The sequence below is a fragment of the Micropterus salmoides genome, unplaced genomic scaffold, assembly GCF_014851395.1.
Source record: "Micropterus salmoides isolate LMB-PRFRI ecotype aquatic unplaced genomic scaffold, ASM1485139v1 Ms_hic_scaffold_16, whole genome shotgun sequence".
NCBI lineage: Eukaryota > Metazoa > Chordata > Actinopteri > Centrarchiformes > Centrarchidae > Micropterus > Micropterus salmoides.
Genome location: NW_024040707.1, coordinates 18743836 through 18855183, shown reverse-complemented (window position 1 = coordinate 18855183; position 111348 = coordinate 18743836). Strand labels below are relative to the sequence as shown.

Below are 111348 nucleotides of genomic sequence, written 5' to 3'. Positions count from 1 at the left end.
AAATGGAGTAGACAACAGGTGGAAATTATAGGCAATTAGCAAGACACCCCCAATAAAGGAGTGGTTCTGCAGGTGGTGACCACAGTCCACTTCTCAGTTCCTATGCTTCCTGGCTGATGTTTTGGTCACTTTTGAATGCTGGCGTCTCATGCTCCGTCTCATGCTACCGAGTGGTAGCATGAGACGGAGTCTACAACCCACACAAGTGGCTCAGGTAGTGCAGCTCATCCAGGATAGCACATCAATGCGAGCTGTGGCAAGAAGGTTTGCTGTGTCTGTCAGCGTAGTGTCCAGAGCACGGAGGCGCTACCAGGAGACAGGCCAGTACATCAGGAGACGTGGAGGAGGCCGTAGGAGGGCAACAACCCAGCAGCAGGACCGCCACCTCCGCCTTTGTGCAAGGAGGAGCAGGAGGAGCACTGCCAGAGCCCTGCAAAATGACCTCCAGTAGGCCACAAATGTGCATGTGTCTGCTCAAACGGTCAGAAATAGACTCCATGAGGTGGGGGTTGTGCTTACAGCCCAACACCGTGCAGGACGTTTGGCATTTGCCAAAGAACACCAAGATTGGCAAATTCGCCACTGGCGCCCTGTGCTCTTCACAGATGAAAGCAGGTTCACACTGAGCACATGTGACAGACGTGACAGAGTTTGGAGACGCCGTGGAGAACGTTCTGCTGCCTGCAACATCCTCCAGCATGACCGGTTTGGCGGTGGGTCAGTAATGGTGTGGGGTGGCTTTTCTTTGGGGGGCCGCACAGCCCTCCATGTGCTCGCCAGAGGTAGCCTGACTGCCATTAGGTACCGAGATGAGATCCTCAGACCCCTTGTGAGACCATATGCTGGTGCGGTTGGCCCTGGGTTCCTCCTAATGCAAGACAATGCTAGACCTCATGTGGCTGGAGTGTGTCAGCAGTTCCTGCAAGAGGAAGGCATTGATGCTATGGACCGGCCCGCCCGTTCCCCAGACCTGAATCCAATTGAGCACATCTGGGACATCATGTCTCGCTCCATCCACCAACGCCACGTTGCACCACAGACTGTCCAGGAGTTGGCAGATGCTTTAGTCCAGGTCTGGGAGGAGATCCCTCAGGAGACCATCCGCCACCTCATCAGGAGCATGCCCAGTCGTTCTAAGGAGGCCATACAGGCACGTGGAGGCCACACACAATACTGAGCCTCATTTTGACTTGTTTTAAGGACATTACTTCAAAGTTGGATCGGCCTGTAGTGTGGTTTTCCACTTTGATTTTGAGTGTGACTCCAAATCCAGACCTCCATGGGTTGATAAATTTGATTTCCATTGATAATAATTTGTGTGATTTTGTTGTCAGTACATTCAACTATGTAAAGAAAGGAGGATTTAATGAGATTATTTCATTAATTCAGATCTAGGATGTGTTATTTTAGTGTTCTCTTTATTTTTTTGAGCAGTGTATGTTTGCTTCAGTACAAGATTTGAATCCTACACACATAGGCCTATACATAGTATTCAGCAAGGTTTATTTATTTATTTATTTATTTATTATAGTGTCTAGATTAATATAATCACGTATCTGCCTGATCTCTCAAATATACCCACAGTAAGTGCTGTAATGTTGTAATCCAACGTTCTAATTTGTCATCTTGGGCTTTTGAGAATCACTCATTGACTTTTTATTTATATATTTTTTACCATTTTCTGACATTTTATAGCCCAAACAAAATAATCGTTAGTTGCAGACCTAGTTGAGGCCGAATTAAACTGAGACCTTGTTGGCCGGCATGCTTCATTCAGAGTGCCATTCAAAAAGAAAATAATACTCAAAGAGCACATTCCTGCTAGATAAACTGGATTAATGCCATACCCAGTGCTCTTTTTCTAATTCGTCTGTCTGCAATAAAACCCAGAAAAAAAGCATTTCTGAGGTTTGCTGCCACGGTGAAATTCATTCATAAACAATCACTCGTTTATAGGCTTACAGGCTTGTATTGTCAGCGTTTAGGTGGCTCTCCCCGTGCTGAGACTGAAGCTTACGAGGAACAAGTGAATGCATCATCAAAGTCACATAAGAAGCCGTTGGTGCAAACATGTACCGCCACTGCCCTCTCGCGGTGGAGTAAGCTAACTGTCTGTTCTGATCGAGGACGATGACGAGCCCCTTGGCAAGTGAGAGAGAGCAGGCAGAGAGCACGCTCAGTACACACGAGAACCTGCTGAAGGCCATTGGAGTCGTGCGTTGTAAATTATGTACATAAGTTGCTGATGTTATTCGGGTACACATGAATGGCCAGTCGCGCAACTTGGAGCCGTCAAACCGAGCAGCGAGTCGGGGAATCTGCAGACCAACGGCAAGCATCGTCTGAACTGGAACACGTAGACCAACTGACAGTCTCTCGCGCAGACCGAGGCTCGACGACTTCAGTGGGGGATTTTCAAGCCGACAACACCGCCGCTCCCGCATAAAATGTAAAGAGGAAAAAGAAAAACAAACGGAGCCCAATTTTCCGCTATTTTTTTCTAAAGCTTTTTGTAAGTGTATTTTTTTTCTCAATGGGTGTAAAATAATTTTGTAGGCGGAATGCCCAGTGTACATCTCGTGTAATAACGTTTGTAAAAAGCTAACGTTAACGTCAGTTAGGAATAAAAACAGAAATTCAGTTATCAGTCAGTTAGCGATCTATCTGGGCTGAGCAGCTCGTTTTTTTAATGCATATATCGCTGGACCGACGAGCTTCGATGTCATATTTGGGTAAGTGGGGTTTGTTGTTATTTTCATTTAACAATGCAAATAGTAATATTCGTGATTCCTCAGTCCTCAGACATTTTTGTCATTTTGTTCAGTATGTTCAAACACTGCGAGTTTGCTATTAGGTATTTATCCCCTCTTATGGCTGCTTATTATTCTGAAATAAATTATGCTGTGTAAAAACACTCAAGTCAAGTAGAGAGCTGCGGGCAGTCAGGCCCTCAGACACCAGTTGTTTAGCCCATCATTTGTATGATTGGCCTGTGCTCAGGCCACTATAGGCCAGGAGATTTTTATTTATTTCGGTGTCAGCCGTCTCATTCCCCGTGCTCTTGTCCCGTATCGTGATGGTGCTTTGCGTCTTTCACCGTTTGCATGTTTCTGAAGTCAGCTGAGCTGCCAGCTAGCCAATGGCTGTACTTCATGGTGCTTGCACATCCAGGCACCACCGTGGCATATATGCTATAGCCTATAAATAACGCGCATACATTGCATTTTGCCTCAGAGCCAGTTGAATACTACACGACCAATCACATCACGGGTCCTTTGCTCCAAGCAGTATTCATAAAATGCCTGTTAGAAAATTAAAATCATCCCAAAAATCAGTCACAGTGTAAGCTGCACCCATTTGTATCTCATCCATGTGTAATATCAAGCATTGCTGCCTCAACTTTTGTATCAAAACATTGCATCTAACCCTACTGGGAGCGATAGTGGTGTACATTAGGGAGGATGCTTGCTCTCCTAAAAAAGGCTGGCAGCTGCTAAACTACTGAAACCCACACTTTGCTGATCTCTGAATACTCCATCATCCATAAAAGTTCAGAGACCATTTGTAAGAGTAAAAGGGGCTCAATTGTTGAAATGAGCTACTTCAGTAACTTGTAATCCCGATTCATCATTGGCTGATTAAGAAGCCTTTCTCTCACCTGGATTAGAGGAATCCTGTGGTATGGGATGGTTCTGCTCGCTGAAGGGAATGAAAGAGAACAAAAGAGGGGAGGGGGGTTAGATAACACATATTCTCTCTGTCAGTCTGTCTTTCTGTCTGTCTGTCTCTCAGTGAACAGTACTCTGTGTGTGTGCTACCTACACTGCACTCTCCCATGCTTGACCTGGATTGGACAAAAGTCCTTGTTGTGTTTTCAGCCTTGAGTTTCCCTAATGGGCAGAGAACAATCCTTGTGTGTTTGATTCTAGTGGCCAGCATTTGATCTTTTTAAATCAGATTTCAAAATGCCGCCTAAGACCGAAGACGCACAGGAAAGCAACATGTGCCCAACCAACTTGTGCAATCGCTGAGTGAGAGGAGAAGGAGGGATTCAGATGAAAATGGTTGACTGTTAAGATCTGTTCATTAAGACATAGACTCGTGAGTTCAAATTTGTAGTGTTCCCTCTTCCCTCAACGTGTGTACATCGCATAGTGCTTGTCTTGAACATTGTAATTAATTGTACTTGTGCCAAACTATCACAGTTTAACCTGACCGCTGTCTGTCTTTCAATGTGACAGCAGCGCAGACAAAGTCAGGTCTTGGAAGGGTTTACACCTGCCACTTATAGTGATGCATCCTGGTACGTCTGTGAGTGTTAGACACGGCCTCAGTGAACAAACACGGCCTTTGTTTTTACCTACCCATGTGGTCAACAGCTGGGCTGCAGAGTTCAGATGTAGACCTGTGATCTTCAGAACAGTTGCTGCTTAACATTGAGCCTGTTTGCCCCTGTCTCCCTCCATCTCCTCTTTAAATCTCTGTGGGACTAATGCTGAATCGGAAAATTGTTGTTAAAGGCAGGTGGTATTGGTTTGGATTTGATCGACACGACTCAGGGGTATTCCGTTACTCAATCAACTAAATTCAACACATTTTGTTTCATATTTCTCTCAGTTCCTGGTGTCCAGCCAAGTTTACTACTGAACCTTTCCACTCATTGCTGACTCCCTGCCCGGTATAACAAAGCTCACTCAGACTAGTAATCAACAGGGAAAATATGCAAATAATTGTATCTGGCAGAACCTTGTCAAAAGACTGCAACACATGCACGCTTGCTGACAATACACAGAATTTTACACCTGACGATGCACCTGTGCTAACTTATAATTTCAGTTTCAGCTATAATTAGTCATTTTTAATTTTAGTCAAAGTTATGTCTAATTCCCAGACTGTCCTTGAATTGCCCAAAGTGGACTGAGTGAGCTCTGGAAATACTTTGCTCGCAGATTAAGATAGTAATTAGATATTTAAGAAATCTGGACTTTAAACCAGGGCTGCTGCTGACTATTAGTTTCATCATCATTTAATCATTTTTGTGTATAAAATGTCAGGAAATAATGGGAAATGTTTATCAGGATCTCATTAAGCCCAGTATAACATCTTCATATTACTTGTTTTGTCTGACCAAGTGGTCCAAAACCAAAAGATATGCAGTTAACTGTCACATTATACAAAAAAAGTTGCAAATCCTTACAATTGAGAAGCTGTAAAGCTGTAAAAAACTGACTGAAACATTAATTGATTATCAAAATACTCAACGATTCATTTTCTGACGATTGATCAGTTGGAAAAATTGTTTGAGCTCCACTTTTTTTAGTTTGGGCCTTTAGACAGCAAGAGCATACTGACAGGTTCACAGCAAAGCAGTCCTTCACCCTGCTCTCCCTCGGCCCTCTGCACCATCTCGCTGTGATACTGAACATACCAACGGAAACTATTCCTATGCTAATGTAATCACCTCCTGTTTTCAACCTTTTCAAGCCACTAAAAGCATTCCTCCTCTTCCATCTCCTCTCCTCTTCCATCTCCTCTCCTCTCCTCTCCACGCACAACTGTAGCTGCTTTTGTTCCGGCAAAAATTTAGCTATAGTCACTGCTTTCATTCACACAAACATTGGCACATATTTTATCAGGCAACCCCACCACCCCCACCCCCAGTCCCCTTTTTGTCTGTGGCACCCCCCTCGCTTTATCTCTCTCTTGTTCTCTTTCAAACACACATTTTTCCCACCCCTTCTACTACCCCCGCTCCATCTCTCCTTCCCTCTCGCTCTGTTTGAAACTCTGCTGTCCGCCTGCTCCCACCAACTACAATCCCTTCCTGTCCCCCTCACCACTTTTTATTCACTCTTTTCATCTACATGTCCCCCTCAATTGCAAATAAACGGCGCTGTCTGTGCACACACACACACTCTCTCTCTCTCTCTCTCACACACACACACACACACACACACACAGTGATCCCCTGACTCTTCCTTTGTCTGCTTGCCTTATTTTCCACCGGCAGTTTGGTTCCCGGGGATTTATGTGTGCATCCCCATGTAGTAAGGGAGTAAGGCTTGCAATGTATTTTTGTTTAAAGTTATAGATTGTGAAGGATATGCGAGTCGTCTCGGTGTGCACTTTTGTTTGTCTCTGTGCGATAGAGAGTGTAAGTAATGCAGGGCTTTTCCCCTCCTTGCCTCCAAAAACTTTGAGCACAGATGACAAAAAGTTCTAGCTCAAAAAACAAACGCAGCCTCTAGCGGGCTTTGAGAATAGAATAGAAATCACGTCTTTGGCAGCCACGGAGCGACGATGTCACAATGATTTTCGCTGCACATTTCAGAAATGATTAGGCAGCTGCAGGTGTTCTCCCTGCGCAGGAGCCTCACAGAAGCCTGGAGGGCGGGCAGAGTGCACCACCTCAGATGTTAAGTTCTCATGTACTCCAGCGTGGCTAGAAAAATGAACCAGTAATGATTCTGACATGTGAACTTGACGTATGCGACATGCTGGAGTCACTTCGCTGCCAAAGGGAGACGCCAACCGTTTTAGCTGCGACGTTGGTTTTGTTGTCTTCAACTTTGGTTTCACTGCGTTTGCCCACATGGGCAATTGCTTGGTCATTTGGCTGGTGTCAGGAAATTCCTTTCGGCATTCTTTCATTGAAAGGGGGACATTTGGACATTTGGGTGCGGGAGAGGGTTTGCTTTTGATGTGTGTGTGTGTTTTGTCTGTGTATAAAACATAGAAAGAGTATGAGAGAATGAGAGAGAAACACAAAGTTTGTTCTGGCCTGCTGGTGTGTGTCTTATAGTATCTGTGTGTGCGTGTGTGTGTGTGTGTGTGTGTCTATGTGTGCGTTTGAAAGGCAGACTGGGCGGGTGTGAGAGACAGTGATGGGGCTGAGCGTGTTTGATGTACTGTGATAACTCTGTCCGGTATGTGGCTTTCATGGGAACTCCTTGCCCCGGGGACATGGGCGAATAAGCTCCTGTTTAAAGGGCAACTTCCCTCTCTTTATCGCCTGTTGTTTTTGCCTCCTTTATGTTCCCCACATCCTGTTAGCCTCTACCTTTTTTAGATTCACTGTACACTACAGTATGTCCCCTCTGGGTTGCCCTATCTCACATCGTTTTCCTTTAGTTACAGCCATAGTGCATCTACTCTACTGCAGCTACTCATAGAAATGAGTAGCTGTAATGTAAACAGCATATATAATTGATTATTTAATAGTTTAATCATGTAATGACCCACATTATCTGACTAATTGATTGATAATCATAATGAAAAACATTATTAGTTACAGCCCCAGCGTTGCAGTATGGTTGGTCAATACAAGAATATACATAATAGAGATTTGTCAACTGGTAGAGGTTTTGAGGTAGCTATTATCAGGTTGTATCAGGCCATCATGGGCCTAATAGAAGGGCTGCTTTGTGGCAATATTGGATTTACTGGATCTGAATAATGGATGGTAATAATAAAGTACGTAGATTTGTCAGGTATTTAGTTTATTGCATTAGCCAAAAACAGATGCTCCCATTCGGTCACTTTTCAGAAAATTACCTGTACAATTTATATGACTTTCATAATTTGAAATCACACAGGATTCACTGAGGCCATGTCTAACGATGTGATACACAGTTGTGTCCTTATTGCCCCTACTCATATGTGCCATTGATTTCATAATTAGTTTTGTTGCATTACAGTATTAAGTGTTCAGTGTGCTATGGAAAGTCAATTTCGTGATGCTAATTTCAGTTCAGTCTCTTGGAGCGTGCGTCTGGGTCTTGGGAACGTTGCCGAACTGGAATTCCTTCTTGTTCTTCAGGAGCCTCTTAGCAGTTGCTGTAATATCAACCTATTGTGTTTTTTTAATTTGACTGACAGCTACTAGCATTGCATGTCAGACTGCTTTTTCTTTGAGCCCGGAGAGACAACAGGCTTGATGTGAGTGTAAATGGCTGCTTTATAAAAGAGATAATAGCTGCTATGAGCCACTAGATGAGCCCCCAGTGGTCACGGTGGGCTGTGCTCATTAAAATTGAAGAAAAAGTCTAGACTTAGCTGCTGTGACTTTGACTGAGCGGCCCGCCTGTCTGTGGAGAACACATTTCAGCGGCCAAGATAGACTGTGCATCCTTGTGGATTGCTTCATACCTAAGAGTGCTGTAACCCTAGACAAGAGTGTTCACCTGTAAAGTAATACGTGATGAGTTGTAAACTAATATGCAAAGTGAGTTAATACCCTGACCCGGACTGTACTTTTTACTTTCCATTTGCTGCACCATTACGCTCCCAGGAAAGCCACAGTGCAGCTCTTGTTGTTGGTATGCATTAGCATGCTCTCTTCCTGGAAATTTGGCTGCTTAATCATAAATGGTGACTTTGGGCTTTATTGCATCCATAATTGGTATCCCACCCCTGTCTTTTAGATATTGGCTCCAGAGTAGCTTCAGGCTGGCTAATGTCTTAATGAAACAACTCTGATGCAGCCACTTGGCTGTCAGAAGGCGGAGGAGACATAATACCTAGGGACAGATGGAGAGTGGTAGAGGAGAAGTGAAGATAAAGATGTCATCAGAAAGACGCCCACTAGCGTACACACACACTTACGCGCACACATACACACAAACCCATGTGAATGAGTTAAAGCATTGCAAGGATATTGCCATGTCAGAGGAAACCTACTGTGTTCAGTTTCACCTTCTGCTGGCAGAGAATATTACCGAGGGCCTGTCTATTAATCTGTCTATTATCACCCTGCCTAAATGGTTGACTGGGTATGCACGGAGTAAAACTGTCGGCCGATGTCTGTGCTGATTATAATCACAGTCATAGTTGTGTATATTTATGAGCCCGTTGTTGCAGATGTGAGGTAGTCCCTCCAGTGTAGTTCGACAATCTCTCTGTGTATGAATTATTCACACTCAACTGGTCCATAGTTCATCATCCATATTTAATAGTTGGGATTGCATACTCCTAACTGCAGCTTTCTGTTCACTAATGGAGCACAACTTAAGTCACATGACGCTGATAAAGGTGCACTTGATGATGGATGAAGCCATGTGTAATTCTTGACCAGGCTAGCGGGATATTCTTTAAGCACTCTTTGGTTTAAATGTCAGTCTTGAGCCCATAACAAAGGATAAAGTGTTTGTTTAGCAGGTTAAGCAGGTTAAATGGAGGCCCTCCTAGATGGATTTTGAGATATTCTTGCCATAAACGGGTTGGGCTGCCAGAGTTCACAACTGACTTTGAATTAACATTGTCATCAATTAATTACCAGTTAGCTGTGTGTAAGTTCTCTCCTAAGTTATGGTGTAAAGTCGACACTAGAGGCTTAGTAACTAATAGTTAGTTTGTAACAAAACCAGCTACTAAAATTGGTTGCACCACAATTACTTGGGGTATGAATTAACTAGTTTAGACTTAAAGTTGTAGCTAAAGCAAGTGGCCAATCAACGATTAAAATGGCATGAGCCACTAGGCATTGTAGCATATCTTAGTAAGCTAGATTGATATTGAAATATCATGTCAATATGTTTGGTCTCTGCTGGATTACTGTGGTGCAAAATGGCACGCAGTTAATGAACAATGATGCTGTGGTGCAGATAAACGGCTGTTTGACCATTAGTGAGTATGACTGTGACATTTTATGATTTGCTCTGACCCTTGGGCATCTGTAACTATTTAGTTGTTACTTTAAGTTATGTTTTAACTTATCTCTGCGGTGCAACTGCTTTTATTTTAGTAATGCATAAATCACAACTTAGTAATAATTTACACTATAAGTGGGCTACGTTTGAACTTACACACAGCTGGTGCAACAGGCTGCTGATTACTGGAAACATTGCACCAGTTGTGAAGATCTTCAAAATCTACTCACATTAGGTTTTCTTACATTTTGCTACTTAGTGAGCTTAACTGCTAAAATGCATTAGCTGTTTTACGAGCAATCAACCCTTTACATTCTCAAGGGAAATACAGTGTCCCTCTCTGCAAGAATGAGCAGTGGTTGGCCTTACAAGCCTCACAAGAGCTAAAGTATAGCATCTAAAGTATAGGGGACCCTCTGACTTTCCTATTCAAATGCATGTTATCAAATACGAACAGTATCCCTCTTGTATTCTTTTTAAGAAGAGAGCGTTTAATATGGCAACAACATGACAATAATTCTCTCTCTGACTGTCTTAATAGTAATGCTATATTTTGTTTTTGTCTTGCAGGGTTTACTTGAAGATATTCACACCCGTAACTGAAAAACACTGCAGCTTTCCCCACCGGTCTTGATAGAACTTCTGGTTTAGTGTGCGTTTGTAAGAGCTGGAGAAGTGTGGTATACTTTGATTAGTACTGCACATAAGTGGGTTTTAAAGAAAATGGTGAGGAGGAAAGTTAGGACAGAAACTATTTTCTAAAGCTGTGGCCTCACCCTCCTGTGCTATTACAAAGCATCTACTAAAACGATACACAGAGGCAGAGAGCGGAGGAAAGGTACTTGAGGAGCAGCCCGACAGACTAGAAGGGGTGAGTGGGTGACCACAGAAAGAGAGAGAGACGGGGACTGACGGAGGAACAAAGGTTTGGAGGAGGAGGGGTGGGAAAGGCCATTCCCCATGGCTACTGACCCAGGAGAGCCCACAGGCACCGAGGACTCCTCAGAGAAACCTGATGGACAGAGGGAGGAGGACACAGAGCGGGAGGGCAGGGCTGACCCACAGAGGGAGAGGACACACAGCACCCCCTCGGACTTCCCCTCCTCCCGGATTCAGGAGAGGAAAGCGACAGGAGGAGAGGATGGAGGAATCCGAAGAGGAGGAGGTGCAGCAGAAGCCAGCCAGGCGGGTGAGGAGAACCCAGTCGGACCAATTTCATTCTCCACACCCTCCTTACCAGTAGACACTGGCCAGAAACAACTGAGGAGGGAGAAGCGCTTCTTCAGGAAGAGTGTGGAGATTTGTGAGGAGGACGATGAGGTGGAGTTACCCCCAGAGGCGCCCCACAGTGCCCCCCACCTGGAGCTCCGCTCCTCAGACTCAGTCTTCATCGGCAGTGCCCAGCAGCAAGGGGCTCCTTCATCCTGTGCAACCCAGGGCCATGACCCATCCTGCCCCAGCTCCAGCCAGGAGCCTGGCAAGGATGCTCCTTCCTCCGCACCCACCCAGAGGGGGAAGGAGAGGGACCATGAGCAGGAGGAGGAGGCAGAGATGAAGGCTGTGGCCACCTCTCCTGGAGGCAGGTTCCTCAAATTTGACATTGAATTAGGAAGAGGAGCCTTCAAGACTGTGTATAAAGGCCTGGACACAGAGACTTGGGTGGAGGTGGCTTGGTGTGAACTTCAGGTAAGATGAACTGTTCTCTTTTCTTTTCACACCATGATGCCGACCATAATTATAAATTATAAAGATAAAATAAACCCAAAATAATTAGTGCACTTCCAGAATGTGTTCACAACTTTGAGAGGTAATTGGAAATACTTTATATCAATTATATTTCCAATTAGTGTGAGCTAGAGAGCTTTAAGCCCACTGTTACTCTTTTGAAGTGAATAGAATTAGATGTGTCCCAGGAGCTCTTTCTTCCTGAAATCTGGAAATCTCAGCTCGTTGTCTGTTTGCTATTCATACTGCGAGACCGGGGTGAAAAAGAGGAGCATCGTTTGCTGTTAAGTGACAGCACAAAGTGAAAGTGGAGGCTTTGCCTTTTCTAGGACTGTTATAAATAATAGAATCAGGGCTGTCAGCACTTCTTCTTGTTGCGATAGGGTATCCTATTAGGAACTGCATTTTCTACATTAGCCTAAATTATATTCATTCATTCATTCATTCATGACACTTAAGGGAAATATTCATCATTTTAGGGATTGCATTAATGACACTGTTTTTTAGTTGTAGACTTTTAAATGAGGCGATTGACTCCTCACAGCTCTTGAGAAGAATCATCTTGAAAGGTCTGAAAGCCTTGTTACTTTATGGAAATTGCTTTTGAAAGGCACTTAGACTTACTAATCAAGCAATCAACTTGTATCACAAGTTTTATAATGAGAACTAGATGTATACGTATGAAATCCGTTTTCATTTAAGCACATTATGTCATCAGTGTGTAATCATGTAGTGGATGAAGTGTCAACAATTCAATAAGATAATATTAAACATGCAACTAATTAATTCGATATAGCCAAATATGCATATAAAAATCTTCAAATGTATTTATGCGGACAGTTCACAATATATGTAGTGCAACAGTAGGATATTAAAATACTATAATGCTATTTTATATAATACAATGGATGTATTGTGAATTGTCCCCTATTAAATCGGTTATTACTTGACAACTGACCATTTCTTCCCACGGGTCTTCTGCAAGACAGCCTCCATATGCTGCCTAAACACACGGTAATAGGTCTGATGGAGGAATACTCTCATATGGGAAACGCTCCTTATTGTTTACAAAGCTTAACCAGAAATAGATTTTTTTATTATTTAATTTAAACTGAATATTTGACTCTGCCCATACGGAATGAAATACATGTGACAGTGTGTGTGTGCGCCTGAGGGCAGGTCTCTGTGCTGCCCTCGGACACAGACAGCAGGGGACAGAAGCAGTGCCCGTAAATGACACCAAAACACAGCAGTTAAGTGCTGAGAAAAACAACTCTTATCATGCTATGGAAAACTCCAAATTTTATTAATTGCATCCACATTTTGATATATATATATATATTTATTTATTTATTTATTTTTATTATTATCAAATTCCGCTACTACATCCATGTTTTCTGTATCACAGAAATCATAGGGCCCTATATATGGGCAACAATGTGTTGCTAATTTGTCTAGTTTTAACAGGTGCCCGGGTATAGCCGAGTCCATACTACATGTCACAGCCTACTCTTGCCTATTGTGTAATGTTATGAGGTATGAAATGGAAATAGTCATGTGAAAGAGAGGCTTTGAATGGGATGCATTTTGTAAGCACAGCGCAAATAGGAACACTGTAGCAAATGTAGGAGTAACAACAGCAAACATTACTGTAAGAAACTCTTCGTCATGCATTGACATTGCTGTGGGAGTAAAATAATGAAATTTGATAATCAGAGCACCGTCAAAGTCTGTAAATATTGTAGACAACTGGATTTATTATGCTAAGAAGTAATGGGAAACATTGTTTAGATGGTGTGAATTCAACATGTGGTGGGAGACAGACTTGTGAAGGAGAGAAGAAATGCATCCCTCTGACTCTTGGCCCCACAATAGAGAGCAGTGTTATGGTGAGCTATCTGATTTGACTGCTGGCTTTGTGTGAGAAAAGTCAGTCATGTGTTTGGTTCAGAGCTAACTCCAAAACAAGAGCCTTGACTAATCGTTGAGATCAGGCACTGTCTGTTGGACGAATGAGCGGCAGGCACGCCCCCATCACCTTTTCCGGTTTTACTCCCAACACTTAGTGAGTCAGCTTCACATCAGCAGGTGGGCTCTGCTGCATGGTGTATCATACTGCCAAAGCAACTTTATGTGTTCTGTTTTTCAATACATCTGCTCAGCTTGCAAAGGTAGCCTGTTTCACCTTCAATATTAATGTTATTAATTAATTAATTAATTAATGTATTTTGCTCCCAGAGAGCATTCTTTCATGACACCAGCAAAGGCACCGCGTTGTATTTTGCCTTGCCTCAGGACTGTGAGCAAATTGGAGCCCATATTGAATCTCTGATATCCAATTTTGTCTCCATAAACACACGGGTCAAAATCAATCTCAGTGGTTATTTGTTTATGAAGCATGATGACATTACCTGCTACATCAATCAGAAATTACTGAGACAATTAGAAACACTCTAAACACTCTAAAGCATATTTTACTGTCTAATTAGATTTTTTAAATAAACAGATAGGCAGACAGCATTTCAGAGAAAAACAGAGATTCTGACAGAGTGCCGGATTTGAGAAGGGAAAAGAGCTGTGTGTAAAAGACAAGAGAGAGACACAGGAGGTGATGATGAGTGGGAGAGAGAGAGAGAGAGACAGAGGGGGAGATGACGAGCCAAACAGAGGGATTACCATGGCATCCCTCCCAGAGAACGGCCGTGGCGCTAACGCTAAGTTACCACATGCAGGGAGAGACACACACAAACACACACAGACAGTACACAGTGGCTTGGTCACACATCTATAGATGGATCCAGTGCCACATTCAATGCAACATTCTAGTCACTCAGGTCACATGATCTGCCCTATTTACTCCACCTAGCCAAAGCGTATGCACAGTTTCAATACAAAGTGGCATTTGAATGGACAACAGTAATCGGAGTAATAATGATTTAGATATGACCGGCTTGCTGTGTTATAATAATTAATGATGCAATCGTTATTGTTACCTGCTGGTGTTAGATGCAACAATAGGCAAACTTCATTTACACAGTACAGTGTGGGTGCTTCTCGTTTAAGGATGATAATCAAAGATATTCTTGTCTAAAATGTGTTAAAAGACAAACAACTTTAGTTTAAGTTGACTCAATTCCTCTCACTCTTGTAATTTTGAAATTGAAGCAACAGTCATTTCCAATTATAAATGCGGGTCCCAGTAATCAAACAGGCACAAAAGAAGTTCTGTCCATGTGTCCTGATGCCAGAAGACCATGGACCGTGTGTGCAATGCTCCCAATTTGACAGTGCTGGATGGAATAGGAAGATAAACAGCCTGTCCATGACTAGCCAGTGCACTATTTGTGAGACTGGGAGCACCTAGCTCCTCTCCTCTTGTGTCCACAATGAGAGGGAAGCCAGGGGATTAGCTGTCCAAATGCAGCTTGAAAGAGTGTGTAATTAAAGTTCTCAGTGCGGACACCATCTCCCTTCTTTCCTCTCGGTTTCCCTGGGAATTCCATGCCTAAAAGGGCAGAGCTATATATCTGCCTTCCTATTGCATCAGTCTTACGTCTTGCCATCCATCACCTTGGATGTGTTTGTACGTGTCTTGTACATGTATTACATTTCGGCGTCCGAGCTGTTTCTCTCTGTCCGTCTGTGTCAACATATGCCACTGTACGTTTCTGCCTGTCACCCTCCCTCACCCCCCCCCCCCCCCCCCCCCCCCCAATCTCTCCCTCCATCACTTTTTTGTCTGTGTGAGTGAGCATGCAGAGTGATCCAGGGGAGTTAATTACAGTGGGTGCCTGTAAGGCTGGAACAAAAACCCTGCACAGACAGCATAACTCGGGCGGCAGAAACCAGACTGGTTCAACCCAGTCATCCCAGACTGGTCCAGCTTAGCCCAGCCATGCTCACACGACTACAAACACTAGAGCAGCATTTGGGATCTGCAGTGCTGAAGGTTGTTAGCATGTATTGTTAGACAGCCTTTTGGATTTATGGCTGCAGAAGAATGGCAGCTTGGGAGACTGCCTGCTACAAACACTGTCATGTTTCTTAGGAAAAAGGCTCATCCCTCTTAAGGCCGTTAGAGAACTTGGACTTTGACATGATTAAGGGTAATAATAAGATTGCAGTTCAGTGTGCAGCCCCTGTGAAACAGATTCTAGACCCCTTGTTCACCTATATAAGGTTGAGAGATTGTCTATAGTCTCTGCTAGCTGCCTTCCTCATGTTAGAAATAACAGCTGTTTTCTTGAAGAATCAATGTAGGCTCTAATTAAATATTCTAGAGAACATTATTATGTTCATAGTGACTTAGCAATATTTAAAAAAGGTGGGTTTTTTTGGTATAAAGGTGTTATAAAGGAATTCTTTGACTCAGTATAACAAATAGCAACATCTAAAGGGAGGAGTTGGAGATTATCCTGGTTGTTTCTGACTATGCAAAACCAGTTGGGTTAGGCCAGGTAAAGCAAAGACAGACAGACTATTGATGGGTGACTAAAATTAGTAGAGTCGAAATCAAATGGACCACAGCTGAACTGACTAGACCCGGAGGGAATCAATGCAACCAACATGACCAGACGAATGCTCAAAGTAGGGCACTGAAGGTTGGCAAGTGCCCCTCGGATCCAAAATGTTATGAACGGACACCTTTTCATTACCACACAATACTGGCATTAGCTGAATAGGTTCATCAGAATTCAGTAGATCTGAAGCATTTAGGATCAAATTATTATAACGTGTGTGATTAAGTCATATGACAAAAGAGGGAATGTCACAAAAGGGAAGCTCACTGAGTCAGATTTTAAGATTAATTTGTAAGATACTGTAGCATTGGTGTCCATTAATAAACCTTTGCAAACCTTTCTATACAAACAACAGGAGTGTTTGGAGATATAACATGACAGAAAGGAAACATTTGTATTAATTATTAGTAATTATTATTGTCTTTACACTTGTTAAAGCACTTTGTAACTTGTTTTTGAAAAGTGCTATACAAATAAAGATTATTATATTATTATTTACACTTTTGTTGACGAGGGGTTTATCGGATCTTTGTCACCTCTGCCTCTGCGTATTACAGGTACTGAAGCTTTAACTCCCTGATGCCTGAATTTATTTACAATAAAAAAAATTTAAAATAATTTGTGTTTTCATATGCTTTCAAGCTGTTAAATTAAGTGAAGATTGTTAATTTTCTCTACAGAACATAGAAAAGATATAAATTCAGGGATGATGCAGGTATGATGCAAATTAGCGACAACATGCATAAACGAGAAACCAGTGCTTGCAAAAGGTTCCTAGGTACGTATCGAATATGCACAAACAGGCATTTGGGGAATACATAGGCTATCTCGGCTGCAGTCTGAAAGGAAGAGGTGTGATGTGAATTTGCGACAGTCAGAGTCAAGGGGTTAAACATAGAGCTAAGAAGACATCCCGCTAACAAGTGGTCACCTAAAATGAAATGGCTAGTGCATTGCATTGGCTAAAGGCATCTATTAAGGTTAGTGAACTTGGCCCACTGGCCTGGGGTTCTAATCCGTTGTGTGGGTCAGCCCTTTAACAGCAGGCTATCTTGTTAGTCTGTTGAGCTGTTGTAGCTTACAGTAATCTAATCCCAGCCATCCGCCACCTCGGATTTTCAAACACTCACATGCTTTCTCTAACACTGGGCCATACGCAATGTTCTCATACATGTACAGATATCCACCTACAGCAAGAATAATGCTCCCCTATTTGTTGATAGTGCCTTAAACCAGCCCTATTTATCTCAAGCTAGCTGAGGCACACTCCTCCTTCAGACAAGAATGTAACCTGGAAAGCCAGTTCATCTTATTTGGTCTGTATGATATGTGATACTCATGTAGTGTTTGCCAAAATAGATGTTTTAGAGCGCACATGCTTTGGCGTTCATGACCCCAGCCTCTTACCATCTACTAAATGTACCTTATAAGTCATTTCCTGTTTTATGAGGCTACTTAACCTGCAGCTTGACCTTCTGCCCCACCAGATGTCTTATCCAAAAGAATCTCATGGTGCAGAAGTCTTAGGCGCTGTTTAGTACTTAGGCCTCTGCCATCAAGGTGCTATGTAACAACAACATTAAATGACCAAACTGACTTTACAGGTGTGGACAAAATAACAGTATTTGTCTGTATATGTGTCTTGACCCAGAAGACACATACACAGACTACTACACTCATTAACAGCCTTTGGGCATTTACACGCACATATACATGTATTTACAGTTTTTGAGAGTTATAGTGATTATTCTTTCTATAATAGTATATGCTTAAAAGGCTGATGCAGAGGAAGAAAGACACGGCTAGTCACAACACGGCTGCGTCATGAGCATGCAAGCAGCATATTCTCTCCCTCCCTTTCTCTCTATTTGTTTCTCTGTGCGCTTCTTCATTTCCCAATTTATCTGATGGTTAAGAGACTGTTCTGTCCCTTGTGTCCCTTGCCCCTGTGGTGGCTGTGAGCCATGTTGTTCGTCAGATCTGTTTTTGTGAGTTGCTGTTGTACCAAAGTTTGCCTAATGTACTGTAGCATACACATTATTCCCATCATTTTCAAACGTTTATTGAGTACTATTCACTTACATTTATCACATAGTCAGTGTGAGTGAGGCCTCCTAACAGCTATAATTGTATTTGGGTGTGTTAAGTAGTCTTTGCAATTGAAAGAGGACTGTCACACACTTAAAAAGCACGCGTCACCTTTTTTTCTAGAGATGCTTGTGTTGTGCCTTTGTGTGACTGTGGGTGTGTATGGGAATGTGTGTGAGGGGGGTATTACAAAGGAGTCTGTCTAGACACAATCTCACTAACTAAACTCTTTATGACCTTTGCCATTCCTAAGGCTGTCTCATGTAACACTCTGTGAGATACACCAAAGACGCTGAGGAGGCAGCAGACAGGGACACGCAGGCAAGCACTCTGTCTCCCACCGTGCCAGACAGTGAGGCAGAGTGATGCTCTGACTGAGGCAATACTCGATGACAAGATAAGGCACATCAGAGTGAAGGTGCCTGCAGATATAAAGGGAGAGGTACAGCAGAGACAGGCAGGACTGAGACCAAAGCATGGTTGGACACTGCACATAGTCAGGTACACGCACACATTTGCAAAAGCATGCATGCACATAGCAACATGAGGCAGTTGGTGTGAAAGGAATGAGAGCATGAAGGTAGACCTAGACTGGGCAACATATTCTTAGCCACCATAGTTTCAACCAGGAGCAGCCGTTTTGTTGATGGTACTTTCCTCTTGAGAGTTGAGGGGTGGAGCGATTGCCTCCACTAGTATTTCCAGATAAGGACAATGAATCAGTAGAGACACAGAGAGCAAAAGCTACCTGAAATATGAAACACAGACCCAGAGGGCAAAAGAAGCAGGGACATAAAATTAGCATGAAGATAAATATAGGGACAGAGAAAATCTGTCGATTTGCATGCAAACATTTGCAGTATATCGCCGGCCTTGATCGAGTTTTGTGTAAAGCAAAAAGCTCAACATCAATGAAATCGATCAGTGGAAAGCCAGTGTAGTGATGACTTCTATTTATAGTGAGGCCTGTTAGTGACACATCAGTGTCTGCCATCCAACTCCCTTGCAGACACACTGTTTTTTTTTCTCTCTTATATTTTGCTTTTACATAAACGGTTAAAGGTTGCCTGTTGATAAACACAAACTCACAGCAATGAGCTCTTTTAAGTGTGTTTTCTGTTCAGACTTTTCAGTATCATCAAATTATGCCCTCGATCGGCAGGTCACAAGTTCAAAAACGGCCACAGACCTGGAATTCTTCGTTATTTGTACACATGAAAGACATGGGCAGACATCAACAGTTGCTCGTGACAAGTCTAAAAATACACACAGACTTAGTGGGGGGGTCAGGATCGCCTCCACTGTAAAATGCTTTGACTGTTATCATCGTGTTTGATTCTTAAATATTAGATATAATAATATTTTTATTATTTTATTCTATTCACCATCACATCACATGTATATTCATAAACGCTATTTCCCATTGACTCGATATTCAGGGAATTTAAAGATATGTACATTTTTGTCTGAATACAGCAGATGTTATTGGTGAGCGCACGAAAGGTTTACAGAAACAGAAGAATACATATGAATACACAAATAATACAGAACATAATAGGTTTTATAACTGCATAACATGAATGAGTCTTAGGCCTTACAAATAACCTGTGCACTAGCATTTAACAAAGGGATTGCTCAATGTAGTCAACGGCCGTCTCTGTTCCTGTGGGATGCCGCTCATCTCAGTGAATTGGATTTCTGCCGCGTCTAGTCTGTCCGCCATACTGGGGATGTGTGGCAGATTCAGTATAAATGTGTTTTATGGAGCTAGGGCTTGGGTGTTGTCTGAGCACTGCTGCAACTCTGTATTGCTAGTACCATCTAGTGGAAGCAGGTTTAAGTGCACAGTCATGGGCGTGTAGTGTCAGGTAGCCTCGTAATGTATAATACATAGGAAGCGCTCTCTAAAGCTCTAGGGAAGCAAATGTTCGCATTCACGCCATATAATTTGATGTGTACCTCTCTCACCTCAGGACCGCAAACTGACCAAGGCAGAGCAGCAACGCTTCAAGGAGGAGGCCGAGATGCTGAAGGGGCTTCAGCACCCCAACATTGTCCGATTCTATGATTCATGGGAGTCTGTGCTCCGCGGCAAGAAATGCATCGTACTGGTCACTGAACTCATGACTTCAGGAACGCTCAAAACGTCAGCAAAAACGTTTCTATTATTCTACTCAATTGTTATTTGAATTATTCTTGACAGCTCACTATAATTTTGTCGTTTAGATTTGTTGTTTTTTTAATTTGCATTAAAAAGAATCTTTTAGCCATAGTTTCTTATTGACATAAAATCCTCAAATCACAGAATACCTTTCTGTTGTCATGGCACCCACTAGAGTGACTGCCACAGTCGGCAGCTCTGTAGTGCAAACAGTTATACAGTAATGTGGCGCTTAAAATAACTAAAAATAAGAGAGCTAAGACACAGTATATATCATCTTTACATTTACATTTAGTAGAAAATCTAATGTAGTTTCTCTGGCTGTAGCAGTGTTCATTTTACCAACAGTGCAAACCAATAGTGGTAAACATGCCTTCATAGTTAGCAAATATCAACACATGGCTCCATTATTCAGTAAATGTTTGGCAGTGCCGCACCCCCAAAACAACAAAAAGATACCATGGCTCAAAGCTTCAGAGATATTTAGTATAAGTTATACTGTACATAACAAACTTTGATACAGCTAAACACTGTTTTCAGTTCTCTTTATGGGGAAGATAATGTATTTAATCAATATAAATTAATTGTTTACAATATGTATATTCATACAATATATTCAGTTAAAAGATGCATGTCCCATTCTCACGATGCATTGAAATTTAAAGGTATTATAATATTGTTTTGTCTCTCATTGTGATCATCTAGCTGTCTATCAGTGGTTGATTACAGTACTTTTCTGGGTTTGACTACAAAATCCTGCTTTTGTTCTCGCTGCACAGTTATCTGAAACGCTTTAAGGTGATGAAGCCCAAAGTCCTGAGGAGCTGGTGTAGGCAAATCCTGAAGGGCCTTCACTTCCTTCACACCAGGACTCCTCCAATAGTCCACCGGGACCTCAAGTGTGACAACATCTTCATAACGGGCCCCACAGGCTCAGTCAAGATAGGTGACCTGGGACTGGCCACTCTTATGCGGACATCCTTTGCCAAAAGTGTCATAGGTAGGCTACACTAGTAGACCAACTACTTTTGAGAACAATGCCAGACATATAGTAGCTACATCAGCAAACTGAGTCAGGACCTATAAATGTACTTTCCTTTGCATTCAGCGCTGCTCAGATTTTTACAGAGGGCTGTAGCTGCCTAGAGGTATACATTATTATTGACAGAGTCACTCTAAAATCCATGTGGGCAGCACTTAATTTAAACAGAGACCACTGATGAGATGTTGGCTCTGTGTTGTACTTTTAATTATTCTTTTGACTTTGAGGCATTAGTTCTCCATAGACATTGTTATGTGACAGTAAATACAGATTGTAAACGGTGATATTGGTGAAGTAGTATTTTAGCTGTTCTACTTATTTTTGACTGCGAACCACCATCTGGTCTTAACAGGAACCCCGGAGTTCATGGCTCCAGAGATGTATGAGGAGCACTACGATGAATCTGTGGATGTCTACGCCTTTGGGATGTGCATGCTGGAGATGGCCACTTCAGAATACCCCTACTCTGAGTGCCAAAATGCTGCTCAGATCTATCGCAAAGTCACAAGTGTGAGTCTCTCTCTTTTTTTAAATAGCATTTTTAATTTAACAGAGAGAAGTAGAGAGAAAAAATGTGAGGGCTAGAAAGCTAAGAGAGAGACAGAGTGCAGGTAGTTCAGTGCCCATAAACAGGTCCATAGTGGTGGTGGTGGGGGGTCTCTCTTAAGTCAGAATTTGTTAACAGCTTCTTTACTTGCAACCTTTACAATCTTCAGCAGGGTAAAACCTTTACCCAAACCGTCAGGAATAATTCCAAGATACAAAGAGAAAAATTACACATCAATACTGAAGGCCAGTGTCTTTATTAAGTGTCCTATTTTCTTCCAGAAAAGCTGAATATGTGGAAAATATATATTCAGGCATGGTCCACTTGTACTGGGTCCCAGTTAATTTGGATTTCTGCATGGGGGTTATAAAGAACTGAATCAATTTTTTCCAGTAAATATCCTTCTAGATTAATGAAGTGGTGAAGGTACACTGAGTTTCCCAGATATGTAGCCACACCTCCACAGGTGTTTTCCATCCTTATTTCTTTTCCCCAACACACACCTTATATAATGTTGTTCACCGAGGTGATACCCTTGAATAATTTGCCTATAATCCCTTTGTTACTTTCGCCTTTATAAGCATCTATAAAAATCGGAGTCATTTTTGAGGGCTTTTCAGGATTGGGACCTTTAATCTCCTTTAGAAAAAACAAATGGCGGACCTGTAAGTACCTAATAAAATCCTGTCTAATCAGTTAAAATGACTGGCATAGATTCTGAAAGTTAAGTTCCCCGTTTGATACAATTCTGTAGAGGATGCATGGGTCCATTGCCTACATCTGTGATCATACAATGCGGGTATTTAGTGTGGATCATAAGCTGGCCAACATAGTACTTTCATCTCTCTATGAAACTGAAACAGTTTAACTACCTCCAGCCATAGCTTGATAGATAAACACACTCATTCTGTGATTGGAAAATTCCTTGGAAATATCCTTCCACTTGGCTTCATAAGTTGAGTTAAACCAGAGCACTAGCAATCTTAACTGAGCAGACAGATGATGGTCCCTATGCGTGGTAGTGCCATAAAAATATCTTTAAAATATCCATAAACAAAGGTACCCCTGAGCCTAGGTTTTGGAGTGTTACTTACCAATACGTTACCTGCGTACAAACAGATTTTATATTCTACTCCTCCTATAGTTATACCCTCCAAAGCTCTTTCCTGTCTGATAACTTGGGCCAGAGGTTCAATAAAGCGTGAGTCTCTTTGACTGCATTACTCTCATACAAACTCTGCACGTTTTTGGTGATGACATGTGTACACCTAATTCTTAAGGCACCTATCTGACTCTATGGTGAAAATGTCTTCAGGGATCATACACAATATCCCAAAACCAAATTCCATTGTTTCCTGTTATTGTGATTAATTTGCCTTTTTTTTCCTGCAGGGTATAAAGCCAGCCAGCTTTGATAAAGTGAATGACCCAGAGATCAAAGAGATCATCGAAGGCTGCATTCGTCAGAACAAGAGCCAGAGGTAAGCATGTTTTTACTTTCCTGACGTGACATAGTGCACTGTGTCATGTAGGACAATTAACATACTGGTGCCTGTTTCACCATCTCTGCTCCTTTTTTGTCTTTCCCTTGACAGACTCTCTATCCGAGACCTCCTCAACCACGCATTCTTCGGGGAGGACACAGGGGTCCGGGTGGAGCTGGCAGAGGAGGACACAGGCACCCAGGACTGTCTGGCTCTCCGGATTTGGGTTGAGGAGCCCAAGAAGCTGAAGGGGAAGCACAAAGACAATGAGGCCATCGAGTTCAGCTATGACCTGGAGAACGATAGCGCTGAGGAAGTAGCTCTAGAGATGGTAAGATGACAATTCATACCTGACTTGTAGAAACAGGGTTTCATGAGTGTCCAGTGTGGGATTGGGTAGTCTGGGAAATGGTTTTGATGCTTTAAAACTTAAAGAAAGGTCAGGTCAGGAAAATCCTTCACTACCTTTATTAGTTATTTCAAGGTACCTCCTTCTGACCTAGATTCTCTCAGCCTGCCTCTAGTCATTAATTACTCTCTTTCTCTCTTTCTCTCTCTCTCTCTCTCTTAGGTGAAGTCCGGATTCTTCCACGAGAGCGATGCAAAGGTGGTGGGGAAATCCATCCGGGACCGAGTTAATCTGATCAAAAAGTCACGGGAGCGTCGACAGCAGCAGCTCCTCCAGCACCAGCAGGGCTTTGAGGAAAGAAGAGACTCTACTCTTACCGCCCACACCTTTCCTCATCCATCCTGCCTGTCCTCACTGGGGCCAGGGGCAGCTGGACAGACTGGAGGGGGGGAGCAGGAGGAGGGCAGGAGTCTGAGGAGCTGCCTGAGGTGGACCAGCATGTCAGGCAGCAACATATTTTCAGTGGAGCAACCCTTGGTCTGCCAGGTAGAGTCTGCACCTTCATGATTTATTTCATACGCCAGTAGTTTATTAGAAAGGTACGCTATGAGTTAATAAAACGTCACGGCTGCATTACTGACATGGTGGACGTTTCTAAATGTTAGTTTACGTTTTATATTACTTTTTTTGTTGTTGTCTTTTCACTTAGAAGGTGAGAGCATTGGGTCTGCCAGCTGTGAATCTTATGCAAGTGGACAGAGCCAGGCGTACTCTCAGCAAGGGGAATCATACACCCACCCTCAGACTACTCTCCCACCTACAGCATCGGTACATCTACATGTTTTTACCTCCTTCATCGTTGTTTTCTAACGATTGTACTGATAAGTCTCGTTGTTCATTAACTGTTTTCTTGCACTTACAGAGCTCTGGCACATTGGCTCATCCTCAAATGCTCCCCATTGGTGAGAGTGGAAGTGTTCCAAATGTGCCTATTGGCCAGAGTGTTAGTATGTCCGGCATGTCCATAGGCCAAAGTGGAGGGGGACCTGTCGGTCAGACATTTCTTCAGCCCAGTACCATGGTTCCACAGGTATCACCAAGTGTCCTTCAACAATATTTTCAGGTGAAATGGGTGATGATACTAATTTGTATTAAAATGAAAGCCAAATTTACCCCAGGGCTACAGCATTTAACATTATTGTTTATGGAAGTAAAACTATAATCCCACTACCCTGTCACAATTTGTGTTCTTTTCCCTCAAATAACTATTTGCCATCATCCCCATAATCCTCTGAGATTGACCATCTGACTGTCCTCTGTACAGGGTTTTCCCCAGGAAATCACTTATTACAGACGCTGTACGATAATGGCCTAATAGCCTCTCTCAGTAATTATACTGTAAAGCCTTGTATAACATGTAAAATAGGGCCTCTTTTTACCTGTGGATTAATGGTTTTCTTTATTAAAGTTTATGTGCTATTTCTAATTTTAGCTATGCAGTGTGTATTTTGGTTAAAGCAGCCCACCTCTGCAATAAAACCCTGTGGGAAACCCTGTTATATAAAATTAAATGTGTTGATAACTGATGCTCTGTGCCAAAGCTTATTCTTGCCTAATTTTTCTACTACTTTCTTTTCCCTCTCCTTTCAACACCCATCATCACACTGCCATTATCACTGAGTAGTCACAAACATTCTCATCAGATACAGTTCAAACCACCACTCCCCATGGGTCAATAGCCCCCTCACAGTCATACATGCCCCCTGTTTCGCAACAAGCCCCCGTTAATGTTCTCTCTACATCTATGTCAGTCAGTGATCCGGCTGGACTATCGGTAACCATTGTGCCCCTCGTTCAGCAGACCCAACCCCCTGCCACTCCCATGCAGTGCACTGACATCATTCCCCAGGCAGCACCCCAGCAAACACAGCCTGTCATGATCCCTCAGCAGACTATTGTCCAACAACAACAGATAGGCATGGATCCACAGACCTCCACTCTTCAGCAGCAGCCGCAACAGCAAATTGAGGCCCAGGCCACTCTGCTCGAACAACAACAAGCTAGTGCCACTCAGCCACCAACGGAACAGCATCCACAGAGCCTTTCAGCTACAGCTGTCCAGAAACATCAGCATGATCCTCAGCAGCAGATCTATGGACAGCAGCAGCCTGTTCCGCCTGTCCACACAACTCCTGTGCAGCAAGTATTACCTACACAAACAGGTATGGAGCAGCGAGCTATGTCATTACCACAGCCAGGGGAGCACCCTCAGAGTTACAAACAGCAACCAATAGGAGATCCTCGTGAGCAGACCATGATACAACCACAACAACTGCAACAACAGCTTCAGCAACAGCAAACTATGTTACAACAGCAACAACAGAAAGCTTTACTGCTTGAGCGACATCAGACATATGTCCAGCAGCAGCTTGATCAGCAGCAACAAAAAGCGTTGCTTCAACAACAGCAACAACAGGCCCAACTACAATATCATCAACTGGAGCAGCAGCAAGCACTTATACACAAGCAATTGTTGGATCAACAACAGCAGCAAGCTCTTATTCAGCAGCAAGAGCAGCAGCAGCAACAGCAAGCTCTTGTACAACAACAGCAACCACAACAAGGACTTTTACATCAGTTAGAGCAGCAACAGTCACACCCTCCGTTACAGCAACAGCAGCAGACCCAGTTATATCAGCAAATTGGACAACACCAATCTGGAATACAAAAAGAACCAGAGAAGCAACAGCCAAGTGGACAACAGCAGCAACAAATTGTATTGCAGCAGCAACCCCAGCCGACTCAACAGCAGAAGGAACAACAATTGCAGCAGCAGGCATTGCTCCTACAAATTGAACAACAACAACAGCAAGCACTAATACAACAGCATCTGCATCAGCAGGCTATTTTACAACAGCAGCAGTTACAACAGAAAGCTCAGCTACAGCAGCTGCAACAAGAGCAGCAACAAGTGCAACTCAAGCAGCAGATAGAGCAGCAGCAGCAAGCGCTGTTTCAACAACAGTTAGAACAGCAGCGTCAGCAGCAAGTCCTGTTACAGCAACAACAAGCGGAGAGATTACAGCAACAGGCTCTGATACAACAACAGATTCAAGGGCAGCAGCAACAAGCAGCCATCATTCAACTTCAGAAAATTGAGCAACAACAGGCTGTCCCTATTCCACAAAGTAACAGTGAGCAGCAAATTCAGCAGCAGATAACTGATATACAGCACGCGTGTATCCCGCAACTAAACACCGCTCAGTTTACACCTCATACCACTCTCACACAACAGCAAGCAGCATTGATCCAGCAGCAGCAAGCGTTTGTTGCCCAGTCGCAGCATCACACCTCTGTAATGGAACCTCATATCCCAGTTGGAGCTCCAGTCGGCACTGAGGTGATTCAGCACCAAACTCAAATTGTCTCACAGGCCCAGGTCCCCATGGCGATTCAGACTTCGCAGATCCCTGCCAAGACGTCTGCTGTTGTCCCAGTTCAGGTCCTTACCCAGCAAGGACAAAGTGAGAATCAGGGCCAGATTCCAGTCAAATTAATAGCCCAGTCCACAGTCCAAGCAGCTAAGGCCCAGCTCGAGGCCCAAGTAACTCCTCCAGCGGCAATGATCCAGGGACAGACTCACATCATCCAGGCGCAGCAAATTCCTTTACAGGGTAGTTATCCAGGACCTGCCACTCCCACACAGAGCCATGTAACTGCTCAGCCATTAATTCAGACTCAGCCTCTGCACCAGGGCCAGGGCCCAACTGTAGACATTCAGATGATGGGACAACAAAGCCAAGCTACTGTCCAGCCTCCAGCTGCAATTACCTCAATTCCCAGTCAGATCCAACGTGAGACTCTTGTTCAGCAAAATGCTCAAATGCCAGGGCTCATTCAGCCCCAGCTCCAGCAACAAACTCAAGGCCAGCTACCTAGTCAGGTGCATGCTCATGCTGCTGCTGGCCCTCCATATGTCCCTCAGCCTGCCCACCAAGCCATGCCATCAGTACAGCAGGATATAACTCATATTACACAGCAGCAGCAGCAGCAGCAGCAGCAAGACTCAGTACTGCAGTTTCAGCAGATGATTATATCTCCTGGCTCAGCTGGAAGTGTTGGAACTACAACAGATATTCGCAGTTCTGTAGCTGATCCTGCAAACTTTGTCGCCGCTCCTCATCCTGTGCAGCAGGATGGGCAAGCCTGTGTTCCAGGGCAAACAACACTACATCCAGTTGTTCAGGCCCAGCAGCAGCCCTTAGGAAGCACTGCTGACCCTTCAGTCATTCAGCCCATCTCCCAGCCTATAATACCTCAGTCTACTGGACAATACCAGCAACAGCTACAGCAGCTGTCTCAAGCACAGCAACCACTAGCTCCGCCTCCTCCACAGACCCAATCACAGGCGCAGCCCATCCCAGCTCCCATCCAGCAACCACATCCTCTAAAGCAGGCTTTGATACCCCTTGACGATAGTCAGCCGCTACCACAGTGTCCACCTGCTTCACATCTGGTGAACAACCCTGCTGCACAAATAGTCCCGAGTAACGTGGCTGAGCCTCAGTCTCAGAACACAACTCTGCCCCTCTATAGTCATCTAGTGACAGGCGCACCTCCCTCTCCACAGCATCAAGCCAAGCAAATGCTGCCAGCTCACACACACACACAGACCAGCATTCAGGCCCAATCACACTCCCAAACACATGCACAGATACAGGCTCATTCTCTCACTCAGACACACACTGACTCACCTGTTGCTGAACAGTCTATTCTGCCCCAAGCTGTCTGTCCTGCACAACAAATGCCCCTCAGCCCCTCTCATACCTCATGTCTCCCAACATCTCTACCATCTCTCCCATCCCTGCCATCCCACCATCCTGCTGCTGCCCCTGCGCCAGAGCTGCCTACACCAGTGGCCCAGATTACCTTACCAGGACAGGCCGACTTTATACCTACCTCCCCTCCGCCTGTCACTGCTCTACAATTGCTTGATTCTAATGCCCCCAAACTGCCCCAAACCTCGCTGCAAGACTGTGACCTTTCCCTTCTGGGCATTGCTCAGGTACAGAAAGAATGAAAGTTTGCTATATTAATTAAGACATTATTTTATTTTGCTGACTTATTGCTGAATTATTGAGAATACAGCTGTTATTTAAAAATCTTTGGACTGCCTTTTTGATGTTAATTCTTAAAACATGAGTATGTTCATTGAGCATTAAATTCATCATTAATGTAATATCCAGTATACCATTATAGATTTACATGCATGTGATGTTGCTTATGGTTTTTTGGTGGTTTTTTTCTGTGTACCTGCGTACTCCTTTGTGTCTGTATTCATGTTACTCCACAGGATGGTCCGTACCTGTCAAGTACAGAGCGTCATACTTCGTCAGGGTATGTCTCATGTCATTACTGTCTGACGTTTTCCGTCGGTGCATGGAAGTCATGCAGTATGTCCGTTCATCAAGACTAAAGCTATATGAGTACTGATACTGGGAGATTCTGAAAGCCTTGAATTGAACACAGCTGAACAAGGCAACAAACTAATTACACTTCAAAACACACTGAGCCTCATGCATGAACAGTGTATTCTTATCTTAGACCTGTTTTATTATTTTCTGTGAGGCTTGCTCGTATGAGTGTCTGATTCACCAAACTCGCTTAATTGGACAAACTTGAAATGGCTCGTTTCAGGCTGATGCCTGTTTTGTGAGATTCTGTCATTTGCCTAATGGACGCCCTAAAATTGAGAGTCATTATGATATGGATATGGTGAACAAAATACTCATTTTGAATTAAGTTTGTCAATGTTACATAGTGTACATTAGTTAGTTTTGGCATAACATTTAAACTCCAAATTCATTCAGAGTAAAGCATTAGGATTTCAGTTCAAAGGAGTGTTGTTTGCCCTGTGGAGAAAAGCAGACTATCTGTACATGACGGACATGACAGGTCTGGACCACTCGTGAATTTCGTTCATGCCCAAGAGAAAATTTAAGGTGTAAATAAATTGGTGAATGCCACAAATTCTCTTAAATCATGTGTATTTGCCACAAATCTGTCCATACGAGGCACATTGTTTGTCTGTATTGCCCATACATACATAGTGGTTAACAATCTTTTTCAATATATCTGTATAATGCATTTAGAATTATGTTTGTTGTGTTATAAGATTCTCAAATGCACAACATGTTGTAAACAAGTACACATATTCCATATACATGTTTGGCTTTTACATCAGTTTCTTCTCTACTCCCAGACTGTTACAGTATGTGGTCAGTGTCTTGCTCTGGCCCCTGTCATTTACAGGATGATGTGTAACAGCCCTAATACCTTACCGCCCACAGGTCTGTTCCAGCTAACGGAGAAGAAACTCTTCAGCTGTTGGTCAATGGGAAGCTGGAGAAATTAAAGACTCAAAGACGAGCTTCCTGTCAGAGGCCTGAGAAAGTTTCACATCAGTTTCAACTGAGCATGCTCCAGGTGAAAAAACAGCAACAAATAACCACCTACAGTGTATTGCTAAATCCATGTATACCAATAGATTTTGAACAGGACAAATATCTAATGTTAAGTTGTCTTTTCCTCCCTAGGTGTCTGGCAGTGGGGACAATATGGTGGAATGTCAGTTGGAGACCCACAGCAACAAGATGGTGACATTTAAATTTGACATCGAAGGGGATGCACCAGAGGACATAGCAGATTACATGGTAGACTGCTTGTGTATTACCATAGTCTGCATTGCTTGCTAAAAATGAATCATTCTGTCTAAATAATTGTTGTTTGGTTGCATTTTGTCTGTAGGTGGAGGAGGACTTTGTCCTTGATGTAGAGAAAGAGGCATTTGTTGACCAGCTTAGAGCCATTGTTAAGAAAGCTCACGAAATTCTTCAAACACATTCACAGGTATGTTGATTTGCATATTTCCGTCTATCACATTCTCTCTTATTTTTCAGTTTTTTATCAAATAATGATGAATTTGAGTCTTTTCTTTATTAGACTGGATCAACTGACCAGTTGCATGTGAGCACTCCCACTAGCTCTTCAAGTGAGTTATGAATATATTGTTTCTTATTCACAAAAAAAGTGGCAATACATACTGAGAAAATGCTGTATGTCCTGTAATTTAACTTGTCGTAACCAGTAAAATATCCATATGATTTTCAGTGGACTCAGTGCCCCAGTCCTCCCCAGTGGGACGCTGGCGTTTCTTTATCAACCAGACCATCCGCCATAGAGACTCTCTATCCAGCCAGGGAGCAGCCACACCACCACCCACTGCAGAAATAAGGATACCTCATTCTTCTAAAACAGAGAATGGTGAGCTTTCTTTTAATGCTCTGACTCATTAACATGACTGAGCTGGCAACATAACAGAAACTAACCATTTGCTCCTCTCTGCGGCTGTAGAAAGTGAAGGATCCCAGAGTTTGGAGTCCTTGACTGGAATGGCCTCTCCCCCCTGCACCACCTTGTCTGCCACCTCCCCTCCAGCCTCCACTGTCTCAGTCCTAACCTCTGTGCCCCCCTCAGCCACCGCTGCCCTGCTCCTCTTACAGCTGCCTCTGAGAGCATCTCCGCACCACCCTCCACTCCTGAAGCCTCTGTCCCTGTTACTGCTTCAGGGAGTCTAGAACTGCCAAGCCTCACCTCAGCTTCTGTTGATCAAATTCCCACTGCTCCCTCATCCACAGCAGTATCTGCTACTGCTAACCTCCCCACCATTTCCACTGCTCCTACTGTTGCGTCTCCAAAACCCACCACCATTCTGCCTGATATCCTCACTTCTCCTGGAAGCAGTGGTTCCTCCACTGTAGGTCAAAGTATAGTGGATACAGTGATAACTGCTCCAAGGTCACTTGTGCCTGCAGCGGACCGTTCTTCAACCTCTTTTCATTCCCCTCCTCCTGCTACTGCAGTGACCTCTTCTGCTGTAAGCCAACTTGGGATGGAGCAGCAGCAGACACTCACCCAGGTGGCCACACCATCCCCAAAACATCCACAGCCACAGCCACAGCTACAGCCACCGCCACAGCCTGCATTACAGCAGCAGGTACCAGCAGTTCAACAGCAACTGCAGGCAATGCAGCTTGAACAACAGGCACAACAGATACAGCAGGCAACATCACAGCAACAACAGCTTTCACAACATCAAGTGTACCAAGAACAAATTCAGCTGCAGCAGGAACGAGTCCTGCAACAGTCTCTGCAGCAGTTACAACACCAGCAATTAATGCAGAAACAAATACCACTTCAACAACAGCTGACTGAGATGCAGGTGCTGCCTCGGCCTGGTCATACCGAGTTGTTACAACAGTCTGTGCCTCTGCAGCAGTTTCTGCCACCGTTGCCCCTACAGCAAACCCAACAACCCCTTCTTCAGCAGCAAACATCACAGTATACCCCACAGTTTCTGCAACAGCCTCAGATACAGCAGTTGCCACAACAGGTTATGGCACCCCAAGTTGCAGTAGTGCCCCTACAGCAAGCCCACATTGATCACCAGCAGCAGAAACAGTTAAACCTACAACAGACAATACACTTACAGCAACAGCAAATGGTACAACAGCAGCTACAGCAGCAGCAGCAGCAGCAGCAGCAGCAGCAACAACAGCAACAGCAGCAGCAGCAGCAGCAGCAGCAGCAGCTGTTCATGGATGCTATGGCTTTAAAGCCAGATCAAAGCCAAATGCTGCCCCTGTCAATTAGTCAACAGTTTCTTCAACAACAGGCACAGCTAAATGTTAGCCCTGTACCGCAACAGCAGATTCCACAACAAACCCAAATACCTGCTGAGCTGACACAACAACATATACAGCTGCAACAGATGGAGCAGCAAGAAGAGGTGGTGAAAGCAATGGACACACCACAGAAACAGCAGCAGTTTCCACTGCAGAAGCAGTCCTCTTTACAGATGTCTGAGTCCGAGGTGTCCGCAGGAGAGGCGAGCTTCTCAGAGGACCCATGCAGCTGCTCTGCCCCGTATCCCCCTTCCTCTGACTCTTCTCTGCCTCCCCTCCACCTGGGCACCACTGACGCCCCCTTACCCGCTCTATCCCTCACAATGACCCCATCTCCTGCCCAGCCCTCCTCCGTGGCTGAGTCAGACAGTGAAGGCCCCCCTAAAATTGAATTTGTAGACAACCGCATAAAGACCCTGGATGAAAAGCTTAGGAACTTGTTGTATCAGGAGTACAGCAGCGGGACGGCGCTGGCTGGGGGAGCTGCCTTGGGCCCTACGTCAGCTGCCTCCACATCAGCGGGTGGAGATGAGTCATCTGAGCCACAGTCGCTTCACCACCTGTCTTTCCCCCCACCTGCCTCCTCCTCAGATACTTCCCCTCACTCCTCATCCTCCACTACTTCCTCCACCACCTCCCGTTCCTCCTCCACCTCCCCTGACCCGGAGAGGGAAAGGGGAAGAGAGGAACCTTCATCAGAAGTGCCCAACTTTGCGGAGGTGCGCCCTGTGGAGCAACAGCCTGGCCCATCTCTCCCCTCCACCTCTGCCTCGTCCACCCCGCCTATCTCTCTTCTGCCTCTCAGTCAGGATGACTCTGCTGGGCTCCAGCGCCCTCCTGTACCAGGAGAACCAACCATTCTTGTGAGTCAATACCACAGATCAGATTTTGAGTAAATTCTCTAGCAATTTTCTTTTTCACTGTACTGAATTTACATTCTCTTACTGTTAATATTTCAGTTTATAGCTGTGTAAATGTGACTTCACTGCAGTTATTTTCAGATGGCTGTTATTATTATAAATTTTTAAATATTGTCTCTCCTTTTTGAACTCCATGCAGCCACTCTTAATTGTCTTAACTGTTCTAGGCTGTACCCCCACACTCTGACACCAGTACCACTGGAGACGCATCGTGGCCCCCCAATCAGCACCCGATCCCCCTCCGACATGGACAGCAGAAGCACAATGCAGGAGGTGGATATTTTGGCCTAAACCTGACATGTCCTAGTATCAGAAATCCTGTTAGCAAGAAATCCTGGACTCGCAAATTCAAAAACTGGGCGTGCAAACTGCGCCACTCCGCCAGCTTGTTCAAGAAGCCCAGAGTCCAGCAAGGTAGCGTCCTCTTAGGGAGCGAAAGAGAGAGCGAGAGAGAGAGAATGGGATGTTGGGGCATGGACCTAAATCTAATATCTAGAACTAGTTTTAACATAGTAAAATAACTTTATTAACCAACAGAAGTGAATAACTGTTAACGTTAAAGGATGTTAATGTTTACAGGTAAATAATCCTGTTTTTGTATATTGTAATGTGACAGTAGTCTCGATGTAATGTCAGTGTTGACATCACTACATACATTATTGTTTGTTTATTTTTTTCACCCCTGAATTTATTTTTTGCTTAATTTAATTTTCTTGGCAATCTTTCTTTTTGCATGGGTTACTCACCCAGGGACGAGAACAGTGGAGAGTAGAGGAGGGTGGAAGATTGGCACAGTGTAGGAAGAGGTTGGCATCAGAAATCTGATGCCCATCCCAGTGCAGATGAGCTCTGGAGTAAAGCCCAGCTGTGCCTGCGCCCAGGACACATCCCTTCATATGACCCCCCCCCCCCCCTTTTTATGCCCCCAAGTCTGCAAGCAGTGCCAACAGCAACCATCTCACCTTCTCACCCCCACCTGCTGGCTCAGTGTAGACAGCACCATGCAACTCACGTCACAACACAGATAAGATAGATGCTAAACTGATAATTTGTAATCAGTTGTCGTTCAGAATATGTGAATGCTTTCTGTGTCAAATCGGACAGTATAGCTTTGCTCCATTAGGCTATATGCTGTAGTTGTAGTAGACGCATTTATAAAAATTACTTTTTCAGATGCATTGCATTACCTATTATATTATATTCAGATTATGATGAAAGTCATAGTTATTATAATTAATTATTATATATTGTGCACATTACCCAGGGCTTACAGGTTACTGCCAGGTTCTATACATGGGTAGGCTTTCCATATGCATAAGCTTTATCACGCTGTGAAATTATTCCGGCCATCTTGCATGTGTTTGTGTTCATATGTGTAATATGTGTAGCAGCCGCTAGTGCATATGCATGAGCACGTATGTTATGTTCTACACAAGTGACTAATAATGGATTGTTATCTGTAAGTAACACTTAAATCAGATCAGGCTTAATATGTAAATGTTGGTCGTAAATTATGCAGTGATTATCCATGTGCTCACTTTGCTAATGTAGTTATCCCAAATATCAAACACACTGAACAATATCACTGTGGATTTGAGCCCAGATCTCAAATTTGATATTGGGCTTTGTTGTCTGGTATATGAGTGGGAATATGGTTAGTCAGTGAGAATGAGAGAGTGGATGTGTGGGTGGGTAGGGGTACACTGTTACAAACATTCAACTGTCATTTCCACAATATGTTTTTTATTATTATTATTATTATTATTTAATGACTTGCTATAATTTTTGTTTTTAATGAAACAAGCATTTACCACCCCTTCCCACACACCCATAACATGTTTCTCTTAAACATGTATTTGTATGTCCACAAAAACTTCAGTTTGTTGTTTACAATTTAGAAAAATAAACTCCACATATGTTTACACATTTCATTTCATTGCATGCAAGCCATGCAAGTCACAAAACTGATGATGTGTGATATGGATGGGTGATTTTTAACACTGTGACTTTGTGTTCGTGCCCCATGTCTATCTGTGTGCATCTTGTCTTTCTGTCATGTACATTTTCTCGTGTCTGTTGCTTTTGTGTGTCTACGTTGTCGTTTATGTACCCTTTATACCCGTGTCTCCGTGTCTTCCCTATTTTGTTTTTCATCCCTATCTCTTTATCAGATGGACGTTCCAGCAGCCAGGCACTTAGAGAGGAGAAGGAGGCGCCACCTCTAAATCCACCTCAGTCACGCAGAGGACGATTTCAGGTAGGAGCAGTAGCACTGATTTTATCTTTGCCACTCATTAGTCTGAACTTCCAGGGCAATGTGGACAAGCAGCTAATGTGTCCCACATCTTATGCCATCAGGTGACTCCAGTGCCACAGTCCTCTCCCCCGAAGGATGCGCCATCAGGCCATAGTAGCACTCACAGGAAAGTGGGACGGTTCTCTGTAACCCAGGCTGAGACTAAGAAACAGGACAGGCAGACTGACAGCTCTCCGGTGTCTCCTGATTTGGAGAGGGAGAGGAGGAGATCTCGGGCAAAGGAGGGAGAGAAAGAAGAAAGTAGGAGAACCCCAGCAATGGCTCACCTGCCTCGAGGTCATGGGCACAGCCATTCACCCCTGGGGAGCAGCGATGATGATGATGAGAGTGAGCTGGAGGATGAAGACTTGAGAAAGGAACTGCACAAGCTTAGAGAGAAGTAAGTCAGGGAGGGGAAATATTTAACGCCGTTATTGACAAGATGTTTGTCTCTCAGTGTACTATATTTTCTAGTTCATGTCTCCGCTAATTGTTGTTTCTTGCTTACATAACATTTTTTCACCCTTTCGTACTTTTTTTCATTGTTTTTCTCTTTTTTTCAGCTCATAATTTGACTGAATCTCAGAATTCTCACCACTTTCTCCTCTCTGTTGGTGTCTCTACCTCTATAGGCACATCAAAGAGGTGGTATCCCTTCAGGCCCAGCAGAACAGAGAGCTGCAGGAACTGTACAGACAGCTTCGTTCCCTCAAAGACCAAAGACAGAGTCTGCCTGCCTCCCTGTCCAGAACCCCTCCTCTTCCCACGGCACCTCCTGTCCTCTCTCCCCGCAGGCCCAGGCCAGCCAAAATCAAGCTCAGGCCCCGGCCTCACTCTCACATGGATAACAACGGAGTCACACACTCTGGTAATGCTTTCTCGCTCACTTTCTTTTTTTCCCCACTTGTGGCTTGCTCTCTGCATAAATGTTTCTTGTATCTCTCATCTAGGGATTCAGCAGGCAAGTAGTTTCTCAGGTGGTGAACAGAGTAGACTGCCCCAATACTGCAACCCAGACCACCGCCCTAAAAGAGGTACGGTTTGTCATTGATATATCAAAACAACACATAATGTAGTGACAATCAGTGGTGATGATGATGCGTCCCCCTCATTTTTCCACAGATCACAGTCCTCCAAGAAAAAGCACATTCACAGATGAACTGCACAAACTTGTTGATAATTGGACAAAGGAGACAGTGGGTCCTTCCCTGCCCAAACCATCACTGAATCAAATCAAGCAGATTCAGCAGGTGCAGGAGTTGGGAGGCTGGAGCCAGCCTACTGAAGTAGGGCTGCACACTATAATATGCATTAATTTTTAATACCATACAAAAATAACATTTAATATTTGGTCAGACAGATTGTTGAGGTTTTATCATAATGCTATGGACATGGTCGTGTTTTTGTATTGCCAAACAAATCACTGGCTCGTTCTCATAAAGGGTGTCCATTGTCATAAAATCATAATATATGATTAAATAAAATAAAAGAATAGTTCTGGGCAGAAAAGGCAGAAATATTCTGTATATTATTGATGACTTAAAAAAAGAGCCAAATGTACCAAAGCATTATTTTTGTGGTGTAATACTCCCTTAGTACTCATTACTATATTCCATACAGGTGGCTCCACCAGGTTGGTTTCCAGTGGCGCCAATAAACCCCCAGGCATCCGCGGCCCCTGCTAGCTTGCCTGTGGCAGCCCCTTCCCATTACACAGGTGGAGGGAGCCTGTCCACCCTGCACTCTCCGGGACCACAACCACAAACACACATGGCTCAAGTGCAACAGATGCAGCCAAGTTTACACCTCCATCAGTCTCTCCCCCTCCAGCAGATGAGTTATCAGCAGTCCCCGCTCCGCCAGCAGATCCCGCAGCCCCGGATGCAAACTCCCGTACAGTGTCAGTCACTACCACAGACACAACCCATCCCCCAGCTGCCCCAGTCACCACCCCAAAGCCAACCACTGCTGCCTTCCCAGATGCCCACATCTCCGGTGTCCACGGCCGTGTCTCTGCTGCCCAGCAGTTGCACCACAGCGCCCACAGATAGCACTGCTGCTACTGTGGGGACATTTTGCTCGTGTTCCTCATCCGCTTCCACCTCTTCCTCCACTTGCTCTACTGCTGCTATACCTTCCAGTGCCAAAATTCACCCAACACCCCCCAACTCTACTCTTCCTCTGGGACAGAAATGAAACCACAGCGAAGTGTGAGGTCAATATGAAGGTGCAAGAGATGGAAATACTATGTAAATCAGGACGTAAAGCAGTTCCATTTGGAGTGTTAGTTTTGTGTATGCATATGAGAGTTGTGACTGCAATGAATATATGGATCCCAGTGTACTTCTGGATGAGATGGGGAGTGAATGTGAGAGATGATTGATTATGGTATGTACAAACAGAGGGTAATATGGAACACAGCAGCTGGGGTTTATGAATCATAGTATGTTTGGGTGTTGAGATGTATAAATTCTTAAATGTGTGAGTGTGTGTGTTTATGAGTGTGGGTGAGTGTTTATGGATTATCCGAGTACATATCCCTCATGTCCTTTTACACAAATTAACGTTCATGTTTTTGTTTTCAAACCAACTCAGTTGGACCTGAACTCTCCCTAAGCAGAGACAAGGAAAACAAAATATTTGACAGTGTGTTGACATTTTTTGTTTAATTTGTCAATGCTTACAGTGAAAGGACTATCAATTTTAAAAGTGCAATTAGTAATGGTCATCTAAATTGATCAGCATGTACTGTATGGATTTGTCTGTAAGGGATAAAATATTTTTATAGAAGCACACTGACGAACTCAAGACGCATCGTGATAGGATCTTTTCATGATTGTTATATGATATTTTAAAACTAGGCCTACAGCACAAGGCATTTCAAATGGGCAATGAAAAAATAATTAAACGGCATGTTACACAATAGAGCACGGGAAAATTATTTGGCTACCATCGTTACCACAATACAACCAAACACACCGTTGCAGTATTGTGCACGGTACAGCATGTGCTTCATTTGTATTATTTTATGTTTAGCAGTTGTAACATAGAAACAATCTGAATTACCATGGTGATAGGATATAAATTCAGATGAATTCACATTATGATGGCAAATGGAAATATGCCATTTATGTTCTGTGGATAATTGGGTATACTCAGCCCAAGATTGCATGACCTTATGACTAACTTGACTTGCCTGAGTGCAAACTACTTGCACTCGCTGTATATTCACGAATCTCTCATTTACTATTTGTAGCCTACTGAGATAATTTATCAGTCATGAGTAAATTTGCTGTCGGTATGATATGCTTTCACATTTGACATTTTCACTTTCAGTTTGAGCTCCGCATATCAAAGGATATCACAGTGTCATGCTGAGGAGTAAGCCGAAAAAGAAAAAAACTGCCAAGTTATTATAGACTGGGGAGACCATGTGGGTTATTCCCATATTGCCTTTTAAAATTACTGCATTTTTTTGTGGGTGTGTGAGTGTATATTTTTTCTGTGTGAAAAAGCTTTGTGATAGTCCCATGGTATATTGCATTAAAAATTACATCCCTGTTTCTTTCATTCAAAGCGGCCTCTCAAATGTCACTGTACCCAACTGAAAATGTTTACTTTGCCTGTGCTTTGGGCTTGTTTCCTCAAGAAACAAAACAAGTGAAAGGTTAGACCAGATACCGGTTGTAAGTTTGATGTTCAACACCGTTGTGAGATCCTCACTTGCCTATTTGTCGACTTTGGAGCTGGACAAATTCCTAATTTCAATTGTGAACTATTTAGTCTTTGACCATAGGCTGTCAGTGTGAATGCATCTGTCAGAAGCTGAACTGACTCAAGTCAAAAAATGTTCTAAACTCACTTATTTGTAGATGCAGAGATACACTGAGTAATATATCAGCAGCGGATATATTACCGTACATTTTATTGGGTTATCAGTGCACTTAGCCATACACACATTTGACCATCGATTCATTAATACACATTTTGACATAAGAAGTAGCCTGTAGTCAAAGTATTTCTGTTGTTTTATTGATAGAGATCGTGTGCCACTGAAAACAAGAGATTGTACCGGTTGTTAAGGACTGCTAAATGTGAGTCATAGACATTTAAAACATGAATGGTTAAGGAAGAGGAGTTTGTGCTAAAGGGTATGGTTTATTCAGAAACTGAAATTGCATAATCTAGAATATGACAACAATTTTCTGTATTTGTTGCTTTTCAGGACAACACATTGTCACAGAGATGTAGTTCTTAATTAGTGAATGTGAGATTCTGTGCTGTTGTGTCTGATACTAACATGTTGACTGCAAGCTACAGCTTAATGATCATTGTTCATGATGTGGAGCTGGCTTTGTCCTTGAAGTGTTACCAAAATGTTATCTAAAAGATAAAGATTATTTTTGTATTTTGAAATGGGGTTGTACAAATTGTAAAATTGTGTCCTCATCATTATAAATCAGAGGTTATTTAAAACTAGAAAACACTGGTTTTCATCCCTGTTTATATGGGACTCCCCTGCCTTGATATACGTCTGAGAGTTTTTGACATCTTATTGACATAAGATGTCAATAAGTTTTGAACCATGACAACCTGGAAGATAAATAACAGAATGACATAAGCCTTCCCGTTGGACTGCAAGTCAGATTTAATACAATTAAAAATTAATGCAACAAAAATCAGGGGAGTCCCAAAATGGCATTAATGAGAACCAATTAGAAAAGGACATTTGGGCAGAGAAACCTCAAATAGTAAAGTAAGTTGCTGGTGATTTAGCCTCTGTAAATTGTAACTAATTCAACTGTTGATTTTATTTATGTTTTGTAACTAATCAAAATAAATGATGTTAAACATCAAATTATGACACTGTCTGGATTTTTACATGCCATAACTTACCATGGCAACCCGTGTACTGCAAACCACAAAGACTTAATGTGGAGGTTTAAGGTGGCAAATCAGAAGTCATCGCAAGACCAGTGCAAAGGCAAAGTGGCCTAAACTTTACACTGCTGACAGGCATTTTCTAAACATAGCATACCTTCTTCATTTGAAATAAATGTTTCTTCCTTCCAGGAAACACCTTTGTGCAGTACAAAGTAAAAGTCAAATTGCAAATATTTGAACCTTGAGATAGGGATCCATCACAGTGAAGATTGTTGTTGTTTAAGGTAAGTTATGACATTATTGCCCAGAAATCAAACTAACAAAGAATGTGTCTAACAAATGCAGTAAAACCCAGGATCAATTGACAAAGTCTGCATTCCATTAGCACAGAGCCTAAACGATAGTAATATGATTATTAAAATAAGTTGATGAAATTGTATTGATACAAAATTATTGCAAACTATATTTTTTTAATCTAAAAACTATGGGATACCTACAATCCTGCATGTATTTAAGGCAAATGTAATCAAAGTAAAATAATTAGGCTACCACATGCAAAAACAGGAGGAATAAACCTGACTGAGTATGAGGTAAACAAATAGCCTACATTAAAAAATAAAAATTGATTTATACCTTTAAAAGCTTTCATAGTGACGAAAAGATGATGCTTGAGGAAAATAAAAGTTAATATAATATGCAATTAATCGATTTACACGTCTCTGGATGATTTGTACATTCTAATGCACTCGCGTTTTTTTTCATTAATGCATACAAATAAACCAAGTTTGCAGGCTGCTATAAATCTATGGGATCTATTATTTCTGCAACTTTTTGACGCATGAACGTTCCGCAACGTGTTCCTTCCTGAATGCAACTCAACATTTGACTGTCTGCAACTTTATTGTTCTTTCAACGGCAGCAACAACGGTCTGACGCTACTACCTTTGAAATGGCGTTGATGTAGTTAAATACGCCGTTATTCCTAGTTATTGTGGTCGTCTAGGTCGCTTCGGGTTTTATTTTGGTGATCCAGTGGATTCACACTGCATCTGTCCTCTATATTTGGCCATTACGGAGTTGATAAAAGGAAATGTGGTAAAGCAAATTGTTAATAAGTTACGTTGCATAATAAGGCCGCAGCTAACCCCGAGCTTGCCTAGGGATTACAACGGTTTATGAATGCTTGGCCTGCCGCAGCGAGATGTCGGTGAGTTGCTAGCGCTAAATATCAGTTTAGCTAGCAAACGACGTTTCTTTGTTTGGCTGAAATCAATCAGCCGTTACAGTTGCATATAGCTTTTCTTTTAAATAAAAACATACAATAACTGCACCATTTCCATTTTTATTTCTCTTGTAAGTTAAAGTGAACATCTTAGTCGCTGCTTACTTTAGCTACATTCGTGGCTAACATGGCTAACGTTAGCTCAATTGCTAAAGACGTTAGTGCTTTGAGGGCAATACAACATTGACGGAGCATAGCGTGTTTACAAACAGTGAGCTAACGTTAGGACCTGCTAGTTGGCTACTGTTAACAACTAACGTTAGCTAGTTAGTAGAAGCAAAATACTTCTAGGAGCGATATATGGTAACTACTGCTTCTCCAATTATGCATTTGAATAATATATTAAATACTTTCATAACGTTACTCTTAATATTAATGCTGTGCTACCAAAATGACTAGTTTTATCCAGTTAACGTTAGTTGAATGAGCTTGCATCTCAGGTTGCAGGAGTAACAGTTACATTGTGTTACAAAGTATTTACACGTTTTTTCTTTCTCCTATATTTCAACAGGTTTCCAAGTGAATTGGAATCTGAAGTGACACAGTTCAGTTCAACAGAAACATTAACGACCCTTATTACATAAAAGTATTTAGTTTGTTAAATAGTCCCTGCCGTCCGGAAACAATAGATTTTGCATCTTAACATTAGTAACGTTTGAAAGCTAGTCCCCCCTCTCTCACACACACACACACACACAGTCAGTATGGCATCAGTACCAGTGTACTGCTTGTGTCGCTTGCCATATGATGTGACACGCTTCATGATCGAGTGTGACATTTGTCAAGACTGGTTTCATGGAAGGTAAGTCATTTTCAGATTTAACACTGTATTGATCAAGTTGTTGTCTGTGTGCAATGAAATTAAAATTTGATGTAAGTACTTTGAGATAGGTTTGTATCGTAGTTGCATAATTCATGCGGGTGGACTCTGCATCTGACCTATCACAGTTCATTCAGCTATCCATTCTGCACATTCTTTGTCTGATATGAGAATGTTTTCTGTGTAGCTGTGTTGGGGTTGAGGAGGACAAAGCAGCTGAGATTGACCTGTATCACTGCCCCAACTGTCAGGTCACCCATGGGCCATCTGTCAGTAAGTTTCCTTTCCTCAAGTATACCTTTCTTAAATTGTTATGATCTTGTTTATTTACTTACTTATACATAATAATCTTTTTTTTTCTCTGTCTCTTCTTACTCTCAGTGCGCAAACGCCGTGGCGGCAACAAGCAGACAGATGGTGGTGCTGGAGCAAGAGACCCAAGTCGGCCTGTTAAGACGGGCAGCCCACAATTTGTTAGGGAGCTACGGAGCCGCACCTTCCCAAAGTAAGGCTCTCCCAACATCCTACCACAACAAAAGTTTGTTATTCACAAGTTTAAAGATAAAACCATGATATCCGTTAAATGATGTGCATGTTGTAGTGTACATCACATTGTTTTAGCACTAAAACGTGAGGTGTGAACATTAGGTACTTTTTATTGCATTGTTATTGCAATGTGACTGCATTATATTGTACTTATGTTGATCTAGTATAGATGTTCTGCTCTTGGGTTGGTTTGAGAGCCTGTGCTGTACTATAACAATTGTAAAGCATTCTGTTTTGAATATTTTCTCTCTGCGACACAATCAAAACTTGTGCACATCTGTTTGTGTTTCTGTGACAGTGCGGATGAAGTCTTACTAAAGCCGTCTGGCGCGCAGCTGACTGTCGAGTTTCTGGAGGAGCATTCATTCAGTGTTCCGGTCATGGTGCTGAGGAGAGATGGCCTAGGCATGACTCTTCCTCCATCGTCATTCAGTGTTAGCGATGTAGAGCACTACATCGGTAAAGTTTTGACACATTTATTACTAAATTTAAATACATAGATATTTTTTGTTCTTGAAAATTTTTATGCTAATGTGTTTCATGAGAAATTAAAATAGCTTCCTGTGTTGTGTTGGTCAGGGTAATGAAGACATCTACACGTTTCTCTAACTTGTTCAATTTGTTCTAATTGCAGGTCCAGACAAAGAGATAGATGTGATTGATGTGTCTCGCCAGTGTGACCTGAAGATGCGTTTGGGGGACTTTGTTGAATACTACAACAGCCCCAACAGAGAGAAAGTGCTCAATGTCATCAGCCTGGAGTTCTCTGAGACCAGGTACACATTCACTTTACTGACTGTTCAGTTTGTCATTATGCTGCAGTGTTGTTATTTGAGTTTAATGTTACTTCTCTATCAAATTCTGTTGAACTAAGAAAAGAAAAAACAAACTTTGAAGTGAAGTTGTGTAGTTGCGGATGTGATGTTTTGGAGACTAATGACAAGCGTTGGACTTGTTTTAGGCTCTCAAACTTGGTGGAGACTCCAAAGATTGTGAGGAAACTGTCATGGGTGGAAAACCTCTGGCCTGAAGAGTCTGTGTTTGAACGCCCCAATGTGCAGAAGTACTGCCTAATGGGAGTGAAGGACAGCTACACAGACTTCCATATTGACTTTGGAGGCACCTCAGTATGGTATCATGTCCTGAGGGTGAGAGGAAGAAGAATTTCAGTCATGTTTGGGAAATTTAAGTTACACTGACCGCAAAACATTTTTTTCCTTTTTAAAAATAAATGTGTGTATATTATTTTAGGAGCTTGTCTCTCTCTGTCTGTTTAGGGCGAGAAACTCTTCTACTTAATTTCCCCCACCCCAGCCAACTTGGCACTTTTTGAGCGGTGGAGTTCCTCATCTAACCAGAATGAGATGTTCTTTGGAGACCAGGTTGATATGTGTTACAAGTGCTCTGTCAAACAAGGAAACACCTTATTCATACCAACAGGTAAAGCCGTAATTGTTTTGTTAGCTACAGGAACATTGGTTGTAGAAACGTTGTGTTAGTCAAACAACTCTGAATCTTAGTAATGTTTACACTTTTGTTTGTATGCTTGTCTTCTAGGGTGGATCCATGCTGTGCTGACTCCAGTGGACTGCCTGGCCTTTGGAGGAAACTTCTTGCATAGTCTCAACATTGACATGCAGCTGAGGTTAGTTTCCTCTGCACTGTTTCTGTACCAAGTTCATGTAATCTTATTGTATTTTCATGACACTTCAGATATGATGGAAACTTAAATGTCTTAAACAGACATTTTAGTCCCTGAATTACTGTAGTTCCTCACATGTGGTCCCCAGGGCTTATAGTTCTTAGAGTTATTTGATAAAATCGGCTAATGCCATTGATTTCCAGTCACATCTCTAAAGAGGTAATCATAACCATTAATATCTGACTTTTCTTGTGCGGTGTTGTCATTTTTAGGGCATATGAAATAGAGAAGAGATTAAGCACAGCAGACTTGTTCAAATTCCCCAACTTTGAGACTGTGTGCTGGTATGTTGGAAAGCACCTTCTTGATACCTTTAGAGGTGAGGGAGTTCAATGGATTTCATAATATTCATGTTATGGCTTTATGTAAACTACTTGATTGACCTGTATTTACTGTTTGTCACTGTGATATTATTAACTCTGTGTTATGTTGTCTCACAGGTTTGAGAGAAAACCGCAGACATCCTGCCACTTACCTGGTCCACGGTGCTAAGGCCCTTAACAATGCCTTCCGTGGCTGGACTCGTAAAGAGGTTGGCAAAATCTTATGCAATTGCTTTATCTTTACCTGACTGTATATTATTCCTTACTCCCTTCCTTTTTTGTTTCATTTCTTGGTTTATTTCCAATTATAACCAATTCTGACAATGGCATGTTGTAATGTGTTTAATTTTGCACTGGACAGTATGCAAGCATCACCAAAGTGCTACAGCAAAATTATTATTATTACATGAAATCATATTTTTATGTAGGTCATTACATAATAGTATTACATTTTATAATGTGGTAATGCACAGGACATTTTTCATCTGAAATGGCAACACTGAATTGCAACATTAAAAGAAAGATTTTGGTGGGGGGGGGGGGGGGGGACATCATAACCACTCTCCAATCTGTCTGATAAATATGAAGCTACAGCCAGCTGTTAGGTTTGCATAACACAAAGTTTGGAAACTGGGAAACAGCTAGCCTGGTTCTGTCAAATGATAGCAAAAACTGCTTAGCAGCACCTCTAAAGCTCACTGATTTGTTTGTTTGTTTAAAACGATATGTTGTGGTCAACTTCAGGAAGTTAGTGGTCATGGAGAGGAAACATGATTTGATAGTTATGTCCCTATATTCAGGCTTTAGGAGAGCATGAAGGGGAGATTCCAGAAACCATCAATACTCAGACACTAGTGAAGGACCTGGCCAAGGAGATTCGTCTGGTTGAGGTAAATAGAATCCCTGAAACTTTTTGCATGCTTTTAGCTTTGTTTTTAATTTTGTATATGTATATAAGGAAATTATTATTACTATTATAGGGCTGCTCAATTATGGCAGAAATCATAATTAGTTCAGTCAATATTTAGATGATTTTTGAACATGATTATTCATTGACTTAGGAAACATCATGCATTTCCCAAATAGCCCATGAAATAAGAAATAGTACTTAACATTGCATAACACTGAAATGTGGCACAATAATCGTTTTATCTCCTTATCTTTTTTCATAATCATTAGAAGTCAAAATCGCAATAACAAATAAAATTCCGTTAATCTCCCAACCCTATACTATAACTTTTTTGTTTTTATGTCTAAGCAGTATTCTCTCTTTTAATAGGATATCTTCCAGCAAAATATTGGCCGCAGTGGACCTCAGTTTCCTGGTTCGCCGCTCCCTAAAGCTCCCCTGACCACCTCTCAGAATTCAGGACGTCCTCCTGGAAAAAAGAAAGGACCCAAGCCCAAGGAGGTGATAGGGGGTCTTGGGCCCCCAGGAACCAAGAAGAAGACTCAGAAGGGGCTACTTAAGGCAGACGCAGGAGAACTTGACCTAATTGAGATCCACACCAAACATACACTCAAAAAATTTCAGCCTGCCAAGTCCAAAAACAAGAACAAGGTACAGTGTTTCCAAACGCATTGTGATGATGATTTGAATGCTTATTCAGTATTTTTTCATGTCTGAATGTACATCTTTATATTTGCTTGTGATTTTTATGTCTTTCCAGTTGGAGTTGCCTTTAGAAGAGTTTGAAGGGAAGCTAAATAAAAGCAAACTGAAACTTGTGCTGACAAATGGAAAAATCCAAGGGTAAGCTTTGCAGCTAATTAGTGTGTTTCTATTACCATTGTGATCTGATGCCCCTAGCAAAGGTTTGGGTTCTTACATCTTAAACCCTGGCTTTAGTAAGAAGGACCGCAGCAGTAATGGTGCAGGAAGTGCTCGAAACTACAAACATCTTGCCTTGGAGGGATCCAGTCTGTCTGACTTGGAGTCCGAGGATGAGCTACAGATTGACGAGACCCCTCCTCTGAGACGCAAGCCTGCAGGACCGGGCAAGAAAAAGAAACTAAGTGGTGAGAATTTGACTTCAACCATGTTCTTGTATGGACATATATTTCTTTAATACCTTTTACCATGACAGCGAAGTTTACGAGAGTTCAGTTTAACTGTTTGAACGCTTGGACTGTTGATTACATGTAGTACCTAATACTGTGATTTTGAACCTAATTGTGTTCAAATATGTCTTCAGGTCTTCCTAGGAAGCTTCCCAGAGCCAAACCCTGCTCTGACCCCAATCGCATTAGGGAGCCAGGAGAGGTAGACTTTGACATTGAGGTGAGATTATTATGGATTCTGTCCTGCCATTGCAGGATGCAGCTATAAAGATTATAGACTATAAGACTACAATATGGCTTTAAGTTTAGCTTCGTTACGCTTTTCATACCAAACATTCAGCTTCTACCTCTACGTTAAGCATCGAGCTGGTCATAGGTCGTCACAGATGATGTTTGTTATGTTGTAGTTACTTGCTTAAATTCACCCCACAGTGATGAATACTGTTTTCAGTTAGATCAAGCTGGTTTACAGCATATCACAGTCTATAGGCTTGTTGCACAAGATGAACAACCAATCACTGATGAGGTTGCCAGTTTAAATTATATATATTGTAACAGCAAGCCATTCTAACAATAATTTATGCTATTTTATGATAACTGCTTACCCATCGAAACAGTTGTACATCATTACACTTTCATCGTGGCAAAATAGGCTCTGTCTTCTGTCAAATGGAATAACCTGCTTGTGATTTCTTGCCTTAAACCTGTAGTAGTAGGTAATCAGTTTATTTACCATGTCCTATGTCGTGCATTAATCACCAGAATTTTATTATTACAGCACTGGTTAAATCGTAACAATAGCATGTTTGTGCATCTGGCTTCAGGAGGATTACACCACGGATGAAGAGGCACTAGCCGCCCACGGAGTGAAGGGTGGCGCGGGGGGCATTCTGGACTTACTGAAGGCCAGCAAGCAAGTGGCAGGCTTGGACTCAGCAACACTCAGGTTAGATCTCCAGTAATTTTTTTTATTTAACACTCAAGTGTAGGAGGAGTCTGTGGTGATATTTTAAAATGTATTTATTTGAATAGGTAAATAATTTCATGATCTTTGAAATTGAAGCTGTGTATTTGAAACATACTTCCTGATGTTTAAATAACAGTGAATACCAGCAATAGTTTAGGACACAAGTGGGAATAAATGCCTCACTGTGCTGTTGCAAGAATCCAATAACTTGCATAGTTCACATATTTGCAATGGCTCTGACTCTACACTATGTTTAGGAGTTATTTTTGAAATGATGAGTGATTGCTCAACTCTGTCCTTCTCTCAGTGAGGAAGCCCCAGCCTCTCCCAGCACTCGTGATGCCATTCAGGGTATGCTGTCCATGGCCAACCCCCCTTCCTCGTCCTCGTCTTCCTCGTCTTCATCTCCCTTATCTATTTCTGGAGGCCTGACAGAGGGATTAGGGGTGGTCAAGGAAAAGGGTGGCAGGGCCGTATGGGTGACTGGAGGGGTCAAAAAGACAGGAAGTCCCGAGAAGAAACCTGTCATCCAGCGGCCTGGAAAACGGCCAATTAAAAGGCCAGCTCGTCACCTTAGTGATGAGGAGAGTCCAGATGAGCAAGAGACTCTGGGAACCTGTTTTAAAGATTCAGACTATGGTGAGCGATACACTCAGTCACCTACTGCTCTCCAAATCAATGCTAGTCAAAGCACTGAAGTTTATTGCTTTTATTGATCAAGCCAATGTTTAATTATGGTAATCAAATGTTTGTTTTAAGTTTACCCGTCCTTGGAGTCTGATGAGGAGGACCACGCTAACAAGGCTAAGATGAAGCGGAAGAAAAACTGGGATGACACACCTTGGAGCCCAAAAGGTAATTGGCTTGAACATAACAGCTTGACAGATCAGGTGTTTTTTTTTTAACTTCTTGATGACATCTTCACAATTTTTTTTTCATTTATAGCCAGGGTGATGCCCACCCTTCCCAAACAGATCGGCCAGCAAGGGAAGGGGCAAGAGTCGCATCTGTGGAAACTGGTCTTGCAGCAGCTGCTGCCAAGCTTGCACAGCAGGTGAGGTGGACAAAAAGCGGCAAATGTTATTTTATATAACAATACATTAATTGTTCTGTAGATTCATTTAGGAAATGATTTAAAATAAACATTCTGTACTTCATCAAATTTGATTTATTTTTTTTTTTCTTTTTGGGAGGGGGGAATTCCATACAAACAAAAAAACTACTGCTCTATATTTAAAATGTCACTCTACTCCATATTGTCATGCTATTCTTCTACAGCGGTCGGCAAACCAGCTTAGAGAAGCATTACTGCCATGAACTGTTGACCTCACGTCACGTGACAAGGTGCTGAGCAGTCCTGCCACCCAAATTACGTTACCTTGCGAGGCAGCTGGATTTGCAAAATCCCGCGAGAATCCAGCCCTGAGTTGCTATGTAGCCTGCCACGAATATACAGTAGCAGAGACCAGGGATGTGCAAAGAGAACTGGATGCAGCGTCGGAGGCGGGGGCCCCATTTATTCCTATGAAAGTTTGTCAGTGGTGCAAGAAGCCAAGTTCGACTTCCGCGTATAAAATTACCCAGATCTTCCGCATTTGGGTGGCCCAAAGAGCAAGCGCACTAGTGTTTCCTTTAACCCCACCTCCCAGTCGCTCTGCAGGACGGCACAGTACCGTGGCTCTGATGCGTGTTCATTATGCCTAAGAAAATAACTGGCTATTTAAGTGTTCCTACTGTGATGTTGAAAGTATCATATCTTTCACAAAGTCTATGGGGAAAAGGGGTTTTGGGCTGGTGTGCATCATGTAACAGATGCAGAAGTTGTAATTACACAGTTTGGCCACTATGTGAAATTGGTGGAGACACTAAAGCTGTATTTGAAATTGCATACTATACTACTATGTACTTATTTGGCCAAACATAGCATGTAGTATGCAGTATGCAAACAAAAGCAAAATCTGCAGTATGCTAAAAATACCCGGATGTCAGTGATTTAGAAAAATTCTCCAGTACCAGTGCAGAGCACTAGAACGGTCACAACAACCTTTTTTTTTTTTATGTAATTGTTATTTAATCTGACAGTCTCAACAACTGGTCATTGTATTGCATTGAAATGGAAACAGCAACATCCCTGCATCAGTGTTGGACAAGGATGAATATAACTGCTCTGTCCCTGATAACAAAAAACTACTTTAGATATAAGTTATTCATGTCATGTTGTTTTTATTGACCGCTTGTTAAGGTTAATGTTGCTGTCTTTGTGATATCAGACATTATCTTAGCATGCTTAATTATCATTATTGCTGGCAACTTGCTATAACGTCACTTTCGTTACAGATAGGCTGCAGCCTTGTTCTCCTTACACAAAAAAAGTTATAACTGGTAGTTACATTCATATTTCTCCTATTGTTTACTTATGCTTTCCATAACCGGAAACCGCAGTATGTAGTAGGTACTCGATACTGCATACTGTGGTAGCCAGTAGTATGTATTAGGCAGTTCTGAATAAAGCCAAAGGGATAGCTCCTACAGTGAAAACATCTCTACCAGTGGACACATTTCTACCTTGGCACGGTATATAACATATTGCCAACCCTAGTCTATTGAATAATGTGGAGTTGACGCATCTTTCATTAAAAAATAATGACTCTAGATTATTTTTTGTTGTTTTGATTCAGGAGCAGCAAAAGCCTGCTAAAAGGAAGTACACCAAAAAGCAGCGTCCTCCTGCTCCTGTAGTCACTCCTCCCCCTGTTCAGTCTGAGCCAGCCCCACCCTCACCACCACCTGCTGCAGAGTCTGCAGCAGACGTCAGCCCAGACAGGAGGATGGATTACTACTCCGCTAGTCTGTTGGACCATGAATACACAGCAGGGCCTGGACCTTTTGGCCCCGGAGGCCCTAGAGGCAGCGGAGCAATGGCCCCTGGTGTATTCCTCAGTTCACGTCGACCTTCACTGTCTCCGCAGAACAGCAGCTCTCACTCTGGTGCATCCCCTGCAGGTTTAGCCAGCCAAGGTGCAACAGGAGTCGGTCAAGGTAAGCATAAACTTAAGGCATTGACAGCATAATTTCATATCTCTGTGACAGCATATTTTTTCATGGATTTTCTCTTTTCACTTTAATTCAGGGAAACGTCCAAAGAAAGGACTTGCAACAGCAAAACAGAGACTTGGAAAAATTCTGAAAATTCACCGTAACGGCAAACTTCTCTTGTGAGAGATGTTGGAAATGTAGCGGAAGACTTTTAAGTGGGAATGAAGAAAAAGGCTTTTTTTGGAAGTAGGTCTGAAGAAAATAGAGAGTGGTCTATATTTTGTACTCTAGATAAATTTGTTTACTGTTTTCACGGTTATTGAACTTTATCTTGTCCTACACCAGTGACCCTGCCTGGCTAATTAGCAGCCTGTTTTGGCACTCCACTTCCATATCCATCTGCATAAAGGTGTTTTCACAACTAATCACTGTAGTGTGCTAGATGCACGCTTAATGTTGTAACTCTCATGATTGCATACTATTTGTCATTGGGAAATTGTGACAAGATGACAGGCGGACATTGATTTAACTAGAATAATACATTTTTTTTGTTTTATTTAGGCTAGGCTATTTTTATTGGCTCTATTTATGCAAAGACATTTTACTCTCCATATATTTTTTAAAAGGGAAAGAAGAACAGTACATTTTCTAGTCAGGTAAAATGTAATTCCTGCATCACCCTCACACAGAGAGACGGAGTCATGAAGTTATAGTGTTGTGTTTAGTTGTCTTTTACCTCATAAAACACAATCTTGTGTGGCATGACAATTACAGGACACCAATCTTGACACACAAACAGTGGATGCACATGGTCAGCACCCAGTATTCCACAAGTATTCATTATATTTGAAGGAATTTGTCACTGATTGTCACTGTAGCTCTGCACATAATATAGAAAGCCCTCAACTGATGCCAAGAGGAACGTCATATTCTGAACATATTTATTTATTTTACAAGGGAGCATTTAGCCATCTCTTAGCCTGTTTTAACATTGTATGTTTTCACCACCTCATCTTCTTGGTCCCTAATTTAATTATTTCCAACCACTTACTTCCTGTACAAAAAATGTATCCATTGCTTTGTTAGAATTTTTTTTTACAGTTTTAAGTTGTCGTTGTAAATATTTGTAATATTTGTAATGTATATAGCTACATTGAAAGAGCAGAAAAATATTATGAGATGAAGAGACTAGTTTCCTGTAAGCTGCCATAAGATGTGCCCCAAGTGTTGGCAGCATTTTTGGTCCAGATCTAGACATGCTTTCGTTCCACAGAATGTGCTTGTGATAAAATGTTGGCAAAAGTGTAGATGTAATTGTGTGAAAGGTTGTGGAGATGCAGGATATGAATTGATATGTAAATATATGTTGTAATTTAAGTTCTTTTTATAGTTCAAAAACTTTGAAATCTTTCTTAACATAACGTGTACATGATACATTGCTGTATTTGGAAAATATCTGAAATAGTTAATTTTTTTATATTTGTACGCAGTAATTGTCATGCTTAGTTTGTCATGCTGTCTTGTCAGTATAATAGTGGAAGTGTTCTGGGGAAAAATGCCCTTGTTTAACGTCATCCATTAAGTTTTATATTAGTTATTGTTGATATTCACTCTTGTGTTGGTGTATACTGTGTGTTTTAAACATGATGTGTTTAAATACGACCTGGAACAGATAAAAAATACTTTGGGCAAAATTCCTTTTTTCATTGAATTTATTTTAGGATCACCAAAAGTGTGATTTGTGGGCAAAATTATTACCTTTCTTTTTTCTATCTACTGGAGAACTCCATGTTCATTGCATTCACCAAGCTGGGATTTAGGCAAATTTGTGTATTGGATAGTCATTAAGATAAAACAAAAAATATTGTGTTGTATTAAACACATCTGCACTTAATTATTTCTTCCAATGAAAGTACAGATTAATAATGTTAACATGCCACATTAGATATTGAATGAATAGTGATGACCACAGTTGTTCTCAGGGTTTTTTTGTTGTAAAATTAATGTAAGTATTAATTTTCACATCTAAACATTATTTCCATTGCATAGTTTTAAATACAAATTTCCCCGTCTAAATAGGGATTAAATGCATTTGTTAATAAAAAAAAATTTACAGTCTTTATTTCCTAATTGTCAGTGAGTTTGAATAGTTTCATATTTCAAATTAAACTGAATTAAAATATATTTTTCATAAAGCCTGGAGAAATTGTGCTTTAGTTTGCACATCTAATCACAGCGTTGAGGCTGGAAACAGTTATATGTCCAAAACGCGCTAGCGTCGCTTTTGTACAAGGGAGTGCCCTGGGTAAACGCAGCAGCAGGTATTCGCGCGAGATCTAAAGTGCCCTACCACTCGCTAGTGCAAGATGGAGAAGCAAATGTAACACGCACTCGAGGTAAGCAGAAAGACCTATTCCATGGTATTGACGTGGGTTTTAGCTATCTGGTGGCATACAGTTCTCTTCGTTAACAACTACCATCGATGATTCGCACTCGTCACAGGGATCCGACATCACAAAGCCAGTGTCTTTTTAAGGGTAAAGTACGGATCTGATGCTGTGTAAACCGCCATTTTTAATTTAGCCACGATCCCGCTGATAGAGCATTGTGCGGAGCTCTCGCTGCTAGCTAAGTTAGCTCGCGCGAAACCTGCAAACATACACGCCACACACACATACACACACATATCCACTGTGTGTGGGTATGTGCGCCTCTGTACAACCACAAGTCAAAGCAGTATCCTCGTTCAATTGCTACTCACTTTCCCCGGGAATGATGGTACAAATTGCCGGTGAGAATTAAAATGTGTGTCAGGTTGCAGTTTGACTTTTCGTAACGTTAATCTGCTAACGTTAGCCCTCAAAGCTGAATTGGAGCCGAAGTATCTAACGCTAGCCTAAACTGCTAATGAACCTAGCTAACGTCACCTAACTAGCTTTTAACTTTGCTAACGTTAGCGGCACCATAGACCTAACCTTAAGTGCGTACGGTCAGGTAGCTACCTCCGTAACATTGGCAAAAAATGTGAGCACGGTTACAACTAACCTAGCTTACTGGGGAGTGATAAACGAGTTGGGGAGTGTTGTAATGTTACTAAAACTAAGGCAATATCTCCGGCCATTACTTTATTCTGTGATACAGATGATCTGACCAAATCACAACGTCAGTTGCTAATATTAACGTTAATGCTGCGTTGTTGTTTGGGGACGTGTCATAAATTAAATTCGTTCATGCGAGAGCCCTACACTGTCAAATTGGCTTAACTTGCGTCCACTAACGGACATCACATTTACGTGTCTTTGAAAAGAAACAAGGATGTCTCTCAGTGAACACAGCGGAAACTATATTAATGTAAACTGTGGTACCTGTCAGCATCCCCTTTGGTCCTTGTCAGCCTCCCTCGCCCTCCATGACAACAGCAGGAATGGTATTGTAGTTGGGGATTCTGCATACTGTGTAGGTTTATTCTGTTACAAAACAATTGCTGAGTTTATTAATTCAGGCCAGTTCTTCACTGGCAAGTTCATCTGCATCTGCAGGGGTCCCCAAAAGCTAATTTTAAAGCACAGGCAGCTTAAAGGAGACCTGTAAATATTTTGTCTGAAAATATGTGAGCATGTAGACCAAATTTGAGGAACCTCAGGTAGTTGCGTGTGTGATGATGCACGTCCTGATTACTATCATTTAAGTACCAGATGATTTAGTGATCCTTATGGCTTAAAATTCAGATTGCATGTTGTATCAAATGTAGCACTACTGATATTTGTGGGTTATTCATAATGATACTTGCATACATCTACAATACATTTTGATTGACCCAACTAAGGCATGCACAGGCATCACGAAAGCAAAACTGAGTTGAGCAGCCTAGTTGTGTGGCAGACAAATTGGCTGAAGTTTTTATTATAGAATTTCGATTGGAAGTGATGAATTTCAGAATCAGAAAGAGCTTTATTGCCAAGTAGTATTTTACACGTACGAGGAATTTGCTTTGGTGATAAGGTGCTACACGTAGACAAACATAACTGACATAAATAAATGTGGAAATATATAAATAAGAAATAAACAGAAAGAGAAATAATTAAAAAAAAATTGCAGACAAAAAACAGTGTGGCAGATATTTACATGTGCATTACTCCAGTTTGTGTTGTGCAGACATATTGCAAAAAAATAAATCAAATAATGTTTTAATGTAACACATGCTAAGCAAAGGACTGAACACATTTTCTAATAAATTCTTGATGTATTATTAAGTGTTAAACCGCAGATATCTACCAGAAAGACATGTATACAGACTCACACGCACAAAGGGGAACAATGCAGGCTCCAAAGCTATAAAGATAGATGTGGGATTTGAAAGTGTCAATTCTGCTTCCCTCATAACACATTGACCTATATATCACAGTATTTCTTGGTGGTGTCAGGTTTGAAGTTGCCATAAATGCGTATCCTTTTCACCAGCTTAGTTTTAGTGTGTGAACCTGTCAGTTGAAGTAGTTTGCCAATGATCAAGTTGCTTATTCTTATTCTGTCATATTTGATTGTTTTGTGTTTTCAGATAGTTTAAAGAAACTGCAGAGCAAGACAAGGATGAGAAAGGTGGAGCTATTGAACCAAAGCAGTTTCTGGTATGTACTACTAACCTATTTACTACATTGACTAAAACTGTCATGGTGAAACACGTGAATACATAAGGAATACATTGATTTGTTATCAATATTTGCTTCCAAGCCCATACATCCTTCAAAATCAGTTGACCATGACTTATGCTTAATATAATGAACCACATGCAAAAACAGTAAGAGTTCATTTTCTGCCCTTTTCCATACCACATTGTCACTGTTAAGATATTTCTGGCAGTGAAATTAGGTATATCTGAATTATTTTGTTCCGTAATTCAAACTAGCTTATGTTCTACATTTCTTGTACAAAAAGTTCTAATAGCTTCTTACATGGACATTTTAGCCTAAACAATGTAAACTTTTCTTCCCTGTGGTCTTATCCATCCATCCATCCAGATGGTGTTGGTGTGATTTACTGTAATTTGCATTCATCAGCTGTAGTTCACCTCAGCACAATGGAGCTCAGTGGCAAGGGATGCTCATAGCACCAGAAAATTACTTTGGAAAAAGTCAAACTCTTAGAAGCTGACCACTATGTGATTGATGAATGATATATATAACTTCTGAAAGTAACAAAAAAAGATTTGACAATGATATTCCTTCTTTATTTTAACAGAAACACAACAATTGCTTCTTAAATGTGAGACCATATACTGTAAATAATATACGTATACAATGACAAATTATATCTGATATATGGAATGGAAATCAAGTCATTATAAATGACAAATATTTTAAGTTTGAAATAAGCAAAATATGGGTCAAAATGCATCTAATGCATATACAGCTTTTATGTGATGCAAATTAGATTTACACACCTGCCAATATACAATATCAATATTTCTGATAAACCAATGTCAGCTGATATTGCCGCAACATTTCTTTTTTTAGAAAACATGGCAATCCATTTCTCATTATAATCCAGATATGTTTTGAAGAGTTTTATTAAATGAGTTCCTACCCGTTTGAATTTGCATACAGGTAAATGTGTGGATGGAAATAATAAGTGTTTTTTGATTAAAAAGTGAATCAGTTAAGAAAGGACTTCCTTAAAGAAGATTTGAAAATGCTTTAACACAAACTAGGATGGTACCAGACAGGTTAAACTCTAGAGGAAACATTCTGTAAATTCATTGGTGTCATCTGATAAAGATGGCATATTTAAACAATAATCATGCAACTTTGTATGTGTATTTTAATCTACATTTAAATATTAGAAGCAAGGATTAATATTACTGGAGAGAGGTGATATTAGCCTGGCACATATGATGTTCTTGTGGCTAACCTAAAAAAGACTGAACTACCTGAAGAGTTATCAACATTGAAGTTTATCATCGCCAACACTAGTGAGCTTTAATCAGCTGACAAATATTTGCTTTCTTATTAGCTGGTTTAGTCATCCCCAAATGTGCTCCAGTTTTAGTAAATCTTCTTTTAAACCGTAGGCTACATATATCAAATACTGCAGCTGTGTTCATCCAGTGTGTTTTAATTTTCCAATATTCTATACTGTATTTTTGGGTCACTTTTCACCATCAGTTGCATGTTTACTTGGGATGCACATATTAAATGTATTCCCCTATGGCGTGATTGAAAGCTGTGCACCTGATATATTTTGATGAAAACAATTTTAAGGATTGTGTAGTCATATTCGTTATTATTGTAGTGTTTTTGTTGCGGGTGTTGTCACACGGAGACCTGTGTTGATCGCAAATGTTGAGGACCTTATAAACTGTTAAGGTGATGCCTTTGCCTCATGTTAACATGTAATGCATCGATAAACAGTGGCCACTCTTTCCCCGTCGTAACGTTATTCACTTTTTGCACACTACCCAGAGTCATGATGACTGTGCCAACAGCCAGTGCCTATGTGCTATGGAAACAAGCGCGGATACTCTGAAAAATAATCCAACGGACGGATGAGGACATTTCTTTAATGAGCCGGTAGACAATTTGCCCGAACGACAACTGAAAACAAAACTCGCAGTGTCACGTTAGACCCGTCCGACAATGATTCAGCGAGTTATTATGCGTTTCTGCTTGCTACTCAACTAACGGCAGCTAGCTTGCTTGCTAGCTAGCGCGTGCTACGACTGTCTAGCTGAGGAACCAGGGTAAGAGCCTTGGCAAAGTAACGTTACCCGGTTCCTAGCATTTGACACAAGCCCATCTAACTGTAGCTGGTCACCGAGTGGTGTTTACAGTTTCGTTTTTACTTAGAGCAAGGATGGTACTGGAGCGGGGAGTGCGGGCTTGATTTGCGGCCTGCGCAGCCTCGACCTAAATTAGTGAGGAGTCAGGTCAGGACAGTATTGTGAATTTGTGAGATCTGAATTGACAGCTGTGGCACAAATGGCTAAAACGACTTGATTGTTTTTTGGTTATCTACATTCTAGATGTTTGCCGGTGATTACACACATGACTTGTTTCTGATTCGGTTTACTTTTTTAAGGTCTGGTGTTGTTCAACTGCTTTTAAGTATTTCAAGAGAAGATCGTTTGCTAACGTTGCCGGTAGCTCACTGTTAGCTGGCCAGGGGCTAACGTGAACTCCGTAGAAAACATTACTGATCGATTTCTTTCGTACGTCGAGCTTCTCGATGTGTATTATTTTGTAAGACGTGTTGCTAGACGGCCACCAATAAACCCAGTCTCGTTTGTGACTAGTAACTGCAGTCTAACGTGTGTGTATAGTGGGCTTTTAACGGTAGGTAAATAACGTTAGCTATTAGCAAAGGTTGCATTAGCTAACTTAGGTAGCTACTACTTTAACCTGTCAGCGTCAAGTCACTTGTGTTGCTGATGGGCAAACAAATAATGAGGTAGCGAACTGTCATTAAGCTATCACTTGAATCACAAATAATACGCGAAACGTAACACAGAGATTTTATGCCATTAAAAATGGGCCAGCCTGATTTGATTAACTTTGTGTCGTATGTTGCTAGCTAGCCACCAGCTAATGCTCTGTCTCAGTCTGCTTTGTGACGATCAAACCTGCTAGATAACCTAAACAAATCCTGTTCCTTTCAAACAATGATTGGGATCAGTGATTTGTTAGCTGCCACAGATCTTTTAAGGGTAATACCCATATCAACTGCCCTTGCTTATTAGCTGGGTGGCTTTGTTCAAAACTAACTGTCTATATTTTCTAATTTTACGTACAGTACATCATGTACTCATTTCCATATGTATAATCAGGGTGCTCTGTTATGCATCCTTTATACCAGCTTTACCTACTACAACATTTTTGTAAATTATCCTTTCTTGAGATTGATGCATCTGACAACGCAGTGTACACCTACTGTACTAAGAATTCTGTATTATGGGTCACTGTTGCTAGTTTTTGATTTGTACCATCGTTTTGCAGGTAACGTGACTGGAACATGCTGTTAAGTGGGTATTGCCAAATTATTTTCTGTAAGTACATTTCACATTTCAAGCTGTGTACAAGTTCATGGTTATTAAATCTGTATCTAAATGTATCATAGTTTTTAAAGTGTTTAAATGTTTAAAGTAGAATGTTTGGTTTATTTACAAATTATAAATCTAAGTAGTCCTGTATCTTAACTCATTGAGATTCAGCAACACATGTTTTCCGATGTTCACGGACATTTGTCAACAGGAGCAACAAATAGAGATCGACAATGAAGGTCGACAGAAGCAAGTTAAAGAAAACTCCTACAGAAGCTGTGAGTATAATTTCTAGCCTAACTAGTTCCTAATTTCCATACAGTTGGGATATCCAGGCTGAGCTTTACTATGACCAAATCTGATGGAAGTCCATAATGGGACCACAGTCCAAATGATTTCCTATACAACAGGAGAGCTTAGTAAAATGTCATGCTTACTGTGCAACAGTAAAATTTGCAACAGTAATAGGCACCTGTCACAAGCAGCTCTTAGGTTTACTGTGGCTGCTTCACCATTCCTCCCTTGCAAAATGATGTGCTGACCAAAAGAGCACTGAAAACAAGAAGTAGGCTGTCATTACCTAACCTTGGTGATGGTAAAGCTGTACTTCCTAGAGATGCTTCACAATAAAAGTCATAACAGTGGTAAGCATTTAAGCAGCAGCTGGACATTTTTGGTTTCTAGCAGTAACACAGCAAGTAAACCTCTGAGATTACAATATGGTTGCCCCCTACTGTTAGTTCACAGAGGAAATGCACATTTTAACATCTTGGCGCGCCATAGCGTTGCTGAAAGGTGTTATACTTTGTTACTGTGTTAGTAGAAAACAGTCATAGGTTGTCTGTGCACTCTGCTTGATTAACATTTTTTTTTCTTCTTCTGAACAAACAGCCTGCTGACTGCAGGATACTTATAGAGAAGCTCAAGGCATGCAGTGATGAGCAACTGCTGGTTGAACTGCAGCACATCAAGACCTGGAATATTGGCAAGGTAAGCACCTATAAAAACAGATGGAGAGACACCTCCCTCACATCTGGTAAGGAGTGGGACATCCCAACTGACAAAATCATTATTTTATGGTCACAGTGTTGTCTGAAAATGACTGTGTTAATTAAATAAGTATGCAATAGTTATTTTATTGCGGCTCATCAATACTACATGTTAACCAGTAGGCATTCTCAAGCTGCTGCGCTGGAAATCATTATTGTAAGATTGCGACATTGTCTGACAAACATAAATACAAGTTTAATGACAACAGCTATGCTGTTTGGTCAGCTATATCGACATTTAAAATTAGTAATCACACAAAAAGTTAGAGACGACAGAAAGTTTTCTCAACACAGCCAACTGTGAATGGGGGATGTTCTTTAATCATCCGTTTAGTTCCCTCATGCTTATTAAAGCTGAATTCACACAGTTTTTCTCATTTACCACTTTTTCACTTTCTGTTGTCTCACAACAGGAATGTGAAATGTGTGAAATAGCATTTTAATTGCTATCAATCCTACATGTTAGCCGGTAGTCTCAAGCAGCTGCACTGCAAATCATTATTTTAAGATCTAAATGTCGTCTGACAAAATTTAATTAAGTACAGTTTAATGTTCACAACTATGCTGTGATTAGCTATACTGGAGGGCGGGGGGAATTCAACGTAATTGTTGATGGGAATTTGTCGATTTGCGTAATGTGTATTGGTGTGTCGCAGTTAAGTTCCGCGCCCGGTCTAAACAGAGATTCACCCAGAGAGCAAGCTGTATCTAAATTATAGATATAATAGCTATAGATAATATTACTTTAGTAAATCTGTCATGTGCTTAGTAATCCAGTAGTCCCTATGTTTTTAAATAAAATACAAAGGTCTCTGATACTAACCATAACTTGATTTATCACTTATTGGTTTTGTGTGTCTTTAACAGTGTGAGCTTTACCACTGGGTGGATCTGCTGGACCGCTTTGATGGCATTCTGTGTGATGCAGGCCAGACAGTGGAGAGTATGTCATGGCTGCTGGTGTGTGACCGCCCAGACAATGGACAGCTCAAAGCCCTGCTTTTGGCAGTGCTCAACTTCACAGCCCTGCTCATTGAGTATAGCTTCTCTAGGCACCTCTACAGCTCCATAGAGGTAGGCTTGAACCTAGTACATTCTCGACCACTGTTCTGCTTTTCTGGACTATATATGTCACAGAGGAAAGCAGCCCACTAACTTTAACCCTCTTTTATCTTCCACTCCCATCCCCTTTACAGCACTTAACCACCTTGTTAGCGTCATGTGACATGCAAGTGGTCCTGTCTGTGCTGAACCTGCTCTATGTGTTCAGTAAGCGCTCCAACTACATCACAAGACTGGGATCTGACAAAAGGACGCCTCTACTGGCGCGTCTGCAACACCTAGCTGAGGTCTAGTGAATGCCATTGTTTTCCTATTGCTATGATTCCTGTCCCTCAAGAGAAAGAGCTGTATTGTTTACTCTCTTTGTTCTTTTTTGTAGAGCTGGGGAGGAAAGGAGAATGGCTTTGGTCTGGCTGAGTGCTGCAGGGATCTGCTAATGACGGTAAGAATTTTACAGGGTGACAGCGGTGGTCAGCTACCTACAGCTATTTTATGTTTATAAATAAAGACTGTCAAATTAAACTGATTAGCCACTATAAATACTGTCTTTTCTTACAATGCTGCCCCCCATTGGTACATGAGCAGAAGTACCCTCCCAGTGCCACAACACTGCATTTTGAGTTTTACGCTGAACCAGGCCCTGAGGTCAAAGTAGAGAGGAAGGTAAAGACCAAATTTTTATATTTATGAAATCTTTTGTAGTAAAAACTAAATATATTTTTGGAATATTGTGGTGATGGCTCAACTTCTTCCTAAACCTTTCTGAACTCTTATTTCCCCAGCAGACAAGTAGTAACACACTACATTATATTCACATCGAGCAGCTTGACAAGGTACAGTCAGATTAGAAACTGTCAGATCTAAGAGTGAAGTAATAGAACCTCAGGTTCTTCAGCTTTACTCATGGTGTTCTGTTTCCATCAGATTTCAGAGAGCCCATCTGAGATAATGGAGTCGCTGACCGTGATGTACAACATCCCTAAAGACAAGCAGACACTGCTGTTTACACACATTCGACTGGCCCATGGTTTCTCAAATCACAAAAAAAGGTTGCAGGCTGTGCAGGCCCGACTACATGCCATCTCTATACTGGGTGAGTAGAAGCCTTCTTCCTAACATAAAGCAACAGTATGAAGTTTTGCTTCAAGTTTTAACTGCTTACTTTCAATGTTTCTTTGCAGTGTATTCAAATGCACTCCAAGAGTCAGCCAACAGTATTCTGTATAATGGATTGATAGAGGAGCTGGTGGATGTTTTACAGATTACAGACAAACAGCTTGTGGTAAGAAAGTAATTTTAATTTTCTGCTTAATCACTGTCGTTCTACTGAATCCATATGCCACAGTAGCACTGAATTTGTAAAATCACGTTAGATGCTTTAGTCAGACCGAGATTACTTTCAGATGTGTGTATTCTCCAGTTTCAATTCAGAGTCTCTTTCCCAAGTCCCTTTGTTAAAGTTTTTCTGTGTTCTTAAATATGTATTTGATTTTGTTCTTCAGGATATCAAGGCAGCATCTTTGCGCACTTTAACTTCGATTGTCCATCTGGAGAGGACGCCCAAGCTTTCAAACATCATCGACTGCACTGGCACTGCCTCTTACCATGGCTTCTTGCCTGTGTTGGTGCGCAACTGTATACAAGCAATGATTGGTGAGGGTCCAGGCAAAGCTTTTTGTGTAACGTTTCAGTGCGTGATGCACAAATTGATGGGACGAATAAAATGGAGTTCTGTTTGTTAACTTTTGATTTCTATTTTCTAGATCCTTTAATGGAACCCTACCCGCACCAGTTTGCCACTGCACTCTTCTCATTCCTCTACCACTTGGCGAGCTATGATGCTGGAGGGGAAGCCCTTGTCTCCTGTGGCATGATGGAAGCTCTCCTGAAGGTATATCCTCATCCCACCTATACGTCATTAACAATTGTAGTTTTCTTTTCAAGAAATTTAAGTCTATACTTTTTATTACCTTTTTCTTTATAGGTGATCAAGTTCCTGGGTGACGAGCAGGACCAGATCACTTTTGTGACACGAGCAGTACGGGTCGTGGACCTCATCACCAACCTTGACATGGCTGCCTTTCAGTCTCACAGCGGCCTTTCCATTTTCATCTGCAGGCTAGAGGTTGGTTATGCACTTTGCACTTCTCTATTCCTGACACAGCAGACTTCAACAACAGAGGCAATGAAACTTCTGCCAGACTCATTCATTCTTCTCTCAATCACTTTGTATCATGTAGCATGAGGTGGACTTGTCAAGGAAAGAGTGCCCTTTTGTCATCAAGCCAAAGATCCAGAGGCCTAGTACAGCTGTGGAGTCTGAGGACATGGACACAGACATGGAGAGTAAGTCACTATTCTTAAGACGAGGCTTTTCATTAGCATTGCCAAGTCATAAAGAATTCCCTGCTGTTGTATTGGTTTGCCAACTTTATGTATTCTCACAGTGTCAGAAGTTGCCATGGAAAGCAGCCCTGGACCGTCCACATCTTCCGGTTCCAGACCAGAGGTGGACCACCGAGCACAGAACAGTGCTGCTAATACGCCTCGTGCAGGTACACACAGCACGTGCACGCGCACACACACACACAAACACTTGTCATTATTGTACTCTCATCATAACTATGACACGCTGTCTCCCTAGGTGTGCAGTGTATCCCCCAGAGGGCAGCTCTGTTAAAGTCTATGCTAAATTTCTTGAAGAAAGCCATCCAGGATCCTGCCTTTTCTGATGGTATCCGACATGGTGAGTTATTGTCATCCTCATACTACTTCTATAGATTAGCTTGAGATCAGCAGTTTTATACTATACTTTTGTACTTTCTATACTCTTGTTTGTGCATGTTTAACAGATTCATAAGTTGTTACCTCAAGATTTGTACATTTCATTATGGAAATGTTAATGTGTGTATGTCTTATTTTATTTTTATTTTTTTCTCACAAGTAATGGATGGGTCCTTGCCTACCTCACTCAAGCACATCATCAGTAATGCAGAATATTATGGCCCTTCACTGTTCCTCTTAGGTGAGTTCACAGTAACACTTCAGGAAAGCCCTTCAAGTACTCTTTTGACTGTGCTACGTGCTCTCACTTGATTTCAGAGATGCAAAATTTGTCACATTAAAATGTGTGTCAGCCGGAGAAGGGGGTTGTGTGTGACGTTGTTTTACTGTTAGCTTTATTACTGTTAAAATGTCAAATTTGCTATCAGTTTGAATAATGATTTCCTTTTTCTCTTTACCCCACCCTGCTCTTGTCTCTGTTCTTTGGGTTTATAGCGACAGAGGTTGTGACGGTGTTTGTGTTCCAGGAGCCATCCCTGCTCTCCTCCCTGCAGGATAATGGTCTCACTGATGTCATGCTGCATGCCCTTCTCATCAAAGATGTGAGTTTCTAGCACTGCCCTTGTGTGCTGTGTTTTTTTTTCTCTGTCTCTGACAGATCATTATCATTTAAGTCTACCCTTTTGTTGAGCTCCTAATTCAGTTTGAATATTGGTTGACTGTCAGTGTAAAGGGGTTTCCCTGTGTCCATAGGTAAGGGTTCAGACCTGTGGATGAATTCATTAAATTGACATCACTATTAACTTTAGTCTGAAACACTTATCACTAGGCAGTAACATCCAGTTACCTCACCTCTAGATGGATCAAAATACCTGAGACCCTTGCGTACCAGATGGGGAGAAATGTAATGTCTCTCCTACAACTTAAAATTACCTAATTTATTGTTTTGTTTTAAAGCTGGTTGATTAATGAATCTCTAATTACACTGCTGTATTGTGAATGCCACATGAGATGTATAGCAGACTTGTATTAAATTTATTTGCATGTTGTGTGAAGAAATTGTCAACAGTAGTGTAGGTGGTCAAGTTTTGTGTAAAGGGTTACAATGTGAGCCAGCTCTGTGAAAAAAGCACAGATTGATAATGGGTCTTTGATGCGGGGGGAAGGGTAATGGTTAGCCCACCTTAGTTACTTTACCCTCCTATCTGTTGTTTTGTTTTGTTTTTTGCCTAAATTCTTTCTTTTTTCCAGGTTCCTGCTACCCGTGAAGTGTTAGGTTCTCTCCCCAATGTGTTCAGTGCCCTGTGCCTGAATGCAAGAGGCTTGCACTCATTCGTTCAGTGCCAGCCTTTTGAACGCCTCTTCAAAGTGCTTTTGTCCCCTGACTACCTGCCTGCCATGCGACGGCGACGCAGCTCTGACCCGCTGGGTGAGTTGGAGTGTATGTGTGGTGTTATTCAGATCTTTGCCTGTGGAACCTGCTGGAGTGGATGACATGGTCTGTGTTTGGCTTCAGGTGACACTGCATCCAACTTGGGCAGTGCTGTGGACGAGCTCATGAGGCACCAACCCACTTTGAAGACTGATGCTACTACTGCCATTATTAAGGTAGTGTACCTTGATTTACAAGCAGTATTTCAACTGTCGCCACATGATTTGGCAGGATAATTAAAGCTAAATTGATGTTACAGTTACTGGAGGAGATCTGCAACCTAGGTCGAGCCCCTGAGTACATCTGCCAGAAACCGTCTATTCAGAAAGCAGACGGCACTGTCGCGGTGCCACCAGCACGCTCCAGCCACGCTGCTGAAGAAGCTTCAAGTGAGGATGAAGAGGAAGAAGAAGCCCTCCACACTTTCAGCCAGCAGCAGGGGGAACCAGAGAGCAACAGACAGTCAGTTCCACTTGAACTGTATGACGCTGAGTTCATAACACAATAGAATAGAACAACAACTCTTTACAGACTTTGAGTTATGTTTTTTCAAGTCAATTGACTTAATTTCAAATGTTTTCATTGGCGATCATTTTGATTTCTGGATTTTATTTTGGATTCTTGCAGGGTAGTGGGCACTGAGGAGCGGATACCCATTCCTCTAATGGATTATATTCTGAACGTGGTGAGTGTTGATTCTTTTTGTTTTGTGTGGGTATGTTGAGAAATGTTCCATGCTATAAAGCAGTGCCCCCCCCAACCTTCACCTTCACTCATCTCTTTGCAATTCACTTGTTTTTCAGATGAAGTTTGTGGAATCTATACTGAGCAACAACACCACAGACGACCACTGTCAGGAGTTTGTCACCCAGAAGGGGCTGCTACCTCTGGTTTCTATTCTGGGCCTGCCCAACTTGCCCATAGACTTCCCCACTTCTGCTGCCTGCCAAGCTGTGGCTGGTGTTTGCAAGTCCATATTGGTGAGCACAAAAGAAAATCACTTTGGTGATATTTATTTTTATTTTTGTTAAAGTGTCAGATTTAGCCAAATAACTTATTGTAATCTGCAGACCCTAGGCAATTTGATGACGAGGCAAAATAATTTTGAATTAATTTAGACTGAAGTGTTTTTTTCCCCTTAGACTCTCTCACATGAGCCTAAGGTACTCCAGGAGGGCCTGTGCCAACTGGACAGTATCCTGACATCTCTGGAGCCACTTCATCGACCAATTGAGGTGCCTGGTGGGTCTGTGCTTCTCAGGGAACTGGCTAACGCAGGCCATGTCACCGACGCCACGTTGTCAGCCCGTGCCACACCACTGCTACATGCTCTTACTGCAGCACATGCCTACATCCTCATGTTTGTCCACACTTGCAGAGTAGGCCAGGTAAATATGGATGTATTTTCTTAACCCTCACCCTCTTTTTAATAACCTTTAAATCACTTGATTACACCAAATTGATCTCTGTTCATCTAATGTGGTTTCTGGAAACAATTGGCTGCATCAGTGATGGTGTAAGTATTGTAGTTAAGAGAGTGAATACCTATGCATTATTGTGTCCTATTTGTACTTAAAGGTTCCCTGTGGAGTTTTGGTCTGTAGTAGTATGTGTCAGTCCAGGTTTGTTTGTCTCGTACATGCACATGAGGACACAGACAAACGGTTTCATATTATTGAGTAATCAAAGTTGGCAGCCACGAATACCAGCAATGTGCCAAAAAGGCAGGGAATAAGAAGAATGCAAGGTAGCAAACGTGGATATGAAAAATTAAGTATTTAAAAATCGACTTTGCAAATTCTCTCAAGAAAGTAAATGCATTCAACACATTTATTAGACTTCAAGGAATACAAACAATGTATTTAGCTAATTAACACTTAAAGGCACCATTTGTAAGAATGAAGTTGTCTACAACAGCATGTGGACTGATTTCTATGGAAAGGACTCGGGATGGTTTAATCCAAAGAATTTGACGTTGATGTGCCTTCTCTTTTGCTCCCCAACAGTGTAGCCAACTGTGTACACACTTGCAAACACTTAGAAATGGAGTTTGCTTATGACAACAAATGACCGTCACCCAAACAGAAAAACAAAGCAACATTACTGCAAAGCATATGAAATATGTTGTGATTTTATGGTTTTAGCTGGCTAATGTTAGCTTGCTTGTTAACACGGACAAATTGCTTGCTAGCTAACATAGCTAAATACTGTCTTGAGTGGATAACTTCAGCTAATTCATCCAGACTCCTGGGTCTGATCTCACTGTTCGACTGGCTGGCTTGTCGTTTGCTGGTTGCTTTGTTGACTGGTGTTACGGGGCAGCCGGTGCCGAATCCATGCAGCATGGCTTGGTTGCAGCTGGCTAGTTAACCTTACCTTGCTTTCTCACTAACGTTATCGCTATTCTATCCGAGTGCATAATCAAAGTGGGTTGACAACGCATGTCTCTTGCTTGCTCATGTCCACACTGGGTTAGTTTAGCTGGCACTCTTCCTGATTCCATTGCACTACTTGTGGTGGCATTTGGTCTGGCTGGTCTGTCTAAAAGGGTAGGATAAGGCATGGGCAGTGACTGTCTCAAGGTCTGCTACACTTAATCTAATCCCTGTGCTACCTTTTCTGATGTTGAGTGTATTTCTGTTATAGGCTCATAACTAACGATTGCTTTCAACTAGCCAAGAGCAATGCAAGGCAGGGGACCGACTGAATGTGGCTTGATTGGGCAGCATGGGTCTGGCATTGGTTGATGGGGGTGTTTGCAAACAGCAAGCTAGTCAGTGTCATGGAGCCAATGGTACAAATAAAATATAGAAATATAAGCGTTCAGTCTAGTGTATGTAACGTAAGCTTTTGGCCGATGCCCAGGATAATTTATTCTCAACCCTACATAGTGTGAACGTGAGTAACAGTATGCCAACTGCAGTTCAGTTAACTATCACAGGTGTCAGTATTAAAGGTTTTGTGAAAGTTACACATAGAATCTTTTACAAGAAAACTCCACAGAGCACCTTTATTTTAATTTCTAGAGAATTTGTTTTTGTTGATCAGTGTTTAAAATATTAAATGAGAGCCATTGTGCTGTGTATATATCTGTCAAACCATAAAACATGCGGGAGAGTGGATCATTTTAATTCACTGTATTTCACTGAATTACCTTCACAACCAGTTTTGACTCTAGGATCTAATCTATTCCTCACATCCCTGGTTTGTTTTGCGTGCACAGTTGTGCTCAAGTTGCAAATGAGATAACAAGCTATGGGCAGATGGATTACCAAGAATATTTGATTTCCAAGCTGTGGATGGGTTCTTAAAATTTGTCGTAATTTCAGAATGGTTCGGCGGCTCTAAGTGTTTCTGTTCTTTCTAAACAGAGTGAGATCAGAGCTATCTCAGTCAACCAGTGGGGCTCCCAGCTGGGACTGAGCGTTCTCAACAAGCTCAGTCAGCTCTACTGCTCTCTGGTATGGGAGAGCACCGTGCTGCTGTCCCTTTGCACGCCTAACAGGTAAATCTCTCATCCTTTACCCCCTTCTTTTTAACTGTGCTGTCAGCTGTAAGCCTCTAACACATCTTGCCTGGGTCCAACAGTCTGCCTCCAGGATGTGAGTTTGGCCAGGCTGACATGCAGAAACTGGTGCCCAAAGAGGAGAAGCCATCTGGCAGCACTGCAGCAACTGCAGCCTCTGGCTCCAGGAGAACTGGTAATATAACCATTTAACTTTGTTAATCAGGGATCTACAGTGCTAGTATTTTACTTGCCTATGCCCCTAAAAATAGATATGTGCCAACGGGGGAAAAAGATTTACTAGCACAGTGTGTGAGTAAAGACTACCATCCACCATAATCTTCCACCACCTCCGCTGCTAATCGTTCAAAACATAGTCAGACTGGCCGTCGGGAGCGCTGTGTTAGGTGGTCACTCTGTGGGCAGCTTGAGCAGCTTATTATACAAAAAAAAGTGTGAGAGAGATGGTTGTCAGGAGCTGAAGCAGTAAGACAGAAGACATTAGGGAAAATACAAGCAAGGTTTGGGGTTGGCTGGCCATTTAGCTGGATCCTGGTGCCTTTTTGTTGAAGCTTGTTCCACTTTTCATTAAACTAATGTGCACATCAGTGTCACCAACCAATTACAGCCTGCATGGGGCAGGAATTTAAAAAGTTTGAAAACATTAAAAGTTTGACATGCTACTGCAAGCTTTTGAAAAATTTAACTCATTTTTATGTATGAATAGTTATGATTATTGACAAGTTAGTACTTAACAAATTACAGATTAACCAATCTAGGCCACTTGTCTTGCTCAAGGATTTAATGAATGAAAACAACTCACTACATGTATAGTTAATATATAATTATATTACCGGTATACTATTAAATTAACATTATAGTTTTTATGTAATATTATACTAATGCACTAATTTAAACTACTCATTCAGGTTGTGGATGTAGTGCATCTGCAGTGGACAGATGTAGAGCCAGTGCCATTGTGCTAATATGTGCTCCTTCTAATCGGCCTCCGTCTAAAAGCAACACGCTCCCTTTGTTCTATTTTATTGGGTATATAAGGTTATTGTTAGAAATATTGTTCAGTAATCTTGTTTACATAAAGGGTGGGCGTGAGTTGTGTGGGTGGTACTTGTGTAGTCCTGCAATCCACAAGCTGCAATGCGTAGAGTTTACAATATGTATTTTCCCTCAATAACTTAGCGTTAAGAGCCCTGTTGATTGAAAAGTACCATGTCTCTGGAACAGCCTCCAACAACTTCAGTCTCTACCGTTATCCAGCAGATTCTGAGGCAGTTACTGTGGATTCATCTGCTGGTGGACTGTTGGAGGGAATGGGTCTGGATGGAGACACCTTGGCTCCGATGGAGACGGACGAACCCACTGCAACGGACCCTAAGGCCAAGTCCAAACTTACCCCAGCTATGGCCACTCGCATAAAACAGATTAAACCTCTACTCTCTGGTGAGATCATTTCTATGACAGACGATCAAGTTTTGATCTTGGTTACTTTACGATCTGTTTAATTTAACAATATCTTAAATTGCCTGAAATCCCCATGAGTTTGTCTCTCACTAACCTACTTGTGTGTTTCCAGCTTCATCTCGACTTGGTAGGGCCCTCGCTGAGCTCTTTGGCCTGCTGGTGAAGCTGTGTGTGGGTTCCCCAGTGCGCCAACGCCGCTCCCACCATGCCACAAGCACAGGCACTACTCCCACGCCTGCTGCCCGGGCCACTGCCTCTGCCCTCACAAAGCTCCTCACCAAGGGACTGAGTTGGCTGCCTCCTCCTTACACACCCACCCCTCGCTTCAGGTAAGAGCAGACTACCCCCCAACACCATTTGCCATTGTTAATATGTGCATTGCACACAGGTGATATGGAGTGTTTGGTTGTTTTTTTTTGTCTGGCAGGCTGACTTTCTTCATCTGCTCAGTGGGCTTCACATCTCCCATGCTGTTTGATGAGAGGAAGTACCCCTACCACCTCATGCTGCAAAAGTTCTTCTGCTCTGGGGGGCATGATGCCTTATTTGAGTAAGTCCCACCGTATGCAGTTACATAGCAAGACTAGGAAGAGTATTTTATCTTCAAAATTTGCTTGCTAATATCCTGTATATTGTAATTTATACGTTAAACATGAGTCTTGTTGGTTGTGTTGCTTTTGTGCAGGACATTTAACTGGGCCCTGTCAATGGGTGGCAAGGTGCCTGTGTCTGAGGGTCTAGAGCATACTGAACTACCAGATGGGACAGGAGAGTTCCTGGATGCATGGTTAATGCTGGTGGAGAAGATGGTGAATCCAAGCACTGTGCTGGACTCGCCACACTCCCTACCAGCTAAAATGCCTGGGGTCACCCCCACCATGCCCCAGTTCAGCGCCCTTCGGTTCCTCATAGTCACCCAGAAGGTCAGTATTTACTAAATAATGTAGTCTGCCCAGTGTTTCCCACAGATTGATAGTGTAACTGTGGCGGGGGGGGGGCAGTCGAATGTCACAGGTATTATGCTGAATTTTGCATGCCTGCCGAGAATTGTATGAAAATGCTGTAAATGTATAAAGTTCTGCTTTTAAACGCTATACTATTCTTTGTGGGGTTCATCAATAGTTATAAATGATCAGTATATATTTTATGAACTTTAAGAATTGTAAATATATTATTACACTTAGTAAAAGTACATATGTGACCAGCAGGGTCCTAAAAGAACCTTGCATAATTCGGCAAAACAGATGTTGTAGGCTACCTGCCAAAATTTGCATCCACCTCTTTTCTCAGCATAAAAGAGCGTGTATGCAATTCACGGCAGGCATGCAGAATTCAGCACAACACCTGCGCTGCAAAACATCACTAGACCTCGTGGGAGCAAGGCCTGATCGTTGTTCTAAGCTCGCACAGTCTACCAGAGGCAGATTGTGTCTGACTTGACGGCGCTGTTTTTATTCCCCTATCTTATCAAGTCAGCGAAAGTCAGGTAGTTTTCTCAAATGCACCTGTTGACTACCAGTTATACAGCGTGTTAGCTTCGACAGCTGTTTTCCAAAGTTAACATAGCTCTCCTTATTAGCTACGCTCCTTACATACTTGCTAATAACTGTTTTGAAGATCGGTCTCCGACATTGACAGCGGTGTGTTGGACAGATTTGTGCAGCGGTGTTTATGAGAGAGAGAGAGAGAGAGTGATGCCAACCATTCAATTCACAGAAGTGTCTGTCGTCCGTGTTTGCGAGAGAGAGAGAGCGCGACCAAGTGAGAGGATGTGCCAAGTGGTTAAACTCGTGAGCATGCAGTTTCCAGGGAAATGAGAACGGAGAGTTTGTTCTCTGTTGTTGCATTTTTGCAATTTAATTCTATGTTGAGTATTAAGAAAAAGGCAGGCAACAAACTTCCTTGACCCCTGTAACTTTTAAAATCTCAAAAGTTATGAATAGCATAGCAGTAGTTTGTTCAATCCTTATGAACATGATAAACGTGACCGCTGTTGAAATGCATCACACTGAATCTCAAACACGTTCTTTTATAAGCCTTCAGCCATAAGAAGGTTGGAGGATTTGCCTAATGTTGGGAGTGCTTTATTATTATAACACAATCTCTCCTTCATCCAGGCTGCATTCAGCTGCATCCGCAGTCTGTGGAATAGGAAGCCGCTGAAGGTGTATGGAGGCAGAATGGCTGAATCCATGCTGGCCATCCTTTGCCACATCCTGAGAGGGGAGCCTGTTATCCAGGAGCGTCTCGCAAAGGAGAGAGAGGGGACAGTGCGCCCGGATGACGAGGCGGCCTCCACTGGTTCTCAGGGACCCAGCGTTGCCCCCGGAGCATCCACAACAGGTGGAGAGGCACCTGCAGCGACTGGACCGCCACCTGGACCGCCAGCAGGGGGATCAGCTGATGATTCAACCAATTCTACCCCCCGCCGTGAGCCACAGGTTAACCAGGCTCAGCTTACACAGGTATGTTGGAAAGCTTCCTGGCACTCTGGCACCTTTCTCAGTCACTCACGTCAGTTTTTTTAATCACTGTTAGAATATTGTACACACTTTGTCATCATACTGGGCCTTCATCTTTGGGATAATAGTCCAGGAACAACTGGGGACAAATTTTATGTTTATTTGCATCTTACTTTTTTGTGTGTGGGATTGTTGTGCTGTGGTTTGTTCCGACAGCCATGTCTGTATTATCAGCTTCGTATATCATATATCTAGGTGGCCATGTAAGCAAGGAACTAAAAACAGAGGTGCTGTGTTTACCGATCTTCCTCCCCCCCCCGTATTCTGCATGCACTGAATCCTGGGCCACCATTTGTTTTATAACAGGGAAGATGCAGAGGGAGAGAGAGGCACGAACAGGTCCGCCAGCAGCATCTCCAGCAGGTATAAGAAGAGCCATCAGGGAAAGGGGTAGAAATTGAGAGGAGAGGTGGAGAGAGGGAGAGATTAAAGAATAGAGAGGTTGTAGAGGTGAGATTGTTTTAACAAGAAAAGGGAAAGAGTAATTTCGACCAGATTATTGGTAGTCATATCCTTATGAGGCAGATTATCAGGATAGTGCTGTGAAGGGGAAAAAAGTTTGTTTTTAGAGAGGAGCACTCATTATTCAAAGAAGAATGGTAAGTGGAAGAATGTCTCCTCAGCTTAGAAAATGATAGCAAGTGTCTTTGACTTTACCTCACCATTTTTCAGTCCTTATAGCACCTCATAATCCCCCCCTTCTTTTTGATTTTCCCTTCGTTCATGACACCATCTCTGTTTACTCTTGTAAAAATACTTGATCTTTTCATGTGGTGTTTTTTAGCTGATGGATATGGGTTTCTCAAGAGAGCATGCCATGGAAGCCCTACTGAACACCAGCACCATGGAGCAAGCCACAGAGTACCTACTTACGCATCCTCCTCCACTTCTTGGTGGAGCAGTCAGAGTAAGGCTTCATAGACAGAAACACTCACATACTTAGTCCTTGGCATCACATACTAAGTAAAATTCAGGCAGCTGACATTGCGCTTGTTCCCTCTAGGACCTGAGCATGTCTGAAGAGGACCAGATGATGAGGGCCATTGCCATGTCACTCGGGCAAGAGGTCAGCATGGAACAGCGCTCTGACTCTCCTGAGGTGCATCACCCTCACTGCTCAAATTACGTGAAAAGAAACTTTCACTCTAAAATATCTGTTCCTAATGAAACCTTATGAATGAATACCTTGGCATTTAGCTGAGCAGCTGTTGAGAGTATTTCTGTGTCTGCTTCAGGAAGCAGCACGTCGTCGTGAGGAAGAGGACAGGAGAGCCAGGGAGCGGGCAGAGGAGGAGGAGGCCCGCTGCTTGGAGCGCTTCATGGAGGCTGAGCCTCTGGACCCCAAGGAACTACATTCCTTCACTGACTCCATGCTGCCTGGCTGCTTCCATCTACTGGATGAGCTGCCGGACACAGTGTACCGACTTTGTGACCTGCTCATGACTGCCATTAAGAGGAGTGGCCCGGAGTATAGAGATCTCATCCTCGGCCAGGTTGTCCACCAGGTCAGTGGATAAATACATGTTTACATTGCAATCTGCCTTCCAGAGCCTGCTATACATGTTTGTATGTTCAGAGTTAAGATCCAGTGATGTAGAGGTCAGTGAGCTTTGAGTTCATTCCAATTTCCCATTGCATGTATTCACAAACATCTTTAAAGATTATCTTTAAACTATGAGCTTTCAATAAGTCTTGACAATAGAAGCACAACATTCTTGTTCCATCCTGATTGTGTTCATGCTGTATGTAGGTGTGGGAGGCAGCAGATGTGCTGATCAAGGCGGCTGAGCCTCTGACCACCAGTGACACAAAGACCGTGTCTGAGTGGACCAGACAGATGGCCACGCTGCCCCAGGCCTCCAAGCTGGCAACACGAATTCTGCTGCTCACGTTGCTCTTTGAGGTAACAGAACATTGAAAATTCTTGCCTTCAAAGTGTTCACTCGTAGAGGATGAAATCTTTTTTTCTTCATTGTTTGTCTACACATCCCAAACAATTATGTATTGTTTTCTGTTTCTGAAGGAACTCAAACTGTTAGGTGCCAGAGTGGTGGAGAACAGTGGGATTCTTGATTTGCTGATTAAACTGCTTGAGGTTGTGCAGCCCTGTCTACAGGCTGCTAAAGAACAAAAAGACATCCAGACACCAAAGTGAGTTTTGCACAGCTCTACACACTACTTAACTTGACTTGTAAATGTTACACCAGCTTTTTATCATGAAGCCCTAATATGTTAAGAATGTACATTGACTATCTAAATTACTTCCTTTTCCTTCAGATGGATCACACCAGTGCTGTTGATCATTGACTTCTATGAGAAGATGGCAGTCTCTTCAAAGCGCAGGGAACAAATGAACAAGGTAGAAGTCAACCTTATAAAACAAAGCCAAGGATTAAAATAGTAAAGTTATATATTCAAATCTCGTCCAGTATATAATACATGTTGTTCATATAAAGACCTATTGAATAAACTGTACATTACATTGTAAGGTGTTTTTTTTGCACCCCTTTTGTGCAATGGATGAGTTCTCCTTCCGTCTGCCTTCAGTATCTGCAGCCCAATGGGAATAACTGGCGATGGTTTGATGACCGCTCAGGCCGTTGGTGCAGTTACAGTGCATCAAACAACAGCACCATTGACTCAGCATGGAGGGCTGGGGAGAGCAGTGTCCGCTTCACTGCTGGACGCCGGAGATACACTGTGCAGTTTAATACCATGGTGCAGGTATACACAAACACTTAAATGCCCTTCTTCATTGCCAGAGAATACCCCTAAACTACAGTCCATAGACTTTTATTTTATGGTCGGTTGTGTTTGTAGTGGTTGCTGGGTTTCTTTTTGTTTAGTTATAAACCAGTCTGTCTGGCAGGTAAATGAAGAGACTGGAAACAGGAGGCCAGTGATGTTGACTGTCCAGAGAGTGCCTCGCATGCCCAAACCTGGCAAGCCTGGTAGCATTACTGACTCCGAGAGAGAAGAGAGCGACAGGAGCAAAGCGGAGGAGACCCATACTGACCTGGACTCGGGGACAGCAGTGGAGATGAGTGCTCCTAAGGATGAACCCAACCAGCTGAAGGAGACCACATCTGGCCCATCATCTTCCCTGGACCCTGACCTCACTCAGTGCGCTGATATTGTTGTGCAAGGCCTGACTGAGGACATGACCACCGTTCTTATTCGTGCCTGTGTCAGTATGATTAGTGTTCCTGTGGACCCAGACACCCTCCACGCCACATTACGTCTCTGTTTGCGCCTTACACGCAATCACCATTATGCTATGATGTTTGCTGAGCTAAAGAGCACACGGATGATTCTGGGACTGACTCAGAGCTCCGGCTTCAACGGCTTCACCCCTCTTGTTACTCTGCTGTTCAGACACATCATAGAAGATCCGGCCACGCTGCGGCACACCATGGAGAAGGTTAGTCTGTTCTCATACTGTTCAAATGGAGCCCACAGTATATGAATATACTGTCAGCTAGTTGTAGTGGATCACCAGTTTGTTTTTGCTAAATATGGCATGTTCTGAATAGCACTCAAGTTCTGTTGATACAATAAACAAATTCCTCAACAATCTGTTGCCATAGGTGGTAAGGTCAGCCGTGACCAGCGGAGCAGGTAGTACCACCTCAGGGGTGGTGTCTGGCAGTCTTGGTTCCAGAGAAATCAATTATATCCTTCGCGTCCTGGGCCCTGCTGCCTGCCGTAACCCTGAATGCTTCGCTGAAACTGCCAGCAATTGTGTCCGCATTGCTCTGCCTGCACCCCGTGGAGCTGGTACAGGTGAGAGTTGAAGCTTCGTAACTTGTAAATAGGTGTGGTAACTTTTGATAAGCTTTTAAGTTACTAGTACTGTAAACTGGTTTGACTGATTAATTTAGCTATCTAAAAATGTTTAAAACCTATTACTAAGCTCTTACTCATCTTTTTTTCTACAGCCTCTGATGATGAGTTTGAGAATCTTCGAATTAAGGGGCCCAACGCAGTGCAGCTGGTGAAGACCACTCCTCTGAAACTGTCTCCTTTACCCTCTATCCCGGACACTATCAAGGAGGTCATCTATGACATGCTCAATGCTTTGGCTGCCTACCATGCACCTGAAGAACGTAAGACATGTTAATACAATCCTGACAACTGTCTATTTGAAAGGCCTAGATGTAATTTTAATGGAAATAGTCATTTGAACATTTCAGCTAAGTGTGTGTGTGTGTGTCTCACAGCTGAGCGTCCAGAAGAACGTGCAGCAGCGGTGCCTGGTGGTCAAGACCTGTGCCAGATATTGCAGGATGTTGGGGATGATGTTTATCAGCAGTACAGACTCACCCGGCAGGGAAGCGACTTTGACTCCCAGTCTGCATTCCATATCAACGTGAGCCTTAATGACAAGTTGTAGTAGTTTACTGTATTTAAACAAAGTTTCATCTGTTAATAACTGAGCCGTGTCTCTTGCTCTCAGACTCAAGTGTTTGCAACTGATGGAGGTGTGGCTGAGTCTTCCCAGTCTGGCACGCCACAAGGAGAAGGTGAGACTAAAAGGTTTTGTAAAACAACATGAGAACATCTGTGCAAAGTAACGACACCTATGAGACCTTCTTATCTCTAATCATGGTGGTGCTGTGTTTTTATAGCAAAGCACTTGTACAGCATGGTAAGTCTTAATGCCAACAGTAAGGCAGACAAAGTCAGTCTATACCAGAGGTGTGGACTTGAGTCACATGACTTGGACACAAAAATGATGACTTTAGACTCTACTTGACAAAATCAAAGAAGACTTGCGACTCGACTTTGACTTAACACCAATGACCCGTAACACACACACTCATACACAAACGCGCACACACACAGAGCCCCCTCAGGGACCCATCCGTAACCCAAAGCTGTCAACTTGGGGGAAACTGTGCTGCTGTCGTCCTCTTGCACTGTAGATGCTGCTTAAAGTTAATAATGTTGGATTATTGTTTCTTCTTCTTCATGGGCTGTATGAGATTTTGGAGTAATGCATATATAATAGTTTTTAAAAAGAGAGTATTACATTTTAGAAGTTCAGTAGTTTGTTTCCTAAGGCAATGAGTAATCCTGTTTTTTAAATAATTGTGATATCAATATTGACCAAAATAATTAGCAGCCCTACATGAACATTTCATTTAATTCATGAAATTATAGAACATTTGTTGTGTGAAACTGCACCTCTGCCGCCTTTCTATACAGGCTAATGCTTCATTTAATACTTTGGTTTTTTTGGGGTTTTTTTTACATTTTTAACTTTATAAATAATAATAATAATAATAACATTTGAAATGGTTTTACATTTGGTGAAGAGCGCATTATGACTTGTTTAGGACTCGAAACTCAAAGTTTAAGACTTGGACTTGTTGGTCCTTGACTTGTAAAACGATGACTTGGTCCCACCTCTGGTATATACCTTTAGTTTATATTTAATTTAGTTAAGTGATGAGATGAAAATGTTGCTGCAGAATTTTGTGAATGTTAACATGTATTTGTTTATTTATCAGTGCAAATGGCACTAAAATGTGCTCCAGATGAGGTGTAAAATTCCTTTTTAAAGACTTAACTTTGATTTTAGTTTTCATTTTATTTGTGTAAGACATTCCACAAATTAATGTGTGTACTGTATATCTGTGTATCCCATTATTTTGTTATCCTTATGTACTCAGCTTCCACTCCAGAAGAGATGCGGGAGGAAAAGAAAGAACAGGAGGGAGAGAAGAGTACCAGCTCAGAGGAGAGTAAAGCAGCTAAGGTTAAGGCAAGCAAGCCTTTGATGCCTACCTCCACCATTCTTAGACTGCTGGCTGAACTGGTGCGCTCCTACGTGGGCATTGCCACGCTAATCGCATCCTACTGCTACACTGCCGGACAATCCGAACTTATTAAAGAGGTGGGTAGTAAATCTAAATCTAGTCAGCGTTTCACACCTCTGTATTGCCATACCTTTACATACCTTTTTTTTTTTTTTGGACCTTTTTATATCCTTACAGGATTGCAGTGTTCTAGCCTTTGTGCTCGACCACTTACTGCCCCACACCCAGAATTCGGAGGATAAGGACACCCCAGCCTTGGCACGTCTCTTCCTAGCCAGCCTGGCAGCTGCCGGCACAGGCACTGATGCCCAGGTGGCCCTGGTCAATGAGGTGAAGGCTGCCCTTAGTCGAGCACTAGCAATGGCTGAAGGTGCCGAAAAACATGCCAGGTAAGCCGCATAAGAAAAATAACCTGATATTGATACTGTAACCCTTGACTGATTGATCATTTGTATGGATCTGTACAAAACCATTCTCCAATTCTCATTCATTTCACAGGCTTCAGGCAGTGATGTGCATCATCAGCACCATCATGGAATCATGTCCCTCCACGTCCAGTTTCTACAGCACAGCAGCAGCCAAGACTCAACACAATGGCATGAACAATATCATCAGGCTCTTTCTTAAGAAAGGACTGGTCAACGACTTGGCCCGTGTGCCTCACAGCTTGGATTTGTCCAGGTATATGATTACACCATTTTCATTTATTTAGATATAGATAATAGTAGACCAGGGGCCTGCATCGCAAGGTTTGATCTGTGAATTAATAAGTTAAAGGGGCCCTGTGGAGTTTTCTTCTCAACATTCAGTTATTTACCAAAATGCATTGTAAATCCTTCCTCATAAAACATTTGCATTGCTGAAAGGTTTTCACATCCATGTTAAAAACCTTGCAGTCTGTTTCTTCCCTGCCTTTTGTTAAGTGTATCACATTAACAGTGGCATGTCGTTGTGAACTAGATAAACAACCTGCTCATAGGACAACTGCTCCACAGCACTAGTGGAGGTCTAAAACTCCACAGGCAACCTTTAACTTGGCTTTAACCCAGACTTTTTGGTATTGTGAAGCTGGCTCAGTGTAAACTGGGATAGATCTGGCTCACCGACTTTAAGCTTAGTAAACAGATAACACAAAAAGAGTGTGACAAAGTTGAGCTTGTGTGTTTTGTGGTTCTATTTCAGAGTCAAATTGGTTAACAAAAAGAATCCTGTATGAAATCAGTGTAAAATTACATTCTTCCTTTACATCATTTGGTTTAGTCCCAACATGGCCAACACAGTGAATGCTGCCCTGAAGCCTCTGGAGACTCTGTCCCGCATTGTTAACCAGCCCAGCAGTCTGTTTGGGGGCAAAGGAGGCTCCAGCAAGAACAAGGCTGAACATGACACTGTGGGCACTGCCAGGGACAGCAACAGCAACACTCAGGACCAAGGTATCCACATGAGTCAGATGAGATGTTTGAGCTAGCTCCAGTGATTCCAGATGAGTTTGTTGCTGATGTATGGCATCTGTTCCAGGAGAGTCTGGTGAGGCAGAGCCAGTGGAGGGCAACCACAGGGTGCAGGGAACAGACAGCGACCTCATGGATGGCGAGACAGAGGGAGACACGGTGGTGATTGCCGGTCAGCCAGAGGTTCTCAGCACACAGGCTATGCAGGTGATTAACATATTACACACAATACTCAAATAGTATTTTACTACATTACCTCCTCTGGAACATTCTATAATTAATAGCCATAATACCAGAGGTAGATAATTGAGCTCCAATGTGTTATGCTCATTCCCCCACTCTATTTCAGTACTTGGTTAAAATTTATTTTTCACAAATAATCACACAAGGTACAATCATAGTGAAATTGGATGGCTCATCCAATCCATTCCTTTACTTGTAGGTAGAGAATGAGTTGGTGGATCTGATTGATGAGCTGCTGGAGAGAGATGCTGGGACTGTCAACAGCACAATTATAGGTAAGCCACTGGATTAATTGGGGGAGGGGGTTAAAATGTAAGATTTTAAGGATATTTGATTCCAGAGTGCAGCTACCCCTTGTATTACAAACAGGCAAGAACTGTTGTATCACTTGTCTGTTCTGTCAATCAGTGGGACGCAGCGGCGAAGATGAATCGCAAGAGGATGTGTTGATGGATGAGGCCCCCTCCAATATTAGCCAGGCATCCACTCTTCAGGCCAATCGGGAAGGTAAGACATTGGCACACCAGAGCTTTCTTAGTTTATCATTGTAAATAACCTCACAGCTGGTGAGACTGATTTACCTGACAGCTTCTCAGTTTTTAAGATATTCGTGTAAGGGGCTGTGTGTTTGTCTTCTATCAGACTCCATGAACATCCTGGAACCAGAGGATGAGGAGCACACACAGGAGGAAGATTCTAGTGGCAGCAATGATGATGAAGACAGCCAGGATGAAGAGGAGGAAGAGGAAGAAGAGGAGGAGGAGGATCAGGTGTGGATCAATGCAATGAGGTTCTTTAAAACAAGTATTGATTTTTGCTTATCCTTAAGACTCATGGCTGCTACTTTTTCATCAAGGATGACGAAGAAGGAGATGAAGATGATGATGATGAAGGTTCAGAGATGGAGCTGGATGAGGACTTCCCTGACATAAATGCCGCACCACACATCCGCTTCGAAAGGTTTGACAGGGATGATGACCTCATCATAGAGTTTGACAACATGTTCTCCAACAACGGTGAGCAGGATAATTTATTACTAACGTTTACCGAGGCCAAATGTATATGTTTGAATATGCCAGAATTTTTTTTTTTTTTTTTTTTTTTTTTTTTTATGCCATTGACTTGGTTGCACAAATCTTCTCTTTTTGATACTGGAGCCCACTGTAAGAAATCAGGGGGGAAATCTGAATCCTTGATACTAGGTGTGGGGAAAAATCGATAGAACATTGTATCGCAATATTTTATTGTATCAATGTTCAAAATTGCAATAATATCGTATCGTTACATAAGTATCGTGAGGCCTCTGGTAATTCCCACCCCTACTTGATACTTGTAAAAGACATGTTCAGCCTGATTTTCCAAAGAGTGGTTGCAGCTAAACACGACAAATTAATGTAAGCCATCCTCCAAAGTACCTCTTCTAACATCACTCTTTAAAGCTTGGAACATCCCAATTAGGAGTGTTTAAAAACCAGAATGAATGTCCTTTTTAGCTTGGGGTTGTGCTAGAGCTGTCCCCCTAATATCTGCCTATTGTTTTCTGTTGTTTTTCCATCAGCTGACATCCCTCCCTCCCCAGGCAACATCCCCAGCTCCCACCCACTGATGGTGCGCCACGCTGACCACGGTTCCCTCACCCTTGGCGTGGCAGGCACTAGCAGCCGCCTGGCACAGGGCATGGGACGCAGCCAGCGAACACTGCGCCAGCTCACTGCCAACAGTGGACACACCATCCATGTCCACTACCCTGGCAACCGCCAGCCTAACCCTCCCCTCATCTTGCAAAGGTGAGAGCGTGTTTTTTGGTGGCTGTTTGCGACATTTGTTTTACCACCATTCTTTGTTTAAGTGATAATGCTTATTAACACATGTGTTCCTCCTCTAATCCCTTTTTTAGATTGTTAGGCCCCAGTGCTGCAGCAGACATTTTACAGCTATCCAGCTCTCTGCCTCTCCAATCTCGAGGTCGTGCCCGTCTTTTGGTCGGAAATGAGGACGTGCACATCATCGCTCGTTCTGATGACGAGTTGTTGGATGACTTTTTCCATGAGCAGAGCAGTACTGGGGGACAAGCAGGTGAGAATTGGTTGTTGTTAATGTTACTGTCTTCTGATTTAGTATTAGCCTGAGTTCCTAACATGTTTGTTCTTAATATCTCTGTAGGCACCCTCTCAAGTATTCCCACTGCCTTAACTAGATGGACAGATGAGTGTAAAGTGCTGGATGCTGAGAGTATGCACGACTGTGTTGCAGGTAGGTTGGTCTTTGACTGAAAATTTGTTTGTATTCATGAATAGATCAATTGGATCATTTTAGCATGGAAAAAATTTTTTATGCCTAAATACCTCAATACTGATAATTTGACAACATTTTGTGGATGACTATTGGTGCTTTCAGAAAATGTTTACACTTTTGACAGTTGGATAACTAATAACTTGGATATGTTGGTACCCATGGAGTCTTAAAAGTATTAAAGTCTTAAATTTAATATTCTAAAAATAAAGCCTTGAAAGTATTTTATTTACAAAGGTCTTTTCTTGTCCTTTTGTAGGATTAAATAAATGTCGTAACATCATAAACATTTTTTTATCTGTGTGACTTTACAATTTACTCCGTTTTGTGTGACTTGGATGTTATACGGCAGTACAGGTAGCGTTACTATTTACGCCAGTGTTTAGCTTTGCGCTCTGGACTGTGGAGTGTTTGCGGTGCACAAGCTCTGTCATCCAATCTCTGGGGCGAATCATTCAGTTGTTGGGAAAGGAAACAAGATGTCTCTGATCTGCTACTAACAAGCTAACGTTAGCTCGTCGCCTCAGAATGGGCAAGTGTCTGAAGTTCAGAAGGCCAGAGATACAAACAAGTTAGCGGGCGAGGCTGACGGGAGTGGCGCTGAGGTTAGCACAACAAGCGGATCGGTGTGCCAGCCAGTCACACTATGGTGAGCGCTAATAAAGCAGCAGAGCTGGCAGATCCACCTGCAGGTTACTGGTCAGTGAATGTTCAATAGCAACAGAGAGACAGTTGTGTATGAGACAAGGACCGTGTCTGTGGGTCGGCGCTGCGAGGGGGAAAAACAAACCGAAGCCTAACTCCTTATCCCCGCTGCTTTCAAGCCAATACTATATAATGCTATATTTCAAGCAGCTTTAAATGCAAAAACAGAACAGGATGAATCACTGAAGCATGCATAATGAATGCATAATATGGCATTTGCATTGTCATATTATATTACATTATCTAGCCAAGGTGTAACTAATTGTAACTACTCATAATGCACAATTTATTTTGTAATTTTGGTTTCACACCATAGGAGTTGTTAGTGCGACATATTGTATTAATTTTATGTTCATCAGAGAACAAACACACCTCAAAAAGAGATTGTATATTACATATGAATGTGAGTATTATAATAAAATGTTTATTAAAATTCATACATTTTCATCCTAGGTGGTATTAAAAAGGCCTTAATTTGGAGAATCCTGGGGGGGGGGGTACCTTGTCAAGTATTTAGAATAAGTATTCACTGTTCATTTCACCCAGCTCTAGACACTACTATACTCCAGAGGCTATGTAATAAAGTGGGAGACATCACGGAGTTTAGCATGCAGACATTTCTCTGTATACCTGATAGTAAAACTGTCTGTATCATTCCAAGGACTAAAAAGCTGATCCCCAGAGTCCAGAAAGTGTCTTAGAAAACCCAAAGCATGAGAACTCTTGCGCTTCATAGTAGTTTTAGTTGTTGCATTTTTGCTCTTCGTTGGTCTACTTTATTGCTAACCACGGTGACAGAGGGAGCGGGGCACAAGAACCTTCATATTTTGTGACAACGCAAACAAACTATGGATTCAGAAAGAGAAAATCACTTTGAGTGAAATGTGTTTTAATCCCACATAGTGTGATTCCTTCACAATTTATAACCAATAAAAATTGTTTTTCCTGATTTAAATCAATACGACAGATAGTTTTAAGCTAAAGTGGCATTAATTGGACTTGGACCTCATCTTAAATCATAGCCACAACCAAGGATGAATTGTGACATCTGTGTCTGCTTTCAGTGGTGAAGGTGCCTATACTGCAGCATCTGGAGAGTCTGCGAGATGAGGAACTGGAAGAGCGTAGAGAGAAGAGAAGGAGGCAGCTGGCTGAGGAGGAGGAGACAAAGCAGAATGAGAGGAGGGCCTCAGGAGCAGAACAGTCCAGGGAACAGAGCCTGCAGGTTGACAAATAGTACACGTTTGTTGGCTATATGGGAGGAGGAATTTTCAAACATAGAAGTGCATGCATCTTTTGACATGTTTGTTCACCGTTTGCTAATGTTTTGTCCACAGGGTTCTGGATTGGGGACAGTTAATGGTGCAGACAACAATGCAGGTACTCACATTTGTATAGATTTTGTTTTTGTTTCTGTCTTATTGTTAAAATTCTCAGGAATGGACACATCTCAGTGATGGGCACCCAGTGTGGCAAGCAGCCAGCAGAGCGTGCTGTGGGATGAGGTAGTAGTTTGTATAGTTTTAGGATCACACCAGATCTGGGAGATAACTATACAGTCTACTGTCTTTCTTATGGCAACGCCATACCAGCTCAACGTCATCATCTGCTGTAACGGAGATCCACCCTTAACTGGCAAATGGCTCAGATAATTATCAAAATAAAATTATCTGATCTATAATGTCTTCATCACCTAATCCACATGTTTGCATTATATCTCTGGAAGGTCATCTTTCCTCACATGTATCCTGTACTTGTTGCATTATTTTTCTGCAGTGGGCTGTGCTGTGGTGAGGTAGTAAGTTGTGTTGTTGTTGGGGATAAGGATTGTGCACCCCGTTCAGGAGATAACTATACAACTTACTGCCTTCCTCAGCAGAGGCCTTTGGCATCAGTGTAGAAAATGATCAACAAGTAATCAGCATATTGCTATTTAAGTTCTGTTTGTGTACTTGCTTTGAGCTCTCTTCTTTTGAACAGTAGTCATTAACATATTTTAAGGACTTGGAAACAATTCCACCAGTTTTTTGTTTATGGAAAGTGTTAATTGTAAAACACTGTAAGGGCCTATTTAATAAGCAAGCATTTTTAGCAGTTGTTAAGCATAGAGATAAGGTATCAGAATGTGAGTTGTACTGTTTTTAAACCTTATAATTGATGTTGAGTCACTGGAAGGATTAGTAAAGTTTTTTTTCCAAACAAGAATGTGTAAAATGATGTCCCTGTCTTCACACAAGTTTTATCTCTGAATGTTTCAGAGGGTGAGCAAGCTCAGGGTGGTGCTGTGTCATGTCTGGACCCACCCAGGGTCTCAGAGGGCTTCCTCACTGCTCCCCCATCTGGAGAGGTCACTCCCACCACACCTGCTCCTCATGAACAGGCCCTAGTCTCCCTGGAGACTGCGATCAGCCAGCAGGTCCACCAGCCAATCGCTGACCTTCTACTGGCTGAGTCGCATGCCAGCTCACTGGCCGCTCTGGCGGGGGCAGGCCTTCCACCCTTGTCGGCAGCTGACAGGCCAAACAGTGAAGCGGAGGCATCTCAGATGGAAATGTCCCCAGCACCCACAATCGGTGAGAGAGTCGGAGGAGGAGGTGGTGGAGGAGGAGCGTTGGATGAAGGCAGGGAAGGTAGACTAACTTTGAAAACTTTCTTTATACAGACTGGCCAACAGTAAGGACACATGTCTGTAATGTACATTATTGTGACGACTGCGCTTGTAGCTAGTATCTGTCTTAACATTTTCTCAACACTGTGAAATACAAATCAATTACCCAAGGAAGGTTGCTGCTCTGTATTGGTTGACATCATTTCCTAACTCTCGACCTCACTTTTCTTTTCTCAGCCTCCCTAAGTCCAGACATTGTGGAGACTGCAGAACCTGCCGTAGTGGGTGTGTCACAACTGGAAGGGTCGCCCATGGATACCAGCAGTCCTGCCTCTGCCACTCAGGAAGAAGCTGCTCCCAACCCTGCCCAGACTGCCCAGCTGTCTCAGGAGCTGTCTGGCAGTGGGGACAGTGGGCTGACCGACAGGCAGACCGATGCAGAGACTGGGTGAGTAGCTTTCAGTATAATTTCTGACCAAATTAACTGGAAAATCAAAAACTGTCATGTACTCTGTATGTCTTGGCCAGATAACAAAAATTTTATAAAATAAAAGTTGGTGAAATGCCTACCCCCCTTTCAGTGCCAGTGCATGTAACTTTCAGTCCAAAACAAAACAGATTTAAAAATGGAGTTGGAAACCTATATATTTGGCTATATGTTTTTTCACTTGTTTTAAGAAGATTGGTCTTTCTGACTCGATGTTTGCCAAAACAATTCTCATGGTTAAGGGAAATCCCGTCCTAGGATTCTAAACACACTCCCCTTCCAGTCAAATTTGACCCTATATAAATCAGCTAAATATATCAAACCACACATTGCTGCTGGCTGACGATAGCCATTTCTTTCTCTTATGTTTACAGCTCCACTACTGTCTCATCCCCTGGAGAAACAATGCCGAGGAGTGACAGCGCTGACAGCCAATCTCAGGCCATCCAGGAAGAGCCCCTCCCATCCACCAGCAATGAGGATGAGGACCCTCTTGCAGGTAAAATGCTGTTTCCGCAGTTAATATTTATAATAAAATATTGCATCGCATAATGTTTGATGTTTTGGCAGGCATCAGTCTGCCAGAGGGTGTGGATCCCTCCTTCCTGGCAGCTCTCCCTGAGGACATCCGTCGAGAGGTGCTGCAAAATCAGCTTGGCATCAGACCACCCATCCGACCTCCTGCTGCCACCAGCCTGCCTGCCTCTGCTGCACCTGTACTCGGAGGACCAGGTGTTACAGAGGTCAGCCCAGAGTTCCTGGCGGCCTTGCCACCTGCTATCCAGGAGGAGGTGAGAGATGTCTTGCTGAAATTAAACAAGGATTTCTGTAGACAAAATGCTTGCCTATTTAGACCTTCTATCTGGGGTAAAAGGTGAAATATGATTTCCAAGCAAAGCAGTAAAAGAGTCACAGATAATCAGCTTTTTAACTAAGCATGCGATTGGTCATCTTAGGTTCTTGCCCAGCAACGGGCAGAGCAGCAGCGCAGGGAGCTATCTCAACAGCCCCCACAGGGAGACACACCTCTGGATCCAGTCACCTTCATCCAGACGCTGCCCTCAGAGCTCCGACGTAGTGTCCTGGAGGACATGGAGGACAGCGTGTTGGCTGTCATGCCCCCCGACATTGCTGCCGAGGCAGCTGCGTTGCGTAGAGAGCAAGAGGCACGCCAGAGGCAATTGATGCATGAGAGGTTGTTTGGTCATAGCTCATCTTCAGCCCTTTCAGCCATCTTGCGCTCACCAGCTTTCACCAGTCGGTTAGGGAGCAATCGTGGCGTCCAGTACACCCGACTGGCGGTGCAGAGAGGAGGCACATTTCAGATGGGGGGAGGAACAAACCACAGGTAAGAGGCAGTTTTAAGAATCCATTTTTTTTCATGAAATGACAGGAAAAGTGAATACGATAAATCTTGGAGACTTAAGATATGTTGAATTTTTGTTATTGAAAATGTCCTTGGTGGTCTTGAACAGATCATACTGCACTTCTAACAGGTGACAAATATGCGTTATCCTTTTGTTTACTCAGACCATCCAGTTCCAGCGTGGACTCCTTGTTGCGTCTGCGCGGTCGATTGCTGCTGGACCACGAGGCCTTGTCCTGCCTGCTGGTTTTGCTCTTTGTGGATGAGCCGAAGCTTAACACCAGCCGCCTGCACCGTGTGCTCAGGAACCTGTGCTACCACTCTCAGACACGTGGGTGGGTCATTCGTAGCCTCTTATCCATCCTCCAACGCAGCAGCGAGAGTGAGGTGTGTGTGGAGACCTCGCGTATAGAAGACTCTCGCGGCAAGAGGAGCATCCAGGGAGGGTGTGGAGGAAAAGGCTCGGCCACCTCTTCCCTCTCCTCTTCGTCCTCCTCTTCTTCATCCTCATCTTCCTCCTTAGAGCTACTGAACAGGGTGGAGTCCCGCAGCTCCAACCAGCTTTCCTGGCTCTCTGTTTCTATGGATGCAGCCTTGGGCTGCCGGACAAACATTTTCCAGATTCAGCGAGCATCAGGTAGGAAACACGCTGACCGGCACTCAGCTGGGAGCTCTACAGGATCTGGAACACTGGGAGGAGGAGTTTCAGGTGCTGCTGTAGGTGTCACATGTGCAGGAGGTGGAGGTTCCACTGTCCACATCCACCCACAAGCTGCTCCAGTGGTCTGCCGACATGTGTTGGACACACTCATCCAGCTAGCTAAAGTGAGGGTCCACTTGTCTTTGTCCGCATCTGATGCATCATCTATTGTATATTCCATGCTCAGTTATGTTGTAATAACTGATTTGCTTTTTGTCTCTGGTCTGTCCCTGCAGGTGTTCCCCAGCCACTTCACCCAGCAGCGCTGTAAGGATCTGTCAGCATCTACTTCTGACCTGGACTCTCGTCTTTGTTCACTAGCGTCTGCAGGAGGGGGAGGAGGAGGGGGCTCCAGGTCAGGGTCGCAGGCTCAAAGCAACCCCAACTCCAATGCCTCCAACACCCAGAACTCCTTGGGTTGCTCTGCCATTACTCCCCAGTCTCTGGGAATCTCCACTGATTTTTGGGACCTGCTGGTCAAGCTGGACAACATGAATGTCAGCCGCAAGGGCAAGGCCTCTATGAAGACAGTGCCTCTGGGGGGCAGTGCAGAGACTGAAGGGGCTCAGTTCAGCCTGGAGACATCCCCTCTAGGCCAGTTGATGAACATGCTGTCCCACCCTGTAATCAGACGTAGCTCCTTGCTCACTGAAAAGCTGCTGCGCCTGCTCTCCCTTATATCCATTGCCCTACCTGACAACAAGGCCACTGAGGTGCCTGCGGGGCACCCCACCCCACAGGCTGCCAACCCCAACATGGCAACCAGCTCAGCTGCTACAGCCCCAATCATAACACAGGGCACGGCATCAGCGGGCTCTAGCCAGCCCACTGTCACAGGCCCTGGGGCCTCTATGGGAGCTGTAGCCCAGGGTACATCTTCAGGGACAAGTCTAGCAGTCACCCAGACATCCTCTACAACAATCTGCATACCCACGTCCACTGGAACAACCTCTACAGGTAGCGTTCATTTGTTCCAAAAGAAAATGTCATCAGTTAATTTAGGCTTTACAATGTAACTGCGATTTGAGTCGAAAAATAATGATGTATATTTTTTGGGGCGTTTTGCCAAAACAGGGAAACAGAGGGTCACTACTAGCAGTACAGAGAGTGACAACAAGATGGCCTCCACTGGACTCACAGAGAAACAGCTTCAACTCTCTGTGGAGGTATGGGGGGAAAACAAGTTGAAAAAGTGTTTTTCATGGTGTCATCATGAAATGTGTGTAAATTTCCATAAAGTATAACTTTGATGAACTTCAAGATATTAGTCAGGATAAATTGGAAAGATGTGGATAGTTAGGTAAGCAAACTAAGGAGAGATGTTTAGATGGTGATAAAGAGCAGAGTTTAAATTTGATTCAAGAGGCATAATTGGTTTGTGGCACTGGGCTTGTACTTGACTTCTATCTTCGACAAAAATCGAGTGATTCTTCAGTATTTATAAATATTTAAAATATGTGAATCTTAAATAGACATGTGGGTGTAAATCAGACAATAAAAATGTCATGTGCAGCCTGAACAATAAATAATAGTTAAAGGTTATATTAATTATGGCAAAAGTACTTCTTAAATGAGGCATCGATGAATCGTTGAAATAATGTATCGAGGCGAATACTAAAATCATCGTTAGCTGCAGCCCTAGATCCCACGTTATCCTCTAGTTTCGTTTGTTGTTGTAAAATGTACATGCCCTGTGCCCACTGTGATTGGTAAGTAGAACTGTAACATGAGGCGCATGGCGCTTGTGATTGGTGAGCAGGTCTGTCACACAAGGAAGACAACAAAATTAATTTGTAACTGCACAACTATATAAAACAAAGTCAGATGTGCTGTATAATTAACCTACATTTTAATCGCTGTTTTCACAATTAGCTAATTGCGTTCTTTCAAATCACAATTTTGATTTGAAAACAATTAATCGTTCAGCCCTAACCAAAACTATATATTTTGGACAAATTGTCTGAGCTGTCCTCACATCATCCACATGTCATGCTTCCATGCACCAGGGCTCACAGAATAGTTTAAATATGTTAATTATGATGAATAAAATGCTACGGCCTTTATAGTCACCAGATCTCAACCCAGTTGAATTCTTATGGAAGATTTTCTCCAGCGTGTAAGATGACGCTCTCCACCGCCATCTTAATTAGACCAAATGATAGAAGATCTGTTTAGTAACTATCTCAATGTCTTTTTATGTCTGGCTATTTTTATTTTTTTTATTTCTGTCTGCTGTACTCTCTCTTGCAAGAGAGATTGATCTCAATGAGATTAACTTATTAAATGATGGAGGTCTGTCTGTCAATGAGGGAAGATGTTGTTTAGACACTTTATGTTGGTTTTTCCTTTTTAATTTGTCACCCATCTGTATATGTGACTTGATCTACTGTCCAATCCATCATACTATGACATTTGTGCATGGCTTCACATCAAAGATTAAGGTACCTGGATTGTGACAACATCAGTCAGAGACCATTTTCAGTCCGTCAGGCTTAGTAAGCAAACTTTATTTACATAGCACTTATATTAAGTGTACAATCAATCAAAAGATGAATGCCAATGAAATGGCTTCAAAGGAGCTTTTTAAAGCTGTGCACTGATATTACTTATGAGACTTTGTGGGAGGCTGTTCAGTGTTGAGGCAGCAGCAACAGCTTCTTTGTCGTTTCCTTAAAATAGCCGCAAGTCTGCAGCTTAGACATTCAGTAGCCAGATGGATCAGTCAGTTGTTGATCCAACACACAGTATATTGATCGTCTCCAGAGAATTCTGTTGACTGTGACATAAACAGGCAGTTCATAAAAAGATACTGACAAAATAATGTACTACTATTTATGTGCGCCAATTCTGTATTTCTTACACCTTTCTGCAATTTGAATAATCCTTGGTGGTTGTTTTTTTTCTACAAGGTGTTGACATCTCACTCATGTTCAGAGGAGGGTCTGGAGGATGCAGCTAACATTCTGCTGCAGTTATCTAGAGGAGACGGTGCCACCAGAGACACGGTGCTCAGACTGCTGCTCAGTGGAGCGAGACACCTCGGATACACTCTTTGCAAACAGATCGGTCAGTGCTGGGCAGCTTCAGAGATGCCACTTCTCATGCTCCCATTGAAAGAAACCGTTCTGTCTTTACACACATTTTGAACATTTTCTCTCTCTCAGGCACATTACTGGCCGAACTTAGAGAATACAACTTGGAGCAGCAGAGACGGGCACATGCTGATTCCCATTCCCCGGATGCCCCTCCTGAGGATTCCTCCCTTTCAGGCAGACTGAAGGGCAAAATGACCAGCAGGTTAGCCAGTGATGACTCTGAGGCATCAGGTTGTCGACACAATTGCAAGAGAGACTGGCAGACTAATTCTGTTTAATCTAAACTCTAGTTTAAGTAGGCGGGGTAACATTAGAGTTGGTAGTAATCGTACCTGTTTTTGCATGAAAGTTAATTTCCCATAACTACAATTTCCTTTACCTTTCATGTGCGTTTGTTGGTTGGGGCACAGGTTTGACGGTTCAGAGAGTGTCGTCATTGTGGCTGCACAAAAGCGCACCCTCGGGGGACGTGAACTTCAGCTTCCCTGTATGAGCTCCCTAACCTCCAAGACATCAACGCAAAAGTTTTTCTTGCGAGTGCTGCAGGTCATTATCCAGCTCCGTGAGGACACACGGCGCGCCAACAAGAAAGCCAAACAGACCGGCCGGTTAGGTAAGAAGATTTTACATAAACGCAGTGTTTACACTATCCCGATGATGTATCAAGTGATAAAATCCCTCTCCTTCAACTGTCAATGGCCAGGCTCCACCAGTTTGGGCTCAGCCAGCAGCATCCAGGCTGCGGTGCGTCAGCTAGAGGCTGAGGCTGACGCCATCATCCAGATGGTGAGAGAGGGTCAGCGGGCACGCCGGCTCCAACAGGCCCCCCCACCCACCGCCTCTGCCGCCGCCGTCGCTGCTGCTGCCGGATCCTCGGTGGCTGCCCCCCATGCCCCCACTGGTGCTGCTCCCCCTGCTGGCACGGCTGCTGCTGCCACGGTTAGCATGGGCTGCACTGACAGCAGGCATACTCCTACTCACACACTTACTGTAGGGGACAATTCGAAACCTGGGGGGGAAGGACATCAAATACACAATATGACCATCACAGCATAGTGATTTAAAAATTACTGTGGTGATCATCAAGAGAAATCCTATGAAATGGCTACTAGCTACTGCTTTGTTTATAATTTGGCTTTGGCTGTACTGGCTTTGTGCATTTTGGAAAATCATAACCTAACCCATTACATCTGTCTTACTTTGAAAAAATCACTTTAGTTAACCTTTTTAAATGGTATTATATGTGTAAACAACATAATGCCTAGTGCGGTCACCATACAGCCTTCTACCTGAAGCGTTGCTTGAGTTACAACTGATGCCATGATGAACATTGACAGCCCCAACTGAGAGATGGATGTGCCATTGATCCCCTGCTTTCTGTACCCGTGTCTTTGCATTGACATGTTCTGTGGTTGAAACTGTCTAAATATGAATGTGCTGCCTGCTCCAGTCTGTTCCACTGATGCTGTCTGTTTGCTGGCTGACATGGCTTCATGCTTTTGGTCCTCCCTCCTTCCCTACTCAGTCCCTATGTCATTATGCATGGTATTATCAGTCAAGATGGGTTACTATGGGGGGGGTCAATAGACGGTCATAATAATCATTAATTCTTCCATTTTTTTTTTTCTTCCTCTCTCTGATCCTTCCTGGTTGGTTTTGTGTAGTCTGAAGTGCAGTCGATGTCAGAAGCCCAGGCAGCCCAAAGAGATGAGTCTCCAATGGATGTGGACCAGCCATCTCCTCTAGAGCAGGACCCTGCACCTCTGGGTATGACTCACTTTAAAACACCTGCTGATTTGCTGCTTGTTTTTCTTACTTTCTCTTCTGACACCCACAGACGGTGAGCCCGATGTCATTTTTTTGAGTTGCTTTTATTTTATTTATTTAGTGCAGCAGTTGCAGAAGGAACTTTAAACGGACCAATTAAAAATGACATTTGTTGCATAGTACAGAGTTGACGAGGGACCGGCATCATCAAGAACCTCATAACGCAATGCTGTATTAATTGCTGAAGTTCTGATTTGACATGTTTTAATATTGGAGTGGGCAAACACTATAAAAGGAAACGTGTAAGAGCAAATTATTCATCACAGAACTATCTGAATAAGATCCACCACAAGGTAGTAAAAGGTTTTATGGTTTTGATGATTAATTGCATCTAAAACGAAGGGATCCGCAGCCGCATATGGGGTTGTTCATCAACAATTGATCAATCCTTTTAACAGCCAAAAAATTGTTTCACTCTACTAGCCTGTGTAGTTGAATGCATAACTGATGTAAAGGTTCAGTCTTTTATTGGAATTTTCTTTTTTAGATGAAGAAGGAAACGGCCAGTCAGAGAGCGAGGAGAGACTCCCAGACCTCCCACTGCTCAGCGAGCAGCTGTTGTTGGATGAACTATGGGACATGCTTGGGGAGTGCCTGAAAGAGCTGGAGGAGTCCCATGACCAGCATGCCGTACTCGGTATGTGAAGTCCTTCTTAAGAAATTCATTTCTTTTTGCTATATGTGATTTATGTTTGTTCAAGCAGCATGGTTTTGTGAGTTGTTGCCCCAATGTTTTCCTTGTTTCCCCAGTTCTACAGCCTGCCGTGGAGGCCTTCTTCCTAGTCCATGCCACAGAGCGAGAGAGCAAACCTCCTGTGAGGGACACCCGAGAGAGCCAGCTTTCTCACATCAAAGATGAGCCTCCACCACTGTCGCCAGCACCCCTTACACCTGCCACACCTTCATCCCTAGACCCGTTCTTTTCCAGGGAACCATCTTCCATGCACATCTCTTCAAACCTGCCACCAGACACCCAGAAGTTCCTCCGCTTTGCCGGTGAGCCTGAAAGATTTAATGATGGGGAATGGTAAAGCTTTGTTCTGATACCTAGTGCAATGTCTAACACGACTCATTGTTCATCGTTTTAGAAACTCACCGCACAGTGCTTAACCAGATCCTGCGCCAGTCCACCACTCACTTGGCTGATGGGCCTTTTGCAGTACTGGTTGACTACATACGCATCCTGGACTTTGACGTTAAGAGGAAGTAAGGGGGATTTTCTTGTACTTCTATTTTACACTGTTAAATACACAGTTTGGCGTGGAATTGGCTTTTTCGATCACTGACGTGCTGGTCTTTTTGGCTGTCTCTGCAGGTACTTCCGCCAGGAGTTGGAGCGACTGGATGAAGGCCTGAGGAAGGAGGATATGGCTGTGCATGTGAGGAGAGATCATGTATTTGAGGACTCCTACAGGGAGCTGCATCGCAAGAGCCCAGAGGACATGAAGAATAGACTGTAAGGCTCCATTGCACCTCTATTCACTTGTCTCTCCTCAGTTCAGAACCACTCAATGCGAGTCTTACTCTGCTTCCTTTCTATTACAGGTACATTGTGTTTGAAGGGGAGGAGGGCCAGGATGCTGGTGGCCTGCTGAGGGAATGGTACATGATCATCTCCCGGGAGATGTTCAACCCCATGTACGCCCTGTTTCGCACTTCTCCAGGCGACCGCGTCACCTATACAATCAACCCCTCATCCCACTGCAACCCCAACCACCTCAGCTACTTCAAGTTTGTGGGTCGTGTGGTGGCCAAGGCAGTCTATGATAACCGGTTATTGGAGTGCTACTTCACCCGCAGCTTCTACAAGCACATCCTGGGCAAGAGTGTCAGGTATTTGAGTAACTGGCAAAGACACCCCATAACTTGTTATGCCTTGCATTGTTCAAAACATGTTCCAAATACACTACTTGTCCCAACAAACCATGCCTGATCGATTTGCTACACTAAACGTTTGCCAACCTGAGAGCTGGTTAGCTATATTTTGCAGTATTTCACTTGCATACATTAATAATATGGATGTATTTTTGTGCTATTACCAGGTACACAGACATGGAGAGCGAGGACTACCCGTTTTTCCAGGGCTTGGTGTACTTGTTGGAGAACGACGTGTCCACGCTGGGTTACGAGCTGACATTCAGCACAGAGGTTGGTGTCTGTTCTCTAAATGTTTCAATTAGCTTCGAGTGGAAAATGGATTATCATGCTGTATCCTCTCCTTAAGTGTGGAATTTGGTATTGGGCTTCAAGGGTTTGAATCCCGAATGCCTCATGTTCTCATAAAATAAAGGCTGCAAAAAATGTAATTTGTAATTTCTGCCTCGCTGCTGTCATGGTAACATAACGTTACAGTGTGTGTCATCTAACATTCGGACGTTTTATATTTTGTGTTTATTTAATGGCCGTGTATGAGCGAGAAAACAGCTGAATAACATTACAGACGTCTGTGACTGTCTGCACAGTCTGTGAGTCGTTTCAATTATTTTCTTTGCCCCACACAGAAATACATTTGATCATCGTACCGCATTACTCGATATTGAAATAAAAGTAGCCTAATTAATGTCGACTATTGTTATCACAACACATCAGAAAATTGGATTCATTTTAAGATATGCTACTATTGTCATTCTAATGTGCTTCATCAGGATGATTGAATAAAATATTTATTTACTGATTAGACGTGTTTTTGATATTTATTTTTGGATAAATTGGTATGTTAATCGAGTAATAGGCAATAGAGTTGGGCGATGAATGAAACATCGGGATGGATGATGTCATCGTGTGCGTAGGCGGGGCAGCAGTCGTCTCGTGCATGTGTTCTCGCACAGACTTGTAAAAAAAAAATTGGAAGACTATTAACTTACATTACAAGACGTGGTGGATATTTTACGCATGGACCAGGTAAAGCAACAGTGAACACACAGGGTGCAGATGTTGGTTTCAGTTGTTTGATAGGCTGCGTCATTATTAAGCTGACATGCGGCTCCCCTACTGCCGTGACAAAGGATCGCGGGTGGAAATAAACGGAAAAAAGGCGAGTTCTCGGTCTTTTAGGCGACTTTATAAAACATACTGCTGATGGAGAAAATGGAGCAGACGAGGGAAGAGAGGCGGGGCAAGCTGGAGTGTTTACCTGAGGTGTAGGTGAGTGTGGGGAGAAGAGAATTCTGAGGCAGGTGCAAAGCATAATTAAAAACAATAAGAATGTTTGTGGTTATTAAAACCTGCTTTCACAAGGTGGTTTAATGTGAACATTTGAGATTTTTTTTGCTGGTGTGGGGGGCGGGGTTTTATAATCACGATGCCTGCTAAACGTCTGATGTCTGTCAGCCATCACCGATGGACGATGGCAACGTCTATCGGCCCAACCCTAATAGGCAACATTTTTTTCCTTTTTAGAATACACAAAATTATTCGTCAGATTTAATAGATTTGAAAAATAATCGTTATGTACAGCCCTACACTGAACATCTTTGTGCTCTGTCTGTGTAGGTCCAGGAGTTTGGGGTGTGTGAAGTGAGAGACCTCAAGCCAAATGGAGCCAATATCCTGGTCACAGAGGAAAACAAAAAAGAATATGTGCACCTGGTATGCCAGATGAAGATGACAGGTGAGATTGTGGTTATAACACCAAATATTTAATTTCCCAGTAGGGCTGTTAACATAGGCAGTATTAATGGTTTAATCTTTATATTTTAATCAACAGCTGTCAATTTGAATGTTGAGGCTATATGTATGAAAAAGATTCTCACTGATAAAAAAAAAAAAAGCACTAGATGGCAGCATTCTTAAATTTTGAACTGATCAATATGCAGCAGAGGGCTAAAGGTGTTTCTCTCTGGAAGATGACTGATTTATCCCTCCAGCTGCTGCTCGAATAGATTATTCATTAAAGCTTTGAATTTTCAGCTGCTTAATTGAAAATAGCCACCAAGTTAATAAGAATAATGTTAGCAGCATGAAAAAGGAATATTGTCACTACAGAAATATCCCTGAATAAATACTTTCAATTGTTTTTCTAGGTGCGATCCGCAAGCAGCTGGCAGCCTTCCTTGAGGGATTCTACGAGATCATCCCCAAGAGGCTGATCTCCATCTTCACTGAGCAGGAGCTGGAGCTACTCATCTCTGGCCTGCCCACTATTGACATCGATGACCTAAAGGCCAACACTGAATATCACAAATACCAGTCCAGCTCCATCCAGGTATGCATAAGTAAACAAGTGTACCACATTATTATTTAGTCTACCCTCTTCTACTTAAGGTTCACTTAAATGTAGATACCGTTTGCTGTTTTCAGTTATTGCTTGTGGAGCTATTTCAAGTGAACTACCACATGGCTTCTTGTACAACACAAACCGTACCACATGCAGTACTGCATGTCACTTTGAAGAGGGATAAATGAACCAAATGAATGTGTCCAAACCAAAACTGCAGACTTGACATATTGAAATTGCTACTATTACTACTAAACTATTTTGGGATTATTGTCCATATCTTGCAGAATCTGTAAGCAATGGACAAGAATTTGGTATCGGAAGTATTCTGGTTTCCGTTTTGTAGTCTGAGTAGCATTGACGATCATGTTTGAGGGGGTTGAATTCTGGTTGCATGCAGGTTAACAGTCCATGTGGCGAGCAAAATAGACAGAATGCGTTATCCGATTTGAATGCAGTTATCCATAATCTCGATATCGGCTGGCTACACCGGAAGCCTTGAAATATTGGCTGTTGCCCCCAGAGGCTAAATTGCCGAAATTATAACTCAACTGCTTTTGTGATGCTTTTCTTTTTACTTTAGATCCAGTGGTTCTGGAGGGCCTTGCGGTCCTTTGACCAGGCGGACCGGGCCAAGTTCCTGCAGTTTGTCACCGGCACGTCCAAGGTTCCTCTCCAGGGCTTTGCTGCTCTGGAGGGGATGAACGGCATCCAGAAGTTCCAGATCCACCGTGACGATCGCTCCACTGACCGCCTGCCATCTGCTCATACCTGGTAAACACACAACAAGCTTACAAGGCATATGCAGTTATAACAATCCTGGAAGAAATACAATTGTTAAAATATAACTTTTGATTTAATGTTTTTTCTCCTTTTCCATCCTCAGCTTTAACCAGCTCGATCTCCCGGCTTATGAAAGCTATGAGAAGCTGAGACATATGCTGCTGTTGGCCATTCAGGAATGCTCAGAGGGATTCGGACTGGCTTAAACTATGAGACTCTTAACACACACAGACATGCATACAAACACTTGATTTAGATTTGCCTACTCCTGACACATTCACACTGATAACCTTTGCACGCACGCACGCACTCACTATCATAGACATTACTGGATTACTTGTTGAATGGCCTAGACTTACTGGTTTCTATTCCATATAAAACAGATAAAACCAGCAAGTGAAATGGTCTGATTGACATTGCGTACAACACAGAGCGCCTCATGTTGACACAATTGTGTCTCCCTTCCCAATTCAATGGCAAATGCAAGTGTGGATTCAGAGGATAAAACATGGACTAATATAAGAGACGTTTTCTTCATTTAGTTTGATTTCTCTGTACAAAAGGTTTGGGAGTTTATTATGTTTAATCTTTTTTGTTCTCTGGCTGTGTAAAAAGAAAAAAGAGAATGTTGTTTGAACAGGATGGTTATAAAACCTTTGGGGAAAAATGTTGGTGGTTTCTTGTTGCGAATTTGTGCCCTCACAAGCCTTGACTATGGGGAACATTTTTATCGGGGGTATATGAACAACTTGAGAAGTTTTGGAGATATTCACAAAAATGCACTTTTCAAAAGTTTTGTGGCATTTTTAAGGAAGGATGGTACAAAAAATGAAGAGAAAACCTGAAGGAGATAAAAAAAAAAAAATTAACCATAAATTCTAGAGTATTTTTGGCTATTAAATCGCTGACCCAGCCTTGAGCCTTTGAATCAGAGTGGAATAACTACATGAATAAATGCATAAAATTGCGTCTATTGTCTCTTTTAACAGTGTTTAAGCATTACTTCCAGTGAATTAATTTAATCCAAGTTGAATGTGTAAATTGTGTTGGTGTGTGAGATCACACCAAAATACTAATTATTGGATTGAATTCTCAATAGAAAATATTTTCTATTGTTTAGTATTTTGTTGGTCACTCCCCATCATCCTGTGACAAATGAAATCAATCCCACAGTTCACATGTGCGTTGATCCCAGTGATGAATCAGACAAACTGCCCCTCATGTCAAAGTAATTTAAGCACAGTAACGTGTGTAATGACTGATGCCATCCTAGAGGACATTTCTCATGCTCTGCCTGAAGCCTTTAGTTTTAAACAATCAGTTCAGAGCATAAGGGGGGCTCATTACAGCTGTGCTGTTCTGTCACATGCTGACGTTGACCCCGTCTGCCCTGTGGCCTCAAACTACTGTCTGTACCCTTGATTATGTCAAACACCCCACAGTGGCTTTTCTTTGCCACCGCCTTACTACTGACAAACTGAAGATGACCGAGCACCAACTTAGCCACAAAGAATGCACCGAGAGTGACTGCTCATGTTCATGCAACACTTCATGGATGGAAATCTGTTTTATACAGTCTAAGATGGAATTAGATTTTTTTTACAGCAGACATTTGCATGGCATGTCAGCTGGGAAAGCACAGGAGTAATTAACATTAAAAACGGCTGTGTCCCATTTAAGGTTTGTGCGGACTACACGACTTTGAGCGTCGGCCGATGGCCTTGCCTTTCAAACTACACAACTTGAGTCTTGACGCCGTTGTGGCGTTCGCACTACGTGCCCCATCTGTGACGGGGTCACACACTACACGAGCTGACAGCGGCTCTATCACCCGACGGGAAATGAGCGAACCTACACACAAAACAGCTGTTTGTTATTATAAAGATGGCAATTAATTAATTAAGACAAAGAATATGGGTGAAAGAATGGATTAGCACAGGCAGGTAGCAGGGATTGTCTGAGCTATAGAGAGAGCTGGAGGTGAGTGAAACGTGTTTTGCGGTGGAAAAAGTAGCTGCCTGCTCTACCTTGGGTTTGGTTCAACCAAATGAAGATTGAAACTTGGCTTGGCTCTGTTTCCAAACTGACCAAGAAGTCCTGGATTGGGTTTTAACAGCTAACCTATTTATAAACTCATCACAAAGTTTGTGAAGTCTTACATTCTTAATACTAATGTCGGTTAGTCAGTTAACCTAGATTTCTGAAATGAAAACTGGGGACATTTTTGGTTTGGTGGTCATTATGCCATTAAAAAATATATTACATATGAAATGGCAAATTCGGTTTTTTATTCTCTGTCAAATATAACTCTTCTGAATGAAATCAAGTCATTTTGAGGTAGGAACTAGGCTACCTTTCAGCCTCAATAATTAGAGGCTGCAATCACTTCCTGGCAAGTAGCCTAGAATACTGCATTTTATGTGTTGTTTTGGCCATTTAAATGTCTTTTAAGAGGTAAAAAGTATAGTTGAGTTATAATCTGTCAAATATAACTTCTGAATGAAATCAATTAATTTTGAGGCAGAATCTACCTTTCAGTCAATAACTATATCACTTTATGGCAAGTGAAATGCTGCATTTTATGGGTTGTATTGGCCATTTAAAGGTATTTCAACCGGTAAAAAGGACTGGATTGGTTGGTACACAGCAAGTTTAATAATGTAGAGTCATAAGGATAAGTGCAAAAGAGATTATGTCTTTATTTATATTCTGTATTCCAAACGTAAACATATGCCATCGGCAACAATAGGCTTCTCTATAATCACCTAAATGTCGGGTGATTATGCTATAATCTGCAAATACATATTTGGCCACAATTGGGATTATTCCGTTATACAAAGACATACCCTTCCTATTACCACGGACATAAAGTGATGTTTATTTGCACGTTATGTCTGTTTGATCCAGATAAATCAGCTGTAGACGTAAGAAACCGGGAAGCTTTAACATGCTACGCGCGCTCTCGCCGACAGTCTGATTAACACACAGATAACAGGGACATTTCCAGGGACAGCTGCAGACATGCCACCAAAACTGGGGACTGTCCCCGGAAAACGGGGACGTCTGGTCACCCTAACATAGCTAACCGTTACATCTGGTAGGTAACTTTAGTGGGTTAACTTGCTATAAATATTTAGCTGGTAACAACTAATGTATGAACTAGTTAGTTTGTGTGGCGCAAATATAGAATGAAATATTTTTACTCCACTCACTTTCCATGGATTTGACAGTTTTAGTAAGTTTACAATTTTTTTACATAGAGCTGATAAAATATGACATTTTGTTATAAATTTAACTACCTGACAGACAATATACAAGTACAGCTGAAACCATTAGTCGGTTAATGGTCAACTGACTGAAAATAGTTTCAACTATTAACTACAATCAACTATTTTGATAATAATTTTGTCACTTTTCATGCAGAAAACATTTCATGGATCCCAGTTTACAAATCTAAATATTTGTTGAATTTCCTTTTAATTATTTTGAATTATTTTTTAATAATTTTGAGGTTTGTACCATTGGTTGGGCAAAACAAACATTGAAGGTGTGAGAACTTGTGATGGCTTTTCTCACTATTTTCTGAATTTGTTCAAACCATCATCCGATTAATCCACAATGAAAATAATCAGTTGTTGCAGTTCCATACAAAAATAGTTAAATTAGCTCCACCTCAATCAGAATTTATTTATGTGCCAGATGTGCAATGTACACAGGAAATTGACTTGGTGGTACAGTGTGAAAAAAATTCAGTAAAAAGAGAAAATCAATAATTATATCTCTATGTACATTATTACCTGAATATATACATAAGTTAATACTATATACTTCACTGCAACATATTGCATGTTCTTGGAAAGTCCATAATAAGGAGTTGCACCATCCCATACACTATGTGTGTGCATGGAGGGGAGGCCACTGGGGACGATGTGTGAAGCGGTCGGAGGATAAAGTGGGAGCTAGGGTGGGTTGTTTAAGACACTGATAGGGGGAAAAAACTGCTCAAGTGTCTGGTGGTCTTGGTCCTGATGGAGCAGAACCTATGACTAGATGGAAGTTTTCTGATGAGGCATGCTCCTTCACCTTCACTACTACATTGTTGATGATTAATGGTGAATGCATTTTCCGGAAGTTGATGACCAACTCTACCGTCTTGTTCACATTGTGCTCCAGGTTGTTATCAGTACACCATGCTGCTAGCTGTGACACAGTGTTCCTGTAGACCAACTTATCATTGTCCTTGATGAGGCCCAGGACCGTGGTGTCATCAGCAAACTTAACCAGCTTGATGGGTGGCTGGAGGTGCAGTCATTGTACAGACAAACCGACCAACTACAATAGTTAAGTCCTGCTCTTACAATAATGCATGAGTAATAATAATCTAATGATGTGATGTAATATACTTCAACTACATTTTCCTAATTTTACTTACATATATTTTCAATGCATGACTTTTACAATGGCAATGGAGTATTTTTACAGTGGTGTTTTTACTCAAGTGAAAACATTTTAATGATGTTTATATGCTTCTTGGAAATAGACTTGAATCCACAGTTTACTGGAAACCACGCCATGCCAGCAGTTGAATTGAAAACTGCCCCCACACTGTGTAACAATCTTTAACGTCACCAGGGATTCAAAGCTAATTACTATCTGTGCTCTGCATAGCCACAATATACCCAGGTAAAAAATACTTCTGTTTATTCTGCCTCTCTAGGTTTCCTTCCCCTTTTGGCCCTTCACTCCTGCACTAAGGCCCTTGCATGTCTACAGTTTGCACCTGTCGTTCCCTCTTTTTCACTCAGTCCTCCCCTGCGTATCTGTCTTCTTTTACCTACTCTTGCATGCTGAATTTGTTCCACTTGAGGACCCGCTACAACACTGGAAATCGAATCCCCGCCACCACTACTGCCTGTGTTCCTTCACCGCTTCTTTGACCCTCCCCCCACTGAAAACCTACACACTGGTTGCAGCATAGGGAGCGTCCATGTCTGATTTGGTGTGTGCTGAGCCATGATAAATGAAATTACAGTGCTGTCATGCAGGGATTTTAGACCCCACAGTAAGCCCTGGTTTTACAGTACATTGGCTGGCCAGGTTTTTGCCCCCCATCCGTATGACGCACAGATGCAATTTTCTATTGGCTACGTCTGATTTACATATTCTGTAAGCAGCTGTTGCGGCTTTGATTTGCAATTAAAGCTGAAAAATAATTAATTCATGCAGGGAATTCTCCTCCCAAAACGTTTCACAATACATATCCTCACAAATGGGTTAACTTTTATGCTATTCAGGGGATTTTATACCTCCTGTTGAATAAATTATGTGGCATCTTTGGCCGGGTATCTTTCGTGTAGCTGTCATTCAGAGATGGAGATATCAGTGGTGCTGCCAAATGAGCTCTTGCAATGCACTGTGCCGGCTCCTCCACTGGGGGGGGATCATTAGACTACACAGACTGAACAGGATGTTACCTGTCAGTTGTTTCCATGTTAGTGCAATTTGGTTTCCAGTGAAGTCACTCGCTGATGATTTGATGCTTAAAGAATTTTGGGGTGACTTGCAAGAATTGAAAGTATCTGTGTGTTTGGAGACACTGATAGAGTGTCTCAACAACATTAATAACACAAACTTGTTGGTAGTAAAACACAAAAACAATAATAGGGAGCCTTCCTCCTCATCAGTGATAGTGGAGCTGAGGAGGAAATGAAGGCCAGTGGAGTTCATTAATAATGACTGCTTTGTGTATGAGCCAGAAAGCTTTCAGACTAATACATTTTACTGCTGCTGTCTTCAGTGTCTCTGGAATAAATCACAACCATTACAGCGCTCACAGAGCAAAATGATAAAAGCTTCTTTAGCACAGAGCCCAACCGGGCAGGGGGACAAAATCAGTTCATTAGAGTAATTGCTTTAATGTTTCCAATTAGCTAGAGAGATATTTATATAGAAGGAAATTGATGACCGTGTTTAACCTTTTCTTTGCAGAATTTGTCAACTGCTACTTCTCCCTACCAGTTTTTTGATCCTCCAAAGCACTAGAAGGGAAAGTGAGGTGAGGCTTAATGAGTTTTCATAATTCGTTAACGCTGGCTACATTTGCAGCAGACACCAGAAAGCAGTATTGCTATTTACAGGGTGTGAGCGCCATGGCGACAGCTTGTCATTATTTCTCCTCATCTATTCAGTGTGGTTTATTCATTATAGATATTCCAAATATAAAGTATGCCAGTGGAAACTTGCTAATCATGCTGTTGTCATGATTTCATGCTTCGTCACCTTTCTCTCTCTCTCTATTCTTAGAATTCCTTGCACCAAATGTGAACCCTGTGCTCCAAATGCAAGATAAAAGAGAAACTTGACATATCAAGGTGGACAGGAGCAGCCCTCAGTTTTGACAGCAGCGTGACAGGTTAGGGAGGGTGTTATGTGCTGTTGTGAATGTGTCGGGTTTGTCATCACCTCCTGATTAGGCTGCCATCTCAGCACCGCCTGTGAGGACAAAGGCTGGTGAGGAGAGCAGCAGAAATGAGTGTCTGCTTATTCTCAACAGGGGAGCCGATCCCCATCGCATTGACAAAACTTTTGTCTTCCCATTGTCTTTAGAGTACTGCTATATTTGTGCATCTGTGTGCGTTTTTGTCCTTTAGGGAGGAGTGGAGAGTCAGCTGTTGAAAAACATTGGGTTCAGGTGGGTGCACGTATGGCTGGCCTTTGGTCACAGACACATGTGGCAAGACCACAGAGTGCAGAGCCAAACCAGACGTGACAGTCCGTCTACTGTAAAAGGTCATAGTCTTTGTTACCTCTGAGCTTCCAAGTATCTGTGGCCACTATCTATTTGCCACAATGCATGTGCAGCCCCCTCCCCTTTTAAGCTTCTTCCTCGCCTCCCCTCAGCGTCACAGCAGTGAGCACCTTGTGGCATTTTAGAGGAGACAAGCCACTGCATGAAATTCAGCCCTGTCATATCACAGATCATGTAATGCGGTCAACTACTGAAGGTTATCATTTGGAGAAGTAATACTGTTGAGCCACTAAGCAAGATGTAATATAGCAGGAGGTAATAAATGCAGTGGGATTTGATAACATCATCTGAAATAAACAGCATATTTATCTGTAGATATAGCATGGAAATGTTCACATTTATTTATGGCTAACTCATCACACTGCATTAAAAAAATGCAAATCATGGGATGATGTAATTCCTACATGGTGCATTGTAATAGAAGATAAAGGATAGTAAAGGGTAATTTCTATTTTGTGGAGGGGAAAAAAGCCATGGAAGTGAAAGGCAGTAAATTAGTGAACGTCACAGTAATTCCTTTGCTTTAACAATATGGCACACTGTTTGCGCACAACAATGTCTATGCAAAACCTCGATTTAAATACCACAGATGAAAATTTGAGTATGCATAACTTGTGATTTCCCTTCTGGCTGATTGCCCTTGTTTTGATCGTCTGGTAACGACAACAACTTATTGTTGATGGTGCACTAACCCATGGTGTACCACTGCACATTTGTCTGAGGCTGACTCATAGCTATTTACATGCAGTTAACACACCTAATGAGATGTGTTCTGGTGAGTGAAGTGCTGGTCATATCTGGCAGCCAGGCCGCTATAAGCATGGCAGGAAACTAAATCAGAGTAATTTCCCTTCAATTAGTGAGTGATTAACGCCAGGTCAGAGATGGCTTGCTGACCTTCTGGCCACCTAATGACTTTAACTGGATCAATGGATCTCCAAGCAGCAGCCGCATCAGCAGCTGTGCAGTCAGTGGACAGGCCCTGCAGGAGCAGAGAGTTGTCGAATCTACCTCTGGCTGCCCACTTCTCACTCTTGTTCTCTCTTTGGCACTGTCACCTCATCTCTTTCTCTCTGTAAAATAGTCACATCAGCGCTCTGTTTTTTCTTCTCCTCCCCAAAACCCCCCTGGTGTTGCCTCACTGCTATCTTTTTACCTTTTTCTGCCACTCTCTCTGGCTCCAAGCAGCTCCTCAACATGTTCTCCCTTTCCTATACTTTCTTTTAACCCTTGTGTTATCCAGACTAGGGCTGCTGCTTGTTGCAGCAGCCCTAGTCTGACCCATGACCCATCGGGTCATTTTTTATTATATTAATTAAATTATTTTACAATTTCAAAAATAGTGGGAATGTCCATCACAGTTTCAGAGAGCCAATAGGAATCTTTTTGACTCTTCATAGTCAGAAAAGTACAGGTGTTACCAATAACATCAATGATGGTTCTGTGCTATTCAAATGTCCCAGTAAGCCGTGACGCTGAGCCAGCATGCGCAGTACCAAGACCCTGAAACCAAAGCAGCTAAATGCAATTCAGCCATCATTTGTTTAATATTTCACACCTGTGCTTCTCCTGCTCTGACATGGAAAAATGTCTTCTGTGAAGAATGCCTACATGATGTTTTTTTAAACCGCTTGCTCACTCTAACAAACATATTTAATACATAACAGGCCTTTTTCACAGAGGACATTTTGACATGCCACACTAGGAAAAGCACAGGTGTAAATGATCAAATTAATGATGTCACATAAAACTGAGAAAAACAGGAAATCCCCATATTTGCAGGAACCACGCAAATGTCCATCCATCCATCCATCGTCAACCGCTTATCCTGCGTACAGGGTAGCGGGGGGCTGGAGCCAATCCCAGCTGACATCGGGCGAAAGGCGGGGTACACCCTGGACAGGTTGACAGTCCATCGCAGGGCCACACATTGACAAACAACCACTCACGCTCACACCTAAGGACAATTTAGGGTCACCAATCAACCTAGAAGCCGGAACACCCGGAGAGAACCCACGCAGACACGGAGAGAACATGCAAACTCCACACAGAAAGGCCGGCAACCGGGGTTTGAACCCACGACCTTCTTGTTGTGAGGCGACAGTGCTAACCCCACGGAAATGTTTCCTAAATGACACCTGTCCTATGTCTCTGTTGGACTTTTGATAAACAATTTAGATGGAATATGTAAGACACAGATGGACTGAAAGGTCAGCTTTCTTGATTTGATATGGTTGTGGTGTGAACAGACCATACGTGTTCATAACTAACAGATTTATTATTGTATCAGATGTGCCCTGTAATAAACTGGGTGCTTGGCCACATCTTTCTATTTTGTTCTGTCCCTCTTTCTCATAAATTTCTTTTATCATATTCTGCAACATAGAGAAAGCTGTCATTCTGTTTCTGGATCACCACTGTTCACACTCGTGCCTCTGGTTCTCTGCTCTGTCACTTAGTAAGAAATGTTTTTCCTCAGAAAAGACCGAAAATAAAGAAAAAGCTGCTCGATGAGATCTCTCTTGGCTTCCTCTTTAAAAGCAGGACATTTCGCAGAATGACAGTCAATCAAGTGAAGCACCAGGGGGTGTGACCATGTGAATTTTCCTAACAATGACGACCCAAACCTCCCTTTTTCCTACATTTCCCCTTAACCCTGTCCAGTTTCCCTGGAACTGTTTATGCCATGAACATTGTGTTTTTAGTTTCGTTATTGGCCAAGACTTTTAATACTGATTCCTGCTTTGGCCGTTATTGCAGCCAGTTGCAGTTCCTCCACTGCTGCAGCTGTTGCATTGTAGAGTTGACCTGACCTGGCTTTACTCTTTCCCCCCTTTTAACCGTATCCTCTCGTGTATCAGCCTGATTTTTCAGAACTTTAGCTTGCTTTCTCTTTCCAGACACCAATGGACCTTTGAGGACATGACAACAATGTCCGTTTTCTTTTTTTTTCTTTTTTTACACCTACCTGTATATATTTATGTATCAACCACACCATCTTCTATGACACAGTATCCTCTTATCACATTCTGCTTTAATCTGATGCACTCTCCATCTCAGTACTTAGTTCCCTCTCTCTCTGAACCTCCACACCCATACTGCAGCCATTTACTATATTCCCCTCGCTTTTTAAGCTGATGGAATTGTCTCTCTCTCTAAGATTTGCTGACTGCATCTGTTTTTCCTGCAACTCCAGACTTTGAGCTGTTCATTCATCCCCCCCCCCCGCACCATGCTCCCATCTCCCTCCTCATATATCATTCCATCTCTCCCACCAGTCTGCCAGCTGACTCACTTACAGGCGAGTTGGGAGGAAGGCAAATGAGTGGAGAGCTTTTGCAAGGGCACGTAAAAAGTCTCTCACAGATGAATGGTTTGAGCGAAGGCCCCGGCCAGTAGGCGTACAGCATAAGGTAGTGACAGTCGAGGCAAGTGTCTCCTCACAGATAAGTTTACACTTCGGAGGTCTCCTTAACTCTCCTGCTTGGGTCTCTTTAACATGAAACTCTGGCTAGGAGGAGGTGAAACAATCAGAAAGAGATAGGAGATGGCTTTATTGATTGGTCTGAGTGAGACATCCTATGAGCTGGATGCTGATTTTCCTCCACCTTCCACTCACAACAACCTTCTAAATATTACAGTGTTGGTTTTTATATTAATGGCTTGGTCTGAACAGAGGTTGTGGAGAGTAAATGACTCCAACTGAGAATCGCATTGACTATTGAATCAGTCCTGTTTTCTCATGTTAAAATCACCTTTATGTTGCCATAATTATGTTATTTGTTGCGGCATGAGTATACAAGTGGCCAGGCCACATGGCCTATGAGACAACAAAACAAACAAAAAAACAAAAAAACAGTGCAGTGGTAAAACGTTTATCAGACATGAACAGAACTTCTTACATCACATTGTGAATTAAATCATATAATCATCCATCAAGGAAATGGACATTTTACTGAAAAGTGTATTCTTTAAATCATCATGCAATATAACAGTACAACATGACATGGGCTTCGTCTCACCTAACATAACAAGGGAGACCAGTAAACCTGCCTGTTTTTGTCTTTTGCTTTAAATCTATTTCTGCTCACAGTGATGAAGTATGTAAGATCTCTATTTCTAGATCAACTAGTTTCCCTACCTTCCTAAAATTAAAAACCATTGTTCTCTTCTTTTCATTCTTGACTTTCCAGGGTCTACCTCAAAAATGTTTTTTCCTCCATCCAGTTTTTTGTCTCCACTCCTGGCATCCAGCCACAGTTTTGACCCTGAACTCTCAGCCTTTCTTCAGCCATCCAGCCTCTCCTGGGGATAATGGCAGAGGCTCTCACCTAACTTAAACTGGCATCATCAATCATTACTCGCGATGCTGTCTGCTCCTATAGCAGCTTTTGTCTGCACGTCTGGCATATCCTTGGGCACCAATGGCAGATGGGCACACTGGCACCCTCGGGTTGGAGATGCACAAAGAAAAACTACAGCAGCACAGTGGGAATGGGGTTTTCTGACTGGACAAGGTGCTGCCCCAATTACCTGAATTGTTCAGAGTACTTTATTTTGTCTTATAAGTGTGGAAAGAATGTGTCCACATGTCCGTGTGTTTCTGAGCCTAACGTTTGTCTCCCTTTCTCTTCTCTTATTTCAGGAACAGATCGAAATTCATTGAACATATGTTTTTTAAGGGGTCAGCGCCGCCCAAAGTACAACAGTAAAGTGAGTATCATGTCATTTAACTCAAGTCAGTGTATCTCTAAAGCACACACTGAAAAACAACAAACATTGTCCAAAGTGCTCTACAAATGATGTTTAAAATTATAACAAATAATTTGGTCAATTCTAGCAGGAGTCTACAGCCATGCTAGCGGCTCTGTGAGGCTCTTAGTAGAGCTAGAGAAACATTCAGATGATCGCCAAAGTCAGTAGGTCGGATTCATCACCAAAGTTAATTAATTCTAAAGCGAAAATGTGCAGTCTGGACTGACCGATCAACAGCCCGACGTTGCTATTCAGAGAGCCACGCTGCCAGTGTGGCTAATAAGAATACCAAAATGTTTAAAGAACAGAAACACAAAACAAAAGCAATTAGCTTTTATTGTATTTTATAGTATCTGGTACTAATTATATAATTTATTTACTTTATCTGAATGTTAGTGTACACAGTCTCTCACAAATTCAATAGAATAAAAAAGTCAAGATATAAATAAAAAAGACTAATCTTAAGACAGTATTTTAATGTGTTCAAACAGTCTGCAGGCAGCAGTGGGAAAAGCTTCGGATTTTAACTGGAAGCGTGGAATTGAGAGGGGTAATTGTTTAGAGGAATTTTGGATGGTGGAATAGGGACTTAAGTGGTTTAAAATATAAACTGGCGCCAGTCCAATGCAATGCTTTCAAAGCAAGTAAAAGAAGATTCAGTTTTGTATTGCTGGATTTTGGATGAGCTGGAGGGGAAATAAGGCCAACTGACTGACACATGAAATCGAGACTCAACAAGATAAAAGCCTGTAAAATAAAACATCTGCAAATCTCTATCATCATGTTTGCTGGATCACAGTCACCCGATGACGTTTATCTAGTCACAACAACAGCAAACACAGCCAGACAACCCCTGGATTACCCAGCCCTTTATTACCCTGAAATCAGTGCATCTCTCTGTCAGTCCTCGACCTGCCCCCCCAGACTCAGATAAGAGACGGCAGTAATTCCTGACACATTTTTATTCACCAACAGCGTTACGTAACATTCATCCCTAGTTGTGCCTTTGATTACACTATAATGAAGCGCAGCCGATGTCTTAGTGGCAGAATGAATTAAAAGAGCTCATGAAAGTTGAGCCCAGTGGAACATAAAGACTGTTAACACAAAACCTCAAACAGTCATTATTTCACCATTGTAGTCTATTAGCTCCTGGATTGGTGCAGGAGGAGAAGGGA

At 42.4% G+C, this 111348-nt stretch overlaps 3 protein-coding genes across 17 annotated transcripts; all 3 read left to right on the top strand.

The window, feature by feature from the left end:
- Nucleotides 1-2114: 2114 nt before the first annotated feature.
- Nucleotides 2115-40381, top strand: si:dkey-151g10.3 (serine/threonine-protein kinase WNK1). Its single transcript, XM_038721901.1, is given in 26 exon segments — nt 2115-2732; nt 10218-11333; nt 19954-20126; nt 20921-21141; nt 21536-21693; nt 23123-23211; nt 23326-23545; nt 23786-24109; nt 24273-24391; nt 24486-24511; nt 24514-24686; nt 25248-28628; nt 28917-28960; nt 29914-30049; nt 30160-30276; nt 30371-30614; nt 30734-30886; nt 30977-31192; nt 31195-33170; nt 33395-33641; nt 35204-35484; nt 35586-35923; nt 36156-36391; nt 36474-36557; nt 36646-36809; nt 37144-40381. Coding segments are annotated over 25 exon segments (10422 nt in total). The 5' UTR covers nt 2115-2732; nt 10218-10607; the 3' UTR covers nt 37720-40381.
- Nucleotides 40382-41323: 942 nt separating this feature from the next.
- phf8 (PHD finger protein 8) lies at nt 41324-52838 on the top strand. Its single transcript, XM_038722598.1, is given in 23 exon segments — nt 41324-41614; nt 42201-42491; nt 42697-42782; nt 42891-43014; nt 43354-43514; nt 43690-43831; nt 44017-44203; nt 44333-44495; nt 44613-44700; nt 44970-45076; nt 45198-45289; nt 45881-45970; nt 46360-46641; nt 46751-46833; nt 46930-47099; nt 47276-47361; nt 47966-48087; nt 48416-48747; nt 48868-48963; nt 49054-49080; nt 49083-49162; nt 50787-51147; nt 51239-52838. Coding segments are annotated over 22 exon segments (3066 nt in total). The 5' UTR covers nt 41324-41614; nt 42201-42393; the 3' UTR covers nt 51328-52838.
- A 624-nt stretch (nt 52839-53462) lies between these two features.
- Nucleotides 53463-99575, top strand: huwe1 (HECT, UBA and WWE domain containing E3 ubiquitin protein ligase 1). Of its 15 annotated transcripts, none has more exons than XM_038722596.1 (83): nt 53463-53540; nt 55703-55772; nt 59133-59182; nt 59388-59454; nt 60068-60166; nt 61093-61299; nt 61422-61574; nt 61667-61729; nt 61873-61950; nt 62073-62120; nt 62212-62380; nt 62469-62569; nt 62790-62940; nt 63051-63178; nt 63272-63412; nt 63528-63633; nt 63735-63842; nt 63932-64033; nt 64232-64312; nt 64567-64673; nt 65323-65500; nt 65588-65679; nt 65763-65965; nt 66131-66188; nt 66307-66483; nt 66646-66891; nt 68875-69008; nt 69092-69204; nt 70287-70469; nt 70603-70819; nt 70918-71040; nt 71176-71413; nt 72608-72955; nt 73319-73375; nt 73797-73919; nt 74016-74111; nt 74248-74517; nt 74763-74915; nt 75036-75163; nt 75290-75371; nt 75560-75736; nt 75882-76433; nt 76600-76795; nt 76951-77118; nt 77233-77381; nt 77469-77535; nt 78688-78911; nt 79012-79223; nt 79333-79515; nt 80095-80267; nt 80353-80492; nt 80728-80803; nt 80937-81035; nt 81171-81298; nt 81385-81544; nt 82087-82315; nt 82426-82604; nt 82692-82781; nt 84590-84750; nt 84863-84905; nt 85784-86155; nt 86371-86581; nt 86995-87119; nt 87191-87411; nt 87577-87968; nt 88151-88811; nt 88923-89643; nt 89761-89852; nt 91596-91752; nt 91851-91983; nt 92192-92394; nt 92485-92720; nt 93446-93548; nt 94096-94245; nt 94359-94604; nt 94697-94814; nt 94924-95064; nt 95154-95441; nt 95651-95756; nt 97101-97218; nt 97631-97812; nt 98408-98598; nt 98711-99575. In XM_038722596.1, the coding sequence occupies exons 4-83, from the start codon at nt 59410-59412 to the stop codon at nt 98811-98813; spliced, it is 13782 nt and encodes a 4593-aa protein (XP_038578524.1). In that variant the 5' UTR covers nt 53463-53540; nt 55703-55772; nt 59133-59182; nt 59388-59409; the 3' UTR covers nt 98814-99575. The 15 variants fall into 15 exon arrangements, with proteins under 15 accessions (XP_038578524.1, XP_038578516.1, XP_038578518.1 ...); XM_038722588.1 differs by having other exon boundaries at nt 65763-65983; nt 92180-92394; XM_038722590.1 differs by having other exon boundaries at nt 62070-62120; nt 92180-92394.
- The last annotated feature ends 11773 nt before the right edge of the window (nt 99576-111348 follow it).

Bases quoted from the DNA above. Each gene is read 5' to 3' on its own strand.
- huwe1 (XM_038722582.1), top strand. From the start codon at position 59,410: ATGAAGGTCGACAGAAGCAAGTTAAAGAAAACTCCTACAGAAGCT. The intron at 86,156-86,370 runs GTAGACTAACTT...TTCTTTTCTCAG, and splicing joins GTTGGATGAAGGCAGGGAAG to CCTCCCTAAGTCCAGACATT. The intron at 88,812-88,922 runs GTGAGGGTCCAC...CTGTCCCTGCAG, and splicing joins CACTCATCCAGCTAGCTAAA to GTGTTCCCCAGCCACTTCAC.